The 144,179-nt window shown below is 41.1% G+C and overlaps 2 long non-coding RNA genes and 1 pseudogene across 2 annotated transcripts in view; all 3 read left to right on the top strand.

Annotated features, from left to right (window-relative positions):
• Nucleotides 1-1,362, top strand: part of LOC139078456 (uncharacterized) — a 3,008-nt gene extending 1,646 nt beyond the window's left edge. Inside the window, exon 3 of the long non-coding RNA XR_011531408.1 lies at nucleotides 1-1,362. This exon is cut by the window's left edge and continues 290 nt beyond it. This is a non-coding gene — a long non-coding RNA (uncharacterized lncRNA).
• A 72,371-nt stretch (nucleotides 1,363-73,733) lies between these two features.
• LOC139078444 (uncharacterized) lies at nucleotides 73,734-125,964 on the top strand. Its single transcript, XR_011531381.1, has 3 exons — nucleotides 73,734-73,862; nucleotides 88,630-88,750; nucleotides 125,788-125,964. It is a non-coding gene; the product is annotated as an uncharacterized lncRNA (long non-coding RNA).
• Nucleotides 125,965-128,463: 2,499 nt separating this feature from the next.
• Nucleotides 128,464-128,563, top strand: LOC139078807 (U6 spliceosomal RNA; annotated as a pseudogene).
• The last annotated feature ends 15,616 nt before the right edge of the window (nucleotides 128,564-144,179 follow it).

Raw genomic sequence — 144,179 nt, 5'->3', positions numbered from 1 at the left:
TTGGGAGCCATTAACATGTCCTGACTGTTCTGAGGTAGTTGCTGCAGACGTTTCTTTTGTGGGTCAGAGTCCTATTGTCATATAAAGTCCAGCCATTGTCTGTTTGTTTACTAAGTCCATCACAAGAAAGCTTAGTTATTCTAACGTGGGTTTTGCAGTTGCCCTTGAGTCACAGAGCTGTAAGGTTGCACATGGTGGAAAAACCTGCTACTGCGTTAAGGTCTGTGCCTTGAGCAATAGCCTGACAGGAGGCTGTGTGGCAGGTGCTGCTCCAAAGAAGGGCATCCCCTTCTTGGAATGTGACACAAATACACTGGAGAAAGCATGGATGCTTTTTATACCAAATGTGCCCCGAATCTAAAATTAAATTGAGAAATACCTAAATTCAGGAGAAATATAGGAGCAAGAGAGTGGAAGATATTATTGCTCCAACTCATGACATCTACTCATACATAATCTGTTAAATACTGCATTAGAAAAATGTGTTATTACTAACCATTGTGTTCCTTTTCTTCTTCTTGTATTCTTATTTCTTTGCAAAATAACTTTGATGAGTGCTAATCATTAAAGTGGTCATGTTTTAGTCAAGCAACCAAGCCTCAGCTCCGCCTTGATAAAATGCATTGGCAGAACTTCCCGATTCCTGTTTAAAATGCAGTATCTGTGAAAGTATTTGTGTGCATCTCTTAGATTTCTTTTCCTCACTAGTAAACCAGGATATAATTCTTTACCACATCTCTGGGAGGTTTTTCTTTTGTGCTTTTTAGTGAGGAAGATTGGCCCTGAGCTAAAACTGTTGCCAATCTTGCTCTTTTTCTTCTCCCCAGAGCCCCAGTGCATAGTTGTATATCCTAGTTGTAGGTCATTCTGGTTCTTCTATGTGGGACGCTACCTCAGCATGGCTTGATGAGCAGTGTGTAGGCCTGTGCCCATGACCCAAACCAGCAAACCCTGGGCCACTGAAGCAGAGGGTGTGAACTTAACCACTTGGCCATGGGGCTGACCCCTAGGCAGTTTTAAACCATAGGGGAACGAACAAATCTAATGTGGTATTCGAGACCCTGAGGCCACTGAACACCGCTCCCCAATATGACATCCTTCTCCAATTTGTTGAAATTCACTACGCCAAGAATTACTGTTAAAAACATTATCCAGAAAACTGTATTTGTAAAGTGGTTTATTACCATTTATAATTTTATGGAATAGAGCCTGTTTATGATTAGATATTCATATGAAGCCACTTATGAAATAACTTATTTTTCTGAGCTCCTGTAACCTTGCTTTTCCCAAAGGGTTAAACAGCCAATTTGTTAAGTAGGTGAATCAATCAACAAGAATTAATTAAACTCTTACTTTGTGCTCGATGTCCTCTCCTGGTGTGGTTTGTGCATTTACTTAGACACATTCTGCATGTAACTTTACTAACAGCTTTTCTGAAGCTCAGCCTTTCCATTTTAAAATCTGAGATTGACTACAATAATTTTAATTTTACACCGTATGAGCACAGTCATGACCAGTATATTTAAATGAGTGCAGTAGGTAACAAAGGAGCTGACACTGTGGGATTTTTCCCCACCCCTAAGACTATAGTCCATAAACTCTCCTTTGGATGCCAGGGGATCTCTTCCTCCAATTTGAAAACTGTCTTTTCATGAAACAAGGTGTATTAGTTTCCTATGGCTGCTGTAACAAATTCCCACAGACTTGGGGGCTTAAAACCACTGGAATGTATTCTCTCACAGTTATGGAGTTCCGAAGTCCAAAATCAGCATCATTTGGCCGAAAACCAGGTGTTGATAGGTCTGTACTCCCTCCTGAGGCTCTGGGAGGAACCTGTTTGTCTCCTCTTCCAGCTTCTGGTGGCTCCAGGCGCTCCTTACCTTGTGGCCACATGGCTCCAGTGTATGCCTCGGCTCCAGTGTGTGCTTCTCCTCTTCTGTCTGTCAAATTCCCATTCACTTGTGATTGTATTTAGGGCCTACCCAGATAACCCAAGGTAATCTCTCCATCTCAAAATCCTTAATTTAATCACATTTGCACAATCTTTGCCAAATAAGGTAACATTTACAGGTTCCAAGAAGTAAGACCTGATATCTTTGGGGGCTGTTACTTAGCCTACTACACATGGCATAAGTAAAAGTTAGTTTCTTGACAAGGCTGATCCAAACTTCGTATTTAAGATAGCTTTAGGCTGGCATGACTTGGGCAGCTAGGCCCTAAACTCTATGTGAACTTCCCATTCTGTAACTTTTGCTTCAGTGTCCCAACTCTCCTCTTAGTGCACTTTGACGCAGCTTTTTAACTTTCAAGACTCCCACACAGCAGTTTTTATTACCTCCTTACTCTTTCCACAGCCACCAGACCATGGTCTGTTCCTATAAAAGCATTGCTCACCCACCCCTTTCCTGAGAAATTTCCAGTTTAGGCTTTGAACATCTCCCTCTTGCAATCATCCCCATTAATAAAGTCTTTCCTTACTAATGTAGGTTCTTCAGTTTTTCCTTTGACACCATAATGATTATGGTAAGTGGTCAAGAAGAGAAGACCTCTGTGCTGTTAAGAGCATCAGCTTGCATATATACGTGCCAGGGGGTTTGTCCCACAGGAAGGGCATCTCCATCTGCGAGTGCCCGGTACTCCTGCACGCTGCAGCACTATTCGGAAGGATTCCAGCGATGATGACGATGATAGTAATGGGTAAGTAACGCTTAGGTGCCGGGACTGTTCCGAGCATGTTATACACGCTCCTCCATCTACTCTTCACACCAACCCCATGAGAGTGGTTCTCAAGCTTGAGTGTGCATCAGAGTCAACTGGGGGCTGTGACAACTCAGATTACTGACCTCCATCCCCCAAGTTTCTGTTCAGTGGGCCTGGGGTGTGGCTCCAGCATTTGCTTTTCTAACAAGTTCTGAAGCAATGCTGATGCTACTAGTGGGGGAACCTCACTTTGAGAACCCCTGCCCTGGAAGATGGGTGCTATTATGTGCCCCATTTACAGATGAAGATGGTCACAGCAGTGGTGTATGGAAAATCAAGGGTGGTGCCAGGTTCCTTTCTAAAGTGAGGAAGCAACTTAAATGTGCTTCAGGCCAGCAGGGCTTAGAAAAGGAAGCTGAGCTTTGGGGACTTTGCCCTCGTCCCTCACCCCCAGCCACCCTCACTTACTTGGCAAACTGGACTCTCGGTGCCGGAGGGCACCGGGAGAAGTGAAATGTGCTCACGGACTCCATCGTGAGAGAAAGCACCAAAGCTGCCCAGGGCCAGGCTCTGGACTTCGGTGCCGATGCCGGATTCCTGGAGTCGTGCTGAAAGGAGGAAAAGACAAGTGAGCCACACGGAAGGCATGCTGCATGCCGAACTGGGCCTCCGCATCTCCCCACCCCAGCGGCTTCCAGGAGGGCGTTTTGCCCTGTGCCTCTGGGTGTTTCCTTGCTTGATCATTTCTCAGAGACGAAAGCTCTGCACCTGACCTGTGATCCATTCCTCGTCAGCTTTGTAAGCCTACGTGTGATGACAGTGCTCCAGTGACTCATGGTTTGAGAAGCTCAGGGATTAAAAAAGTGAGGTTCATTCATTCACCAATTCTAAAGACACACACACAAAACATTCTTTAAAAACTTGAGACCACGAAAAGGAAACAAAACCGTATAATTAAGCATCCCCGATCCCCTCTATGAGCTCCTCAAAACCCAAAACCAGGGAAGTCTTCTCAATATAAACTCTGGATTTTTTGCTGAGTTACTGACTCCACTCTCGTGGTTTATGTTCGTTTTTTCTTGTGTCGCCCCAAACCCCAGAGGTCACTGCCTCCGTATCTTAGTTTCTTTGTCTTCAAAGCAGACCTGTAGCTGTGCTCTCAAACACACCTGATCTGTATCCTCAAATGCATGGATCCACTGAGGAACCAGCTTCAACTTTTGAGAACTAACCACCCTCTGAATAAGGAATCCGGTCTTTGTTCGTTATCACTGCTAACACGGCCTGATGAAAAAAACACGTAAGAGTTCAGTACAGCACACAGTTCTGACTGAAGGAGGCAACAATTGCTTCTTTTAAATCCATTTTATTATTAATAGGATCCTGTGCCCAGACGGTGTTCTTCCACTCTAGGAAGAGAAATTAGGTGGACGGCAGAATGCACAGGTCCCTGGAGTCTCGTAGCCCCACCAAGAGTTGAATTAGTAAAGCTTGGTTGTCCTGCCTGGGTATTTCTCTGCCCATCCTTCCTGGTTTCCTGTCCAGGGAGCAAGGATCACACAAGGTGACCATTCCAAGGTTCTTTAGCATCTACACTGTGCATATGGCATGTGTGTCTTCTAAATCTACCCACTCCTCTGCATAGCAACCTACCCTCACACTACTTTCCAAGTTTCTAAATTTCCATGGGCTCAGTGTAGAAAGTTACTGACATGCAATGCTCAGTGATAGTGTCAGAGATGATTGCCTGACTCCACGGAAAGTGAATGGAATTTGAGAAAATTTGGGAAGTGGTAAAAGAAGAGGTTTTTTCTCATGTTCAAAGAGGGCAACGGAACTAAATGATAATTTGAATAATACCAGAAAAGTGTTTTAGTTACACCAGGAGGACAAGCAAAACTAAGTTATATATCTTGTCTCCCCAACAAAAGCATCTTGAGGACAGAGGCTTTATTTTATAGTTTTGGGGTCCCTCATGTGTGATAGGCATGGAGTAAATATCATTGCAGAATGATGATTATTGGGCTAAGAGAGAAATTGTTTCCAATTTGATTACAACTCCCTGGGGACCCTGGTACTTGGCCCAAAGCTCAATGGCTCTTAGGGGGTCTTGGGGAACTTCTGTTGCTTCCAGGACACAGAAATCCTAGGCTCTCCTCATCGTCCTTGAGATGCTTAGAAATGCTACAGGGGTTTTAGAACTACCTTGTTCTTTTAGAGAGTCCCCAAGACCAGGAATTAGCCAACAAGAGTCCCCTAATTCCTCACCACCACCCTCTCAGGGTCCCAGTGGATTCTAGAATTCTGCTGGAGTCCACCAGGGCAGTGCAGGGCAGTGGAGGCCCCTGTGGGTGGCCTCTTGGAATAGTAAGCCAAATGGCTACCATTGCCTGCCTGATTCCAGTGAGATGAGACCTTCTTCTACTGCCCCTCTCTTAGGAGAACCCTAGAGGTACATTGAGGAGAAAGAGAAGTAGTTTGCGTGCATGAGAGAAATGGTAAAAACAAGCATGGAGGTAAGACTTATCTTAATCAAAAGTTTAATCTAGTGATTTCCAAGAATACTAGCATGATAAAGTCATATTTTGGTATAATATTGTTACATTTCCCCCTGTTGCACACTCTGATGATCTAGGCATTGCACCCAACAGGTGTGTGTGTAAGCACAATGGGGAGTTGCCATCTGAAAACAGATAATTTGATCATTTTGCCCAATTGATGAAAGGGAAGAAAATTGGGGACTCATCTGAACTTTCATTTCTGTTTTATTTTTTGGATTGGAGAAGCAATGAAAAATCACGCTTTCTCTTCTTCCTCTATATTATTTTGATTGAAGTGGAGGAGAGAGTTGATAAATAAGAATGTTTTGCTGGAAATATTAAACTTTGATAATTCATATTACAGAATATCCCAAAGCTTCTATTTTGAAAACTTTCTATGTTACAACCATGTCTGCATTAAAACAGTCAGTGGCAAAATGATAAACCAATAAAAGCAACAATTTTCAGTACCTCTTGACCCAATTTACTACCCAATTGCCTGTCTTTGGCATGTAGATGACTCCAGCCTCATCCTTCGTAGGCCTAAACTTTGTACACATAACTTACTCTCTCCAAGCCTTGGTTTCATCCACTATAAAATGTGGATGATACTAATGACCTCATAAGCTTGTATTGAAAATTAAATGAGACAACATGAGTGTTGATATAAGCAACTATTTACAGATTTTTTCCATCAAAAATGGACATATCCTTGAGAAGTGACACTCAATCCAGAGGCACAGTAACATTGCAGCAAAAACTGTTGCCATTGCGATATTGTACACTGACCGTGCTTATAGGTTCGACCATTCTTACACATCTAGAATCCTACTGTAAGGCATTAGAGAAGTTTTTAACTTGATTCAGGGAAAGAGCCCGCAATTACCATAAAACCCTGGGAGCTGGCATCCTTCCCATTCAGGATGGTCCTCCGCCAGCTGTCTTCCTTTTTCCACCTTATTGTCCTAGGAAGCTCCCCCTCCAGGGTTCACTCGGACCTATGAATGTATTTGAAACCTCTGAGAAGGTGATAGAATTGTGAAATATGCTTCCAATTCCATCTGAGGAAGAAAGTAAGGTGTGAGACAAAGGGTTTTGAAGAGTTTAGACCCGGTTCACACAGCACTGGCCTGGAGTGCCAGCCCGAGTCCAGCGTGACATGAGCGACTGGGCCTCACCCTCACCCCAGCCCTTTAGCTAGATCTGCGGGACCGCGTGTCGCCCCATTTCTTCCTTTGTAGGTGGTCTCCACTCTGTTCCTCCTGGGGATGCTCTTTGAGGTGTTGCAGAGGGAAGGGCAGGGGGCTTGGGAGAATGACAGGACAACGGCTGGATTCAGGAAATGATGTTTTGCCGTTCATTCAGTCTGCGAGTCCTTACTGGTCCCTTTTGCGTGGTCCCTGTGCCGTGTCTCGCAGTGAACAAACACTGACGCGTCCCCTGCCCTGCCAGAGCTCACATCCGATGGAGCCGCAGGCAGGCATCAAATATTCCCCTTGGATGGTACACAGACGTGCGCTTCCTTTCTTCCCCATTGACCTAACCATCCTGGCAGTCTCTCATTTCTGGGTCCCCAAGTGGTGAGCTTTCCATGTAGCCATTCCAGCCCCCGGGCGGGGGAGCCTCAGAGAGCACGGCAGCCTCCTCCTCTCCAGATTTCGTCAGGAAAAAGAGAAGTTCTGAACGACGTTAAGTAGAAGACATTCCGACCAAGGCTACCTGGTGCCCGCATCGCGGCTCACCCGCGCCTCCGCGATTCAGCTGTTTCTGCCCTAACCGCAGGGCCCGTCGTCTGCCCCGGGCCTGCGCGGCTCGCCTGGTTGTGACCCGGTGTCTGGTCTCAGTCTTCAGGGAGCCGTCTCACTGCACCGTTGACCCTCAGGCTGCCCGCACGCTGAGTCCCTGTGGGGACCTCACTGTCAACCTTTGCAGGTCCCCCTGTGTGGACAGAGAAACAACGCTGACCGGCCCGGCCAGAGAGGACAGCTGGTGGCGGAAGGGTGCAGCCTTTGACATTTTAACCAAAACACTGTCACTGCCTTAGACTTCTTTCTCAGGGGCACAATGTTCATTTTAGCAGAATGGGCACAGAATCCATCCCACCGCCGGAGGTATTAGCAAAATGTCTAGGGTCATAAATGATATCAAATTATACAAATTCTTCTATTTTAGATCCAAAACTATACCATGGACATCTTTCCTTGTCAGTGCATACAGCGCTCCATTGCTCAACAATATCATAATTCCTTTAACATTCTCCTTTTCTCTTATTGATGAGCATTTAGTTTTCTTTTTTGTCTTTATTTACAAACGATATTGTAATGAATATCTTCACACATGTATCTTTATAGATGTGTGCAAATATTATTATAAAATTAATTCCTGGAAATAAAACTACTTGCTAAAAAAAGTTATTCCAATGTGTACTCCCACCTGTAGGGAATGAAAATGTGCATTTTCTCTCAACCTGTAAGCCAGCTCATTTATAGGCAAAACGTGACCTAATTGCTGTTGTACAACATTGAGAACCGAGTGTGCCAGGGGCTTTACATGCACAGTTGGAAATGAGGTAATTTAATTTATTTCTTACAACAACCATGTGAAGTAAGAATTGCTGACCATTTTACAATTGAAAAACAAAATGTGAGTTGGCTGTGTGCCCTTAAGAAAATAATTTAAGCACTCCTGTGCTTCCAGTCCTCTAGTAAAAAAATGGAAGCAGTTACATCATCCTTATCTCCTACGTGGGCGTGATGGTCAGTTTATGTGCCCATTTGGGTAGGCTATAGTCCCCAGTTACTCAATCAAACACTAATCAAGGTGGTGTTGTGCAGGTATTTTATAGCTGAGATAAAAGTCTCTCTCGGTGGACTTTAAGTAAGGGAGATTATCCTAGAAAATCTGGGTGGGCCTGATGCAATCAGCTGAAAGATCTTAAGCAGAGCTGAGGCTTCCCTGAGGAAGAAGAAATCCCACCTGTGGTCTTAGTTGTGCCTGAGAGTTCCAGTGTGCTATTCCTGATAGCCTGCTTACAGATTTTGGATTTGCCTAGCCAGCCTCACAACTGCATAAACTAATTCCTTGCAATAAATATCTTAATATATATCTCTTACTCGTTCTGCCTCTCTGGTTGAACTCAATGGGGGGGTGGGTTAAAAACTGAAAGTACTATGTATCTGCAAGATATTTTATGGTGCCTGTGAATTGCATGATGGCATGAGATTGATACCGGCTCAACACAAGGTTGACATAAGGGAAGCCATATTGTAGAAAAGAAACCATATTGTAGCTTTAAATGCCCTTTGACTAACTAGCCCAGACATGCTCTGTAGATTTTTACGGACCCTCTCTGCTCTTGTGGATGATCACTTTGTTCTTTTGACCCCAGGCAGAGAGCCCGGGATGATAGCCATCATCAATGACAACTGAAAGATCAGGGTATAGGGCGTTATTCCAGTCTCTGATGCATATCCAGTAACACAAAAGGACTATCAGGAACTAAGACCAGATGTCTGCACCCACCCCCTCTATAACTGGCCTGTAGTCTTTGTTCTGTAAGATGGTTCTTTCAGACATTAGGCGGTCATCTTCCCTTTTGCTAGCAAGCTGTAATAAATCCTTTCTCTCCTACCACCTTGCCTCTTCACTATTGGCATGTCTTACAGTGAGCAGAGGACTCCTCTTGGGTGGTAACAATATGTTCATAGTTTAAATGTGCTGAGGAGATGGCATTGCTGGGATATGGTTCAGACACTAGCAGGCTGTATAATTTTGTGTTTTTTTGGTGAGGAGGATTGGCCCTGAGCTAACATCTGTGCCAATCTTCCTCTATTTTGTATGTGGAACACCGCCACAGTGTGGCTTGATGAGTGGTGTGTAGGTCCACACCTGGGAACCCAGGGCCACTGAAGGGGAGCGTGTGAATTTAACCATTACACCACCGGGCTGGCCCCTGTAAAATTTTGAAGAAGTGATGTAATCTCTCTCTGGGCACCTCCATTTCCTCACTTATAAAATATAAAACGAAGGAATGGCAGCCAATGGTCTCTAAGGATCTTCTCAGGGCTAAAAAGTCTAGAATTATGAGTTTGTGTTATATCCACAATTGGGCTTTAAAATCTTTTCTTTTTTATTGTCAGCTTTGAGGTATCATTTACAAACAATAAAATTCACGTATACAGATTGATGAGTGTTGACAAATGCATCCAGTCATGTAACCATCACCACCACAGTCATGATATAGAAATTTCCATCCCTCTACAAAGTTCTCTCCTGCCCCTTTGTGGTCCGTCCCCTCCCTCAAGCCTGCCCCTGGCCATCACTGATCTGCTTTCTGTCACCGTAGCTTTGCCTTTATTAGAATTTCGCATAAATGGACTCATACAGTATGTATTCTTTTGTGTCTGGCTTCTTTCACTTAGCACAATGCTTCTGAGATTCGTATTGTTGGTTATTAGTGCATTTTGCTATAATTTCATATAGGGCTATCTGTATTTCGCCTAAAATAGACTGTTTATGTCCTTTGCCCATTTTCTATGGAGTAATTGATCTTTTCATTGTACATTTATAGAAGTACGTTTTTAAAAAGTCAGTGAATAATATGGAAGTTGGTTTTATTTTTGTTAAAACTTCTTGAGTGTCTTTTTCCACCAAATAGCTTCCTTGGAGCAACTGATGCCACTGTTTTCTCTCTCTGCCACCCCTGGAGGTGCTTCCTCCCTTCCACCTCCCAGCTTGCTGTGCAGGAGCACACGCTGGCCTGTTGCTCGCACTGCCCAGGTGGGACTGAGGGGTCTTGGGATGGGAAAGGAGAGGACTCAGCACCTGCTTCCACTCCTGCTCCTTGGCGCCCATCTCGGCGGGTGGTTTCCCAGCTACAGAATTACAGCCCTGGCCCTGCTCCTTGTCCCTGAGCCCGTGCACCCAGTCCTGGGACCAGAGACCCTGCGTGGCCAAAGCCTGGATTTGCTTTATCTACAGCCAAGCCTCCTGTCAGTCCTGTGCACTAGGATGTACCAAGGGGCAGAGGAGGTACTGCTGCCCTCATCATGTTCTGCCTCATTACCCACCATAAACACTCAGAATACCTGCATAGGGCAGGGTGTTCTCAGCAGTGCCACGCCCAAATCCTTAGTGAACAGGGACCGACCGGCAGGTCTGCGGGGCTGGGGGAACAAAGGGTGGTGGGAAGCCTACTCGGACAGACAAGGTCACTTCAGCTTCGAGGCCGCCTGGATGCCACCCTCTTTCTCCCCTTTCCCGGGCTGCACCATTGTGCTGCGGTGCTTGGAAGAGCCCTCCGTCACCCTGCCCCGCCCTGGGCAGCTGGGCGAGGGCAAGCCCTGACGCACCACCCTGGGCAGATGTGCGCCTGGCTTCCCGGGAGATCTTGCAGCTCACGGGGGTTCGGTTCTGTTGGGTGCCATCCGCGTGGCACCACTTCAGGTGCACCCCAGGTGAGTGGGCTGTCCTGCACCAGCCTCAGTGCCTCACCACCAAGCGCCTTGTTCCTGGGGGAAAATACCTGTTTTCTCATCAGCCGATTGGCCAGGCACTAACGGCACACATCCTGCTTATAAACTGGGGTGATCCCGTTTAAATCTCTGAGAAAGCTTGAGAGTGCTTCTCAGACAGGCACAAGGAGTTTCTTGTTCACTTAGTCTTTTTATTCTGCCTCTATCTAGTGCAAGATGGAACTGAAAAGGACATAAAGCAGCAAGGAGTAATCGAAATTAGAATGGTGACAATGACGAAAAAAGTCTTGGTTCAATTCCAGTGCCCACCTAAAATCTCTTTTATTAAAGGCTATTAACTGGGAAACATTTACATAACAGTCCTCCTATGATAAGTGTGTTTTTGTCCCTGAATTTCCTTATGGAACTCTCCAAAATTCCCATCCTTAACCTACTGAATCTTCCTTGGAATCTTCTAATTCCCCAAATCTTTAGAGACTTGATGGTCACTCACTGGTCAGGGGCATTGTAAAAGGATGCTGGAGATTTTGACTCAATGGTCAACAATGGCCCTCCCAAACCTTTAGTCTGATTCTGGGATCCCCAAAGGGACGGAGAGCCTTTCTCAGCCTCTTTCATGTGGAAAGACCGTCTGCTCCATCCTCTGATGCAACACAAATAACCACTATGAAGCTCAGTGGTGAGTTTCAATGAGTTTCTTCTACCCACGCAGGCTTGGACTTGCAGATATGTTTGTGCTATATTTCATATTCAAATGCACAGTTCCAACAGTTTGCTTTATCACTTGTATTCTTTGTCGTCCTTGTGTTCTGTTGAGCACCAAATACAGTGTCATCTCTGTGTAGGTGCTGTAAAACACTAATTAGTACTGATCAGGATAATGATGTTGACAAATGGCCTCATGACACTGATGAATCATCTGGCGGAAGAGGCCAGGTACAGCAGTTATGTAATGTTGCTTCACCAAACAGGTAATGTTTCATACCTCAGAGCAGCACAGAGCATTCTGCCTGTCCGTGTTGACTCACTATTTCCAGTCAGAGCCAAAAAGGCTTCTTTGAAGAGAATAGAACTTTGGAAAACATTGACCCTGTAGGCAAACTCCTAACGTCAGAGCTACAGCTGCTTCTATCAGTTCAGGCTACTACCAAAACCTGGTGCCCTTGTGAGTGGGCAATCACAGAAACAAAAAGATGAAGCAAGAAGTTTGAATCAGCTAACAAAAACAAACAAACTAATTCATATGAGTATTAACTCTTCAATGGTATTGTTCCCACCTTCCTGTGGAAAGGTCTGGAGCTTTTAAAAGAAATTGACTGTGGAATAGGCAAGTTTACAGAAAAGCTTTTGATTTGTCCATATGAAATTGCTGACATTCAACTATTTTTGACCTTCAAAATGGCAATTTCATGTGGTTCAACTTAAAAGATTTAAGAATTCTTTCCTCAGAATGTGTCTATATAAACATAGATAAATACTCAAGAAGCAAATTTGTAATACCTGCTTCCTGGTAAATTCATGAGTACTTTTACTTGATCTTCCTTTTTAGGTGTAGATGAGACAAAAAAAGTACTTTATATGTTTTCTGAAAATTGTTTTATCTTAATTTTTAAACAAAAATTAAGACAAAAACCTTAACAAAATTTAAAACAAAAAAATTTAAATATTAAAATTTTGAAGATAAAGCATTTCTTTCTACAGAAGCCCAAATCTGGTACTTAGATGCATTTCTTTGGGCAATCATATCATTTTAGGTCAGGGGTTGCAATATCAGAGACAAGAGACCTTCGGTCTATACAATCAGAACGCTGTTTAAAGTATGAATGCCTTTCGGTAATAAGGTGGCACTCTCCAGTCACCAAAGTCCTCGTCACTTATACTGATTCCCCTTCGGCATTTATTTGCGTTTGCCTGCAGGGCCCTCCAAAGTGTCTCGTTTGCAGGCTCTGTCTTAGATGGTGTTGGTGTCGCATTGCTCCTCTGACGTGATGGAAACATTCCAAGTCAAGGAACTAAGAGGGAAGCCCTGATCCTGCCGTCCATTCCGCCTCACGGCCTGTCTTGTCCTGAGTGTGAGCAAAAGGAGACGAGATACAGAAGACGCTCACTCTCTCATGACGCAAATTAAAATAAGATATCTTTCCATTTTTAACCTCTCAGTTTTGCAAAAGTAAAAAAGTGGATGATATTTAGGGTTGGTGAGAGTGTGAAGAAGTGGAAATTTGCTGGTAAATCAATGTAGTTTTTTAGCCAGAAAATTGGAAATGTTTGTAATTTTTAAAAATGTGCATACTGTTTGCCTTAGCAAATCCACTTTTATCCTACAAAAATACTCACATAGCATGGAGATTACATACTTCACATATTTAAAGATTTTTATTGTAGCATAGTTTGTAATAGCAAAAAGCTGAAAATAACCTAAATGTTTATCAATAAGGAAGTGTTGAATTACGGTTACATAGGGTGGTTAAAAAGAATGAGGCATGTCTGTGTGTAATGGAGAAGTGTAAAGGATATAAGTCTGAGTGCAAAAAGCAAACTTCAGAACACTGTTCATAATATGAACCCATTAAAAAATGAAATAAGATAGTTTTGTACTGATAGCCAGATATAGGTATATGCGTAGAGAAAGTCTAGGACAGTGGTACTCAACCTCGAGAGATTTTGCCCCTCCTCACCAAGGGACATTTCGCAATGTCTACAGACACTTTTGAATTTCATGATTGGGAGGAGGGGCTGCCGGCACCCAGTGGGTAGAAGTCAAGGTTGGTGCTGAACACTCTGCAATGCACAGGACAGCCCCCCAGCACAGAAGCAACTTGCCCAAATGTCAATAGAATTGAGACTGAGAAACTCTGGTCTATAAGAATATGTAGGAAACTATCTCTAGCAATGATGGGGGGATTAGGATGTTCGTTTTATGTTACTTATTAGCATTTTGCTGTATTTAAATAAATTTCTTTTTCAGCGTATTTGTTTGAAATTAGAACAAATGAGAAATACCGGGCTTTGGCTGGGAGGGAGTTACAATTGTAGGAGAGGTTATTCATTTTCATTCACAAAGATGGCTGGTCCACTTCCAACAGTTGGGAGGCTAAACAATAATCTAAAGGTTGAGACAAAATAGCTTTTTCAGGCAGAGAAGGATGTCCCAGTAGGTAACGAATTTGCCCTCTCAGTACTGATTTTGCTCTTTGCAGAAAGACAGTTCACCTTTAGACAGTCAGTGCTCCCTTACCGTGGGTTACCGCTAGAAAGCACCCCAGCGCTGTTCACTCACATGTCATCTCCCAAGCACTGCACAGGCCTGAGAGAGCTCACTGGCCCGTATGGCAGGGAGCTGGGAGAAGCCTTGGGCCAACAGCCACTAGGAACTGAGGCCCTCAGTCCTCAGTCCCTCAGCCCTTGTGGAACTGAAATTCTGTCAACAACCCTGTGACAGCAGATTCTTCCCTCGTCCACCCTTCATGCGGTCCTTCTGTCTGACGCATGATTACATCCTTAGGAGAAGCCCTGGAGCAGAGGACTTGCCACACCGAGTCTGGGCTTCTGACTCATAGGAACTGCAGGATAAGAAATGTGCGTTGTTTTGAGCTGCTAAGGTTGTGGTAATTTTTTATGCAGCAGTAGATAACGACTACAGTTGTGAAATCTCACAACTTCTGACAATGAAGCAGAGCCAAAGCAGCTGCCACTCACTGAATTTCCCTTCACCATGAAGGGCACTGTAATATCATTCCACAGGCCAAGAGAACTTGGGACACAATTCTTGGGTTAAAAGGGATCACAGGAAACAAATAAAATCACCTCCATTACAAGTTGGGCGTTTAGGGTGTGTGTGTGTGTGGTTGATATAAGCACTATCCTCAGGTGGGTTTTCACTTCAAAATCTGGTGTGTAGCCATCACCCTGGACTATCACAGAGACCCAGGGCTGATGGCCTACCAGGTTCCCTTTGGCTTCTAAAAGCTTCCAGAGGAGGAATGCCCTTAGAGGGAGGGATCTTCTATTGCCTTTGTGAAAAGTCAGTTTCCTGGGAACTGGACATATTGAAAATATTTTGAGGTGAGTCATGTCAGCCAGCTGACAGAAGCACATAAGTCCTGAGGTTTCAAGATTTCAGGAATGGGTATCGTCAGATAAAGAGCGCTATCAGAAAACTGATGCCCTCCTGGCATGAGGACCTCCCACACAGTTGTCACATCAAGGATGTCTCCTTTAGCCCTAATTTTACTCTGTTGTTTTATTATGAGCTATGATCTGGCTTCAAGCTCCTTAAAGAACACAGATTATCACCTTGAGTTTTAATAGTACTAATAAAATAGATAACGGTGATAGTTATTACTTTCTGATCACTTACTCTATATTAGGCATTGTTTTAAGTGACTAATATAGATTACCTCACAAAACATTCTCTAAAAGAACTGTGGCTAATAATAAGCATTATCTGTCATTTCACAATGGAGGAAATGGTACTATAGGTGAGACAAGACTTGCCCAAGATCACATAGCCATCTGGAAGGGGGAGGGAATAAATACCCAAGTGAGGTGGACAAGCAATTTGGTTAATTCAGAATTGACTCTGTCTCACCACAAAATGAGACCCTGAAACTCACCTATATCATTTGTAAATCAATCAAAATATAATTTATATGCCATAAAGTGTAAAATTTTCCATATACTTTGATGAGTTTTGAAAATTTATACACCTGTGTAATCACCACCACAATCTAGATTTAGACCTTTCTATCATCCTAAAAGGTTCCGTGCTTCCCTACCTTGTCAATCTCCACCTCTACCCCCAGGCAACCACTGATCTGTTTTCTATCCCTCTAAATTAGATGTCTTTTTTAGAATTTCATATAAGCAGAATCATAGAGTTGTCCTCTTTTGTGTCTGGCTTCCCTTGCTCAACATAACCTTTTCACGATTTATCAATACTGTTACATGTATTAATAGTTCATTTTTATTGCTATGTGCTACTCCTTTGTATGGTTATATATGGTATTCATTTTAGGAGGCCAACATTATCCTAACAGCAAAACCAGGCAAAGATATTATAAGAAAATAGAACGGAAGATCAAAATCTCTCTTGAACATATAAATAATCCTCAATGAAATATTAGCAAATGGAGTTGAGAAATATATTAAAAGGATAATACGTGATGACCAAATGGAGCTCATCTGAAGATTCAACATTTGAAAATCAATCAATATAATTTACCATATTTACATACTAAATAATAAAAAACATGATCGTCTGAATAGATGAAGGAAAAGCATTAGACAAAAATTCAACATTCATTCATGATAAAAACTCTCAGCAAACTAGGGATATGAAGGAAATCTCCTTAAGCTAATCCCGTAGAAATCTACAGCTAATATCATAATCCCAAACGATTAGTAAAAAGGCAAGCAACCCTTATTCAACATTGTACTGGAAGCTTTTGCTAGTGCAAGAAGGCAAGAAAAAGAAATAAAACTCATACAGATTAGAAAGAAAGAAATAAAGCTCCTTTTATTTGCAGACAACGTGATTGTCTACAGAGAAAATCCAAACAAATCCCTGTGAAACTGCTCTTAGAACTAATAAGTTTGTTTATCAAGTTAGGATGAGATAAGGCACACGTACAAAAGTCTATTATATTCACATAGAATAGTGACAAACAATTGGAATTTGAAATTTAAAAAAGTACCATTTACAATAGCATAAAAAAAGTTACTTAGACATAAATTTACCAAAATATATGAAGGATCTCTATGCTGAAAATGACAAAATATTGATGAAAGAAATCAAAGAATATCTAAATAAATGGAGAAACATATCATGTTCATGGATTGGAAGACTCAATATTGTTAAGATGTCAACTTTTCCGAGATTTATGTAGATTCCAGTATAATTCTAATCAAAATCCCAGAAAACTTTTTTATGGATATTGACAAGTAGACTCTAAAATTTATGTAGAATGTCAAAGAACAGCCAAAGCAATTCTGCAAAAGAAAAACAAAGTTGGAGAGCTCACACTAGTTCATTTCAAGAATTCTGTAAAGCTACAGTGATCAATGTGGTTGGTGAAAGGACAGACACATGGTGCAATAGAATACAATAAGGAGCCCAGAGAGAGACCCAAACAGATATTGTCAACTGATTTTTGGCAACGATGCAAAGGTATTTCAATGGAGAAAGAATAATCTTTCTAAAAAATGGTGTTGGGAAAGCTGGACATAGATATGCCTCCCCATCCCCTAAAAACCCAACCTTGACACATGCCTCACATGTTAAACAAAAATCACATCAAAATGAATCATAGAAACATTATTCTAAGTGAAAGATCCCAAAGAAAAAGTGCAAAATATTGTATGAATCAATTTATAGGAAATGTCCAGAATAGGCAAATCCTATTTAGACAGAAAGTAGATTAGTGGCTGCCAGGGACTAGGGTGAGGGGGATGGGGTGTAACAGGTGCTGGGTTTCTTTTGAGAAGATAAAAATGTTCTGGGATTATATAGTAGTGATGGCCCCACAACTTTGTGATTATAATAAAACTACTGAATTGTACACCTTAAGAGGTGAATTTTATGGTATGTGAGTTATATCTCAATTTAAAAATACCTAGTACTTAAAAGTGGTTCTCAAGGCAGTATTTCTAAGTAAAGAAAATTAGGAAATAGTTTAGAGATAGCAAACCTGTAATAAATTTTCTCAGGTTAACATGACAGAATATTTTCCAGATGTTAAAATTATATTTAAGAAGAGCTTTTGTACAACACTAAAGGCACAATCCATGAAAAAAAATTGATAAGCTGGTCTTCATTAAAATTAAAAACTTCTGCTCTGTGAAAGATACTGTCAAGAGAATGAAAAGGCAAGCCACAGACTGGGAGAAAATATTTGCAAAAGATACACCTGATAAAGGGCTGTTTTCCAAAATATACAAAGAACTTAACAATGAGAGAACAAACAACCTCATTAAAAAAAGGGCCAAAGATCTTTTTTTTTTTTTTGAGGAAGATTAGCCCTGAGCTAACATCTGCTGCCAATCCTCCTCTTTTTGCTGAGGAAGACTGGCCGTGAGCTAACATTTGTGCCCATCTTCCTTTACTTATGTGGGACACCTGCCACAGCATGGCTTGACAAGCAGTGCATAGGTCCACACCCAGGATCTGAACCGGCAAACACCAGGCCACCAAAGCGGAATGTGCAAACTTAATCACTGCACCACCAGGCCTGCCCCATCAAAGACCTTAACAGAAACTTCACCAAAGAAGATATACAGATGGCAAATAAGCACATGAAAAGATGCTCTACATCATATGTCATTAGGGAAATGCAAATTAAAGCAACAATAAGATATCATCACATACCTGTTAAAGTGGTCAAAATTCAGTACACTAACAACACCAAATTCTGGTGAGGATGTAGAGCGTTCATTGCTGGTAGGAAGAAAAAATGGTGCAGCCACTTTGGAAATAGTGGAAAACATATGATCTGACAATTGAGCTCCTAGGTATTTACCCAAATGAGTTGAAAACTTATGTCCACACAAAAATCTGCACATGGACATGACGTATGGCAGTTTTATTTGTAACTGCCAAAACTTGGAAGCAATCAAGATGTCCTTCAGTGGGCAAATGCATATATTGTGGTAGATCCAGAATATGAGATGTTCAGTGCTAAAAATAATTGAGCTATCAAGCCGTGAAAAGACATGCAGGAAACTTAATGCATAGTACTAAGTGAAAGAAGACAATCTGAAAAGGCTATATCACACGATTCCAGCTATACGACATTCTGGAAAAGACAAGACAAGGGAGACAGTAAAAAAAATCAGTGGTTGCCAAGGGATTGGGGGAGGGATGGGTGAATAGGTGGAGCAAAGAGGAATGTTAGGGAAGCGAAATTATTCTGTATGGTACTAGAATGGTAGATACGTGTCATTATACATTTTTGAAAACTTATAGAATGTACAACACTAAGAGTGGACCCTAATGTGAACCATGTATGTAAGGACTTTGGGTGATAGAGACGTGTCAATGTAGGTCCGTGGATTGTACGAAATGTACCACTCTGGTGCAGGATGTTGATAGTGGGGAAGGCTTGCATGTGTGGGGGCAGGGGTTATTTGGAAACAGTCTGTAACTTCTGCTCAATTTTGTGGTCAACCTAAAAGTTCTCTAAAAAATAGAGTCAATATGTGTAAAAAGAGCTTTTGCCTACATAGGAGATGCTTTTGATATACTGACAATTGAAAATTCATTTAATAGTATACTTTTCTATTTTAAGATGATTACAAGAAGGAGATCTTGTCAAGATGGGAGCATAAGCAGACTCTGAACTCACCTCCTCCTGCAAACACAACAAGGTTACAACTATTTTAGGAAAAATTACCCTGGATAGAAAACTGAAAGCTGGATAAAAAGAACCCCACAACAAGGGACAGTCCTGACTAAGGCAGAAGAGGCAGAAATTCCTTCTGGAGAGAAAAAAAAGTCACCTTTGGGAGCAGCAGAGTTTTTCAGCTGGCCAGGCGGGAGCCACCTTAAGGGACACAGCCCTCCCTGGAGGAGCGAGGTCCAGAGCAGTGACCGATACTGCTATAAGCATCCTTCAGACTCAGCACAACTGAGATGAGGGTCTTACCATCTGGCTTTGCTGGCTATTAACTGCAGCGGGGATACGCCAGAAAAGCTATCGGGTGCAAGCCGAAAAGACCTGTGTCTTAAAGGGCCCATGCACGAACTCGCCCATCTCAACAACCTAAAATCACCAGAGAGAAGGCTCATAGTCCTTTGATGAAAAGAGACTCACCTGGCGGGCTCTGGGTGCATCTCCGTGAGAGGAGAGATCTCTCTGGAGACTGAGAAATTGGTGGTGGCCATTGTTCTGACCTGCTCCAGCCATGCTGACACAGACCCTGGGGGATGCCACTGAGGTTCTTACCCTGGCCTGCTAGCCCAGGGGTCTGCCACACCCAACAGAGGCAGATTTAATCCAGTTCATCCAGGGCACCCTAGGGACAGGATCTGCCCAACAGCATGCCCTCAGGCTACTTGTTGGCCTGCATTGACTGTATGCCTTGATCCTCTACAGGCAGGCGAATGTGTCTGCCTCTGTGGGGCAGGGCCTGTGTGAGGACCAGGTGAACTGTGGGGGGCATTGGTGGAGAGGTGGGGGCCTCTGCAGTGGGGTGTTGGGGTATGCTCCAGGGGGTTGGGAAATGTGCAGGGACCAGGACTGTGTTGACAGTGTGTGTGGTCCTGTGTGTGTGGGGGTGAGGCTTATCAGCAGCAGAAGACCTGTGCTTCACAAATAGCCATAAAAAGGATCAGTCCCACCTTCCAAAGCCTGAAACAATTGAGTGCTCCGATGCCTGGGGCCAGCCACACATATCTGCACTTCTAAGAGAACTGACTACAGCCTTGTAGGCCTGAGGCCTATAGCAACTGTAAGCCCCTGAGCCTAGCAACCAGCTACACTGGCTACCTACCCAGTTAACAGGACAACTGCAATAGAAGAGGGCTGTTTGACCTTGTAGCCAATGGTGCTGCGGCTCCCCAAACCAGATTCACAAACAGCTGACCGGGGAAGGAAAGACTAGACTCCCTGGGGACCTGAATTAAGAGCAAGCCTGCCACAGCAGAAGAACACAAGTAGCCCACAAAGGGGTCACTCCTGGATCGTTTGGACTGGTGATGAGAGGGAAACACACTGCTGGGACTCAAAAGGCATCTCTTACATAAGGCCACTTCTCCAAGATCAGGAGACATAGCTGACTCACCTAATACATAGATATAAGCACAGACAAGAGTCATAATGAGGAGACAATGGAATACATTCCAAGCAAGGGAACAGGACAAAACCCCAGAAAGAGGACTAAATGAAACAGACATAAGCAACCTATCCGACAGAGTTCAAACAAAAACTCATAATGATGCTCACAGATATTGGGAGAAGACTGAATTAACACAGTGAGCTCATCAACAAAGAACTGGAAAATATAAAAAAGAACCAATCAGAAATGAAGAATACAATCCTGGAAATGAAAAATTCACTAGAGGCACTCAACAGCAGAGTAGAGGATACAGAAGAATGGATCAGTGAGCTAGATGAAAGACTAGAGGAAATCACCCAAGCTGAACAGAAAAAAGAAAAAAGAATTAGACAGAATGAGAACAGTCTAAGGAGACTCTGGGACAATATCAAGCACACTAACATTTGTATTATAGGTGTCCCAGAAGGAGAAGAGAGAGACAAAGGGGCAGAAAATTTATTTGAAGAAATAATAGCAGAAAATTTTCCTAACCTAAGAAAGGAAACAGACATCCACATACAGGAAGCACAGAGAGCTCCAAACAAGATAAGCCCAAAGAGGTCCACACCAAGACACACTATAATTAAAATGTCCAAAATTAAAGATAAAGAGAGAACCCTAACAGCAGCAAGAGAAAGGCAATAAGTGACATACAAATGAAAGCCCATAAAGTTGTCAGCAGACTTCTCAGCCGAAACCCTACAGGGGAGAAGAGAATGGCATGACATATTTAATGTGCTCAAAGGAAAAAACCTACAGCCAAGAATATTCTATCCATCAAGGTTGTCATTCAGAATGGAAGGAGAGATAAAGAGCATCCCAGACAAGCAAAAATTAAAGGAGTTTATCACCAAGAAACCAGTTCTACAAGAAATGCTGAAGGGACTTATTTAAGTGGGAAAGCAATGACCACAAATAGGGATAAAAAATTATCAACCCTCCCCCCCAAAAAATCAGGAAATAAAATCACTGGTAAAGGTAAAAATATAGTAAAGGTAGCAGATCAACCACCTGTGGAGAAACTATGAAGGTTAAAAGGCAAAAGTTCTAAAATTACCTATTTCAATGGCAAGAGGCTAATGGATAGACACACACAAAACAAGAGATTAGAGATTATTTCAAAAACGTAAAATGTGGGATGAGGGGAGTGAAAAAGTAGAGCTTTTAGAAAGAGGTCAAGCTAAAAGGACTATCAACTCAATAGAGATTGCTATATACATAGAATACTATATACGAACCTGATGGTAATCACAAATCAGAAACCTATAATAAGTAAGCAAATAAATAAGACAAAAGTAATCAAACATATTACTAAAGAAAGCCATCAAACCACAAGGGAAGAGAGCAAGAGAAAAAGAAAGGAACAGAGAAGAACCACTAAAACACCCCCCAAAAAAGTAACAAAAGGGCAATAAATACATATTTATCAATAGCTACTTTAAATGTCAATGGGCTAAATGCTCCAATCAAAAGGCATAGGGTGGCAAATTGGATAAAAAAACAGGACCCATATATATGTTGCATAAAAGAGACACATTTCAGACCTAAAAACACTCACAAACTGAAAGTGAAAGGACGGAAAAAGATATTCCATGCAAAGGGCAAAGAAAAGAAAGTGGGAGTAGCAATACTTATATCAGACAAATTAGACTCTAAAACAAAAACTGTAACAAGAGACAAAGAAGGGCACTACATAATGATAAAGGGAACGATCCAACAAGAAGACATAACACTTGTAAATATCTATGCATCCAATATAGGAGCACCTAAATATATAAAGCAATTATTCACAGACATAAAAGGAGAAATAGACAGTAACATAATAATAGTAGGGGACTTTAACACTTCACTTACACCGATGGATAGAGCATCCAAACAGAAGGTCAATAAGGAAACATTGGCCTTAAATGACACATTTGACCAGTGATACACATAGAACATTCCATCCCCAAACCATAGAATACACATTCTATTAAAATGCACATGGAACATTCTGAAGGGTTGATCACACATTAGGCCACAAAACAAGTCTCAATAAATTCAAGAAGATCAAAATAATACCATGCATCTTTTCTGACTACAAATGTATGAAACTGGAAATCAATTACAGGAAGAAAACCAGAAAAGGCACAAAAATGTGGAGATTAAACAAAATGCTACTGAACAACAGTTGGGTCAATGAAGACACCAAAGGAGAAATAAAAAAATTCCTGGAGACAAATGAAAATGAAAACATGACATGCCAAAATCTATGGGATACAGCAAAAGTGGTTCTAAGAGGGAAGTTTATAGCAATTCAGCCCTACCTCAACAAACGAGAAAAATCCCAAATAGACAATCTAATAGCACATCTAAAGGTACTGGAAAAAGAAGAACAAACAGAGCCCCAAGTCAGCAGAAGGAAGGAAATAATAAAAATCAGAGCAGAAATAAATGAAATAGAGACTAAAAAAACAATAGACAAAATTAATGAAACTAAGAGTTGGTTGTTTGAAAAGATAAACAAAATTGACAAACCCTTAGCTAGACTCACCAAGAAAAAAAGAGAGAAGGCTCAAATAAATAAAATCAGAAATGAGAAGGAGAAATTACAACAGACACCTCAGAAATACAAAAGATAATAAGAGAATACTATGAAAAGCTATATGCCAACAAATTGGATAATCTAGAACAAATGGATAAATTCTTAGAAATATACAACCTTCCAAAACTGGACCAAGAAGAAGTAGAGAATTTGAATAGACCAATCACCAGTAAGGAGATCGAAACGGCAATCAAAAACCTCCCAAAAAATAAAAGCCCAGGACCAGATGGCTTCCCTGGTGAATTCTACTAAACATTCAAAGAAGACTTAATACCTATCCTTCTCAAACTCTTCCAAAAAATTGAAGAGTAGGGGAGGCTTCCTAACTCATTCTACAAAGTCAACATTATCCCAATACCAAAAGCAGACAAAGACAACACTAAAAAAGAAAATTACAGACCAATATCACTGATGAACATCGATGCACAAATCCTCAACAAAATACGAGCAAATCTAATAAAACAATACACTAAAAAGATCATACATCATGATCAAGTGGGTTTCATTCCAGGGATGCAGGGATGGTTCAACATCCGCAAATCTATCAACGTGCCACCACATTAACAAAATGAAGAATAAAAATCACATGACCATCTCAATAGATGCAGAGAAGCATTTGACAAGATACAGCATCCATTTATGATAAAAATTTTAAGTAAAACGGGTATAGAAGGAAAATACCTCCACATAATAAAGGCCATATATGACAAACCCACAGCAAATATCATTCTCAACGGAGAAAAACTGAAACCTATCCCTCTAAGAACAGGAACCAGACAAGGATGCCCACGTCCGCCACTCTTATTTAACATAGTATTGGGAGTCCTAGCCAGAGCAATCAGGCAAGAAAAATAAATAAAAGGGATCCATGTTGGAAACAAAGAAGTGAAACTGTCACTATTTGCAGATGACATGATTTTACACACAGAAAACCCTAAAGAATCTACTAAAAATCTTTTAGAAATAATAAAGGAATACAGTCAAGTTGCAGGATACAAAATCAACATACAAAAATTGGTTGTTTTTCTATATACCAACAATGAAGTAGCAGAAAGAGAAATTAAGAATACAATCCCATTTACAATTGCAACAAAAATAATAAAATACCTAGGAATAAACTTAACCAAAGAGGTGAAAGATCTGTACACCAAAAATTATAAAACATTCTTGAAAGAAATTGAAGAAGACACAAAGAAATGGAAAGATATTCCGGACTCTTGGATTGGAAGAATTAACATCGTTAAAATGTCCATACTTCCTAAAGCAATCTATAGATTCAATGCAATCTCCATCAAAGTTCCAACAACATTTTTCACAGAAACAGAACAGAGAATCCTAAAATTTATATGGAACAACAAAAGACCCAGAATAGCTGAAGGATTCCTGAGAAAAAAGAACAAAGTTGGAGGTATCACACTCCCTGATTTCAAAATATACTACAAAGACATAGTAAGCAAAACAGCATGGTACTGGCACAAAAACAGACACACAGATCAATGGAACAGAATCAAGAGCCTAGAAATAAACCCACACGTTTATGGACAGCTAATATTCCACAAGGGAACCAAGAGCATACGATGGAGAAACGAATCTCTTCAATAAATGGTGTTGGGAAAACTGGACAGCCACATGCAAAAGAATGAAAATAGACCATTCCCTTACACCATGCACAAAGATCAACTCAAAATGGATTAAAGACTTGAATGTAAGACCCAAAACCATGAAATTTCTAGAAGAAATCATAGGCAGTATGCTCTTTGACATCGGTCTTAGCAGCATATTTTCAAGTACCACATCTGACCAGGCAAGGGAAACAAAAGAAAAAATAAACAAATGGGACTACAACAAACTAAAAATCTTCTGCACAGCAAAGGAAACCATCAACAAGACAAAAAGACAACCTAACAATTGGGAGAAGATATTTGTCAACCACATATCAGATAAGGGGTTAATATCCAAAATATACAAAGAACTCATACATGTCAACAATAAAAAACCAACTACCCAATTAAAAATAGGTAAAAGATCTGAACAGAGATTTCTCCAAAGAAGATATACGGATGGCCAACAGGCATATGAAAAGATACTCAGCATTATTAGTTATCAGGGAAACGCAAATCAAAACTACAATGAGAGATCACCTCACTCCGGTCAGAATGGCTATAATTAACAAGACAGGAAACAACAAGTGTTGGAGAGGATGTGGAGAGAAGGGAACTCTCATACACTGCTGGTGGGAGTGCAAACTGGTGCAGCCACTATGGAAAGCAGTGTGGAGTATCCTCAGGAAATTAAGAATAGATCTACCATATGATCTAGCTATTCCACTGCTGGGTATTTATCCAAAGAACTTGAAAACACAAATGCATAAAGATACATGTACCCCTATGTTCACTGCAGTATTATTCACAGTAGCCAAAATTTGCAAGTAACCTAGGTGCCCATCAAGGGACGAATGGATAAAGAAGATGTGGTCTATATACACAATGGAATACTACTCAGCCATAAGAAAGGATGAAATCCAGCCATTTGTTACAACATGGATGGACCTTGAGGGTATTGGGCTAAGTGAAACAAGTCAGAGGGAGAAAGTCAAATACCATATGATCTCACTCATAAGTAGAAGATAAAAACAATGACAAACACACACATAGCGAAAGAGATTGGATTGGTGGTTACCATAGGGGCAGGGGGGAGTGGGCAGGGAGGAGGGCAAAAGGAGTGACTAGGCTCACACTTTTGGTGATGGACTATAATTAGATTAGTTTTTGGGTGGTGAACATGATATAATCTACACAGAATTCGAAATATATTACGATGTACATCTGAAAGCTATATAATGTTATAATCCAGTTATTGCGATAAAAAAATAAAAAATATAGGAAACGCTAGGAAAAAAAGATGATTAGAAGGTGAAATTTTAATGAATTATGGCCAAATATTAAATGTGCATAAGTCTCTATGATAGATGAGTGGATGTTTAAAATTTTTATGCTTAATTTCCCCACCTTTTTTGTGATACACTAGTATTTTTCTTATCAAAGTTCTCTGGTCCCTATTCCTTCAAAGGCTGTTTAGGTCTACTACAGTGATCCACTGAGTGTTAGGAGGGTGCCAGTGCAGAACAGAGTTAATAAAACAAGCCTGACATGGCCATGTTTAGAAAGGCCTGCTTGCAGGATTGACCTTTGCTTGTCTTCTGGAAACAGATTTTGTGAGAGCTGCCACCATTTCCCTAATTGATAGGGCTGGTTTCCTGTGCCTAAACTGTGCAATGGTTTATGTGGAATACCTGCTTTCCTTCTGGGAGTCTGAAATTTTGGTATGTATTATAATGGCAGAGGGTGCCGATGTGACCAGCCCCCAATAAAAATCTTTGGCACTATCTTAGTCAGTTCTGACTGCTATAATAAGTTAGCACACATCGGGTGGTTTAAAGAACAAACAATTATTTCTCACAGTTCTGGAGGCTGGGAAGTCCAAGATCAGAGAGCCAGAGGATCTGGCGCGTTGTGTGCCACCGACCCCTGCATTGCAGGTGGCCACCCTCGCATTTATCTTCACATGGTGGAGAGCAGCGGGGGGAAACAGGCTCTCTCATATCTTTTCTTCTAAGGTCACTAACGCCATCACGAGGGCTCCATCCTCATGATCTAACTACCTCTGAAAGCCCTTATCTCAAAATACCATCATTTTGAGGATTAGGGTTTCAACATATAAATTTTGGGGGCACACAAACATTCAGTCCCTAGCAGGCACTGAATCGCTGATGAACAACCCTGGCTGGCAACACTCTGCAAGTGTTGTCACACGTCACTGCAGGAGGAATTAAACCTGTCCTGTGCAACTCCACTGGGAGAGAACACGCAAGCTTGTGCCTGGTATGAATCCTCTGGACTTCCTTCCATGCTCCTTTTTCCTTTGCTGATTTTCCTCTGTATCCTTTCTCTGTAGTAAACAGTAACCAGGAGTATAGTAACTTCTGGGTCCTGTGAGTCCTTCTAGTGACTCATTGCATCTGAGAACAGTCGTGGGGGCCCAGAAATCCCACTCTTAGTTATATATCCAAGAGAATTGAAAGCAGTGAGTCAGACACTTCCACACGGATGTTAATTGCAGTATTATTCACAATAGGCAAAACAACTTAAGTGTCCATCAACAGAGAGACAGAACACAGAATAGAGGTTACCAGGGGCTGAGGGGAGAGAAAGAAAGGGGAGTGATTGCTTAATGGGTGCAGAGTTTCTGTTTGGGATGAGGAAAATGTTTTGGCAATAGTGGCGATGGTTGCACAACATTGTGAATGTAGCTAATGTGCCGTATTGTACACTTACACATGGTGTAAATGGCAAATTTTATGTTACGTATATTTTACGACAGTTTTTAAAAAAAGAAATACGAAACAGTAGAGTCAAATTCTCAGCTGTGCACAGCAGGCTCCAGCCTCCTAAGGAGTGCCGGCTGCAAGGCTGTGTTCTCTCAGATGCTGCTGGCAGGGGGACAAACTGGTAAAATCTTTCAGTACAAAGAAAAGCAAAAAAACAAAACGAAATAAAAAATAAGCCCAGGTGTTGCCTTTGGTTTTTGTTCTCTCCTCCAGGTGGGAAGAGAAAGGACTGAAACATTCCCAAAGGTGAGCTCTCAGTGGGCCAAAACGTTAAAAGTTTGCGTTGCTCTCTCCTATAAAACATTAAACCAGGTTCCTAGGCTGGAGCAAAGCTTTACATAAACCAGAAAAACAAAAAGGAAAAAGGAAAAAACCTACTTCAGATGCTGCTTCAAGCCCCTCACCCCTTTCCAGGCATTACCTGGCAGCTGTAAGGTTAATTTTGTAAGTGGGAAATTTGCCACTGGAGATTTGAGTAAACTTACAGTGGGCGAAAAGGAGAAATTTAAAACTGCTTTGTATTTTACAGCTGTTGCATCTGGATACATGATAAAAACTAATGCAAAATATTCTATGCCTGTAACGTCATAAATAATTTCTTGATTAGGAAGCTAAGAAAACAAAAAACAGAGGCCAGCCTGGTGGTGAAGCGGTTGGGTTTGCATTCTCCTCTTTGGGGGCCCAGGGTTTGCAGGCCTGGATCTCAGGCGCGGACCTATACACCTCTCATCAAACTACGCTGTGGTGACGTCCCACGTGCACAATGGAGGAAGACTGGCACAGATGTTAGCTCAGCGACAATCGTCTTCAGTCAAAAACAATCGTCTTCAGTCAAAAAGAGGAGGATTGGCAACAGATGTTAGCTTACAGCCAATCTTCCTCACTAAAAAACAAAACAAAACCAAAAAACAAACTCAAGATGTTACAGAACATCCTTATTTTTTTGCTGCTCGTGAGTGGATTTAAATGTAAAGATCTTTAGTATGAAAACCAAAATAAATTTCCATAAGCGATGATTTTTGCTATAACTTTTGCCTTTTGCAGCCTCTGAAAAAAGGCAGACAACATGAAAAGAGAGGTGACCTCTAAGTGAAGATGCCCTTTGGGATTCTGAAAAGCAGTTAAGGAGCTCTTGTAAAATCGCCTGTCTGACGGTTACAGGCTCACAGTTTCCTGGGCTTTGTGCGTGTTTTTGTCAACTCTGACACCGAGAATAACCAGATTGACAGGGTTTGCGGAAGCGTGCTTGTCACTCGGACTTGGAACGCGGCTGCTGGCGGTGCAGGGTTTTGTTTTGCTACAGAACAGAAGCCTGTTTTTTTCTGGAATCCTACAGCGCAGATCCTTGCTGCCTGGACCTGACTCTTAGCTGAAACCTGACACTGTCTGCTGTGTGTGGACTAAAGCAGGCATAACCAAGCCTGTGTCTCCCTGCAGATTCAGGACAGGGCTGCGTGGGGCCACAGACTCTGACAGCACCCAGGGTGCTGCTGGATGCCTGGGTTACACACAACCTCCTCAGGAAAGCGTTCCTTCTCCATGGGACCGTCTGAAGTTGGGCTGCTGATCAGCTCTACATTCCTGACATGAAGACTGATTGCATTCCTAACTGGTCATTCCTGCCAAAACCACAAGTTCGGGGAGGTCACATTGCAGGGACTGTGAACTCTCTGCCTGCTCCTGGCCGAATGGACTCCTGACCCCCTCGGGGGCGGCTCCTGTTGTTGCTGATTGTATCTGGCTTTCCAATTAGTTGCAGTTTGCAAAGACAGACTGAGAACCTGACTCAACTGTTGCTTCTTTCTCCTGGAACACACACTTTAGTAAAGCAAGTTGATCATTAAGTGCAGCTATCCTGTAAAAGGGATTAATCTTTTCTAGGTTCTCACCAGATACATCATCAGGATGGAAGAGCTGGGACGTTATGACAACCCATTTTGAAATTTTTAAAGATTCAAGATTTCCTCCTGACTGATTACTGAACATGACATGTCTTTCTAATTAAGTTGTATAAAAATGCTTTCTTTGTGAAAATACTTTTATTCCTCTTGCGTACAACTCTTCCTGATGAATGTTTGGATGAGGGTAGGGGATGATTAAAAAAATGTGAAGTTATGATGGCTGAAAAGTACACACTGATTTTGCGACAATGGGAGAAAACACAAAACCCCAGTAGCAATCTGGAAGACAAGAAGGAGATGGGGCATTAGTAATCTTTGTTTTCAAAAGATTTCTGGGAGGCTTTCCCTCCTGGAGAAGGAAAACGCCTGCTGCCTGTCTGAGCTGCTGAAAATGTTTTGATTCAGACCAATTGCGGAAGCTCGATCACACTTGACAGGCTGGCTGTGGGACAGCATGCGTGGCCCCAGCTCCTGCCACTCTCTTGTGAGGCGGGTGAACCGGTGTCGCAGCTAAACAAAACTGGAACTGACTGCCATCTTGCAGTCCCTCTAAAACCAAGGACTCAATGAAATTTTTCCAACTGAACTGGAAATCCTAGGGCAGGATCCCCACGGGGGTCCCATGGAGGTGCAATGGGGCCTCTGTTAACCTGTGGGGCTTATTGTGTGTCCTGCTTAGGGCACTAACAGTGGCAGCGTGCTGTCAGGGACTGTGCTTTTGGACGCCCCCTGACCACTGACATTGCCTCAGCTGGAAGCCGCTCAGGGTCAGCTTCAGTTTACTGGCCAGGGTTATCCTGTGCCTGAATTGATGCCTCAGGTCACATAAAAAAGATTCATATAGAAACTAGAGGAGGAAGCCAACTGGCTTTCTATGATAGAGCTTTATAATTAATGGGTTTTGTTTTAACCCCTAAGGGGCATAACTGAGATTCATAATGCCGGTTGGTCTTACTCTGCAGCGTGGAGTCCTATGGATAATTATTTTGCTATAAAGACAGTTTGGCAAAGGGCCAAGGGGAGGGATGGTGCTAGAGAGAGTTAACATAGAAGGCCTGAGACATCATCCTCAGAAAGACTTGCTCATACAGATGACTGTTTGCTGGCATCTGTGAACATGGCTTTTTGCACCAGTTGTCATCAACCCTACCTGATAGGGTGGCTCGCTGTGCCTAAACTGTACAAACAATGTGGTGCACGCTGAACACCTGCTTTCCTTCTGGGGGTCTGGGATTTTGTTACGTGGTAGGCAGAGGATGCCTATGTGACCAGCCCCTAACCTTGGGCACTGAGTCACTGATGAGCTACCCTGGTTGGCAACACTCTGTACATGCCGTCACATGTCACTGCAGGAGGAATTCAGCATGTCCTGTGCAACTCCACTTGGAGAGAACTCTCGGAACCTTGTACCAGGATTCCTCCAGACATCCCCCCATGTGCCTTTTTCCTTTGCTGATTTTCCTCTGTATCCTTTCTCTGTAATAAACGGTAACTGTGAGTATAATAACTTCCGGGTCCTGTGAGTCCTAATGAATCATTGAGCCTGAGGGTGATCTTGGAGATTCCGACACAGAGGCTGTTCTCTAAACCTGTTCTTTTTGGAGAAATATCTGGAATTGTGTGATGTTTACAGATAATTTTAAAAATCTTTCAATAGTATCTCCCTTTAGTAATCTCATAAATACTAGAAGAGAACATCCTCATCTCCCCGAAATCATGGTGTCGCAGGGCCGTGCTCCCTCTGATGCCTCTGGGAGTGAATCCTTCCTTGACTCTTAGCTTCTGGCATTTGCAGGCAATCCCTGGCGTTCCTTGGCTTGTAGATGCATCACTCCAATCACGTGGCCTTCTTCTCCCTGCATGGTTTATATTGTCTTTCCTCTGTGTGTGTCTGTTTCTGTGTCTGAATTTTACCTCCTGATAAGGACACCAGTCAGATTAGATTAGAGCGCACCCTAATGACCTCATTTTAACTTGATTCCCTCTATAAAAACTCTGTTTCCAAATATGGTACATTCTGAGGTACTGGGGCTTGGGATTTCAACATATCTTTTTTAGGGGACAGAATTCAACTCCTAAGAAACTCCTAAATCTATTCCTATTAGAGGCCCACAGATAGAATCCACACTCATTTGACTTTTTCTAATCTGGCTGGTGGAATTTCTGGAAACACCCCAGAGATAATATTCTCTTTTGAAATGACGTATGTTCTAAGTGATTTAGGTAGCAATATAATTTTATAGTGTGGGCTGGGCGCTTCCCATTTGCACAACCTCTCTTTTAAGCAATAACCATGAAGTATCTCAACTCTTTAAAAGTTGTACTTATGGTAGGCAACTTCACGTTCTGTTTATTATCTTTTGACTTTTGGGATGCTGGGTTAAAGTTGGAGCAGGTTGGCTTCAGGAAAGGCACACAAGGCCTGTGAAGGTGAGTGGGAACTGGGTCCTCACTGTAAAGTGTGGGATGCCTCCCATTCAGGCCATCCTGACTTGACTCTCATCTATAAGAAAACGAGGAGACATCTCACAAATTATCTTGAACAAGTAGGTGACCTAAAACTGGCTGTCTTGAAAAGTAAACCATTTCAAGTCAAGAATGAAAAGTAGAGTGAAAAACACAGGCAAATATACACACACTTGGGACAGCTGTGAGGTGGAAAAAATTGTTGGAAAATTATATTTTCATTACCCAAAAAATGGGCTTGGATCTAGGTATAACAAATGTAGGTGACTGCATTGAGCCTGCTAAGACATGAAGCAACAACCTATCAGGATTCACCTTCGTGGAACACAGTTAGATATCCACCACATGGCGCGAGAGGAAGTTCAAGTCTAGCTCCCATCCACCTTCTGTTCTCGCTGCCTGTGCCCTACCAGCAGCTTACACATCAGTCCCACTGTGCTCTGTCACCTTCTGTCTTATATATCTAAATGTATATATAAATATATATATTTCTGTATATACTTTTAGCGTTCTTACTTCCCAAGAGAAAGGAGGATACTGCTGTTATCAGGGAGAGACATCCATTAAACAGCAGAAGTGGTTGGGCCACCTCAGAAACAGCCAATCTTATAGCTTTGCCTTCATAGGATAAGCACTAATGAACACAATTTCATTATTTTACTGACTCTCAATCAAGAAAATGCCTATGGAGTGTTCTGTGAAATACCACATAAGAATATATCTGGACATCCAAAATCTAGAGGCCAATAACACAAGACTATAGATTTTAAGATTAATTTCATTGTAATCAGGAAATCATCTCTGAAATTTCAATCTTTAGAAAACTCTTGAAACTTCTTATGGCCTAGAATATGACTGTCTTTGTAAATGTTTTACATGCATTTGAAAAGAATGTCTGAGTCAAGTTGTCCGAAAATGTTTTTTAAGTCTTTGATAGGCTTGTAGATTTCTTATTTAGTTTTTCTATTAATTACTGAGACAGGAGTGTTGTATTAGTCAGAATTTTCAAGAGAAAAAGGTCCTGCAGGTATAGACATTTATTTTAAGGAATTGGAGCATGTGATTGTGGGGGCTGGCAAGCCTGAAATTTGTAGGCTTAGTGGGCAGGCTGGAAATTCCATCATGAGTGTATGTTCGGTCTTGAGTCTGAAGGCAGTCTGGATTAAATGAGGCCCGCACACATCATGGACAGTAATCTTCACTCAACGTCTACTGATTTAAATGTTAATCACATCTGACAAAATGCCTTCACAGCAACATCCAGACTGGTGTCTGACCAAGCAACTGGGCACAATAGCCTGGTCAAATTGATACATAAAATTAACCATCACTGTCCACCTCTTGTCAACTTGGCACCCATACATCTCCTTAAACTATACTTAATCTCCAAATAAAGACAATAACAAGGTCATACTTCCACTTAATATGATACAGCTGTCCTACATTCAACCAAAAATGCACTAACCTTTTCCCCAGAAGAGAATGCCAAGTCCTTGGGTGATGTCCACTCTTCTCTTTGATATCCTGTAACTTAAATGCTACTATGTAAAGTTGATGCATCTTATATGATAAGGGATAAGAGAGGAAAGAAAACTATATAAACACATACACATGCACACCCCCCCCCCACATCCACACACATTTATAACAAAATAAGGAAAAAATACACATAACAATTACAGTTCTCGCTACTATAATTGGTTACAGGATCGTAGCTGGTATTTATAACTACCTTATTCCACTACCCAATCTGCATTTCCTTTGCCCACAGCAAGCACCTCAGCTGGTGGTGGTTCTTTACTGGGTAGGGTGACCCAAACCTTAATTCTGAATGGTCTGGCCTATTAGTAGTCCTGACTGAATTGAGTTGCTGTAGTTTTCCATTAGCTTTATTCACACAACACAGTAGTACTAATCTAAGAGATCTCTTGTATTCTAGACATACACTGATTCAGAGCATATACAACCTCCTGGAGAACCTTGTCCCAGCCCTGCAAGGTATTGCTATCTAGCTTGTGCTATAACTGAACCTTCAAAAGGCTATTCAACCATTCTGTCAAGCCAGCTGATTCAGGATGGCGGGGAACATAGTAAGCACAGTGAATTCTATGATCGTGAGACCATTATCACACTTCACTTGATGTGAAGTGAGTTTTATGATCAGAAGCAATGCTGTATGGAATACCATGATGGTGGATATGGAATTCTATAAGAAGTGCTGCATGCAGGCAAATCTGTATCTGGAGTAAATATCTATTCCAAAGTTAAGTGTCTCTTCTATGATGGAAGCTGTCCAACGTAATCAACATGCTAGCAGGTAGTTGGTTGATCGCCCCAAGGAATAGTACCATACTAGGGACTCAGTGTTGGTTTCTGCTGCCTGCAGATTGGGCATTCAGCAATGGCTGCAGCCAGGCTGCGCTTGGTGAGTGGAAGTCCCTGTTGCTGAGCAAGTGCATAACTTCCATCCCTGGAGGCCTTTTGTTCATAAGCCCACTGGGCAATGACAGGAGTCCACAGAATGTCTCATCCAACCCACTTGGTTCTCAAAATCCTCCTCTGCTAAGGTTACTCTTTGATGAGCATTCACATGGAACTCAAATATCTTCACGTTTTTCTCCCATTCAGAGAACTCTTTCCACAAGCCTCTTCTCCAGACCTCCCTGTCAAAAATTTCTCACTCATATTCCTTCCAAGTCCCTTACCAGATAACACCCAGTTCATAATGGGCAGCTCAGATCTCATGGTGACTTGGTGGTTCCTGATTAAGTGTTCGGTCTCTTTACTAAGGCCCAGTAGCAAACAAAGAGTTGTATCTCAAAAGGAAAGCAGCTATCCACAGAGGATGGCAGGGCTTTGCTAGAAAATCCTAAGGGTCTGTGCTATGCTCCACCAATAGGGGACTTGCCAAAGGCTCCAAACAGCATCTCTATCTGCCGCTGTCACTTCAAGCACCATTGGATCTGCTGGATCATCTGGCCCAGGTGGCAGTGCAGCTTGTACAGCAGCCTGGATATGTTGCAGGGTCTTCTCTTTTCTGAGTCGCACTCAAAACTGACAGCTTTTTGGGTCACTTAGCAAATGGGCTGAAGAAGGACACACAAATGAGGAACATATTGCCTCCAAAATCCAAAGAGGCCCACTAAGCATTGTGTCTTGTTTTTGATTGTAGGAAGGGCCAGATGTGGACAACTTATCTTTCACTTTGGAAGGGCTATCACAACATGCCCAACATCACTGGACCTCTAAAAATTTCACTGAAGTATAAGGCCTCTGAATTTTTATCAGATTTATTTCGCATCCCCTGACAAGCAAATGTTTCAGTGACAAGTCTAGAGTAGCCGCTACTTCTTGCTCAATAAGTCCAATCACCATAATGTCATCAGTGTAATGGACCACTGTGATATCTTGTGGAAGGGAAAGGTGATCAAGATCCCTGTGAACTAATTTATAACATATGGCTGGAAAGTTGATATACATCTAAGGTAGGACAGCGAAGATGTATTGCTGGCCTTGCCAGCTGAAAGCAAACTGCTCTGGTGGTCTTTAATAACAGGTATGGAGAAAAAAAGCATTTGCCAGATCAATAGCTGCATACCAAGTATCAGAGGATGTGTTAATTTGCTCAAGCAATGAGACCCCATTTGGTACAGCAGCTATGGAATCACCACATGGTTAAGCGTAACATAATCTCATTCTCCAAGATCTACCTGTTTTCTTCACAGGGCAAATAGGTGAGTTGAATGGAGGTGTGGTGAAAACCTCAACCCCTGCATCCTTCACGTCCTTAATGGTGGTGCTAATCTCTGCAGTCTCTCCAGAAATGTGTCACTGCTTTTGATTTACTCTTTTTGTGAGTAGAGGCAGTTTTAGTGGCTTCCATTTGGTCCTTTCAGCCATAATACTGTTCACTCCATAGTTCAGGGTAACAATGTAGGGATTCTGCCAGTTGCTATTCCAGTGATCCATTCCGGAACTGGGGAAATAACCACAGGATGGGTTTAGGGACTCACTGGACCCACTGTGAGATGGACCTGAGCGGAAATCCTGTTAATCATTTGGGCTCCATAAGCTCTTACTCTGACTGGTCAATCCCAGAGATGTTGTCACTGGTAAAAGGCTGTAGGTCCTTTTGTGGAAGGCTGGGAGAAAGATTAGCAGTATGATGTTTCAGCAATGTAGCAGGGTCCTTCCTCAAGAGGACTCAGCCTTTCCTTCACTCAAGGGGTTATGAGTCAGTCTGTAAACTGGCTCAAGTCTGGAAATTGATTGAGGGGACATGACTGTTTTCTTAAGCCAAGTTAGACTTTTGTTCACGTGACCTAGAACCCTTCCGCTTATACAGATCAAGTGAAAATTTAGTAGATTGCCCATTGATTTTCCTTCAAGGAACACCATTGTCTTAGTCCATTAGGGCTGCTATAACAAAATACCACAGACTCAGCTGCTTATGCACAACAGAAATTTATTTCTCAGTTTCCAAGGCTAGAAGTTCAAGATCAGGGTGCCAGCATGTCAGTTTCTGGTGAAGGCCCTCCTCCAAGTTGCAGAGTGCCAATTTCTCTCTGTGTCCTCACGTGGTGGACGCGACAAGGGAACTTTCCGGGGCCTCTTTTATAAAGGCACTAATCCCACTCACGAGTGCTCTCCCCTCATGACCTAATCGCTTCCCAAAGGCTGCACCTCCCAATACCATCACTTTGGGGGTTAGGTTTCAACATATGAATTTTGGGGGGACATAAACATTCAGACCATAGTAACAATGATCAACCAGCCAATGCCACAGGTCTCTGCAAGTCAATCTATTCTGATTGCTGCTTCAACTCTTCTGTCCATTATGATAACCATGCCCACGTCACCTTTGGTGATTAGGTGCCCGTATTTCTTCCCTGCCACCCCAGGATCAAATTATCCCCCATTGCATGTAGGTTTCCAATTCAGTTGCAGCAATTCCAGTGTAATTTATGACCTCTAGGGAAAAAGATGATGGTGCTCTTCAAGGTTATTTGGGCTCCCTTCACAAATTTATTTCTTGCACTTGTCATGAAAGGTGTGTCCTCTGGACTCTCCTGAGATGAATGGGCAGGTCTAACACGATAAATCCACTCTAACATTCTAATCACTCCAAGCCTTTGGATCCCTTCTTCTATAGCATACTGAGGCAGTTCTGATATTTCAACCTCATCTGGTGTAGGCCATCTTTTGGCCCTTGTTTCAGCCAACCAATCAAACTGTTAGAGCCTTTTCTATCCTTCCAAACTGCAACAGTGGATCCAGAATCTCTCTTAGTAGGCTCATATCAATAATTTAGCCGATCCAAATTTATGTTCCTGCTACCGTTATCTCATATCCTTAATATTCATTCTCATACATATTCCCCAGATTTCTGTCTGTGTAAATTGGAAAAATCATGTACTTCTTTTGGAGCGTAGTGTACCTTTTCATTGGTCACCTTTCAGGACCTGCTAAGAATTGAGTCTAGTATAGGTATAGAAGCAAAGAAGGGTGATACTGGTGGGTCCAAGGAGAACTGGCAGTGTCTGGCTCATCTCAAGTATCTTTTTTATTTCGGTGAGGAAGATTTCCCTGAGCTAACATCCGTTGCCAATCTTCCTTTTTTCACTTGACAAAGACTAGCCCTGAGCTAACATCTGTGGCAATCTACCTCTATTTTTTGTATGTGGGATGCCTCCACAGCATGGCTGATGAGCAAAGTAGGTCCACACCTGGGATCCAAACCCACGAACCTAAGCCGCCAAAGTGGAGCACGTGGAACTTTAACCACTCAGCCATGGGGCCAGCCCCTCAAGTATTTTTTATTGGTACTTTCCCCCTTGATTTTGGATTACATTAGCCAGCTTCACATTTCTAGTAATAATGCTTGGATGCTGGCCATTGTGGATCATATGATTTATGGTTTCTGGATGTGTTTTCTTCGTAAGAATTTTTGAATTTTGTTCACTCAGGCAGTTGAGTTACTGGTGGGCCCTTTCTGCTGTGTTGGGATTTGTTTTTACTTTGAGAAGTTGTGTTTAATATGGCATTGAACTTAATCCTAGGGCATGGTCCCTTTGCTAGGGTGCAGTCCTTACTCAATGTTTCACTGAAATGCTAAAGTATCATTAAGGTGTCTCCTCTCTGGCTAGCCAGAAGTGCTTAGATCTCTTAGTAGTGCATGACCTTTGGTACCATGACAGCCCCACAGCAGACAACCTCTGCTAGGCCTCATGGAGTTTTGGGCTGCATAATTAGCGCCACTCTTGGCCGAGATTCCATGTTGAATTCTGTGGTATAACACAAAAATATATTTGGTCTTTGTTCCTGGTTCCTGGCACAGAGCTGCTAAAACTCGTGGACTTTCCCGAGTGATAAGAGTGTCTTTCATTATTTACAATAAGCCCTTTTCCATCACACCTGAATTTATACTAATGAGGTGACTTAGGCTGGGGTCCCTAGATAGCTTCAGGATGGTGCTGGTCACCAGAAAGACCTAGTAATTAGAGGGCTGGAACATTTAGCTCGACCCACCAACTTCCAGGAAGGGGAGGGAGGGCTGCCGATTGAACGTGATAAAAACTCTTGAACAATGAGATTTAGAGTTTCCAGGTTGGTGAACATATCGACTTGCTGAGAGAGTGGCATGCCTGGAGGGGGCATAGAAGCTCCATGCACCCCCCCCCATACCTTGCCCCAAGCATCTCTTCCATCTGGCTGTTCTTCAGTTGTATCTTTATCACAAACTGGTAAACATAAGTGTTTCCCTGAGTTCTTTGAGTTCTTCTAGCAAATTATTGAACCTCAAAGGAAAGGGGGTTGTGGGAATTCCCCAGTTATATAGCCAAGTTGGGCAGAAGTGTGGGTAACCTGGGGAACTGCCTGATATTTGTGGCTGACATATGGAGCGAGGGCAGTCTTGTGGGATTAAGCCCTTAAACGTGTGGAGTCTGACACTAACTTGGGGTAGTTTATTGTCAGAATTGAGTTGAATTGTAGGAGACCTAGTCAGTGTCTGGAGAGTTGGAGAATTGGTTGGTGTGATAAAAAGCTACTTCAGCAGTTCACGAAAACCATTGGTCCATTTGAGCTTAACCTCATTGTCCCAAAGAAAAAAGTGTACACAAAATGAAAAGATAGAGAATTCTTTTTCTAGGTTTATTGAAATGTAATTGACATATACAACTATGTAAGTTTAAGCTGTATAGTGTGATGATTTGATATATGCATATATTGCAAAATGATCACCACAATAAGGTTAGTTAACATATCCATTACTTTACATAGTTACCATTTTTTTGTTTATGGTGAGAACATTTAAGATTTACTGTCCTAGCAACTTGCAAGCACACAAAACGATATTGTTAACTATAGTCACCATAGTTACATTAGATCCTCATAACATCTTTATTTTATAACTGGAAGTTTGTACCCTTTGACCACTTTCACCCATTTCCCCCAAACCCCCACCTCTGGTAACCACCAATCTACTTTCTATTTCTGTGAATTTGGTTTTTTGAATCCTCATACAAGTGAAATCATACAATATTTGTTCAACTCTATTTGTCTTACTTCACATAGCACAATACCCTCAAGGTTCATCCATGTTGTCACAAATGGCAGAATTTCCTTCTTTTTTATGGCCAAACAATATTCCATTCAGTAAATATACCACATTTCCTTTATCTATTCATCCATTGATGGACATTTACATTGTTTCCACATCTTGGCTATTGTAAATAATGCTACAATGAACACAAGGGTGCAGATATCTCTTTGAGATAGTGATTTCATTTCCTTCAGATATATACCCAGAAATGGAATTGCTGGATCATTAGGTGGTTCTGTTTCTATTTTTTGAGGAACCTCCGTATTGTTTTCCACAGTGGCTGTACCAATTTACAACTCCACCAAAAGTACACAAGTGTTCACTTTTCTCCGCATCCTGGCCAGCACTTCTTATCTCTTATCTTTTTGATAATAGCCATTCTAAAATGTGTGAGTTGATATCTCATTGTGATTTTGATTTGCATTTCCTGATGATTAGTGATGTTGAGCATCTTTTCATGTATCTGTTGGCCATTTGTATATTTTCTTTGGAAAAAATGTCTGTTTAGGTCCTTTGCCCATTTATATATATATATATATATATATTTTTTTTTTTTTGAGGAAGATTAGCCCTGAGCTAACATCTGCTGCCAATCCTCCTCTTTCTGCTGAGGAAGACTGGCCCTGAGCTAACATCCATGCCCATCTTCCTCTACTTTATATGTGGGACGCCTACCACAGCATGGCTTGCCAAGTGGTGCCATGTCTGCACCCAGGGTCCGAAGTGGTGAACTCTGGCTGCCAAAGTGAATGTGTGCACTTAACTGCTGTGCCACTGGGCCAGCCCCGGTCCTTTGCCCATTTTTTAATCAGATGATTTTTTTCTGAGTTGTGTGAGTTCCTTATATATTTTGGATATCAACTCTACCAGATAGATGGTTGGAAAATATTTTCTCCCATTCCTGTAGGGTGCCTTTTCATTTTGTTGATGGTTTCATTTGCTATGCAGAAGCTTTTTAGTTTGATATAGTGCCATTTGTTTATTTTTGCTTTTATTGCTTGTGCTTTTGGTGTGATATCCAAAATGTCATTGTCAAGACCAATGTCAAGGAGCTTTCCCCCGATGTTTTGTTCTAGGAGTTTTGCAGTTTCAGTTCTTACATTTAAGCTTGTAATCCAACTAAAGCTTATTTTTGTGAATGGTATAAGATAGGGGTCTAGTCTTACTCATTTTCATGTGAATATCCAGTTTTCCCAGCACTGTTTATTGAAGAGACTATCATTTCCCCATTGAGTGTTCTTGGCTCCCTTGTCAAACATTAGTTGATTGCATATGGGTGAGTTTATTTCTGGGCTCTGGATTCTGTTCCCTTGGTCTATCTGTTTATTTCTATGCCAGTACCATATTGTTTTGATTACTACAGCTTGGTAATAAAGTTTGAAATCAGGAAGTGTGATGCCTCCAGCTTTGTTCTTCTTTCTTAAAATTGCTTTGAGTATTTGGGGTCTTTTGTGGTTCCATATGAATTTTAGGATTGTTTCTTCTATTTCTGTAAGAAACGCCGTTGGAATCTTCATAGAGATTGCACTGAATCTATAGACGGCTTTGAGTAGTACGGGTGTTTTAACAATATTAACTCTTCAGATCCATGAACATAGAATACCTTTCATTTATTTGTACCTTCTTCAATTTTTTTCATCAATATCTAATAGTTTTTAGTGTACATATCTTTCATCTACTTTGTCAAATTTATTCCTAAGTATTTTATTTTTTTTTTTTGTCCTACTGTAATGGGACTTTTAAAATTCCTTTTCAGATAATTGGTTGTTAGTGTATAGAAATGCAACTGATTTCTGTATGTTGGCTTTCTATCCTGCAACATTATTGAATCCATCTATAAGTTCTATCAGTTTTTTGGAGGAGTCTTTAGGGTATTCTATATATAAGAACATGCCGTTTGCAAATAGAGACAATTTTACTTCTTCCTTTCTGATTTGAATGCCTTTTATTTCTTCTTCTTGACTAGTTGTGCTAGCTAGGATTTCCAGTACTACCTTGAACAGAAGTGGTGAGAATGGGTACCCTTGTCTTGTTCCTGATCTTAGAGGAAAAGCTTTCAACCTTTCCCCATTGAGTATGATGTTAGCTGTGGTTTTGTCATATATGGCCTTTATTATGTTGAGGTACAGTCCTTCTAAACCCAGTTTTCAGAGAGTTTTTATCATGAAAGAATGTTGACTTTTGTCAAATGCTTTTTCTGCATCTATTGAAATGATCATATGATTTTTATCTTTCATTCTATTAATTTGGTATATCACATTTATTGATTTGCATGTCAAGCCATCTGTGCATCCAAGGGATGAATCCCATTTGATCATGGTATATGATCCTTTTAATATGCTGTTGAATGAGGTTTGCTAGTATTCTATGGAAGAATTTTTATATCTCTATTCATCAGGGATATTTGCCTGCAGTTTTTTTTTTTTCTTGTAGTGTCTTTATCTGGCTTTGATATCAGAATAATGCTGGCCTTGTAAAATGAGCTTGGAAGTGTTCCAATTTTTCTGGAAGGGTTTGAAAATGATTTCTATTAATTCTTCTTTAAATGTTTTGAAGAATTCACCTGTTAAATCATCTGGTCCTGAGCTTTTCTTTGTTGGGAGACATTTGGTTTCTGATTTAATCTCCTTATTCATTACTGGTCTGTTCATATTTTCTTTTCTTGATTCAGTCTTGGTAAGAATTTATCCATTTCTCGTAGGTTTTACAATTTGTTGGCATGTAATTGTTCATAGTAATCTCATATGATCCTTTGTATTTCTGTGGTATCAGTGGTAATGTATCCTCTTTTCTGATTTTATTTGAGTCCTCTCTTTTTTATTGGTTAATCTAGCTAAAGTTTTGTCAATTTTGTTTGTCTTTTCAAAGAACCAATTGTAAGTTTTGTTAATCTTTTCTGTTGTTTTCCTGTTCTCTATTTCATTTGTTTCTGCTCTAATTTTTATTCTTTCTTTCCTTCTGCTAACTTTGGGCATAGTTTGTTCTTTTTCCAGTTTCTTGAGGTGTAATGTTAGGTTGTTTATTTGAGATCTTTGTTTTTTGTCAATGTATGCATTTATAAACTTTCTTCTTATAACTCTTTTTGCTGTATCTTGTAAGTTTTGGCATGTTGTTTCCATTTTTGTCTCAAGACGTTTTTTGATTTCCCTTTTAATTTCTTCTTTGATCCACTGGTTGTTCAGGAATATGTTAATTTCCATGTATTTGTGAATTTTCCAGGTTTCCTCCTGTTATTGATTTTTAATTTCATATCATTGTGGTTGGAAAACATGCTTGATATAATTTCTATCTTCTTGAATTTGTGGAGACTTGTTTTGTGGCCTGCTTAATACATGATTTATTGTAGAAAATGTTTCATGTATGCTTGAGGAGAACGTGTATTCTACTGTTGTTGGATGGAATGTTCCCTATATGTCTGTTAGGTCTATTTCATCTGTAGTGATTAAATCTGCTGTTTCCTTGTTGATTTTATGTTTGGGTTATTTATCCATTGTTGAGAATTGGGCACTAAGGTCTCCAACTATTATTGTATTGCTGCTTATTTCTCCTTCTAGTTCAATTAGTATTTGCTTTATATATTAGGTGCTCCAATGCTGGGTGTATAAATATTTACAATTGTTATATCTTCTTAGTGAATTAATCCCTTTATCATTTTACAATGACCTTCTTTTTCTCTCATGACCATTGTTAGCTCAAAGTTCATTTTATCTGATGTAAGTATACCTATCACTGCTTTCTTTTGGTTACCATTTGCTTGAAATATCTTTTTCCATCTCTTACATCTCAGCCTATGTGTGACCTTAAAGCTAAAGTGAGCATCTTGTAGGCAGCATATTATTGGATCTTGTTTTTAAAAAACATCCATTCAGCCATTCTATGTCTTTCAGTTGGAGAATTTAATTCATTTACATTTAAAGTAAGTATTGATAGTGGGGACTTACTATTGACCTTTTGTTAACTGTTTTCTGATTGTTCTGAAGATCTTTTGTTTCTTGCTTCTTCTCTTCCTCTCTTTGTGATTTGAAGACTTTTTGTGGCCATATGCTTTTTTCATTTAGTTCTTTGTTCTTGTAGTTCATTAAACTTCTTTAAGAGGATTATTCTTAATTCTTTGTCAGACAGTTCATAGATCTCTCCTTCTTTAGGGTCAGTTACTGGAGTTTCCTTAGGTGGTGTCATGTTTACCTGATTCTTTGCAATCTTTGTATCCTTGCATTGGTATCTGAGCCCTCCAGTAAGCTGTCTCCTCTTCCAAACCTTATAGATTCACTTTGGCAGGGAAAGACCTTCATCAGTCACCTCAGCTTGGGGTACTGGATAGGTCAGTTGGTAGCATCTGCCAGCAGGCATGGCTTGCTAGTGGGATTTCTAGTTGTGTGAGGCTAATGATGGTGACCTAAGGTTGGAGAGGTGCCACTGGCTGGGATCTGACATGGTTGGGCCTGCTGACTTGGCTCCATGTTCAAGCAGGGCCACTGAGAGGGATCCCTGGTTGGGTGGGGCTACTGGCTGTGCTCTGCTGTAAGGTGGGGCCACTAGCTGGGCTCTGTACTCACCTCTGTTTGGTCAGGGTTGCAGTTTGTTCCCTGGTAGGGTGCTGCCATTGGGAGGGCTACAGGGCTGGGCTCCACAATTGCTCTAGTTTAATGGAGCCTCAGGCTGTGCTTCCCAACCAGATGTTGCCACTGGCTGGACTCCTTGCCTGGGTGAGGCTGTGGGCTGTGTTCAGCAATTGAGCAGAGCCACAGGGTGAACTCTGCTGCTAGGCAGAATTGTAGCTTGGGCTCTGTAGCTGGGTGATACCATAGGCTGGGCTCTAGGGCTGCCCAGGGTCACTGTTCAGTCTCCCTCATTGTGTGGGGCCAGAGGATATGCTCACCATCTGGGCAGGGCTGCTGGATTGGCTACCTGCCTTAGCTGGGCAGTAGGATGGGCTCTGTGGCTACCCAAGTTCTCTGGCCAGGCTTCCTGGTTGGGCAGTTCTGCTCACTTTGCTCGGTAGTTGGGTGGGGTGGTGAATTTGCTTCCCTACCGAGGCGGGCTGTAGCAGGTACTCTGAGGCTGCCAGGCATTTGTGGCCAGGCTTTCCAGTGGCGCTGAACTAGAGGTTATGCTCAGCAGTTGGGTGGGGCTTCAAACTTGCTTCCTTGTCTGGGCACGGCTGTCGAATAGGCTCTACGGTGCAGACAGGCAGAGCCGCTCGCTGGGATCTCTGCTTGGGTGCTGCTGCAAGCAGGAATGCAGTTCACCAAGATCTGTGTGCCAACCCCCTTCCCCATCTCTATCTGATCCACAGTTGTTGAGCCTTGACGATTTCCCCAGTGACTCCCAGTGATTTCCATGAGGCAAGACTCGAGTGGGCCTTCTGGGAAGCGTGCTACAATGCTGGGAGAGCTGGGTGTCCACCTTGGCCTCTCCCAACTAGAGAAACCATAGGCTCAGATGGACCCTTTTGGTGCCGTGCTATGCCAGCCTGGGGGAAGAGCAATGCGGTCAGAGTGAAACTGCTCCTCTTACTGTTATAATGTGGCCCTTCTTGATCTCTGCAGTCCAGGGTGCTGCTTCAGCCTCACCCCCATGTTCTGAGGTGTTCACAATGGTGTGTTGTCTATGCAGAGTTGCTAGTCAGTCTTTGTGTGAGGGGGGCTGAAGTCAGGGACAACCTGTTACTATTTTGATGCTGCCACCCTCTGAGAGAGAGGGCTGAGGGACTAAAACCATGCATTTCTCTTCCCTCAAGGATCACTGTCCTGAAATGCCTGTTGCACAATGCTTGAAAACAGTTGCCTCATATTTTGCCAAATTTTATACTTATTTTTTTGTGTTTTGCTAGTCTGGCATGTTATTGTCATTGCCAGAGTGAAAGTGATAGGTATTAAGCCTTTAAAAATCATTGTGGCTGTTGTCCAGACAGTGGACTGAAAGAGCTAAGATTAAAGGCATTTAAGAGGTTTCTGGAATAAGCCCTTGAACTGCTGCAATAAGATGATGGTGTGAACGAAACTGGGACCCCTTTCCCTGGTCTAACAGGTGAATCTAGCAAGTCAGCTGCATAGGTTTGAAGTCAGTACAATAAAGAGCCATGCTGTACTGTGGAGCAGCTGTGCAGGCCTCATAAGCCTGGGTCTAAACGGGCAGGCAGCCCCTTGTCTCAAGACTGAAGACGCTAGCAGGATGAATCAGCAACAGGAAGAGATAAAGGGCACCTTGCTCTCACATTTTCAAGACTCATTTCTTAGAGACTGAGGGATAAACTAATGACACTGGTCCTTGCCTCCCTCCACACATAGGTAACACCAACATTCTACACCTTGTTTGATGTATAACAAAAAGCCCTTGTTATCCTTGAAGTAAATGACTATTAGATTGTAAGCCCTTTCCTGCATGAACACTGGTTTGTTAAAAAGTACATAAACTGCACTCAGATTTGTAGACCTCAGAGCAGGTCCCCGAACACTCCGTTGACTGTTTCCTGGGACTCAAGTTCCTCACTTTGATTATTTGAAAAAACTCTCTCATTTCACCTTTACCTAGACTCATTTCAGTTGACAATGGCCTTAGGCATGAAGAAAAGGAAAGAGATAAGTTAGCTATCTAGGAGACAAAATGGAAAACAATCAGTAATTGTTTTGGGGAGTTAGGGAAAATGGTTATGGATGATTTCTATGGTTCCTATTTGAGCATCCTAAGTTGCGGCTATCCAGTGATACAGGTCAACTCTGATACACATATTCATATGTTTCTTACAAAAAATACTGCATTAAAAAATAAGTAACAACTTCCATTTGATAAAGAACATGAGGAGCCCACTCAATGTATGAACGTGTGGCCACATATTGTGCTCTATATGTCCTCAGAGACACATATATACTTCTATTCAACTACATGGGGTGTACACAGTGCTATACAAAGTGTGTGCGCGTGCACACACACACACACACACCCCCCGACCAGAATGTAATTCTACACACAAAAGAGACTATATTTTCAAACACTGAAATCTACTTAAATCACTCTCTCAATGATTATTCTCAAAGGTACACTTAGTCTCAAGCAGGACGGTGTTATATTTGGGTCTTTATCCCTGAGTTAAGAATGAAGAGCATCTGCCACAAGGGGAGCAGAAGCCATAGTCATCCCGTGGGATGGGAGGCCATCAGGAAGAAAGTGGCTAGCAGATTTCTGTTTTTCTCTGCAAATTTTCAACCCAGACCTACTCTCACAGGCACTAGGTGGGAATAAGAAGCAGCAGAGTCCACACAAGAGAACAGAAATCCAAGTAGGGCTCAGGCACCAGCCTAGAGCCCTGCACTTCCTTCTCCTAATCTTGACCCCTAAGATAGCAGTAGAGTACATTGGAGTGGTTGTTCAATGTTTCGGGAGTCCACCATGATATTCATGAGCTTCCTGTGGAGTTTCTTTTGAGTCATGGTTTTGGACAATTTTGGGTCATTTAAGTTAGCAATTACTTTGAATATCTGATGGAAACCATGGGCCCTCATCCAAGAAACATGCACAAATCTACAAACTTGTATGCATCTCAGGTGGCTAATGGATTCCCTGCAGCTCATCAGGGGTTCCCAGGTGAGGAATAGGCTGGAGACATCCAGAATATTTCTTTCCTAATTATGTGCTCCCAGTGTCTGCAAGTGTGCTCAAGGGCAGAGATGGATATGGATCAAGAATGAAGAAGAGTTTAAGCATGAAGAAGCAGGCAAACTTTATCCTGACAACATTCCCTGGCTTTACTCTACCTGGGTGGGTTACAGAGCCTAGCTGATTGTCATCCTAGCTATCAAGTCAGAAATGGTTAACGGTTAAAGTAAGTTACCTAGTCAATTACTTAGGCAGGCAGTGAAGTCTTTTTAGTAGAATATTTTAGTTCCAGAGTTAGGTAAGCAGCTGAGATACAACATGAGTCATTCAAACAACTAGTCAGGCAGGCAAAAGGGAACACAAGATGAGGGTTGAAGTGTGAGGTTTTATCATGTGTGTAGTTACATGCAACACCGTGATAACCCTCTGTAAACAGGCTTCTTTTCTGCCTGTAGCAATGTGAAAAGTATTAGTAAGCAAGTATGCAGAAAATTTAACTCCTGGGTCTCGAGATGAGCATACCATTTATTGGAACAAAAGTCAAGACACTGATAAGAAAAATCTACAAGGCAGAGGAAAGGAAGCATTAATGACTAGGACCCAGCTAATATTCTCTAATGGATGATGTAGTGCTGAGTGTGTCCTCTGGAATTGTCTCCATCAAGGGAGAAAACAGGGAAGTCTGAGCCAAATTATTGTTCTGTATCTCCTGATTTCCAAAGAATAACCCTAGGTAACAGGGGTGAACTTCTTCTACCTGTGGGTTACCTGACACTAAATTTAATTCAAATTCAATAACAATTTTAAAGGATCTCTTTAAGGTGGAAAGAAATGTCTAACTATTATCTCCAAGGAAAAAAAAACAACACAATTTTGAATAAAAGAATGAAGGACTTATCTACAATACAAAACATTACAAAGGAAGAGTAAACATCATCGTTAAAACAAATATAAACAAATAGGTAAAATAAAAAAGATCAGACAAGAGCCCAGAAATAAACCCACATATATATGGACAGCTAATTTTTGACAATGGAGCCAAGAGCATACAATGGGGAAAGGAAAGTCTCTTCAACAAATGGTGTTGGGAAAACTGGGCAGTCACATACAAAAGAATGAAAGAAGACCATCATCTTAGACCATGCACAAAAATCAACTCAAAATGGATTAAAGACTTGAATGTAAGACCTGAAACCATGAAACTTCTAGAAGAAAACATAGGCAACACGCTCTTTGATATCAGTCTTGGCAGCATATTTTCAAGTACCACGTCTGACCAGGCAAGGGAAACAAAAGAAAAAAATAAACAAATGGGACTGCATCAAACTAAAAAGCTTCTGCATAGCAAAGGAAACCATCAACAAAATGAAAAGACAACCTAACAACTGGGAGAAGATATTTGCAAATCATATATCAGATAAGGGGTTAATATCCAAAATATACAAAGAACTCATACATCTCAACAACAAAAAAACCAACAACCCAATTAAAAAATGGGCAAAAGATCTGAACAGAGATTTCTCCAAAGAAGATATATGGATGGCCACCAGGTACATGAAAACACGTTCAACATCATTAACTATCAGGGAAATGCAAATCAAAACTACAATGAGATATCACCTCACTCCTGTCAGAATGGTTATAATTAACAAGTCAGGAAACAACAAGTGTTGAAGAGGATGTGGGGAGAAGGGAATCCTTGTACACTACTGGTGGGAGTGCAAACTGGTGCAGCTACTATGGAAAACAGTATGGAGTTTCCTCAGAAAATTAATAGATCTACTATATGATCCAGCTATTCCACAGCTGAATATCTATCCAAAGAACTTGAGGGGCCGGCTCCGTGGCCAAGTGGTTGAGTTCGCGGGCTCTGCTGCAGTGGCCCAGGGTTCGGATCATGGGCGCCGACATGGCACCGCTCATCAGGCCACGTTGAGGAGGTGTCCCACATCCCACAACTAGAAGGACCTGCAGCTAAGATATACAACTGTGTCCAGGGGGGGTTTGGGGAGATAAAGCAGAAAAAAAAACAAAGAACTTGAAAACACAAATGCATAAAGATACATGCATCCCTATGTTCATCGCAGCATTATACACAATAGCCAAGACCTGGAAGCTACCTAGGTGCCCATCAAGGGACGAATGGATAAAGAAGATGTGGTTTATATACACAGTGGAATACTACTCAGCCATAAGAAAGGATGAAATCCAGCCATTTGTGACAACATGGATGGACCTTGAGGGTATTGTGCTAAGTGAAATAAATCAGAGGGAGAAAGTCAAATACCATATGATCTCACTCATAAATAGAAGACAAAAACAATGACAAACAAACACATAGCAACAGAGATTGGATTGACAGTTACTAGAGGGGAAGGGAGGAGGAAGCAGGAGGAAAGGGGTCGTTAGGCACATGTGTGGTGTTGGATTATAATTAGTCTTTGGGTGGTCAACATGATATAATATACACAGAATTCAAAATATATTATGATGTACACCTGAAAGTTATATAATATTATAATTCAGTGTTACTGCTATAAAAACAAAAATAAAAATAAAAAAAGATCAGAAATACATGATAAAAGGAAACTGGGTCCAACTTGAAGGGCCTTCTACTGGCCAAATCTGAGATAATTTGAGCCTTAAAAATAAGGTCAAAGGTTACAACTTATTAAATAAAGGAACAATCCGAGTCTACAGTGACATAGTAAATAAGTAAATAAAGAAATGGGGAAGAAAGGAAAACTTTCTTGCCATCATAAATGCAGAAGGAATAATGGAATTAAAAAAATCGCTTTTTGGCAACCATAAAAATTGGATCGTAAATAAATGTTAAAACTAGTGGATGAATGCTTGAGGAGTAACAGGATACTTTTAACCTAAAATTCTCTCCTCAAGTTTATTAATACAAAGAATAAAATGGTAACTTTATGGTGGAGAAACTTAGAAGACACCACCTTAATGACATGTTCTAAGTTAAGATCACCAGTAATGGCATTGATGACATACACCTTCACCTGTAGTAAGAAGAACCCAGCAGCACTTCTGTGGTATTGCTGCCAAAGGAGCATAACCTAAATCGAAGAACAGAGAAATATCTGACAAAGCCAAACTGAAGGGTCTTCAACAGAACACATGCTGAACTCTTCAAATATCCCAAAGTCATGAAACAGAGAGGCTGAGGAACTGTTTAAGAGAGACTAGACACATAACTACAGAATGCAATGTATAATCAGAGTTTTTTGTTTGCTAAAAAGGACATTATTGGGAGAACTGGTAAAATGTCAATAAGGTCTGTAGGTTACATAACACACTATTTTACTAATGTTAATTTCTTGATTTTTATAAATGTACTGAGATTATTCAAGAAAATGACTTATTTTTAGGATATACACACTGAAGTGTTTAAGGGGCCTCATGTCTGCCACTTACGCTCTAACACTTCAGGAAAACTTATAAACTCAATCCATCCACCCATCTGTCTAAGAGAGGGACGAGGGTAAAGCAAATATAGTAAAATGTTAACATTTTGGGGAGTCAGAGTGACAGTCATACTTTGTATTCTTCTTGCAACTTTTCCACAAATCACATACAAATTTTAATAAATTAGAGAGAAAAAACTCAGAAACAGATCAAGGTATATACAGATCAAGTTATCAGATGTTATTGGCTATAAAAGAAAACCACAGAAAGAACATGGGTATTGCAGTTCTCAGGGAGTAAAACACTGCCTGATATATCTGCTTCTCACTACATATTATGTTACTTTCTCCTATTTCATTTCAAAAGTCCTAGGGCAGATGCTCATCGGCACATCTTCAATTAATGCTCTTCTCTGGAATAAATGAGGAAGTAGGAGGATGAGACAATTATTGGCCCACGTGGGTTATCTGTTGCCCTGTGGAGTACCTAGCAGACATTTGTAATACCACTACAAATGACAATTCATTATAAGAAACAAAGTATTCCAAATGAGTGGGAATGGTATGAAATAATCTAATGGTATAAGGACAATTGGCTATTCACCTAAAGAAAATATCACACTCCATCAAAAAAAGCCACAACACATAGTGGTCAAAGGATTTCTCAATTTAATGTGTTCCATATCTTTTACATGGGACTTAACTGGACACCACACTAAGTTCCCAAAGGAACCTATTAGTGCTGGTAACAGCAGCTATGAAGCAGAAATACTTCTTTTACACAATGATATTATGAATAACTTATTAATCATTGAGGAAACCCCTATAAACATTGTTCAGGGGTCTCACTGTACATAGCGGAGTCACTATCACTCTAAACCAAGCATTTCTGGCAGGGATAATATTGTCAAGGAGTCAAAAATTGGCTCCTGGGGGTAGCGGAGTGGGGATGAAAACAATCTTTTTAGGTATGAAGCACAAACATACAGTACATAAATAGATATACAATACATCTTTGATATGACACTATTATTGGGATAGGGCAATTAGAAAAGAATCTAAAAGGGCTATCTAGGGGGGAGTGATAATGAAAAAAGCTGGAGAAACACTATGCAAGACAGATATATGGAGGGTGTATTTCCATGTTTAGTCCAAGCCAAGGGTTTATCTCTGCATCTTTGAGGGAGGGGTGGCTCTGGAAGTGAGGAAAAAGTGGGGAGTGGTTCCTAGACAGCCATCCAATAGAATCTGTTCAAACTTCTACCATTTTTTTCCGTATAAATTCAGGAAATACTGGCCATGATGGTGGTGGTGGTAGTAACAGTAATAATACTTAATGTGCATAACTCTTGCCACATGCCAGATGTTCTTCCATTTGCTTTAGCTAGATTAACTTCTTTAATCCTCATAATAATCTGATGAGGTGATATTATCCCCAATTTGCAGATGAGGATACTAAGATACAAAGTTTACATAACCTATCCAATGTCCCATGGGTATCTAGGATTTCAGGATGTCCTCAACCACTATTTTAGGTCAACATTAGAAAGAAAACCACAGAGGACACAATATGACACTCCATTATAAAGAAGTACAAATGCAGACACTGCAGGGGTTACAGAGAATTAGGGTTCACACAATCCACCATATATAGGCAACTCACTGAGGCATATCAGGAATATGGAAGATAGGAATATTTTCTCTTACTGAGCATCACTGTTCACAGCTGCTCCAAAAATTAATAAGGCTCATTCTTTAAAATAATTGTGACTTTTTAATACTTTATATAAATACTGTTTATACTAATTGCATTGCTGAATCTGATACAACACAAAAATCTATAGAAAACATTGTCTGTCTTCATTGCTGAAGAGGCGGCTCAGTAAAAACGGCCTTTCCTATACATACATGCTAGAAGACAACAGGATGTGGCAGGGTTGCAATTTTCAAGTATTTCCCATAAAGTGTTTATTGGTTGTTAACACTTATGTAGAAAGTCATAGTTAATGTTACAATAAAGCAAAAGGTACAAAATTCCTACAATGACATTGGGTTCCAATATATACATCAAACAGCTAAGAGGCATGCTTATACATCCTCACATAGACAATCACGAAAGAGCTCAGAGAATACTTATGTACAAATTTGATGCTGTTCTAATTATGCAATTTTTTTCTGGCCTTTAAAAATTTCCTATTATAGTGAATGTCTATGAGTGTTTTGTTAAATGTTGAATGTTTTGATATTACTCACAAAGCAAGAGTTCTGATATAACAATTTTAGATAAAGCCTTTTACTTATTTTTCTCAAATTGGTACTTTTTCCCTCAAAGCAATCATTGATAGATAATAAAGTCTGAAGATTTGTTGAAAACTTTCACACATCCAAAACATTTATATTCTTAATTATCTAACATTCATTGAAAAATAATTTCTTGATAAAGGCTTCTCTCTATATGCTGAAATGTTGGCATTCTCTCTTGGTTTATTTCATTAATAATGAAGAATTGTGAATAAAAGCTGCAGATCATTCAGGCTATTGCCAGGGGTTTCTGTCTCCCATGTGACATTTCTGATGTACAGTAACTGCTGAAGTCTCACAGAAGTCATATTCAATAGTGTATTAGCTGAGAGATGGGTAGGATATGTCAGTAACAACTAGACATAAACATGTAAAATTTTACCAGGGAACAAGTTTATTTCTTCCTCACAAAAAGTCTAAGCGCTGGAAGTGGAGGAGGAAGCTGCTCCACACATTCTTGGACTCTCGCTCCTTCCATCTTGAGCTCTCTCATGTTCGGTGCAGGAGTCCCAAGGTTGCCCTGAGGATCTCCATTTCATCCTGATGAGGGACAATACAAACAAGAAAGATTTTGAGGAATGTCTTCTAATAAGATTTGTTTGTCACCAACGTCCGCTTTCCACTAGCCAGAGATTGGTAATACGGTCCCTCTTGGATAAAACAGTAGTTGGGAGATTAGACTAAGTGTGGGCCTGGGAAGAAGAGGAATGGTGAGAAAGTACTCAGTACATGCCATGTAGGAATTACCTACATGTAAGAGGGTGGACTTCTGATAGGAGGATTTCTGACGTCTTTTACCTTCATACGTCTTCTGTCCTGTGTTTTGATATACTATGAAGTCTCTCCCATCTATGTATTTTATACCATACTGAGAAAGTTGGCTTTTAGCCAACGTATTTACTATATTACACGTTTTCTTCACTGTGTGATTTATGTGGTGTTCAACGAAGTTTCATTACTGTCAGAAAGTCTGCAGATTTTTATAACTTTCTCCACAGTGTCAGTTTGTTGAGGGTTGAGTCCACACATAATATTTCCCATATTCATTGTCTTCAAGAGTTTCTTTCCTGGGAAAATTCTCTGAAATTCAATGAAGACTGTATTCTGGCTGAAAAATGCCCCATATACAGTACATTTCAAGGTTTTCTCTTTAATGTAAGTTCTCTGATACTTAGTGATTTCTTGCAGAGGAACTGTCTATGTATGTTAAGTTCACAAGATAGCTTCCATGTGCAAGTTCTCCAATCTTTTAGCCCAGATTTCTGGCTGTAATCTTTCTCACATTCACACACTCATAGAGTTCCTCCCTGTATGTGCTGTCTGATATACTGTGAAGTTTGATTTCAGACTAAGTTTTCCCATGGTCATATGCTTACTCCCCTGAGAGTCTTATTATGTTCTCTAAAGTATGACTTCTGACTGAAAAGTGTCCCATATTCATTGCATTCATAGGATTCCTTTTTTGAGTTCTCTGATGACTTCTCAGACCTGATGTCATGCTAAAAGCTTCCCCAGATTCATTACATTCATAGGATTTCTCCCCTGTGTGAATTCTCTGATGATTTCTGAGGTTTGATATCTGGCTGAAAGTTTTTCCACATTCGTCACATTTATAGAGTTTCTCTCCTGTATGAGTTCTCTGATGATCTGTGAGGTTTGATTTATGGTTGAAAAATTTCTCACCCTCATTACATTCATAAGGTGTCTCACCTGTGTGAGTTCTCCAAAGGACTCTGAGGTGTGATTTATGAGTGGAAGTTTTCTCACATTTGTTACATTCACAGAGTTTCTCCCCTGTGTGAATTCTCTGATGTACTACTAAACCCGCCTTCTGGCTGAAACAGTTTCCACATTCAATGCATTCATAGGGTTTATCCCCTGAATTGGTTACCTGATGTTTTCCTAGGCCTGATTTCTAGCTGAAAGTTTTTCCACTCTCATCACATTTATAAGCTTTCTCCTGTGTGAGTTCTCTGAAGCAGAATGAGGCTTGACTTTTTACAAAAGAATTTTCCACAATCGTTAACATTCATAGGGTTTCTCAGCTGTGGAGCTCTTTGATGTTCTCTGAAGCATGACTTCTGGCTGAAAGCTTCCTCACATCCATTACGTTTATAGGGTTTCTGCTATGTGTATGTTCTCTTATGTCCTCTGAAGTATGACTTCTGGCTGCAAGCATTCGCACATTCATTACATTCACAGGGCTTCTTCTGTCTTGCACGTATTCGCTGATGTATTTTAAATACTGATTTCCAGAAGAATGTTGTCCCACATTCACTACATTCACAGGTTTTCTCATTTGTATGAGTTCTCTTTCATAAAATGGGGTATGACTTAGAAGATTTCACACAGTCATTCCACTCACAGGTTTTTGCCTCTATGTTAGTTTCCTGATGGACACTGAAAGCTGACTGGGAGATGAAGGTTTTCCTCTGTGTTATAATCACAGGGTTTCTCCATTATGTGAGTTCTCCGAATTACTATGATTTCTGGATTATCAATGAAATTTTTTCCATATTCAAAGGGTTTCATCCCTGTGTCAGTTCTCTGATGTTCTTCAAAGTCTAATTTTTGGTTGAAAGTTTATCCTCCTGTGTCAGTTCTCTGAAGTTGAGTGATCCTACTGAAATCATTCCCATTTTCATTATATTCCTATCTATGAAATTCACTATTACTCTTCTTTTCTGAATGTTCTGTGAGACAATGAGGGTTGATTTATGACATACATTTTTTTCTAAATTTATTTATTAGGTTTCTCTTTTGCGTGGGCACTTCTAGGTATAATAAGGGCAGTCTTATCGCAGAAAACTTTTCTATGTTGATTATATTCAAAAGCTTTCCCCAAAGTCTGGATTGTCTGATGCTTAATAACTTCCTTCTTATGATTGAGAGCTTTCACATTTTTATTATATTCAGAAGATTTCTCTTCAATGTAAGTTCTTGCATCCCTAATACTGAAGAGCCATTTCTCACATACATTAAATTCATTATCCTTCTTTCTTGAAGATTTACAGTGTTGAGCCAATAGGATGAAACCCAGGTATGTAGGTCCTGCAGTATCATAATTACAGGGCATTTTTCTTGAATGAAAAATGTCAATGCCCAATTATATAGCGTTCCTGAGTGTTTCTCTTGCTCTGCAGTCAATGTGTTGTCATTGATGAATAAAATCTGCCACAAATGTTTGTCTTCATTTTCCTAGCTCTTTTCTAGGAGGTCATCAAGTTGGCAGTCTTCCAAAAATGAGAAAATTAGGAACATCATATGAAACATAAGACATTTCTTATGGAATGGGGCTTATATACATATCCCCTATTATATATTTATTTGACTCTGGTTTCCAGTCCAGTTTTCCAATAATAAAGTAATTCCAAGTGCATATTACCTACATTTTCTTTCTTGGGAAAAAAGAATTGTAGAGAAAGGGAACTGGTATGGAGTATACACGTTTTTTGCATTTACAGCTCACTTGGATAATCCAGACTAATCTCCTCATCTCAAGACCCTAAAGCTAATCACATCTGCAAAGTCTCTTTTGCCAGATTAACATTCACAGTCTCCAGGGACTGAGACTTGAGTATCTCTTGGGGACACTATTCAGCCTACCACACCCTATTATGCATTTCATTTGTTCCAGGCACTGAAATACAACCTTAAACAAAGCAGACTAGATTAGAATAAGCATTTAGGCGGGTATGACTAATCCAAAACTTGATGGATTATAGCAAGCATGATCAGCACCGCCAAATGAAGCAGAAAGGTATGTGGGACAGAAGTGGTACCACTGAAAACTTTCAATTTTGGCAGATAATTACAAATTCTGAAATACGATTTCAGGGTAAGAAGAGATAATGAGTGCTTCAGGGAATAATAAACACAGAGGAAGTGGAGAAGTAGACTATATGAGATGAGAGATGTCATTTAAATACAGTGGACATAGAAAGCCATACTGAGAAGGTGACATGACAAGATCTGACTTACCTTTTATATAAAGGCAAATCCTTTGCTGGGTGTATCCGTAACAAACATCATCTCCCATTCTTTAGTTTATCTCGTTTTGCCTTTTTGCAAACAAATTTGTTAGATTTTGCAAACCTAACAAATATGCAAAAAAACTCCTCTGTGCAAGTTAACAAGCAGCATAAAATGAACACCTATGGAATCACCATCCAGGTCAAGAAACAGAAAATAACTAGATTTGGAACACCCCTTGTATTCTTTCTTGAGTACAAATTTTCCATGCTTACAGGTCACTTCTCTCATGAAACTTATAATCACTTCCTTTTCTTTATAGTTTTACAACCCATGCATACATCCCTAAAAAAAACACAGCTTGGTTTTATCAGTTGCTTTATATAAACTGAATCATAGAGCTTGTTATAATCATTTCTGTCTTCTTCTTTTGCTCAACATTACTTGTGAGATCACCCACGTTTTTGTTTGTAGTTGAAGGTCAGTCCATTCCTTTTGCTGTATGACACTCCATGGACTACTAAGAGGAGCAGAATGGCCTGGCTCTGAGGTTTCCTATTGTTGCTGTAACAAACTACCACAAAGGTAGTGGCTTCAACATTCCAAATTTATTATCTTACAGTTTTATAGCTGGGAAGTACAACACAGGTCTCACCAGGTTAAAAATCAAGGTGTTGGCAGAGCAGCATCCTTTTGTGGAGGTACTTAGGGAGACAATCTGTTCACTTCTCACTTGGGTTGTTGGCAGAATTCAGTTTCTGGCAGTTGGAGGACTGTGGTCCTTCTTTCCTTGCTGGCTGTCAGCCAGCTCACAGAGGATACCTGCAGTTTTTGGCTCATAGCCCCTTCCCTTCCTCCATCCTTAAAGCCAGCAATGGTGACTGCGTCCCCCTCACCCTTTGGATCTCTCCAGTTTCTTCTTTGGCATCTCTCTAACTCTTCTGCTTTCTTCGTCCTCTATTAAAGGCCCATGTTATTACTTCGGGCCCACTCAGATAATCCAGGAAAATCTCCCTATTTCAAGGTCTACCTCTACCAAGTAATTGAAAATATTTAGATGTAAAACCAGGGGGCAAAGATCATGGGGGCCCAAATCCTGTTTACGACAGGTATACATACCTTTAAGTTTCCTGGATTAACACCCAGTGACATCAAAAGCAAGCAGCAAGCAAGTTAACAACTCCACAAAAGCAATCATATATATATACACACATATATACACATATACATATATATATATGGGCTTAGTAGAGTTTTAATAAAACTTTATTTACAAAAACTAGCAGCTGGCTATAATTTGCTAACCCCAGTTCTAGAGTTTCAGTTGTTCACTGGATTTGACAAGAAATCAAAGCGGTATATTAAGCTCTACTATACCTCATGTGTTCCTAGTTCTCCTTAAGTCTTGCAGTTTTTGTTTTACGCATCATGATGGTAATATATTTGGTGCACATATAATCAATACCTTTATATTTCCTTTTTAAACTGTGTTCTTTAGCAATATTCAAGTGCTCCTTTAGTTATTTAATGTTTTTGACCTGAATTCAACCTTAAGCAGTAGTTAAACGAACGCTGAGCTATTTGTATTTTATTGACTTAATAATTTATTATTTTGCATTTCAAACTTTCCAAGTTATTTCATAGGTATTGTATTTTGATAAAAATCTAACATCATATTCTATTAATAGGTTTTAAAATAATTTTCTATTGATTTTTCTAATTTTAATTGCTTTTATAATCTTAGTTTTTACTATTAAATATAACTGCATTCCTTGGTTTGTCAGATGTAAATGAGATACCTGGGCTCCTAGACATAAGAATGACAAGATGAACATGCTTCCATTGCATCCCTCATGTGACACTTTTCCCCTTCCACATTTTATGGGATCTAGTTTTCAAAGCTTCCAAAGATAAATGTGTCAGAAGTGTTCACCTCTAACTGTCCACTTTGGATCTAATTTCCCCTGGACACCTTCTGCTATTGCTCAGTAACTCACCTGGGGAGCTCCTGTTTAGGAATTCTTCCTCTAACAAATACGGCTCTTCTCCTTCCTCCAAGTTGAAGACCACTTTTGGTTTTGTAAAACAATACCCTGTAAAAGGCAAATAATTTAAAATATGGGTCAGCTGAATAGGCTTCAGTGTTTCTGAATGTCTAGGAAGGTCCAACTGTAAGAACAGGACATTGAAGGTGCTCATGTGACCCCTTTATGGGGATGGTAACAACAAAAATATATTCTGATGCTCAAAAAGTACCAATCTCCTTGAACTCCTGAATCACACACCTAAATAACATCAAATTCCAATAAACGTCCACATATACTTGGTTTTAAAAAAGGAACTACATACAGACTTCCACTTCTGCAACAATGGAATAACAGATCGATTTACCATCCCATGTCAAACAACTGGAAAACCACACAAAATATATGAAACAATGGTTTTTAAACATTGGACAATAGGCAGTAAATGATGTCATTTGGTGAAAGGAATGGTACAATGTCACTTTTGTATATTGAGAAAAGGGAAATAAATGAGACGTATCCTATAACTGACACAGCAGAGAGTTTCTAGGCACAGAAAGAGGATATCAAAACAGAGCCTGGCGATCTCAGTAAGTTGAGGGAATAAGAGTTCGAAGATTGGCCCTGAGCTAACATCTGTGCCAATCGTCCTGTATTTTTTGTATGTGGGATGCCGCCACAGCACGGTTTAATGAGCAGTGTGTAGGTCTGTGCCTGGGATCCGAACCCACGAACCCTGGGCTGCCAAAGCAGAGTGAGCGAACTTAAGTACTATGCCACTGGGCTGGCCCCCAAGTTCAAAGTCTAGAAAAGGCCTGGCAACTAGAGTCTTGGGGCAAAATGCTGGAGAAGAAAGCTGTACTGAGATAGAGCCGTGGAGATATACAGAAGGGTCCCTGAGTTTTTGGCTGAGTAGTCAGTTGAGGATGCAGGTAAGGAAACTGCTCAGGGTTGGGAAAGATCAGTGAAAAGGAATAGACTGAAAATTGCCAAAGCACATGCAGGGTTGGGAAGTGTGTATTTCCCCAGCCAGAGGTGAAGGTGCTAACCCATGGGAAAACACGGGAGATCTGGCAGGACAGCCTAAGGGTTGTGCCTTAGTAGAGACCAGATGAGCCCTGCCTCAGAGAGCGCTCTAATTCCACACAATAAAGCTAAAAAGAAGGTCCTAAAGGATCCAAACTAAGTCCAAATAACTGCATCCCAGAGAGTGGGGAAATATGTTAAGGCAAACACAAACTACACACTGCCTATAAGAAACCCATTTTAAACATAACACAGGTTAGAAATAAAAGGAAAACAATACCTTGCAGACACTAAACAAATGAAAGTCAGGGGGTTACAGTTGCACCACATGAAGTTCAGAAAAAGAAATATTGTCTGAGACAAACAGGACATGATGCATAACAACAAAGAGGATAATTCATCCAAAGGATATAACAATCACAACAGATGGCAGATATGTCTGGTAACAGAACTTCCAAATGCACAGAAAAGCCCGATGGAATTGGAAGGCTTGGCAAATCCACAGTTACACTTGGACATCAATACAACTTCCTCAGTAACTGAGAACAAGTAGACAAAAAATCAGAGAGAATGTGGAAGACTTGAATAATACAATCAGTTTGACCTAATTTTCATCTATACAACACGAGATACCAAAACAAAAAAAGCATTATCTTTAAGCACATATTGAACATTCAGAAGGATATATCATATGCTGGACCATAACAATTTTCAATAAATGAAAAACATTAAGTTCATGTAGACTATGTTTTCTGAACAAAAAGGAATTCAATCACAAACTAGTAACGCTAAATAATTAGGTAAAGCCCAACTACTTAGAAATTAAACAACAGACTTCTGCACTGCCAATCTGTCAAAGTATAAATCATAAGACAAATAAGAATATAATCTCGAACTAAATGAAAATGAAAACAGCATATATAAATTGGGTGATGCAACTAAAACAGTGCTGAGAGAAAAACATATAGCCTTAAATGCTTCTATTAGAAAAAAGAAAACTTTCAAATTATGATCTAAGCTTCTACCATAAAATGTTAGAAAAAAGGCCAAATTAAACTAAAATTAAGTAGAAGAAAGACAACAAAAAAATGAAACAGAAGTGAGGAAAATAATTGAGGAATCAATGAAACTAAAATCTGCTTATTTGAAAAGATCAATACACTTGATAAACCGGCCATGTAAAAAAGAAGATGCAGGTGCTGGCCCTGTGGCTGAGTGGTTAAAGTTCCACACACTCAACTTGGGTGGCCAGTGTTCGTGGGTCTGGATCCTAGGTGCAGACTTGCACTGCTTGTCAGCCATGATGTGGCAGTGACCCACATACAAAATGGAGGAGGACTGGCACAGATGTCAGCTCAAGGCTAATCTTCTTCAAGCAAAAAAAAGAGGGAGATTGGTGGGGCTGGCCTCGTGGCCGAGTGGTTAAGTTCGCGCGCATCCGGGCGGCGTCCCACATGCCACAACTAGAAGGACCCACAACAAAGAATATACAACTATGTACTGGGGAGCTTTGGGGAGAAAAAGGAAAAAAATAAAATCTTTAAAAAAAAAAAGAGGGAGATTGGTGGTGGATGTTAGCTCTGGGTGAATCTCAGCAAAAAAAAGAAGATGCAAATAACTAATATTGAGAATGAAAGAGGGGATATCAATATTGATGCTACAGATACTAAAAGGATAATAAGGAAATATTATAAGCAGCATTATACCAATAAGTTCAATATCTTATATAAAATTGTCAAATTCTTTGAAAGACACTACCTATCAAAGCCTGTTCAAAAAGGCAGAGGAAAAAAAGCTACCTGAATAGCAGTATACCTATTAAAGAAGTTAAATTTATAATTAAGAACTTTCCAGGTTCAGATAGCTTCAGTGGTGAATTCAACCAAACATTTAAAAAAGAAATAATACGAATTCTATACAAACTTTTCTAGAAAATGGTAACACATTTCACTCACTCTATGAAGCAAGAATTACCATGACATCAGACTCAGGAAAACACAATAACAAGAAAATAAATCTACAATTATCCTTTTAGAAATATAGATGCAAAAATCCTTAAAAAAGTGTTAGCAAAATATAAAAAAGGTTAACATGTCATGACCAACTGGGGTTCATCTCAGGAGTATAAGATTTTTGAACATTCAAAAATCAACATAATCTCACATCACATATAAAAATAACTCAAAGCGGGATGGATCAAAGACTTAAATGTAAGAGTTAAATCTATGCAATTCTTAGAAAAAACACAGGAGAAAGTCTTCATGACCCTGGATTCTTAGATCATAACAATGATCTTATATGCACGACAATGGTGTTTTAGATGTGACACTAAAACAAGCAAAAATAGATAAATTGAGTAAAGAAAAAATACGTAAATTGGACTCCATCAAAATTTAAAACTTTTATGCCTCAAAGGATACCATCAAGTAAGTGAGAAGACGACCTACTGAATAGGACAAAATATTTACATATCAAAAATATTCAATAAGGGACTTGCATCTAGGATACATAAACAACTCTCATAACTCAACAATAAAAAAACAAGTAACCCAATTAAAAAACAGGCAAAGGATCTGAATAGACATGTCTCCAAAGATATAAAAATTGCCAATAAGAACATGAAAAGATAGTCAACATTATTAGTCATGAGAGAAATGCAAATCAAAACCACAATGAGATACCATTTCACATCTACATAAAACGGCTATGATTAAAGAAATAGGAGATGAGGATGCAGAAACTGAAATTCTCACACATTGCTGGTGGGAACGTAAAATGGCCTAGCTCTTTTGGAAAGAGTCCAGCAGTTGCTCAAAAGGTTAAACACACAGTTATCATACGAATTAGTAATTTCATTCCTAGGTATATACCTCAGAGAAATGAAAACTAATGTCCACACAAAAACCTGTGCATGAATGTTCATAGCGGCATTATTCTTCATATTCAAAAAATGGAAGCAAGCTAAATGTCCATCAACTGATGAATGGATAAAACCTGGTCTATCCATAAAATGAAACATTATTTGGCAATAAAAAGAAATGAAGCACTGACAGATGCTATAACATGGATCAACCTGGAGAACATGTTACGTGAAGGAAATCAGACACAAAAGACCACATATTGTATGATTCCATTTATATGGAATGCTGAGAATAGTCAGACCCATAGGCACAGAAGCGGATTAGTGGTTGCCCAGGGCTGAGAGGGATGGGAACGATGGGGGCGTGTGTGGCAGTTAAAGGTATGAGGTTTTCCTTTGGGTGATGAAAATGTTCTAAAATGGATTGAGGTGATTGCACAACTCTGTGAATATACTAAAAAAGTTCTGAATTATACACTTAAAAATGGATGAATTTTATGCTATGGAACATATCTCAATCAAGCTGTTACAATAAATCAATGTAATTCATAATATTAATCAAATAAAAAAGAAAAACCATACAATCATCTCAGAAGATAAGGAAAAGGCTTTTTACAAAATTCAACATCCATTGATAAATTAAAAAAGAAAAACTTCAGCAAACTATGAAGAGAACAAATTCCTCAATCTAATAAATGGCAACTCTGAAAAACCTACAGATAACATCATATTTTGTGTTGAAAGATGAATGCTTCCCCCTAAGATGAGGAATGTGGCAAGGACGCCTCCTCTTGCAATTTGTATTCAGTATTATTGGAAGTCCTAACCAGTCCTAACCTAACTAAAGAAAAATATATGCAGGGGCCAGCCTTCTGGCACAGTGGTTAAGTTCACATGATCTGCTTTGGTGGCCTGGGGGTCGTGGGTTTGGATCCTGGGCTAGGACCTATACACTGATCACAAAGCCATGCTGTGGCAGCATCCTGCATACAAAATAGAGCAAGATTGGCACAGATGTTAGCTCAGCGGCAATCTTCCTCAAGCAAAAAGAGGAAGATTGGCAAGAGATGTTAGCTCAGGGCCAATCTTCCTCATCTAAAAAAAAAAAAAGGAAAGAAAGAAAGAAAGAAAAATATATGTCAACTAATTGTATTTAAAGACACTTCCAATAAACAACTGAAAATTAAAAGTTAACAAATTTCCAACTGCAAAGGGTAGGTCTCAGATTATACTTGTAAGACAGTGTTATGGGCTGAATTTTGTCTCCCCTTCCCACCTCAAATTTTTATGTTGAAGTCCTAACACCCAGTACCTCAGAATGTGACTATATTTGGAGAGAGGGACTTTAAACAGGTAATTAATTTAAAATGAGGCCATTAGGGTGAACCCTAATCCAATCTGACCAGTGTTCTTGTAAAAGAAAATGTGGACATACAAGAAGACAACAGGAGGCACACACAGAGGAAAGGCCATGTAAGGACACAGGGAGGAGGTGGTTGTCTGCAAGCTAAGGAGAGAGGCCTCAGGGCAAACCAAACCTACACCGTGATCTTACATTTCTAGCCTCCAGAACTGTGAGAAAAAAATTCCTGTTGTTTAAGCAACCCAGCCCATGGCATTTTGTTACGGCAGTCCTACTACAGACAGGTACACTGAAAACCATAAAATATTGCAAAGAAAGAGAAAAATCCCAAATAAAAGGAGAGAGACATCATTTTCATGGAACAGAATGACTCAATATTATGAAGATGTAAAATCATTCCCAAATTGAGCACAGATGGGGGACAATCCCAGTTGGAATTCTGGCAGGGCTTCTGAAGACACTGACAAATAATTCTAAAATTTATATGGGAATGCAAAGAAACCATATGTGCCAAAACAATTTTCAAAAGATGAACAACACTGGAGGACTTAGCCTTTCTGATTTCAAAACTTATTACAGTTACATTAATCAAGAGTGTGGTATTAGCATAAAGATAGACATACAGATCAATGAAAGAAAATATAGTCCAGAGAGATCCACACTTTATGATCAATGTATTATTTTTTTATTTTTATTTTTTATTTTATTTTTTTTAAGGAAGATTAGCCCTGAGCTAACTACTGCCAGTCCTCCTCTTTTTTTGCTGAGGAAGCCTGACCCTGAGCTAACATCGGTGCCCATCTTCCTCTACTTTGCATGTAGGACACCTACCACAGCATGGCATGCCAAGAGGTGCCATGTCCGCACCCGGGATCCAAACCGGCGAACCCCAGGCCGCCGAGAAGCGGAATGTGCGAACTTAACCGCTGTGCCACCGGGACGGCTCCCAAATTATTTTTGACAAAGGTGCGAAGGCAGTTCAATGCAGAAAGAATAACTTATGCATCTGTTATTGCTGATATAATTGGATTTCAAAATGTGAAAAATAAACCACAACTCTAGTCTACACAATATAGAGAAATACCTGGCAATGGATCATAAACTTCGTGTTAAACATAAAAGTATAAAACTTCTTGAAGAAAACAGGAGAAAATCTTAAGTGTGCAACAGAAGATTCACCTTGCCCAAAGAAAGTTTTGGCTTCTTTCCAGCTCCTGGAGAGGTAAGCCTGAGGGTACTGGGATGTCCTGCCTGCTAAGAGTGTCTTTGTTTACCTAAGGACAATGCTAACTATGTGATTTATGGTGGGTAGGGCCCTTGGGCCACATGGTCTTGGTTTGACGTCTGGAGGGGCTGGAGATTGAGGTTAGCCAAGCAGGCCATCAGCCATGTCTACATTACTGACTCCCAATAAAAACCCTGGAGACCAACGCCCGGGTGAGCTTTGCTGGTTGGCAATACTCTGTGTGCATTACCATACACCCTTGCTGGGAAAAAAGAGGACTGCCCACATGACTCTCCTGGGATAGGACAGCTGGAAGCTTTGTAGCTGGTGTCTCCTGGACTGTGCTCTACGTGCCTCTTCCCTTTGTTGATTTTAGTCTACATCCTTTTGCTGTAATAAACCATAAACAAGAGTATAATGGCTTTTCTGAGCTCTGTGAATCCTTCTAGTGAATCCTTGAACCTGCAAGTGGTCTTGGAGACCTCCCAAACTGCACTTAGTGACTTTGCATTAGACAGAGATTTCCGAAACAGAACACAAAAACGCATCTGCAACGTCATTAGCCATTAGGGAAATACAAATTAAAACCTACTAAGCTACAACTAGATACCCAACAGAATGGTGAAAAATAGTAAGACTAGAAGACCAAGTGTTAGGATGTGGAGCAACCAGAACTCTCATTCCTTGTTAATAGGCATGAAAGCAATATAACCCCTTGGAAACATTTAGCCGTTTTTTACAAAGCTAAACATACAGTTTTCCTAAGATCCAGCGATCAACTCCTCAGTATTTACGTATGAGAAATGACAAATGTTCACACAGATTTGCACTCAAACATTCATAACAGTTTAATTCATAACGGCTCCAAATTGGAAACAACCAAAATGTCTATCAATTGGTAAGTAGATAACAGACTATATATGTACAAATGACCACAACTCAGAAATAAAAATAACAAACTACTAATGTACAAAATGTGTTTGAATCTCAAAAGCACTATGCTCAGTGAAAGAAGTCAGGCAAAGGAGAGTATATGCTGTATGATTCCACTTACACGTAATTATAAAAAAGGCAAAACATGGTAGAAGCTGAATAGTGGATGCGAGGACCCTGGGGGAGTGGGAGGATGGGAATGACTACAAAGGGCTACAAGGTACACTTTGGGGTGATGGAAATATTCTATATCATGATTTTGGTGACAAAAATCAACTGTATATATTTCTCAAAACTCAATAATTGTACAATGAAAACTGTTGAGTTTCGTTTTTTGTTAAATACACCTCCACAACAATAATTAACATTAAAAAACAAAAAACAGGTTACATTCTAGAGGGAGTCACATGGTAAGGTCTGCTCACCCACGGAGACCAGGTGGCTGTAGTTCTCCAGCATCAGATCTCTGTACAGGGCCCTCTGAGCAGGGCCCAGGTGCCGCCACTCCTCTTGGGTGAACTCCACAGTCATGTCCTTGAATGACACTGCTGCCTGTAACAGCACATTTCTATTCAATATGGAGAATTCAGAAACAGGAGTCCTGGAAAATATCTTTGGGAATTAATTCTTATCATGTTTACTGTCGAGAGTTTAAGATAAAATGCTATAAAGGATGCCTATTATGGCCCTAACTTTGTCTTATACTTTGGGGTTCTCATACAATTAGTACAAATATTACTCTCATATCCTAATTAATTTGTATGTACTTATATTATAAACCTACATTACCAGTTAATCTAATACTGATAATGGCAGGTAGAATAACGGTGCCCTAAAGATCTTCATGACCTAACCTGTGAACACGTTACCTTCCAGGGTAAGGGGGACTTTATAAATGTGATTAAGGTTAAGCACTTTGAAATGAGGGTATTAGCCTGAATTATCTGGGTAGACCCACCCTAATCACACAAATCCTTAAGAGCAGAGAACCTTTCCCAGTTGTAGTCAGAGAGACTGACAACAAAAGATGGCTTGGGGGAGCGGGGTTATGATGCTGCTGGCTTTGAAGATGGAAGAAGGCAGCCAGGAGGCAAAGAATGTGGGCTGACCTCTAGAAACAATGAAAAGGCAAGGAACCAGATTCTCCCGTATGGCCTCCAGAGGAATGCAGCCCTGCCAACATCCTGATTGTTGTCCAGGGAGACCTGTCAGACTTCAAATCCTCAGACTTGTCAGATAATGAACTTGTGTTGATTTAAGCCTCTAAGTTTGTAGTCATTTGTTATGACAGCAATAGAAAACTAATACACTGATCAAGCTTAGTGCTTTATTTTTTTAAGATAAAATTATTATAAGTAGGCCTCCTCTAATCTTTTCCTGTACCCCAATGGACTGTCCTGAGCACTCTCTAGGGTACGCACACCCCACGCAGAATTCTCTGCTGGGATAATGGGGAACCAACAAAGATACATGTAAGCCCTGGAGGTGGCACATATGACTGGACTCGTCTTTCAAGAAGCAATGCTCTAGAAGAGGCGTGGAGAAAATCTTAAAACAGAAGAAACCAACTTAAGAGATGACCAGCTATGTTAAGGCAAAGCAATGGGAGTGAAGCACAGGACACTAAACCTCTAAGAGAAAAAAACAAAATCCGGTCATTAATTTCTTGGGCAGCTAGAGAGAGAAGGTGCGTGAGAAATTGGGTGGGTGATGGATGATGCCATAAATTGAGACTAAAAGAACAGGAGAATGGGGTTGGGCAGAAGCAGAACGTCATAGTGAGCCCAGATTCTCATTTTGTATTTAAAATCTCTGCGAGCAAAGAGGTGGAATTATCCACACCACAACTGTCTGTATGATTTTGGAGCACACATGAGAAGTCTAGGATAAAGACAAAAATTTAGGAGATGTTAGCCATTAAGGTGGTAACTGAAGTCATCAGAGGGAAAGACCTGGCTCAGAAAAGACATATAAACCTAGGAGAGAACTGGCCAAATACAGAATTTGAGAGAACACCAATATTTAATTTCCTCTTTCCTGTTTCACTCTTCCCTGTACAGCCATGCACTCAAGTCATGGTCTTTGGGTCTGGGGGAACTCATGCCACATCACCCTTCACAATGGTTCCACATGTCACTTCAGCTGAAGCCAGACACTCAGCAATGGCCTTCAAGATCCCACACAACCCACCCTCTTTATCTGTTTTGTTACTCCCCGTATTTATTCTGCTGTAGACACACTGGCCTCCTAGCTGTCCTGGAATCCCTTTAGCACTACGCTGTCTCAGGGCATTTGCACAGGTGTAGGGTCACGCTTGCCTGGCACTAGCCTATGTCCCCAGTATGCTAACCATCTGGCAGTGTAACTGTTTTTCTCAAAGCACATCACATCTTGAGGGAACACAGAGCCCTTCCACATGAGCTACTGATCCCTGGAACGCCCACCATGCAAGGACAGTCCCTCCTGGCAAGCCCGTATCCTTTGTTTCCCTGCTTACATAAGCAAACCCCTCTCTGCTCGAGGCAACAGCAACTCCTTCCAGCCGGCCGCCACTGGACACACCCTGTAAGTAAGACCCAACAAGCCCTTTGTCTCATACGTTGTCTCTGGGCCTTTTCTTCGGTCTCTCCACAACCAATCCTGCACCGCTCGTGCACCCGGACATGCGGTCAGACAACTGGGTACTTCCTTGGACTAAAATGTTCTCTAACTGTCCAAGGAACTTACTCCCTCATTTTCTTTAAAGTTTCTCTAAAATATCTTCTAATGGAAGCCTGACTACTTTATTTTAAAATCTGTCCTTCCAAACCCTCTCCATACAACTTATGCAGCTTTATTTTTTCCATAGGAATTTTTCAACTTCTGACACAAACTAAGTTACTATTAAAAGTTTTTTTCTTCTTCCTCACTTTAACGTATGCTACATGATGACAGCTTTTTGTCTATTGTGTTCATTACTGTCTTACCAGTATCTAGAATAGTGCCTGGTGCATAGTAGGTGCTCAATTAAATGAATGGCACATGAACAAATATTTTGCACACAAGAATGCAAAATGTTACAACCACTATGGAGGGCAATTGTGCAGTATTTATCAAAATTAAAAATGCATTTAACCTCTGACCAGGTAACCCCATTTCTAGCATTTAACCTATAAGTATAACCTTTATGCGTATGAAGTTATTTAAACTCATTCACTGTAAACAACTTAAGCGTTTTTCCTAAGAAACTCCTAAGTACACTGAAAAAAATCAATGGTACTTTCACATAATGAATACAACGCAGCTGCCAAAAGAAAATGAAGTTCACTAAGTACTGATATGGAAGTGTCTAGAGTAAATTATGTGAAAAGAAGGAACAGAACAGGGTATATAGGATACAAACTGTTGGCTAGGAATTAGGATAAATGTATCCATATTTGCTTTCCTTTTCATAACTAAACAGTGGAAGGATATATGAAACAATTAACATGGCTTCCTATAGGAGGCAGAGGATGCTGGGGGTAGATGAAGAGAGGGATGGCAGTAGGATTTCTTAACACATGCCTTTTCAGTAGGGGATTCACCTCGCCCAAAGAAAGGTTTGGCTCTGGTCCAGCTCCTGGGAGTCAACCTCTAAGCCCTCGCATGCCCTGCCTGACAAGCCTCTCTCCCTTGGGGCCTTGGTCTATGCCAGACAGCCTATGCTAATCGTGTGATTTATGATAGGGGCCTTGGGCTGTGCACTATCAGTTTGACTCTGGAGACTAAGGTCAGCCATGCCGGAGTTCAGCCATGGCTATGTGACTGAATGCCAGTAAAATCTCTGGACAGCAAGGCTTGAGGGAGCTTCTGGTGGGCAGTGCTCCATGTGCAATGGCACATATTGCTGCTGGGAGGTAAGCAGCGTCTGCAGAACTCCACCATGAGAGGACAACTGAAAGCTCCCCTGGTCTCTCTGGGGCTCTGCCCTATGTGCGTCTCTTCCTTTGCTGATGCTATTCTCTATCTTTTTGCTGTAGGAAACCATAACCTTGAGTATAACGACTTTTCTGAATTCTGTGAGTCCTTCTACTGAATGACTGAACTTGAGGGCGGTCTTGTGAGCCTCCCAAAGTACAATAACTTTTTAGATTTTACAGCCTTATGGATAGATGACTTATGCAAAACAAAACCAAACCACTGACAGCTGGGGGTGCAGAGGACCCCCAGAGCACCAAATTGGTCCCTTCTACTTTCAGTAGTTAGAGAATGCTGTCAGCAGAAAATGCCAAGACCACACAGGAACCTAGAAATTCTAAATTTCAGATTAGGCCACCTAGAACACAACTTGTTCTTCTTTTGATCAGCAGTCTCTGTGTTAAAATAAAATTTCAAAAATAATAAAAATAGGAATTGTTGACATAACAGAATGACAACTTTAGAATCATGAGAATACTATGACCTAGGTTAAGAAAATACAGTAAAAGATATAAAACTATGAGTTTTTATGAAACTACAATGACAAAAATTAAATTAAGAAAAGTAGAAATGAATGCTAAACCTACGATCATTCAATAAAGTAGTTCAATAATCAAAATCTTGACTTTCATATGATTTTGTAGCCCCTCCAAGGCCCACATTATGAGTTTCAGAAAATCTACAAGTAATGGGTAATTTTCTCACATAAATTATTAGGAAAAACAAAATAAAGAAAATAAAGAGCAGGGAAGCATCCCAATTCCTTTTATGAGCCTATAAGCATGACAGCATTATTGGACAGCCATGTTAGAAAATCACAGGATGAATTAACTTGTGATACAGAAATAGAAATCCTAAAAATAGTATTTGGGAAAAGACTCCTGCAACATCTATAAGAAGCAACTCACCACACTCAATAGCTAGTAGGGTCTATACAGGAATTCAAGAATAGGCTCGTTAGAAAATCCATTATACCATTTACAATATTTATAAAGCAAATAAATTATACCTTCCTTTCAACAGACACAGAAAAAGTACTCAGTATAAGTCAATGCACATTTACAACTCGGTTGAAATCTAAAAAAACTGGAGGGAATCTACCCACCCTGACAAAGGTTACCCGCCAAGAGCCAAGAGCAAACATCACAGTTAATGGGGAAACTGTGTCTATTTTCCCTCAGGGTTGACTTGATCTCTATTCCTACTTTTCCATTTAATATACGGTTTCTTCTAAACCTCATAAATCCATTATAACACAAATGGGGAATGAGACCTGAGATGTGTCTCCTGGGAGAGTGTAGAGAACTGTGACGGTTCAGCTGAGGGGACAGAAAGAGGCCCGGGCTCACAAGATCTAGCCTGCCTTACAGCTCCTATGCTCACCTCCCAGAATAACAGCACTGCAGCTGGGGAGCAGCCTCCCTGTGGGAACAGGGCCCTCTGGGACTTGAAAAAGCATGGGAAGGGCCACGTAGAGACGGCACCACTTGTCCATGAGCAAATGTGAAATGATCATGGGATCTTGAACCTGCAGCTTTTCACTGGTTGAATATAAATTCTTTTTCTATTGATTTAGCAATAATTTATGTGTTCTTATGACTGATTAACATAAAAATGAAGAAAACAAAGGATTATTAAAATTAAAGTACACGACAGGATAAGGAAACAAGATAAAACTTTACTGTAGTGGATACAGAAAAGTATTCAATATAATGCAATGCACACCCATGACTAAAATCCAATCTATGCAAATGGCAATGGAAGGGAAGCTATTTACTCTTTCCTTAAAACTGATATGAGACGCTTTAAGGCAAGGTTTAAAAAAAAAAAACTTTTAACTGGGTTAAAACAGTTTCTCAGAAGGCCCCTTTGATAAGATGCTTTTGGTGACTTATCTGTGAGAGAGGGAACTGCAGTTTTCCTTCTGACTCTGTCACAAACCCGGTTTCCCTGGACAAGTCACTGAAACTTTCAGGCCCAATGTCTTTACAGTTTTCAAGAAGCTGCAAGTAGACGACTTCGGAAAATCCTTCAAGCATCATTATTCTGGGATCCTGCGAGGTCAGGATGATGTCATTAATGTCACATGTGGTGATGGACACGTCTGACAGCAGCGCAGCCTCTGTAAAGAGTGGGGGCCATTTAAGTGGACCAGAGCCAGAACCTCTTCCCTCTGCCTGGTTGTCCCTGTCCCCCGGACCTCACCCTCACAAGCTCCCCAACAAAGCAGCCTTTCCTGAGCAGCCTGCCCCTGGGCCACCCCAGCTCACCTGCTCTTCTCAGGGACGAACAAACCCCCCACTGTCACACAGTGTGGTGGCTCCTGAAGGTGGCATCATCATCAAGTCTGGCTCATTCTGGGCAAGGGGATCCGGGCTTCTGACCTTCCAAATCTAGGACCTGCTCTTTCTGGGCTCTTCTGTCTCTGCTCTGAAGCTCTGGAGAGAGGTCTAAGGTCAGAGGGGTGCTCTCCTCCAGGTAAGACTCCTGCACAGAGGCCCCTGCTTCCTGCCTCACAAGGGTTGCTTTGTTCAAGGAAACTGGGACATGGATCTGGGAAATAAATTCATTTTAGGGGCCAAAGCCTGACTCTTGAAATTCACTACAATATCAGACTTGAAGGACATCCTGTCAGCGCAGAAGGGGCCAGGCCCCTCTGTCTGACCCAAGGGACCTGAAGAGACACTAGAAACCCCAGGGTACATGTGACACATGGTGCGATTCCATCCACATCCCTTCCCTTACATCCCTGGGGATGTGGGGACAGGCCACGGTCCTAAGAGCCGGGAAGGCCGCAGTGCCAGTCTTGGGCAGCTGCGACATCAAAGACTGAGACTGAAGGGAAGCCACCTGCCCTTGAACCCAAATCCCGCGCTGCGACCCCCGACCGAGCACATCGGGCCACCGACCTGAGCCTGGGCGCTGGGGAAGCGGTCGTGAGGGCACATCAGGCCATCCAGCGACACCAACAAACTGACTTCCAACTACGGCAGCAGCTGTCCCTTACCCAGGGCTTCCTACCCGGCCCTCGTCTAAACACCGTACAACGATGACTCGGACCTAAGGCTCAAAACGACGCCGTGAGACGGCACTATCAATCTCACGTCCAGACGAGAACGCTGACCCAGGCCCTTCTGTCGCCCCTGCTCACAGGTGACAGAGCCAGGACTGACCGGGCCTTTCCGGCTCCGGAGCTCGGCTGCCCCGCAGACCCGGGCCCCGTCCGCGTTTTAACCGGCCTCCCGCCACCGACGTGGGCTTCCCTCGGGTCGGGCTGCAGGCGGGCCGGACACATGGCCCCCGCTCCTGACTGGCTCCACCGCACCTACGACGCCCCGGAACCCGAAGGCCGCGTCACCACCTGGGCCTGACACGCGTCGCGGGCGCCGAGGGGCGCCTCCTGGGGCCTTCTGAAACCCGGAGAACACCTGTGGGGAGGTGGGGAGAGTTCCCCAAGCCTCGCGAGGCCCCCGCCCCTCGGCCTTCTCACCCCAGTGCTCACACCACGCAGGCGCAAAGACAGCGAAACTCCGCGACCCTGGTCCCAGCGGAGCTGGGAGACCCGGGCGGAAGGAGGCGGAGCTAGGACTGCACATGCACGGAAGGAGCCAAGAGGACGGTGTGCGGAGTTCCGCGCCGAGCCAGCTGGAGGCAAGGCTGCGTTTTCCATCAACCTTGCTGCCCGACCTGAGGTGACTGTTAGGGTTTTTCTGCATTTTAAAAGCAACTGGAAGATGTGAGTGAAACTGAAATATGGTCGGGACGTTGGAAATGTTAAGGAAAATTACTCTTACTCGTTAATTATGAAAATAATGGTAGGATTATGTAGGAAAATTTTCTTAGTTTTAAAACTCATGCCTACTGAAGTATTTAGGATTGAAATTATGTATCTTTAATTTTACAAATTCTCAGCCAAAACAGGCAAATAAAATAGGACAAAGTGTGAAGATTTTGTAAATCGAGGAAATAGATATATATGGATGCTTATTTCATTGTCTTCTAATTTTCTGTTTGAAAAATTTTGTGCTACAATTCTTTTTAAATAAAATTTAAAAATATATGAATTTTCCTCCAGCAGTGTGCCTTTTAAACTTGAAACTGCCAAGAGAAGTCCAGGTAAATATCTCTTGGGACTAAAGCTGTGAAATGTAAATAAAACGGTAGGAAATGCATAGCATTACTCTGTCGACGAAAATAATCCATAACCAATCTATAAATGAAAATTTGGGAGAGTTTATTCTGAGCTAAAATGTGAGGACCATGGCCTGGGGCCTTTCTTCCCGAACCGAAGAAGTGGGGTGCACAGAGTGGTTATATACCCCCAGAGAGGATGTTTCACGTAGGATTGAAATGTCTCTTTCACAATAGTCGTGAGACTGCTCTGTCGGCACAGCGGTTGATGGACACAGCAGATAGGTCTGCTGTCTCCGTGATCATAGCAGGGTGGCAGGTCTGCTGCCTCGAGCTGGGTGGTCACAGGTGAGCTGGGTGGACAGTTCCTAGCCTAAGGAAAGATGCTTATCCCTAAGGAAATGCCAATGTGGGGGGAAGTTGCACCTTTATCTTAAGGCCATTTGTTCTGGCCATAGGAAATGTCTAAGCAGATATGCAATGCGTGCTCAACGCCACAGTCAGGCCCTTTTGAAAAAAACAAAGTCAGGCCGAATTAGGTTTACACCAAATGGCTTCCTCATATTCTCCAATATGTCCTATTGCTTGCCATTTCTATTTGTCAACTCTAAAATAATGGTGTCTGTGACCAAGACGTTTACCCCAGAAAAGAAAAAAAATCAAGATAGCTTTTCAGAAATAGAGAACTAAAACGCCAAAATACAACAAAAATAAGGAAATGGTTGTGCAAATCATGCATCTTCCAGAGATGGGCGTAATGTTATAGAAACACCTTTTTCCTCTGTCCGTGTATTGGGCCAGCAGTACTTGACGTTAACCGTTTCCTCCTGACGCGGTGGAGTTTCCGAGACGGACCCTGTGCGCGGTGGCGCAGCCGGAGCGCGGCCCTGAGAAGCGGGTGCGACCCCCGGCCGGGCCGGCCCGCTCGGCGTCCGCGGGCGGGAGGGAGCCGGCGGGTGTGCGGCGCGTCCTGCCCTGCGCTCGGCCGACGGGGAGAGCGCCCCCGGTGGAGCCGGGCCTGGGGGTGACTGCGGCCGCTCCCCGGCCCCGCTGAGGGGCGTGTCGGTCCGTTTTGGCTGGGAACCAAGCGTTTACGGCGGTCGGTCCATTCCTGAGGGTCCTGGATCTGCCCTCCTAATCGCGCTGAATTTTCCGCTTTTGCAAAAATGGACCGTACTCAGTATCATGTGGGCTTCCTTTGGGAAAGACAAAAAACCCCGAAAACATGCACCTTTAACATGAAAGGTAAATGTGACAGTAGTGGCAGTCTAAGAAACTGACAACCCAACCGCACTTATTCGTTTTATGCAAACAGGATGCTTTTCATTTTTATGTACTCTTAGAAAATCAAGAGTATGCTTTGCAACTTGCTTTTTTTTATCCCCCTTAAGTCCTTGCTGAACGAGACTGTTAAATAAGCCTTGTTATTCCTTAAATACTTGATAGCGTTTTCCCTTATTTTATGTAAATACATTTAAGCATTTATTTTTAAATTCTAAATAAATGCTAAACTGATCAAAATTCCTCAGTGCCTGATGAGATAATGGCAGCTCCCTCTCACCTCTCAAACATAAGCAGAGTTAACTAGACTTTATTCAGTACAGACACAAACAAACACACATTTTTCAAAAAGCTCTATGTTTACTTACTCATTTTTACAGTTAACATTGTTTTGTGGTCCAGTTGTCTGGTCATGCTTTGTGGAACTATCTCATTCTTTTGCCTAGCAGCATATTATTCTATGTAGGGATGTATCATATTTATTTAATCCTTTTTTGATGAATATTTAATTCCTTTCCAATTATTATCATAATATGCAGTGCATATATTTGTCCATATATCTTTGCATATTTGTGTGATTTCTTTGGCACAAATGCCAAAAATATAGAATTTTTCCACTGAAATGTGTACACTTGTAAAAATTTGAAAGCTGTAAACAGTCTTCAAAAAGGATGTGCCAGCTTATGTTGTTTCCCCACACCCATTCCAAAACTGGGTATTATTAGAGAGGCTAATAAGTAATGTTGTATATCCATATTTTTATCGGGTGTGTATCATTTTTCTCTTTGATGTGTAAAAAGCTTTATAAATGAGCTCTTCCTCATGTGTTTCAATTATTCTGCAGTCTATCCTTGGCATTTTTCTTTGGGCATTACTTATAATTTTTTATTGTAGTTATTGTTCATCAAGTAAAAGTGTAAAGTTTTTACGTAGTCAGTCTTTTTTTGTTTGGATGCATTTAATTGATTTTGGAATTAGAATTGAAAGAGTAATGTAGGCTTTTGCCTCCCAAATTAATGTTGATACAGTGTTCCATAATTTATTTAATAACGCATCATTGTTTCTTTATTAATCTGAAAACGTTTTTATTACATATTAAAGTCCAAATGGACTTGGATCTACATGTGGACTCTATTTTGTTTTGTTGATCTGTCTATTGTTGCACTATTCCTTTATTTTTGGAATTTTTCCTGGCTGTTCTCACATGTTGTCTATCAAGATAAATTTTAGAATAAGTATTTAGGGTCCAACCTATAAAAAATTGTGTTTATATTCTGATTAGCATTCTATTAAATTAATATGAATTAATTGGTGAGAAAGGACATCTTTACAAAAGTAGTGACATCTTCCTAAGAACAATATGGTGTCTCCACTTATTCAAGTCTCGTTAAACCCCTCAATATAGGCAACCAGGTTCTACATACAGATGCACATATAGATAAACATTTCTTATTAGGTTTGTTCTATTCAATTTGATTCTTCTTTTTGTTGTAAATAAAATTTTTAATATATTTTTGAACACGCTCTTATTTGCCTATAGGAAAACTGTTGGTTTTCATACATTACATAACATTTTTTCTTGCTGAATTCTTTTATTGTTTCAACTACTTTTTGTGAATTATCTTGGATTTCAATGTCTGTAATGACAAGTTTGCCTGCTTTTTAATAACATTTATAATTTTAAAAATTCTTTAATGAATTCCAAAAGTAAGCCCATAAAAGTTTGTTGGTGCTATATTAAATCAGTTTTAATACAATAAAATACATTCTTAAAATTAACTTCAGAGATTGGAGAGACTTCTGGCTATGGTAACGTGAAGAGATGGGTGAATTCTTTTGCCAAACACAAGTATAAAGGTAGACAAAGTTGCCAAACACAACTATATTGGGGCTCTAGAAATTGATCCAAGGTAAACAACAAGCTGAGAAATATTTATTATGAAAATGTGCTGGAAATTCGGGTAAGAACAGTGAGAATCTGAGGTTTTCTTGTTTGGGGCTGCTCCCATTGCCTCCTTCCAGGCAGTCAGAGAGAGCTTAGTTTTTCTAAGGTGAACGTACAAGTCAAGATCTGGTCCAGAGAGAAAAACCACACAGTAATTTGAGCAGGAAAATTTATTATAATAAATTATTAGCTATAAGGAGGGATTGGAGTAACAAAGTATTAGCTAATAAAAAGTAAAGAGAACTCTAAAAAATATCAGAACAGCAGGAATACAAGAAGTAGGCACTAGCCTTGAGGCTGAGACAGAGTGCCCAGCGAAGACCCCTCCACCCATCCCCCTGGCTGAGAACCAGACCTTGTTGGAGGGAGCACAGCTATGGCTCTCTGAATGGCAGAGAAGTCATAATGGTGCCACACCAAAGGAGCTTGCTGGAAAAAATCTGCCCTCTGGAGCTTTCTGAAAACCTGCTGTCGAAAGAGTGGAGGAAGCCGTTCATGGAGTGGTGTCTCACTAAAGGCATCCACTACAAATCTGCCTGAAGGCTTAACAGGGAAAGCTGCCGGCTGCTGGGTGCTGCTGCCACTGTATGCTGTGTGAACTGGATGCTGGAGAAGCTGTGCATGCTGCAGGTGTCTGGTGCTGTACAAGATGCGTGCACTGCAGGAGTGGCTGCTGGAGAAGCCATGCACGCTGCAGGCGCTGCAAGCTGGGAGCCTGCCACCTGAACAGGAACTTGGAAGGAAAATTCCTTCCTCCTGCAATGTGTCTCTGGCCTCCACTACTGACAAAGCTTAAACATCATGCCAAATGGCAAAGGAAGACTGTTTAAATGGCCCAGATCTATTTTTACAATCACCCAATGAAGGATGAATTTGGACCTAAGAGGCAATAAATTGATAATGGACACATTGGCCGTGAAAACCAGCAACCTTGCTGCTAGAGGGAGCATATATGATTTGGTGCTGAGGGCAAAAACCCACACTGGCAGGTTTGTCAGACAAAGTAGCAAACTTTAGGAAACAAATGGAGAGAACCCACAGCTTTGCTAACCTGAGGTTGCAGTCCCCATTGGGGCAAGTGGTGAAACAGACAGAAATTTCATGGAGAGATTCTGGAAAAGAGATAGTTATAGGAGGGCTGGATAAGCCTCACCCCTGGCTACCTGTAAGCCTACATGTATGCTCCGGGGAGAACCAAGAGAGCTGAACGTAAAGTGAAAGTCAAGGCGGTCTTCGGAACTGGCTGAACTCTGAGTGCACTCTCTAAACCACACACAGATCTATAGGCAGAGGGGGCAAGCCTTATGGGCTCAAGGTGTTAACTATAGTTCCTGCCCAAATCACTGGCTGACCACCAAGGAGGCAGACACCTGGGCAACTTCAAGGAAGGCAGACTGAAAAGTAAAAATAAGAATTTAAAAAATGAGCAGAGGCGTCAGCAGCCATACATTGCCAGGGTCACAGATCCCATAGTTTAAGTCCAGGGAAGTAGCTAAAGAGAAATAAGAGCAACAACTAGGGGGACAGTGAGAATACAGAAGTGCTACAATATATTGTCCAGCTTTCAACAAAAAAATCATAAGACATGAAAAGAAATAGGAAAGTATGACCCTAGCTCAGGGGAAAAAAGCAGCCAATAGAAATGGCACTGAGAAGGTCCAGATGTTGGATTTAGCAAATGGCTTCAAAAAAACTATTGTAATATGTTCAAAGAATTAAAGGAACATTAGTGAAAATGGCAGGGTACATCACTCCAAGGGCCTGTCCTTCCATGGAAACATTGAAATACCAAGGACAAACTGTCAAAATCAACTTTATCAGAACTCTGAAGAATAATCAGAGTTTTACAGCAACCAAACAAATGCTGGATCAAGGAAAAGACAACTTAAAAAATAGTAGGAAAGCTTTGCGACGTTTTTACCTGCCCATGTTCCACCCTCTTCCCTGGCTCAGGGGCAGTTGTGAAGACCATGTTTGCAGTGAGGGCATAGCCAAAACAATCTTGAAAAAGAGCAAAGCTGGGGGAATTCACACTTCCTAATCTGAAAACCTACTAAAAAACTATGATATACAAAACAGTGTAGTACTAGCATAAACTAGACATAGACCGATGAAATAGACTTGAGAGTCCAGAAATAAACCCCTATATGTGTGACCAATTGACTTTTGACAACGGTGCCAAGATCTTTCAATGGGAAAAGAATATTCTCTTCAACAAGTGGTACTGGGAAAACTGCATATCCACATGGAAAATAATGAATTTGGAGCCTTACCTCACAGCATATGCAAAAATTAACTAAAAACGAGTCAATGACTTCAAATAAGAGCTAAAATCATAAAACTTTTTTTAAAAAAACATAAGGTAAATCATCCTGATGCCGGATTTGGCAATGGATTCTTAGATATGATACCAAAAGCATGAGCAACAAAAGAGCAAATAGATAAATGGGATTTCATCAAAATTAAAAACTTATGTGCATCAAAAGACACTATCAACAGAGTAAAAAGGCAACTCACAGAAGGGGATAAAATGTTTGCAAGTCATTTATCTGATAATGGTTCAATATCCAGAATGTATAAAGAACTCATAACTTAATGACCAAAAGACAACAATCCATTTAAAAATTGGCAAAGGACTTGAATAGACATTTCTCCAAAGAAGATATACAAATGATCAATAAGCCAATGGAAAGATGTTCAACACTATCACTTATTAGGGAAATACAAATCAAAACTAAAATGAGATCCCCCTTCACACCCACTAGAGTTGTACTAATAAAACAATAGAAAATAGCAACCGATGGTGAGGATGTAGAGAAATTGGAATTCTTGTGCATTACTGGTGGGAATGTAAAATGGCGCAGTTGCTGTAGAGAACAATTTAGTGGTTCTTCAAAAAGTTAAACATAGAATTCCCCTTCTAGGTACATACTCAAAAGAATTAAAAACACGTACTCAAACAAATACCTGTACAGTACATGTTCATGGCAGCATTATTTGCAATAGCCAAAGGTAGAAACAACCCAAATGTCCATCAACTGATTAATAGATAAGCACATTGTGGTGTATTGGTATAATGGAATGTTATTCAGCCATAGAAAAGTGGAGCACTGATGCATGCTACAATGTGGATGAACCTTGAAAACATTCTGCTGAGTAAAATAAGCCAGACAGAAAGAAGCTCACATATTGTATGAAGCTCACATATTGTATGATGCCACTTGTCTTAGGGCATTCAGGCTGATGTAACGAAATGCCACAGACTGGGTGGCTTATACACAACAGAAATTAATTTGTCACCGTTCTGAATGCTGGGAAGTCCAGGATTGCAGTGCTGGCGGATTCAGTGTGGCGGCTGATAAAGGCTGCTTCCTGGTTCACAGAGGGTTCCGCCTCTCTGTGTCCTCGCCTGGTGGCAGGGGCTAGAGATCTCTGTGGGATCTCTTTTATAAGAATATTAATCCTATTCATGAAGGCTCCACACTCATTACCTAAACATCTCCCAAAGTCCCCCCATCCTAATAGCATCAGCTTTGGTGGTTAGGACTTCTACGTATGAATTTTGGGGGCTACAACATTCCGACCATGGCACCACTGATTTGGAAGATCCAGAATAAGTAAATCCATAGGATCAGAAAGCAGATTGGCAGTTCCCAGGGACTGGGGATGGAAGGGGGTGGGAGCAATCATTTAGTAGGTACAGGGCTTCCTTTTGGGGTGATGAAAATGTTTCAGAGTTAGATAGAAGAGGTGTTTGCACAGCTTTGTGAATGTACTAAATGCCATTGAATTGTTCACTTTAAAATGGTTAATTTTGTGTTATATGAATTTCACTTCAATGAAGAAATATTTAAAAAATAAAGTATGTTTAAAGAATTATAGGAAAATAATATGGCACAAATACAACAAATAAGGAATCTCAATAGAGAAATAGGCATATAAAAGTACCTAAGGAAAATTCAAGATGAAAAGTACCATAAGTGACATGAAAAACTTAGCGGAAGGGCTCGGCAGCAGCTTTAAGATGGCAGAAGAAAGCATCGGCATACTTTAAATATCTAATTGAAATTATCTTTAAATTAAAACTTTCAAGTGTCAACATAGAAAAAAGAGGCAACTGCAAAGCAAAAGGAGAGAGTTGACTTGGGGTCTTTGAACTGCAGTTCAGGAACACAGTTCTGGCTGCAGCTAGAAAAGTGTCCCCTGAGGGGTGAAAGACAGGAGTTCTTATGAGCAACAAGGAGAGCCCAGGACAGCCACCTCATTTTGTTAGGATCAATTTATGTTACAGTTCATTAACTCACTCAGGATGTCTTGTCACCAGAAAAAGTATATATATATATATATTTATTTTTTGTTGAGGAAGATTAGCCCTGAGCTAACATCTGTGCCCATCTTCCTCCACTTTGTATGTGGGATGCCACCACAGCATGGCTTGACAAGAGGTACATAGGTCCACACCTGGGATCTGAACCAGCGAACCCTGGGCCGCTGAAGCAGAACTTGCAAACTTAACCACTGCTCCACCGGGCCACCCCGGAAAGAGTATATTTTTGCAGTCCTTCAGAAAGTCCTTTCTCAGCAACTAACTCGCTTTTGGCAAATCAGCAAGGTCAGCAGTTTCATATTTTTATCAAGATGGAGTCCAGGGTACAAAATGGAGTCACTGTTATCAACTCATTTCATAAAAGTTATCAGTAAATTATGTAAATTGTACCTCATAAATATTTTTCAAATCCGTCCCCTCCCCCTCGTCCACACTTCAGGCCTGTCATCTTCTTCCTGGCCCACTGAGACCACTTTGTTACGACTCTCATGTCTTCAGTTTGGATGATGCAATCTCTTTGAGACATTTTACTCTAGGCTTTTTATGTTACCTGGGAACCCAGTCATTTTTCATGTGTGAGATATTGTTTATTGTAAATCTCTTGTGTTCTTGTGATACACACCAAACAAAAGGTCATTTTAAAGGCACTTTGTGTTACAGGTAAAGACAAAAGAAAATATATAGAGCTGTGAAATATCATACTGTGTGGTGGGCATGGTCTTGCTGCACATTTTTTCCCTCATTTCTTTTAATTTAGTAAAATATACATAACATAAAATTTGCCATCTTAACCATTTTTAATTATACAGGTAGTAGTCTGTAGATCTGTTTGATTGTATTGGCATCTTAACAATATTAGGTCTTCCACTCCATGAATGTGGGATGTGTTTCCACTTATTTATATCTTCTTTAATTTCTTTCAACAATCTGTTGTAGTTTTCACTGTACAAATCTTTCATATCCTTGGTCAGTTCCTAAATATTTCATCTTTTTGATGCTATTATAAATGGAACTGCTTTCTTAATTTCTTTTTAATATTTTTCATTTTAGGGTATATAAATGCAACTGACTTTTGTGTTCCAATTTGTTTCCCACTGCTTTGCTGCATTCATTCATCTGCTTTAACAGTTTGCTTGTTTGTTTGTTTCCTGGTGGGGATACTCTTTAGGACGTTCTCCATATAAGAGCATACCACCCTCAGAAAGAGATAATTTCTTCTCCAATTTGTATGCCTTTTATTTCCTTTTCTTGCCAAGTTCCTCTGGTCTTGCCTAGGTACTCTGGCTAAAACTTCCAGTACTATGTTGAATAGAAGTGGTGAAAGTGGGCCTTCTTTCTTTGTTCCTGACCTTAGAGGAAAAGCTTCATCTTTCACCATTGGGTATTATGTTTCTTGTGGGCTTTTCATGTGTGGCTTTTATTATGCTGAGGTAGTTTTTGAATCGAGTTATTTTTAACGTACTTTACTTTTTGCTGTTTCAAGTTTGCGTCATCCTTACTGGTGCCTTCATATGTCCGGTAAACCAGGGTATATACAAGAGATGTTACTTGTTAACAGATTATATTTTACATAAGCATGTTTACAATTTTAAGATGTTTTTACAATTTAAACCCACAGCAGGTACTTAACTTTTACAGGCCAGGCAGCCATATTCTTACATTTGCCTCTAATAAACAAGTGCTTATTAGTGATGAGGCAAACATGTTCACAAGTTTAAGGGAATAATCACATTTATTAATACAGATTGCTTCTTTTTCCTTATGCAGTGCTGTCCAACAACAGTAAATGTAAGAAATGGTTCAGGGTCAAATATGCTTTTCATAATTTTTAAATTATGCATATCGCTGTCTCTTCACTGCCTGCAGCACCAAATCCAAACTCTTTGGAGTGATAAACGAGACTCTCCGTGATCTGGTCCCTCCTGCCTCTCTGACTCTGGCAGGAACCATTTCTCCAGCCTGGTCCAGTGAGCCCATGGAGTGGGTGTGTGTTCTCAGGCTTTTTCTGCTTCGAGTGCCCTTCCCACCTCTTCTTTCTCTGTTGAACTTCTACTTATCCTTTATGATGCAGCTTCAATTTCATTTCTTCCTTCTCATATCCTTCTCTTTCCTCATCTTTCTGGCCTAGCTGCCCAAATATGTGCTCACCCCATCATAAGTCCTTAAAAGGTATGGCAGTAGTCTGCCGTAATCATCCCCCTGGATAAACCATGAGCTCCTGAGGGGCAGAGGTGACATTTGTCATCATTACCTCCCCAGGGAGCATGGCGTACGGCAGGTGTCACAGGCAGTGCTCAACAATATTACCTGACAGACAAAATGAGTTGAATTTGAATTTCATCCAGCTACCTGCCACTCACATAAACCTTCACTTAATATTTATTAAGCTCTACTAAGGACAATGTAATGTGCTAAGGGCAGGGGATGCAGAAATTTCAAGATGAAGATACCACAGCTTCCAGAATAGAGGTAAGTACAAGTAAGTGCAGGAAGCAGTTGCTTTTTACTGATGAGATATAAGGAGACATTTGATTTGAACCTTAAGAGATGAACAGAATTTCATCAGTTCAGAGACCAGAGAAGCATTCAAGGCCATGGAACTGAAGGGTGGAAACAGATGAACTTAAATGTTCATAAAAAGAATATGCACTCATTTAAAACATGCAAACAATACAAAGGTATTTTGTCATCACTCCCCAGTCCCACACTCAGAGTGGAGTTCTCACACATTTCATATAGACATATATAGTATATGTTTTTGATTATGTGCAATTTTTGCTTTACAAGAATTGGATGACACTGCTTATGTTTTCTGCAACTTGATTTTTGACTCATATCACAGACTACTTTCTGTGTCACTACACCCAAATTAATGAACCTTTAGGCCATAATTTGGTATGGCTGAATGCCCAGGAAATAATTATGCTTTTTGACAGAATGGTGAAAATAAACTTAATTGATTTTATTGTTCTATATGGTTTATGCACACAGGCATATGGACGCTCATGTGAAAAGAAACCACCTATATTTTTACCCAGGATATGCATCAGAAAGTGTCAGACCCACCCAAGGAAACTATTCTTTTGCTTCTTTTCATTCTAAGGATTTTATAAATTTCTCTCTTAGATTTATATCAGGCTTTATGAACATTGCAGTCACATTGCAGGAAGGCTGAGAAAAGAGAAGGGCTATGACTTTTATGAGACTAAACAGGCAAAAACTAACATCAACATGTCGGGGTCAGCAGCTCAACCAGCACTACACAATGAGAGGGTTTCATGTGAATAGTGATGAAACAGACACATTTCATTTCTCATTTCCTTAATTTGTTGGTGTTTGCCTCAGCGAGATGATAGAATGACTGTCCAATCTCTTTAAAGCATTGGTTTCTTTTGAAAGGAAAAAGAGAACATGTACTATTGGGAACTATTTATGTTGTATTTTCTCTTCTGCTGAAATGAAAGTCTTATATTCTGATAACACCTGTAGGCTTCTAGAATATCAGAATAACAGTAAAATTTTGTGCATAAAAGCAAAAACATTCTGCTGAAAAGTAAGTCAAGGTAAACAATTCTTTCACAAAACAAGAATCCTCTAAATTTTACCCTTTACCCAACGCATTCAGTTGAACCATAAAAAACTGCTAATATTCAATCATTTTTTTTTACCAGAAACAATGGCAATTTAATACAGTTCAAAGTAATACACCTATGAAAAATAAAGCTATTAAAATTAAGGCCATTTGATAGACACTTCTGTTTTTAAATGACTAGCTGAGACAGTCTGCTTAAGGTAGAACTTTGCAGAGAACAAACCCGAAGCCTGACCTTGCTGTGCACTTTTCCATGCAAAATGCACCTACACGTACACTTGACTATTCAGAGAGTGAGTGTGGCACACAAGAGTTCACATGAAGTACCCAGAACGTTAGTCCATGAGAGAAAATGTGTGGATGTGGTTGTGTCAATATGCTTTCATTAGTAGTGTAGCAAACTTAGAAAAGAAATTTCCCTTCTAAGATGGTTAGTGTTTTCCCATGATAAACACGTAGGAGTTGGCTAAGCACACACACGTGTCTGCCAACAGGCAGCCTGTGGTGTGGCCCAAGCTCTGGCCCCTGACCCTGTACGTGTGACTATGTCAGTCAACCTCTCTGGGTCAATTCCTCCCTGAGGGAGACCCACCTAGGTGATTTCTAGAGTTTCTTGCAGTTTTAAAATCCTGGGTTATCTGTGTAATTCATTCCTTTTGTCAACGTGATGCTCTGGGGCTGCTTCAGCCACAGACTTGCCTCATGGCCATGTGGGCTATTGCTCATTCCTCTGTCTTAGCAATGTGCACTTGCAACAACAACAGAAAGAAGCGGAAATAAAATGCTGAGCTTTGCCTGGTGTAGATGGATCAGAGCAAGACTGTATGTACAAGGTCGACAGGCCACGATATGCAGAACTCATCCTCAGGGCTCAGGATATAATTTCTATCATTTACAAAAACTGAGGTGGTGGGGGCTGTTCCAGAAAGAAGAGAGCAAAGAAAAGTAATCCAAAAGCCTGCGGGCTCACAGGGTGGCAGTCTGGGAGAGCTCACTGGGCAGCCAGGGTCTCACCTAGACTTCAGCCCCTTTCACAGGTGTCAGTGACAACTGCTCCTACTGCGTTCACTCCTGGGGGCTGTTGTGTCCAGAACGGACCTTCCTCCTAGGGTCAAGTGTGTGTCTGCTCCCCTGGGTCTGTCATTCAAAGTTGAAAAAGAAGGTTTGACTTCCCTCCTACTGCCCCTCACACGCTCTAGGGGCAGTGCCAGGCTCGGATGGAGCCAGTAGAGGTAACAGCTGCACCTGAGTATTTCCCCCAAAATTCTTCACTTGTCATTGTACCTCAACTTCTGATTAGGGATTTATTTGTTTAACTAGTACAGTTAATCTGAAGCCAGCAACCACTCTCACTTTGGTGTGGTCAGCAAGCTTTCCTCTGAACACTTCCCTAAGGCTAGGTTGACCTGTGGGCACCAAAGGGGGCAAGTGTGTGTGGGATCAAGGAGTGGAAGAGGGCAGGCAGGGCTCGCTGCAATGAGGGGTCAGCAGTGGGGTATCGCTCTATGGAGAGAAAAGGAGATTCAAGACTGTGACAAAGATAAACTTGATTTATTAGGACATTTTGATCATTGTCAGCCCTGCAAGCTTTGTAGTCCTAGAAAAATAACCAGCAACCATGACAGGATGTGAAACACACAAAGAAATAAACAAAATCATTTAGGACCAGTCAGTTCTGGAGCAGATTCTGATAAGAAATATTTATTCTTAGTTTCTCGCGTTCATGGCTGCCATTTGCAGCTGAGCCACTAGGTGTCAACAGAGCACTGTGCTCGTATATGGTCTGACCGTCAAACTCTCCTGTCACCTGGAAGGATACGTTGTTATTATTATTACTGCTATTTTTTTTTTAAGGAAGATTAGCCCTGAGCTAACATCTGCTGCCAATCCTCCTTTTGCTGAGGAAGACTGGCCCTGACCTAACATCTGTGCCCATCTTCCTCTAATTTATATGGGGGATGCCTACCACAGCATGGCTTGCCAAGCGGTGCCATGTCTGCACCCGGGATCCGAACCAGCGAACCCTGGCCACCGAAGGGGAATGTGTGCACTTAACCGCTGTGCCACCAGGCTGGCCTCAAACTATTATTTTTTAAATAGGAGTTTTGTGATTTCTTCTTCTCATGTCATGTTTTCTTGTCGTCATTTCAGTGTAGTATTTTTATTTGTTTTCTCCCATGGGTGAGACTATCATATAGAAAACGGTTGGAAGGACTTTTGACAACGATTCCTTGCCCAGATTCCTCCTCTCGTTAGTTCAGATCGCAGCCTGAGTCATTGCTGGTGCAGGTGGATGCCATAACTGGACCTTCAAGGCTCTTCTCTCAGAAAGTAATTGTTTTTTAAACAAAGTCATTTGCCACCAAATTTTAACATGAATTTAAAAGGGAAAATTTTGTGAATAGCCTAAGTATTAAACGAATGAGGGAGAACATAAAATATATTTAGTTGACACAGTATTTATTTTAGTTCCCTATTTATTCACTAAATAAGTATAGCTTGAGTTTACTTTGAGCAACCAGGATTAAAAGAAATCATAATAGACCTAGCATGAATTGGCAATCAGAGCTAATAAAAACTTAATGCACTGTCTTTCCCCCAATTATCTTTTTTTAAAAAACAGGTTTATTGAGGCATAATTTACATACCATAAACTTCACCCATTTGAAGTGTATAACTAAGTCATCACCACAATACAGTTTTAGAACATTTCCATCACCCCCAAAAGACCCCTCATGCCCATTGGCGCCCAATTACTTTTTAAATTTGATTGTTGCAGGAAGATACACTTGCATAAAATTATTTAATATTTAATTTGTTTAGTGGAAGGAAACGTTTCTCTTCCCTTTGAGAATGTATCCCCAAATTACGTGCTCAAATTTTGTTCATAGCCCTTCATCACACACCATCTGCTCTAACCAACAGATTTCTCTCGTCTCCACAGTATGCGAGGTTAATTCACCCCTCTGGCTCTTTGCTCCCCCAAGTTCCCTTTTCTAGAGCCGTGGTTTATCCAATTCACTATCCAAATCTCTCCATCTTTTAAGCCGGAGTTCAGATTGCATCGTCTGCCTGAAGCCTCGGCGCCTGTGCTGACTCCCGACCCTCCCCACCTCCTTGCCTCTGGTTTGTAGACTCTGTTTTGTAGAACCTGAATGTATTTCCTTTCGCTACAATGTAGCTTTGACTGCTTTGAGTTTGGGTTGATAGATACACTCTTTCTCTAGCAGCCCGACCTCTGGTGCTCCACTCAAGAAACCTGAGTTGACTGACCAATTGATTGCAGAGCCGCAGAAGGAAAATGGTGACAAGAGGGGAAGTGGTTGACACGGCAGAATTGCAGTCAAGGTAAGCTCAAAATTAGAGGGACAAATCAATCCGCATGCTCAGTGATCTTCTAAAGTAGAAAGGAGTGAGAAGGGAAATGAAATGTATTGAGGGACTATTTGCCAAATAACTTTTTTCATACAGTATTTTGTGTAATTCTAACAAATTTGCAGGTGAGATAACTGGGGCTCAGAGAAACTAAGAAACATGACCAAGACCACACAGCTTTAAAAGAAGTCAAACTTCAAACCCAGGCCTGGCATTTTGCACACCCCTTCCATGCCTCATGTGCACCTTCCCCTCAGTGACAATCCCCAGGCTCTCAAGAAGAGAGAAGCTATCCATCAACTCCCCATAACTAGAGTTTACCTGGGAAATCACCCCTGAGAAGCTGGGGTTTGGGCTCTGTAAGGTCACTCTGTGCCCTACTATAGTGGAAAGCCACTGGGAATGAGAATAATCAATAACTATCGTACAAAATAAAGTGAGATGGTTACCACAGGTGATATTCAAATGCCATAGGGATTCAAGGGAGAGAGAGTCATCTCCCATTGGGAGAAAACGAAAAGCTTGATGGAAAATGTGGTGTTTGAGATAAATCTTGAAGATTGGAAAGACAATTCAAGCTGTGGAAACAGCATGTACAAAGGGGACTGTGCAGAAAGAATGAATGAAGCTGGGCTGAGATCACTCTCCTTATAGAGGCTCGCTTTCAAGGCTGACGCTTGGCTGGTGTCTGGGAAATTAACAGGTAAACAGTTCCCTTCATTAATGCGAAATTTTCCCTAAATGATAAGAGTGGCTCACTGTGCCTAGGTTGTTTGTGCAAACAATGCGGTTTATGCTGATTACCTGCTTTCTTTCTGGGAATCTGGAATTTTGTTACATGCTAGGCAGAGGGTGCCTATGTGACCAGCACCTGATGCAAATCTTGGACACTGAGTCTCTATGAGCTTCCCTGGCAAACATGTCATCACACTGACTGCTGGAGGAATTAGTGGATCCTGTGTCTACACTGGAAGAGGACTCTTGGAAGCTTATGCTTGGTTTCCTCCAGGCTTTGCCCCACGTGCCTTTTCCCTTTGCTGATCTTGCTTTGTATTCTTTCCTTATAATAAATCTTAGCCATGAGTATGATTATATACTGAGTTCTGTGTGCATTCCTAGCAAGCCACTGAACCTGGGGACTGTCCTGGGGACCTCTGACACAGTGGCAGAATTGGAAGACATTGGCATTTAAAGAGTGGCAAGGTCTGACTGCAGTGTAGGGTGTCCATGGGGAGAAAAGGCAGGAAAGGTAGACTGAGGTCAGCTACTTGCCAGCATCTTTCTGTTTTTGATTTTAAACTTATTTCATTTTGCTCAGAGAACACACTTTGTATGATTCTAATTCTTTTAAAAATGTGGAATTTCTTCCCATGATATGGTCCAGGACATGGTGTCTCTTACTGAGTGTACCATATCCACTTGAGAAGAATGTGCATTCTTTTCCTATTGGGTGGAGTGTCCTATAAATGTCAGATCCAGTTGGTTGATGGTTTTGTTCGGTTCTTCTATATTTTTGCTGATTTTCTGTCAACTTGATCTATCAATTACTGGGAGAAGCGTTTTGAGGTCTCCAACTTTAATTTGTTGATTTTCCTTTCAATTGTATCATCTTTTGCATCATCTATTTTCTGGTTAGCTTGTTAGAGCATGCACATGTTACAATGTGTATGAACAGTTATATCTTCTTGGTGAATTATCTATCTTATCACTATGTTGTCAACTTAAAAAGCAAATTTTCCTGTTATTTTATCTCAAAATGTGGTTATTTGAGAATAGCCAAAAGAATTGCAATTCAGGATGTGAATGCTATGGCAAACTGTGGACAAATCCAGACAACGAAGCAGCGGAGCTGCCTTTATAGAGAAAAAAGGGAGTAGGGAGGGGCTGTTGTAAGGTAAAGTCCACTGGGGGAGAGTAACAGTTCAGAGGGGCAATGGCTTCCCATTGCCTGGGCTGTGTCTGGGTGGGCAGAGAAATCTTCCCTCAGTAGTAAAGTAGTTTTACTCCCTGCTGGACATTCAAGCAAGTGTCCCTCTCTTCCTGTTTGTGTAATTCATGTGTGATAGCGTGTGAGAGCTCCCACTACAGGCCTTTCAGAGTCCAATTTAGTTAAGGTTTCTTTTATTAATTTCCACAGTGTAATTAATGTCCCTCTTTATCCCTGGAAATTTTCCTTGCTAAGGAGCCTACTTTTTCTGATATGAGTAAATTCATTCCAGCTTTATTTTGATTAGTATATGCATGGTACACTTTTTCAACCTTTTGCTTTCAACCTACTTAGCTTTAAACATAATGTTATATTTGAAGTGAGTTTCTTGTGGAAGGCATATAATTGGGTCCATTTAAAAAAATCATTCAGACAATCTCTGTCTTTTAATCGGTGTGTTGGGCCATTTACATTCAAGGTAGTTACTGCTATATTGCATTTAGGTCTACCATTTTATTATTTGTTTTCTATGTGTTCTCTTTATTTTTATTCTTTCCTTTTTCTTGGCTGCATTTTTATCATTTGAATTTCTTTTAGCATTCCGTTTTAATTTACCTACTAAGTTTTTGACTAGAGCTTATTGTACAGTTTTTATAGTGGTTGCTCTAGATATTCTCAATATTCATATTTAACATTTCGCTGTCTACACAGAGTCAGTATTTTACCATTTCAAATGGAATGTAGAAGCCTTGCCAATATCAGTCCTTTCATCCTCCCCATTCATGTTGCAGTTGTCGTATGTATTACTTTGACATACGTTGAACACGCCATTAGGCAACGTTACAGTGTTTTCCTTTCAAACATCATACACATGTCAAAGAACTTGAGAAGAGTAGTATATTATACTTACCCAGATATTTACCATTTACATGTCTCTTCCTTCACATCTAATAATCAGGTTTCCTCTGGTATCTTTTCCTTTCTACTTAAAGAATGTCATCTAGCACGTCTGCTTGTTATTAATTAATTCATCTGAAAATATCTTAATTTCATCTCAATACTAGGATATTTTCACTGGTTATTGAAATCTGGGTTGACAGTTAGTTTCTTTCGGCACTTTAAATTCTTGTGCCTCTCCTTCTAGTATCCATGGTTTCTTTTGAGAAACCACAGACATTCAAATCATTGTTTCCTTGTATGAAATACATCATTATTCTCTGATTCCTTTTTCTTCTCCAGCTTTATTGAGATAATGACTGACATATAATATTATGTAACTTTAAGACATACAACAGGATGATTTGTTAAACATATATATTGTGGAATGATTATCACAATAAGGTTAGTTAACACCTCCACCACTTCACATAATTACCTTTTTTTTTTGTAGTGAGAACATTTCAGGTTTAAGATTTACTGTCTTAGCAACTTTCAAGCATATAATACAGTATTGTTAACTATTGTCACAATGCTGTACATTACAGCCCAGTACTTATTTACCTTGTAACTGGAAGTTTGTAAACTTTGACTGACATTGTCCCATTTCTCAGACCCTGACAACCACCATAATACTCTCTCTTTCTATGAGTTTGGGTTTTTAGATTCCACAAATAAGTGAGATCATACGGTATTTGTCTTTCTCTGTCTGACTTATGCTACTTAGCGTAATGCCTGTAAGATTCATCCATGTTGTTGCAAACAGCAGGATTTCCTTCTTTTTTATGACTGAATAATATTCCATATATATATATATATTTTGATAATAGCCATTTTACCAAGTGTTGGATGATATCTCTTTGAGGGTTTTATTTGCATTTCCCTGATGATTAGTGATGTTGAGCACCGTTTCTTGTACTTGTTGGTTATTTGTATGTCTTCTTTGTAGAACTGTCTATTCAAGTTGACTGCCATTTTTAAAACTGGATTGTTTGTTTTCCACTATCGTTTTGTATGAATTCCTTGCATATTATTTTATATTATGATATTTTAATACAATATTTTGGATATTAACCTCTTATCAGATATATGGTTTGCAAATATTTTCTCCTATTTGGTAGGTTACCTTTTCATTTTGTTGATTGTTTCTTTTGCTGTGCAGAAGGTTTTTAGTTTGATTTAGTTCTACTTGTTGATTTTTGCTTTTGTTGCTTGTGCTTTTGGTGTCATATCAAAAAATCATTGCCAATACCTATGTCAAGGAGTTTTTCCCCTAAGCTTTTTTTTTTGAGGAAGATTAGCCCTGAGCTAACATCTGCTGCCAATCCTCCTCTTTTTGCTGAGGAAGACTGGCCCTGATCTAACATCTGTGCCCATCTTCCTCTATTTTATACGTGGGACGCCTGCCACAGCATGGCTTGCCAAGTGGTGCCATGTCCGCACCCGGGATCTGAACCAGCGAACCCCGGGTTGCCAAAGCAGAATGTGTGCACTTAACCACTGCACCACCGGGCCAGCCCGTCTCCTATGTTTTCTTCTAGAAGTTTAATGGTTTTGGGTCTTAAATTTAAGTCCTTAATCCATTTCAGGTTAATTTTTGTGACTGGCATAAGATAGGGGTCTAATTTCATTCTTTTCTATATGAATATCCACTTTTCCCAATGCCCTTTGTTGAAGACATTATCCTTTCCCCACTGAGTATTCTTGGCACTATTGTCAATTATTAGCTGACTGTATGTGCATAGGTTTAGTTTGGGTCTCTTGATGCTATTCAAATGGTCTATGTGTCTGTTTTTATGCCAGCATAATAATGTTGTGATTACTATAGATTTGTAATATAGTTTGAAATTAGGAAGTGTGATGCTGTCAGTTTTGTTCTTTCTTAAGATTGCCTTAGCAATTTGGGGTCTTTTGTGGTTCCATATGAATTTTAGGAAATTTTTTTCTGTTTATGTGAAAAATGCAATTAGAATTTTGATAGAGATTGCATTGAATCTGTAGATGGTTTTGGGTAGTATGGACATTTTAACAACATTAACTGTTCTTATCCATGATGACAAGGTATCTTTCCATTTGTTTGTGTCATTTTCAATTTCTTTCATCAATGTCTTATGGTTTTTGTGTGTAGACCTTTCACTTTCTTAGTTAAACTTATTCCTAAGTATCTCATTGTTTTTGATGCTACTGTAAATCAGATTGTTTTCTTTATTTCTTTTTCCAGATAGTACGTTGTTAGTGCATAGAAACATGAGTGATTTTTGCATGTTGATTTTGTATCCTGAAACTTTACTGAATTTATTTATTAGATATAACACTTCTTGGTGGAGTCTAGTAATTTCTGTACACAAGGTCATGTCATCAGCAAATGGAGACAATTTTACTTTCTCCTGTCTGAGTTGGATGTCTTTTATTTCTTTTTCTGGCCCAGTTGCTCTGGCTAGGATTTCCAGTGCCATGTTGAATAGGAGTGCTGATAACTGTCATTCTTGTCTTTTTCCTGATCTTAGGAAGCTTCTAACCTTTCACCATTGACTATGATGGTAACTCTGGGCTTGTCAAATATGGCCTTTATTATGTTGAGGTATATTCCTTCTGTACCCACTTTGTTCAGAGGTTTTATCATGAAAGTATGTTAAATTTTGTCAAATGCTTTTTCTGCATCTATTGAAATGATCATATGATTTTTGTCTTTTATCCTATTAATGTGGTATATCACATTTTTTGATTTGTATATATTGACCCATCCTTGCACCCCAGGGATCAATCCACTTGATCATGACATATGATCTTTTAATGTATTATCAAATTTGATTTGCTAGTATTTTGCTCAGAATTTTTGTGTCTATATGCATCAGGGATGTTGGCTTATAGTTTTCATTTCTTGCAGTATCCTTATATAGCTTTGGTATCAGGGTAATGCTGGCCTTGTGAAATGAGTTTGGGAGTGTTTCCTTTTCTTCAATTTTTTGGAAGAGTTTGAGAAGAATTGGAGTTGCTTCTTCTTTAAATGTTTGGTAGAATTCACCCATGAAGCCATCTGGTCCTGGGCTTTTCTTTATTGGGGGGTTTTTGATTACTGATTCAATTCCTTACTTGTTATTAATCTGTTCAAATTTTCTATTTCTTCCTGATTCAGTTTTTGTAGGTTGTATGTTTCCAGGAATTTGTTCATTTCTTTTAAGTTATCCAGTTTGTTGGGATATATTGTTCACAGTAGTTTCTTATGATCTTTTGTATTTCTGTGGTATGAGTTGTAATATCTCTCACTAATTTTTAAAAAATTATTTATTTTTTATTAAGATTATGATAGTTTACAGCCTTGTGAAATTTCAGTTGTACATTATTTTTAATCATGTTGTGGGTACACCGCTTCACCCTTTGTGCCCTCCCCCCACCCTCCCCTTTCCCCTGGTAACCACCGATCAGTTCTCCTTGTCTATATGTTAACTTCCACCTATGAGTGGAGTCATATAGAGTTCGTCTTTCTCTGTCTGGCTTATTTCGCTTAACATAATACCCTCAAGGTCCATCCATGTTGTTGCAAATGGGACGATTTTGTCCTTTTTTATTGCTGAGTAGTATTCCATTGTCTATATATACCATATCTTCTTTATCCAATCATTAGTTGCTGGGCACTTAGGTTGTTTCCACATCTTGGCTATTGTAAATAATGCTGCGATGAACATAAGGGTTCATGGGACTCTTGGAATTGCTGATTTCAGGTTCTTAGGATAGATATCCAGTAGTGGGATGGCTGGGTCATAAGGTATTTCTATTTTTAATGTTTTGAGAAATCTCCATACTATTTTCCATAGTGGCTGCACCAGTTTGCATTCCCACCAACAGTGTATGAGGGTTCCTTTTTCTCCACAACCTCTCCAACATTTGTCACTCTTCGTTTTGGATATTTTTGCCAATCTAACGGGTGTAAGGTGATATCTTAGTGTAGTTTTGATTTGCGTTTCCCTGATGATTAGTGATGATGAGCATCTTTTCATGTGTCTGTTGGCCATCCATATATCTTCTTTGGAGAAATGTCTGTTCATGTCCCCTGCCCATTTTTTGATTGGGTTGGTTGATGTTTTGTTGTTGAGCTGTGTGAGTTCTTTATATATTATGGAGAGTAATCCTTTTCGGAAATTAGCTTGTAAATATTTTTTCCCAATTACTGGGCTGTTTTTTGTTTCAATCCTATTTTCCCTTGCCTTGAAGAAGCTCTTTAGTCTGATGAAGTCCCATTTGTTTATTCTTTCTCACTGATAATTTTAATTACTTGATTTCTCTCTTTTTTTCTTGGTGAGTCTGGCTAAAGGTTTGTAAATTTTACTTATCTTTTCAAAAACCAACTTTTAGTTTCATTAATCTTTTCTATTTTTTCTATATTGCTAATCTTTTCTATTGTTTGATATACTTCTGCTCTGATCTTTATCTCTCTCCTTTTGTTAGCTTTGGGCTTAGTTTGTTTTTGTCATTCTAGCTTCTTAAGGTGTAAAGTTAGGCTGTTTATACGAGATCCGTCTTTTTCTTAATGTAGGAATCTATCACTGTAAACTTCTCTTTTAGAACTGCTTTTGCTACATCCCATAAATTTTGGTACGTTGTGTTTCCATTTTCATTTGTTTCAAGATATTTTTGTTTCTCTTTTGGTTCTATCTTTGACCCATTGCTTGTTTGGGAGTGTGTTGTTTAATTTCTATGTACTTGTGAATTTTACAGTTTTCCTCCAGTTATTGATTTCTAGTTCCAAATCATTGTGGTTGTAAAAGATACTTGGTATGTTTTTCATCTTTCTAAATTTGATAAGACTGTTTTTCTAACCTAACATATGGTTGTCCTGGAGAATGTTTCATGTGCACTTGAGAAGAATGTGTATTCTGCTGCTGTTGTGTGGAATGTGCTGTGTGCAGTCTGTTAGGCCCATTTGCTGTAAAGCACAGTTCAAGTCCAGTGTTTCCCTACTGATATTCTGTCTGGATGATCTATCCATTGCTGAAAGTGGGGCATTGAAGTCCCCTACTTATTGTATTGTTGTCTACTATTCCCTTCAGATCCGTTAGTATTTGCTTAATATATTTAGGTGCTCTGATGCTGGGTATATATATTTACTATGATTATATCCTCTTGATGAGTTGACCCCTTAATATTATAAAATGACCTTCTTTGTCTCTTACTACAGTTTTTGACTTAATGTCTATTTTGTCTGATATAAATACTGCTACCTCTGCTCTCTTTGTTTTTGTTTAGCATAGAACATCTTTTTACATCTCTTCACTTTGAGCCTATGTGTGTCCTTGAAGCTGAAGTGAGTCTCTTGCAGGAAACATATAGTTGGGTCTTGTTGTATTTTATCCATTCAGCCATTCTGTGCCTTTTGATGGAGAATTTAATCCATTTATATTTGAAAGTAATTGTTGATAAGTAAGGACTTACTATTGTCATCTTGTTAATTGTTCTCTGGCTGTTTTTGTTCCTTTTCCCTTTCTTTCTTCTTGCTGTTTTCCTTTGTGAATTGATGATTTTCCATAGTGTTATACTTTGATTCCTTTCTCTTTATCTTATGTGTGTTTTCAGAGGTTTTTGTTTTGTGGTTACCTTGAGGATTACTTGAAACATCTTGTTGATATAACAGTCTATTCTAAGCTGGCAACAGCTTAACTTTGATTGCATACAAAAATTCTACTCTTTTACTCCCCCTCCCACATTTTATGTTTTTGATGTCACAATTTACATCTTTGTATATTGTGTATCCATTAACAAATTATTTTAGCTATAGCTTTTTTTTTAATACTTTTGTTCTTTAACCTTTATACTAGACTTAATTGGTTAATAAACACCATATTACAGTATTAGAGTATTCTAAATCTGACTGTATACTTACCTTTACCAGTGTGTTTTATATTTTCGTATGTTTTCATTTTACTAATTAGTGTCTTTTCATTTTATGTTGAAGATCCCCTTTTAGCATTTCTCATGAGGCCAGTCTAATGGCAATGAACTCCTTCAGCTTTTGTTCATTTGGGAAAGGCTTTATCTTTACTCCACTTTTGAAGGACTGCTTTTCTGGGTAAAGTATTCTTGGTTGGCAATTTTTCTTTTAGCACTTTGAATGTATCATCCTACTCTCTCTTGTCCTGCGAGGTTTCTGCCAAGAAACCCAGTGAAGACTTATGGGTGTTCCTTTATATGTAATTTTTTTCTCTTGATATTTTAAAATTTTTTGGCTTTGATTTTTGACAGTTTTATTATCATGTGTCTTGGAGAAGATCATTTTGGATTTAAATTTTGAGATGATCTAATATTTTTATGAATTTATGTGTCCAAATCTCTCTCTAGATTTGGGAAATTCTCAGATATTATTTCTTTAAATGAGCTTTCTGCCCGTTTCTCCCTCTCTTCTCCTTCTGGTATTCTAACTACACACAGATTGTTTCTTTTAGTGGTGTCCCATAATTCACATAGGCTTTCCTCACTCTTTTTCATTCTTTTTTCTTTTTGTTCCTCTGGATAATTTCAGATGACTGTTTTCTAGTTCACTAATTCTCTCTTCTGCTTGTTGAGTGCCTTTGAAATTCTCTATTGAATTCTTTAGTTGAGTCATTGAATATTTCAACTCTTGGAGTTTTGTTTGATTTTATTTAATGGTTTGTGTTTCTTTGTTGAAACTCTCATTTTGTTCATGCGTTGTGTTCCTAATTTCATTTAGTTGTCTGTGTTTTCTTGTAGTTCACTGAATTTCTTTAAGAGGATTATTCTGAACTTTTTGTCAGACACTTCTTAGATCTCCATTTCATTTTTTAGGGTCAGTCATTGGAGCTGTGTTAGTTTCCTTTGGTGGTGTCATGTTTCCTTGATTATTTGTGATCTTTATGGCCCTGTGTTTGTGTCTGCGCATTTGAGGAAGCGGGCATCTCTTCTAATCTTTTTAGACTGGCTTTTATAGGGAAAGCCTTTTACCAATCAGCTTGTCCAGAGATTCTGGCTGAGTTGTCTGGTCAGGTACACAGTTAGCTTGCTGCTGGAGTTCTTGGGGGACAAGGGGGAAGCGAGAAGTCCATAAGTCCATTGGTGGAAAACAAGGGTTCAGGATGGTGACAGTTTGTCATTGGCTGAGTTGCTGAGTTAGTTGATTTCTTGTTGTAGATGCAATGTACATCTCTTCCTGTTGGGGTCTGTAATTGATGATTCTTCCTGTTGACACTTCTTTCTGTGGAGGTGATTGTGATTGACAATCTTTCCTGTAATTGATGTGGAGTGGTGGTGTGTGAGAGCTCCCCATTCTTGCCTCCTGACTCCATTTCAAATAAGATTTCCCTTTATTAATTGTCACTGAAAAAAGTTTTATCAGATTTTTTTTCTGATGAGAGGTGGTTGTGTATAGGGTGGAAGCAGAACAGTATGTCTGTGAATGATTTAGATGAGAAAGAAGTGCCAACCCTAGCATGTCTCAGAGTGAACAACCTGGGACCTGTCTTCTAGGTTGAAAAAGGAAAACTGGGCTAAGTTTTAGGGAAAACAAAAGACAACAAATACAGTATTTTATTGTTATAGTGATGATGAAGGTATTTGTACTTAACCTGAGAGGTGAGTCCATTTTGGGGCTTGGCTGTTGCTCAGATGGTTACTCCAGGGAACTGTGCACCAGAATAACTGCTTTTGTTTACATAATTTCTGGAAGGAGCTTCTAATTCCATTGCCCATCAATCATCAGCTACACTAACTTGTGCGTTATGAATGAATTTTATGCACAAAGTATTGTTGTCAGAAACATCTTCCAAAGAGGGGAACATTAGATAAAATCAACAGAGAGGCCTCCCTTCTGTCCCCTCGGCCACCACCTGGGTTCAGATTCTCACTCTGGCGTTCTTGGACCACTGCAATTGTCTCACAGCTCTTTTCTTGTCTCACTTTTCTTCCCATGAAAAATCTACATAGTTTCACATAGCCATTCAGGGATGCAGGCTGCTTCCACGTTGTGGCACTGCTTTCCCCTCAGCCTGTGGAGTCCTCTTCATTCAGCCAGGAGATGGAGAAAGAGTGAGTAAATAGCATGTTGCTTCCACTCACATCCCCTTAGTGAGAACTCACTCATGTGGCCCTACTTAACTGCAACAGAGGCTGAGGAATGTTGTCCCCTCCCCAGGGACAAGAGGAGGACATGGGTACTGGCAGACTCTGCCATGGGGGGCGGTTCTTCAGATGGTGCCCAACTCTGCCATTTTCTTCTTCTCCTCCAACACTGGCCATGGGGCCCTATGTCCTTGCAAGTATTGATAGTTCTGTCCACAGTGCTGTGTGGACTAACTCATGTTATGTGTATACTCCACTCTAGTATTCCTCTTTCGTGAAACTGCCCTAGAATACCCAGTTAGAGAAACACTTTTTCCATGTTTCCATGTTGATTTTTAAAATTAATTTATTTTTAACTTATAAAAATAATACATGCGTGTTCTGCACCCGGTTAGGCACCCCCCAGATCTGCCTCATCAGAGATAGCACATGTATAACTGGCTGTGTTTTCTCATGAGGTTGTGGCCTGTTCAGAAACACATTGCCTTGTATTTATGCAGAAATACAATAGGCCTTGAATAGCCAAGGCAAATGCTAAAGAATAAAGACAAAGTTGGGGGACTCTCAACACCAGATTGAAAGACTTACATTAAAACTTCTTAGGACACCCACGGTGGCATTGACACAAGAACAAACAGACCAATGGAAGAGATGGTGAATCCAGAAATAGCCTGGATATAAATGGTCACTTGATCTACACAAAACACCACTGCAATTTAGTGGGTGCAGAATGCCCTTTTCAATAAATGATGCTGCATCAATTGCATACCTGTATGGAAAAAATCAGCTCACCCCATATGCAAAAATTAATTTGAGATGGATCAACATATTAAGTTGAGGGATAAAACAATAAGGCTTCCAGAAGAAAATGTAAGAATATCTTCATGACTGTGTGAAGGCAAAGATTTCTTAAACATGACCCATAAGCACTAACCATGAAGAAAAAAAGATAAGCTGGTCTTCATTAAAATTAAGAAATTCTATTCTTTAAAATACATCATTAATAAGGTGAAAAGATAAGTCAGAATTTGGGAGAAGAAAGTCACAAGGCATTGATCCAACAAAGGACTCATATTCTAAATATGTAAAGAACACTGACAAATGAATAAAAGAAATTTTTTTAAAGGCAAAAGAATTAGCAGGAATTTTATAAAAGAGGATATAAAAAATGGGTGATAAACATGTGGAAATATGTTTAAAATCATTACTCATCAGACAAGTGAAAATTAAAATCACCATGAGAAACCAATGTACAGTCAACAGAATAGACAAAATTAAGAAGAATGACAATGCCAAGTGTTGGGAAAGATAGAAAGTTCATGGAACTCTCATATGCTGCCATAGGTGTGGAGTGAACTATTGATAAAAGCTAAATATATGCCTAGCCTATGATCCAGAAATTCCAATTATCTGTGTGTGCTGTAAGGGTTAATCCCAGCAGTTCTGGAATCAGCCTGAGCAATTTTGCTACAGCACCTGCAGGGTGCTGATCCCTGGTCAAAGCATGAAACACACTGATTAACAGTGGTGCTTTGTAGCCATGGGTTTGAGGATCTTTAGGTGAGTTGTATCAGCTTATTGGCATTGTTTATTGGGAACAGATGATTGGCACCTGGTTTTGGTGAGACTCCCAGAAAGCTTTGCTATTGTAGCTAGTTAAATGGCAAGTATACACCTAGGTGGCCAGGACGATATAAGAAACCCCAGCAGAGACTCTATTTTGGGCTCCCAGGTGCTGAGGTGTTCTGTGCACACATTGGTGATTCCTCATTAGAGAAAGTGCATCCTGCCACGGCTCTTATAGAAGGTCAATAAGAGGTTGCACCTAAGGCAGCTTTCGGCTGTGATACAAATCCTTGTTTTAATACTGTTGCTATATTGTATGATTTTCTTGCAATAAATTGTGTATTTGTAGCATGGTCATTTTGGGTACTGTAAATCTTCCTTAGCAACCAAATCCTGTTTAAGTGCCCCTGTGGAAGCAAGGTACATACTCAAGAGAAATGAGTCCACCAAAAGACAAGTACAGGAATGTTCATGCCAACTTTATTCATTGAGGTTAAAAACTGGAAACAACTTATTGCCCATCAACATTAGAATGGTGATAAATTGTGATGTACTCATATAGTAGAATACTACACAGTGATTTTAAAAAAAACAACAAATCATCGATATATACAACAACATAGATGAGTCTCCCAGACATTCTGCTGGGTGAAAACAACAACAACCAGATACAAGAGAGTACACACTATATTATTCCATTTATATGAAGTCCAAGAACAGGCAAAACCTGATGGCGATGATATTCAGAAAAGTGGTTATCTTTGGAAATATTCTGTATCTTCATCTCAGTTGTGGTATATAAAATTTCACTCAGTGAACTGCTTAAGATTTCTGTATTTTGGGCACTTTAATTTATGTATGACATGCCTCAACAAAAAATAAAACAAAGAGAAAAGGCACTTCCAAGTTCCACAAAAGAATACAAAGAACTGCTGTCCAGAACCAAAACAAATAAATGGTGGATGGGAATCCATTTGAAGTTTTCCTTCAGGTGGAAACAGTGTGCTGTTCTAGTTTGTTCATGTGAACTGCTCTATTATAATCCAATGTGTGAACCAACACATTTATTCACTTATTCGACTGTTGGTAGACAATTGGGTTGTTTCTAGTTTGGGGCTGTTATTAACAGTGCTGTCATGAACATTTTTGTACATGTCTTTGGGTGAATCTATCTACGTATATCTATCAGATTGACGTTGCTGGTCATAGTACTTCTAGTTTTTTTTTAAATAGTAAAAACTTTAAAAAAGAAAGATAACTATTACTTACGGGTTTAACTCCTGCTGATCTTGTGTATTGCTATGTTTCTGCACTCGTGAGTTCCTATCTGTTCTATAGTACTTGAGGGAGAAGTAAATCTGATGTAATTCCCTAATGATCAAGATCTTGGATATATAATAGAAACTGAGCACAAATGACAAGACAAGCTGTAAAATAGGAGAAAATATGTGCAATAGATTTAACCATCAAAGAATTATCTAGAGCTTGAAATAAATTCCATAAATAAATGAGAAATAATGTGATAGAAAAATATGGGCAAAAGAAATGAATATACATTTCACAAGAGAGCAAACACAAATGGCCAATAATCATGTATCAAGATGATCAAACTCACGAGTCATCATCTCCATTTTTAGTTTTTACATAGGGGAGATCTTGTCAAGATGGCAGTGTGAGCAGACGTTGAACTTGCCTCCTGCCATGAACACAACCAAATTACAACAATTTTTGAAAAAATTACCACGGATTGAAAACTGAAAACTGGATAAAAAGAACCCTCACAACAAGGGACAGTCCTGATGAAGTCAGAAGAGGCAGCAATTCCTGCTGGAGAGGAAAAAAGCCACCTTTGGGGGCAGTGGAGCTTCTCAGCGGGCCAGGCGAGAGCCGCCCTAAGGTATGCAGCCCTCCCTGGAGGAGTGAGGTCTGGAGCGAGGCGATACTGCTATAAGCATCCTTCAGACTCGGCCCACCTGAGATGGGCGTCTCACTGGCTTTGCTGGCTATTAACTGCAGCGAGGATACCCCCAGAAAAGCTGTTGGCCGAAGCCGTAAAGATCCGGGTCTTAAAGGGCCCACGCACAAACTCACTCACTGCAGCAACCTAAAATCACCAGACAGAAGGCTGACAGTCTTTTGGTGAAATGAGACTCACCTGGTGGGCTCTGGGGGCATCTTGGTGAGAGGAGGGACCTCTCCGGAGACTGAGACATTGTTGGGGCCCGTTGTTCTGAGCTGATCGAGGCGTGCTGATGTAGATTAGATCCCTGTGGGTGCCATTGAGGTTCATCCCTTGGCCTGTTAGCCCAGGGTTCTGCCATGTCCACTAGAGCACAGACTTAATCCAGTTCAGCCAGGGCAGGCAACCCGCCCAAGGGACTGGCCCCACCTAACAGAAAGCCCTCAGGCTCCTTTTCAGCCTGCATTGACTGGGTGCCTTGATCCTCTACAGGCAGGCAAGGGTGTCTGCCTCTGTGGGGCAGGGCCTGTGCGAGGACCAGGTGAACTGCGGGGGGCATTGGTGGAGAGGTGGGGACCCCTGCAGTGCGGCATCGGGGTACACTTCAGAGGGTTGAGAATTGTGCATGGACCAGGACTGTGCTCATGGTGTATGTGGTCCCGTGGCGGGGGTCGGGGGGGTGAGGCTTATCAGTGGCAGAAGACCCATGCTTCACAAATAGCCATAAAAAGGATCAGCCCCACCTTCCAAAGTCTGAAACAATTGAGTGCCCCAGTGCCTAGGGCCAGCCCCACTCAGCTGCACCCCTAAGAGAACTGACAACAGCCTTGTAGGCCTGAGGCCTATCACAACTGTACCCCCTGAGCCTAGCAACCAGCTACACTGGGTACCAACCCAATTAAGAGGAAAACTTTAATAGGAGTGTGCTGATAGACTTTGTAGCCAACAGTGCTGAGGCTGCCCAAACCAGATTTACAAACAGCTGGCCAGGGAAGGAAAGATTAGATTCCCAGGGTACCTGCAGTGAGAGCAACTCTGCCACGGCAGAAGGACACAAGTAGCTCACAAAGGGGTCACTCCTGGTGCTTATGGACTGGTGATGAGAGGGAAGCACACTGCTGGGCCTCATAAGGCATCTCATACATAAGGCCACTTCTCCAAGATCAGGAGACATAGCCAACTCACCTAATACATAGAAATAAGCACAGAGAAAGAGGCATAATGATGAGGGAAAGGAATACTTTCCAAGCAAGGGAACAGTACAAAACCCCAGAAAAAGGACTAACTGAAACAGAACCTAGCAACCTACTCGACAAAGAGTTCAAACAAAATATCATGAGGATGCTCACAGATATGGGGAGAAGAATGGATGAACACAGTGAGCACAGCAGCAGAGAACTGGAAGATATTTAAAAAAAAACAGTCATAAATGAAGAATACAATACTGGAGATGAGAATTTCACTAGAGGGACTCAGTAGCAGATTAGAGGAAGCAGAAGAATGGATCAGCAAGCTAGACGAAAGACTAGAGGAAATCACCCAGGCACAACAGAAAAGAGAAAAAAGAATTAGACAGAATGAGAACAGTCTAAGGGAACTCTGGGACAACATCAAGCATGCTAACATTCAGATTATAGGAGTCCCAGAAGGAGAAGAGAAAAACAAAGGGGCAGAAAATTTATTTGTAGAAATAACATGAATTTTCCTAACCTGAGGAAGGAAACAAACATCCAAGTTCAGGAAGCACAGAGTGCTCCAAACAAGATAAGCCCAAAGAGGCCCACATCAAGACATATTATAATTAAAATGTCCAAAGTTGAAGACAAAGAGAGAATCCTAAAGGCAGCAAGAGAAAGGCCACAAGTGATATATAAAGGGTAGTCCATCAGGCTATCAGCGGACTTCTCAGCCAAGACCCTACAGGTGAGAAGAGAATGGCACAATGTATTCAAAGTGCTAAAAGGACAAAACCTACAGCCAAGAATACTCTATCCATCAAGATTGTCATTTAGAATGGAAGGAGAGATAAAGAGCTTCCAAGACAAGCAAAAATTAAAGGAGTTTATCACCAAGAAACCAGTTCTGCAAGAAATGCTAAAGGGACTTATTTAAGTGGGAAAGCAATGACCACAAATAGAGATAAAAAAAAATTATCAAAAAACCAAAACAATAACAACAAAAAACCAGGCAATAAAATCACTTGTAAGGTAAAAATACAGTAAAGGCAGCAGATCAACTACCTGTGAAGATAATATGAAGGTTAAAAGACAAATGTACTAAAGTCACCTATTTCAATGATAAGAGGGTAATGGATAGACACGCACTAAAGAAGAGACTATATGTGACTTGAAAAACATATAATGTGGGAGGAGGGGAGTGAAAAAGTAGAGCTTTTAGAAAGAGGTCAAGCTAAAGAGTCTATCAACTCAATATAGACTGTTATATGCATAGTATATTAAATAGGATCCTCATGGTAATCGCAAATCAGGAACCTATAACAAACAAGAAAAAAAGTAAGACAAAAGAAATCAAGCATATTACTAAAGATGGCCGTCAAACCACAAGGGAAGAGAGCAAGAGAAAAAGAAAGGAACAGAGAAGAACTACTAAAACACCCAGAAAAAAAAGTGACAAAATGGCAATAAATACATATTTATCAATAGCTACTTTAAATGTCAATGGACTGAATGTTCCAATCAAATGCCATAGGGTTGCCAATTGGATAAAAAAATAAGACCCATGTATACAAGAGACACACTTCAGACCTAATGACACTCATAATCTGAAAGTGAAAGGATGGAAAAAGATATTCCATGCAAATGGCAGAGAAAAGAATGCCGGGGTAGCAATACTTATATCAGACAAAATAGACTCTAAAACGAAAACTGTAACAAGAGACAAAGACGGGCACTACGTAATGATAAAGGGAACAATCCAACAAGAAAATACAACACTTGTAAATATCTATGCACCCAACATAGGAGAACCTAAATATATAAAGCAATTATTAACAGACATAAAAGTAGAAATAGTAATAGTAATAGTAATAATAATAGTAGGGGAATTTAACACTCCACTTACACCAATAGATAGATCGTCCAAACAGAAGATCGATAAGGAAACACTCGCCTTAAAAGACACATTAGACCAGATGGACTTAGTAGATACATACAGAACATTCTATCCAAAAACCACAGAATACAGATTCTTTTCAAATGTACATGGAACATTCTCCAGGATTGACCACATATTAGGCCACAAAACAAGTCTCAATAAATTTAAGATCGAAGTAATACCATGCATCTTTTCTGACCACAAAGGTATGAAACCAGAAATCAACTACAGGAAGAAAACCAGAAAAGCCACAAAAATATGGAGATTAAACAAAATGCTACTGAATGACAATTGGGTCAATGACAAAATCAAAGAAGGAATCAAGAAATTCATGGAGACAAATGAAAATGAAGGTACGACATGTCAAAATCTGTGGGATACAGCAAAAGCGGTTCTATGAGGGAACAAAGAAGAAAAATCCCAAATAGACAATCTAAAAGCGCACCTAAAGGTACTGGAAAAAGAACAACAAACAAAGCCCAAAATCAGCAGAAGGAAGGAAATAATAAAAATCAGAGCAGAAATAAACGAAATAGGAACTAAAAAAAAAATGGAAAAATTTAATGAAACCAAGAGCTGGTTCTTTGAAAAGATAAACAAAATTGACAAAACCTTAGCTAGACTCACCAAGAAAAAAAGAGAAGGCTCAAATAAATAAAATCAGAAATGAAAGAGGAGAGATTACAGCGGACACCTCAGAAACACAAAAGATAATAAGAGAATACTATGAAAAGCTATATGCCAACAAACTGGATAATCTAGAAGAAGTGGATAAATTCTTAGAAATATGCAACCTTCCAAAACTGGGCCAAGAAGAAGTAGACAATTTGAATAGACTGATCACCATTAAGGAGATCAAAACAGCAATAAAAAACCTCCCAAAAAATAAAAGTCCAGGACCAGATGGCTTCCCTGGTGAATTCTGCCAAACATTCAAAGAAGACTTAATACCTATCCTTCTCAAACTCTTCCAAAAAATTGAAGAGTAGGGGAGGCTTCCTAACTCATTCTACAAAGCCAACACTATCCTGATACCAAAACCAGACCAGGACAACACAAAAAAAAGAAAATTACAGACCAATATCACTGATGAACATTGAGGCACAAATCCTCAACAAAATGGTAGCAAATTGAATGCAACAATACATTACAAAGATCATACATCATGATCAAGTGGATTTCATTCCAGGGATGCAGGGATTGTTCAACATCCACAAATCTATCAACGTGATACACCACATTAACAAAATGAAGAATAAAAATCACATAACCATCTCAATAGATGCAGAGAAAGCGTTTGACAAGATACAGCATCCATTTATGAGAAAAACTCTAAAATGGGTATAGAAGGAAAATACCACCACATCATAAAGGCCATATATGACAAACCTACAGCAAATGTCATTCTCAATGGAGGAAAAACTGAAAGCTATCCCTCTAAGAACAGGAACCAGACAAGGATGCCCACTTCCACCACTCTTATTTAACATAGTATTGGGAGTCCTAGCCAGAGCAATCAGGCAAGAAAAGAAATAAAAGGGATCCACATTGGAAAAGAAGAAGTGAAACTGTCACTCTTTGCAGATGACATGTTTTTACATCTGGAAAACCCTAAAGATTCCACTAAAAACTTTTAGAAACAATAAAGGAATACAGTCAAGTCGCAGGATACAAAATCAACGTACAAAAATCGGTTGCGTTTCTATACACTAACAATGAAGTAACAGAAAGAGAAATTAAGAATACAATCCCATTTACAATTGCAACAAGATGCAATACACAATGGAGAAAGGACAGTCTTTCAATAAATAGTGTTGGGAAAACTGGATATCCACATGCAAAAGAATGAAATTGTACCCTTATCTTACATCATATGCAAAGTCGGCTCAAAATGGATTATATATTTAAATGAAAAACTTGAAACTGTAAAACTCCTAGAAGAAAACATAGGAGAAAAGCTCCTTGACATGGGTCTTGTAAATGAGTTTTTGGAATCAACACTAAAAATGCAAGCAACAAAAGCAAAAATAAGCATCAAAATAAAAGTTTATGCACAGCAAAGGAAATAACTGACAAAATGGAAAGGCAATCTACGGAATGGGAGAAGATATTTGTAAGCTATATATTTAATAAGGGGTTAATATCCAAACTATATAAAAAACTCATGCAACTCAATAGCAAAAAAAGAAAAAATCCAATTAAAAAGTGAGTGAAGGACCTGAATACAGATTTTTCCATAGAAGATATATAAATAGCCAACAGGTATATGAAAAGGTGTTCAACATTAGTTATCAGCAGGGAAATGCAAATCAAAACCATGATTAGAATGGCCGGCATCAAAAAGACAAGAAATAACAAATGTTGATGAGGATGTGGAGAAAAGAGAACCCTTATGCACTATTGGTGGGAAAGTAAATTGGTAGAGCCATTGTGGAAAACAGTATGGAGGTTTCTCAAGAAATTACAAATGGAACTACCATATGATCCAGCAATCTTACTCTGGGTTTCTATCCAAAGGAAATGAAATCTGTATATCAAAGAGATATCTGCATTCTCATGTTCATTGCAGCATTATTCACAATAGCCAAGATATAGAAACAAAATACATTGTCCATTGATGAATGAGTGGGTAAAGAAAATGTGAATATATATATATATATATATATATATATATATATATATATATATGCAATGGAAGATTATTCAGCCATAAAAAAGAAGGAAATCCTTCCATTTGTGACAACATGAATGAACCTGGAGAATATTATATTAAGTGAAATAAGCCAGACAGAAAGACAAATACTGCATGATCTCACTTATGTGTGGAATCTAAAAATTCAAATTCATAGGAGCAAAGAGTAGAATGGTGGTTACCAGGGGATGGGGTGAGTTAAAGAAAAGGGGAGATGTTGGTTAAGGGATATAAAGTTTCAGCTATGCAAGATGAATAAGTTCTAGACATCTAATGTATAGCATGATGACTATAGTTAATAATAGTATTGTATACTTGAAATTTGATAAGAGAGTAGATATTCAGTGTTCTCACCACACAAAAATAGTAACTTTGTGAGGTGATGGATATGTTAATTAGCTTGACTATATTTCACAATGTAGGTGTATGTCAAAACATCACATTGTACACTTTAAATATATACTGATGTATACTGTTGGGGGCCAGCCCTGTGGCCTAGTGGTTAAGTTTGCGCCCTCTGCTTCAGCAGCACAGGGTTTGCTGGTTTGCATCCTGGGAGTGGACCACTCATCACTCATCAGGCCAACCTACCCTACATGGCAGAACGAGAGTGACTTACAACTAGGAGCTGGGGCTTTGGGTAGAAAAAAAAGGAAGACTAGCAATAGATGTTAGCTCAGGGCCAATCTTCCTAAAAAAAAATACACTGTTTTTATTTAAAATTTCTACAATTAAAAAAGCTCAGAAAAGCTGTTATACTCATGGTTATTGTTTATTACAGTTAAAGGGTAGAGATTGAAATCAAGAAAGGTAAAAGGTGCATAGTGCAGAGCCCAAGGGAGACCAGGCACAGATTCCAGTTTCTTCTCCCAGTGTAGTTGTATGGATATGATTAATTCCCCCATCAAGAATGTGTGACAACACATACAGAGTATTGCCAACCAGTGAATTTCACTGAGACTTGCTTTCCACTGTTTTTATTGGCGATTGGTCATGTAGGTATGGACCACTTGTGTGACTGACCTTAGCTACTCAGTCTCCAGTCCCTCCAGAGGTCAGACTGATAAGGCATGGCCCAAAGCCCCCACCACAAATCACACTGTTATCCTGAACTATCTGACGTGGCCCAAGGCTCCAGATACACAAAGGAACTCTTACAAGGCAGGATATTCCAAGGACTTAGAAGTTATCTCCCAGGAACTGTTCAAGGGCCAGACCTTTCTTTGGAAAGTGCAGAGTTTGAAAACTCCAGACCTGCTGAATTCACACTTCACTCCACATAGGATGCTCAATGGGCTGTGCAGAGACATGGAGCAGGCAGCAAGAGTCTTGAGGAGGGGCTCTGGCAGGTGTTTATGAAGGGTGGGGGGAGGGAGAGCTCTTGGGGTAGAGGAGTGACACTGGAAGTACTTAGCCTGTTGTCTGACCACACATATGTTTAATGAAGGGACAGAATCCTCGCTGGGGATGCAGAGGCAGCCAGGAGGGATGGCAGTGTTGACAGTGGAGGCATGGTCAGTCCCAGCTCCCCACATTCGCGGAGGAGCCCATTCTGCAGCCTCATGGCCTCCTCTCCAGCACTGGCTGAACAAAGGCAATGGCTGGTGATTTTATCTTGGAAGAAGGCTGTGAGTTCTCTACATAGACCACTTGGTTAATTTCTAATTGTTTGGAGAATGGAAAGGTTTTGAAGAGATTCAAGGCTCTCCTGCTGATTTGGATATCTCCACTTTATGGTTACTGTGCATGGTGCTCAATTTTTTTCTCTCCAATTCTTTTTCTAGCCTAACTGCATTATGAACTATCATTCCAGGATGTTTTAAAATATAGCTTTTACTCAGTTTCTGGAAAAAGTAAGTTTACAAAAGACAACCATTTCCTATCATGACCATACAATTCCTTGTACTACAAGAAAGAACAGACAACCAGGTCAGGACAGGACAATGTTTTCAGAAAGAGAATCCTCACAAAGCAGCATCACATACTCCTTACCTTTCAATTCAAAGTTCCTGCCCATTCTGTCCGCAGGAGCAGTTTTGACAGTTACCAATGCTTTATGCCAAAAATGCAAGAAGAAACTCAGGGCAGATCCCATTTCTCGAACATTTAGGGTTTTAAAAACTAAAGCAGAAAAGGATATCTTGTTATCATTTGTAACTAGAGGGTGTGATCCCACAGGAAAGGCTGAGAGCATACACCTCCTCCCGCCGTGGCGCGCCCCCTCCCGGGAAGCAGGCGGCCTCTTCCGCACCTGCACCTGCCGGCCCCACGCCCTTTGGAAATAGGACCTGCTCCGAGGCAGAGGGGCCTGCGACGGACGCACTACTTCATCTCTGCTAGTCCAGCACTTCAGGTTTTTTCAGAAGAGATTATAAACCACTGCTAAATCTGCCAATACTTTGAATGACTATTTCTTGGATTTATGTAAAAAGTAATTAAGGAAATCTGTGAAATAAGAACATAATCCACTAGATGAACGTTTGACACTTAGTGCACCATTATTACTGATTAGAGAATGCTCAGAGAAGTGGGTACCAGAGGACTTTTAAAGCAATCTCGGATAATACGGAACTCAAATTCTGTGGTGTGATTAGAAATCAGTATAGAAATGAGCTTTTCTCATTTCAGACATTTCTGACTTAACTATTATTAAATTATGGATGAGTGAGAATTAGAGAGGAACAGAACAAAATACCTTTCACTAAAGAGCTCCAAACAGTAAATAATGGGAAGAGATGAAAAGTAGTGAGAATAATCAAAACCTGTAGCTTCCCCCTGTGCTGTTCAGTGGTAGTCTGTGCCCTTTTAAAGTGTTCACTGAGAGGTTTCCTGTGCTGGAGTGTAACCACCTTCTTTATTACCTGACCCTCTACTCCTCTTTTCTTTAAATTGCTCTTTAACTATAAATTAATATTTAGTAGAAAACAAAACAACAAACTAATAGATTAGAAAAAAATAAATTTAGTTCTTATGCCTGTATTATTCTGTATTAAAGTTCCGAGTCAGTTTATTTGAGAAATGATTACTGATGAGTGAAGCCATAAAAATCACATGAAGGAACTTGATAAACCTGCCTCAAGCCAGCCCTCAGAATGTGCACTGAATCCTTCCAAGTTAAACAATTGGGCCCTTCTGCCTCAGCATTCATCCTTCTAGTATGAGTAAGATGCAGGCCTCCCAGCAGAATGACAAAACTCTGAAAGTATTATCTCAAAGGACAAGAAGGGAACATGAAAAGAATACAGACCACAGCTTGGAGAAAAGCCGCAAATTGTGAATAGATGAGATCGGGAGCAGTTTTCACATCCCAATCTGAATTTCATTGGAAAGCAATTGGAAAAAATGCCTAGTGGAAGAGTCTAAAACTCACTTCTGGTGACATCTTATAGAGACTGCAGCCTCCAGTAAGGACCAGGTCCTCTCCAGGGTTCATCCTTTGATCCCCAGGGGGTCTGGAGGTTCTCCTCACCTTCTACGTGTGGGAAGTGACTTTCTCTGGACTGCAGAGGTCTGAAGCCTAGATAGGCAGTTCTAAAAGCCATGGCAGGGGCACTTCAAAATAACCATTTATTATGGAAACCCCAAGAGCCCCCCCATCCTTGCTGGGTCTGGACGTCACAGCTGTCCCAGCACACATGCAGCCCAGCTAGCTGCCCTCTGTCCAGCCTTCAGATGGATTTGCAGTTGCCTCAGGAACCTCAGGACTCATTTAGTGATAGGCTCACCAGGCCCCTCGGTTCCCTGATGCCATTCTCCTCTGGCTTATGTGACTGTCCTGTGGTAAATGGGACCTGAGATGTTCCTCACCACTGCCTGCTTGTCTGGTATCAGAAGCAGCCCCTGAGCAGCATTTCAGACCACCACCTAATATGAAAATTAATCTGATGTCCAAAATGTATATGTCCGACAGTGTTCTTGTGTGTGTTTTGTGTGTTTCCATTTGAACAGCAAGGATGATCCTAGCATCTATGTTAGGAAGTATTAGCAAACTGAGACTTCCTCTCTGAAGCTTTAGACTGTCTTGTCTTGAAGGGCACCCTAGGCAGGGCCTTGCACATGGTGATGGGAAACAGATGTGTTGATATGAATGAGATTTATGTTGAGCCTGAAGTGAGTTCGCTCACCCGTTGCACAGCAAGCCAATCTCTGACACCGGGTGTAGTGAAAGAAAGTAGGAATTTTATTATTGCACGGCGCTGAGCGAGGAGAGAGGGCAGCTAATGCTGAAATCCCAAACTGCCCAAAAAGCTAAAAAGAAGGGTTTTTATTTGGGCCTTTAGGTAGGGGAGGGGGAGCATATGGCCTTGCTGGTCGGAGCTTTCCCACTAGCCTGTCTTTGGCCTTGAGACACTTGCAGAGAGTAGGGAGCCCATTACCTTGCTGGTCAGCAGCTTTCCCACCAGGCTATATCTCTTTGCGTGGATGAGGTAATGAATCCAGGTGCTTGTCCTTGGATGTCTGTCTCCATGGAGGATGGCGGATTCTGGAGCCAGGAAGCCAGGGATTAAGCAGGGAATGAGTGCTTTGGATGTAACCCCGTATATTCTGGGTTTAATGTAGGGAAACTGATATCAGGGTCAGTATCACGATGATGCCGAATGATTCTCACCCATTATTAGTCTTATGGTGGGTAATGTTAAGGGCACTTGCCTAATATAGAATGATTCCTTTACCAGCTTTGTCCCACTCTCACACCTGGGCACCTGGAGCAGAATTCTTAAAATGTGAAAAGTGCATGTACTGGAGGAGGGAGAAAGAATTCCTCTATTTGTTCAATCAAATGGCTAGATGCCTGGTGACCAAGAGCTGGGAATCTAAAAACAGTCACTTCAATTTACACAAATCAAAGTAACATCTAAAGTTACATTAATTCTAGATTAATTCTGCTGCAACAATTCTAAAAACATATTAAAAGTCATCAGGCAATCAGCTGCCAACACGGTGCGGTGCAAAGACAGCATGCCCTGAGCCCCAGCTCAGGTCCTGGGTGCTCACTTCCAAAGCTGCGAGATCTTGAGTGAGTCACTGAATGTCTCTAAGCCTCTGTGTCCCCATCTGTGCCGTGAAGAGTAAATGTAACAGTGAATTTGAGAACACTCTGTCAGTGCCATTCAAATGTTCCTGTTTTAAAATTGATTGCTTTTAGAGCTGTGTGAACTGGGTGTTGAAACCTTAAAAAATTCTTCACCACATGTGGGAGGGTTCAGAGAGCCCTGATTCACAAATGCCAGCCGCACTGGCTTTGGGGGAATCCGGGGGTCTGTGGCTGTGAGAGTGCTGCTGCTGCTGCTGCTGGTCAGGCTCAATTTCCTCTCTCTTCCATTTCTCCTCAAAACCCACCCCCTGCTGCCCCCAGTAGCACAGACCGTACTTCAGGCACAAGGTAGATTAAACTGCCCTTGTGCAGTCAACCTATATAGCTAAGCCCCAAGCATAATTTTTTTGTTTTATTTGAATTCTGGCTTTATTTTGTATATTGCTAATGATGAGCTAACCTCTACATATGCAGAGGGCCTTGAGATAATTAGCTAATGATACTACTAGCCCACCACATTTGAAAATAGCTTATCATCTTTATCTCTTTATTTCTTTATTCAAGTACGATTTGATAGCAGTCAAATGCATGAATCGTAAGTGTCAGCTCAGTAAATTTGAACACATGTATAAACCTATGTAACCATCACCCAGTTCAAGATGAAGAACATTTCCATCACTCCCCAAAACAACTCCTCATGCCCCTTTCCAGTCACCACTTCCTCGTCCTATGTCCTGAGGTTATCACTGTTCCGACTTCTATCACCATAGGTTAGTTTTCCTGTTTTTGCAAATGTAATTATATACATGTGCTCTTTTGTATCTGGCTTCAATGTTTTTATATTGCTGCATGTATCAAGAGTTCATTCCTGGGGGCCAGCCCCTGGCCGAGTAATTAAGTTTGTGTGCTCCGCTTTGGTGGCCCGTGGTTTCGCTGGTTCAGATCCTAGGTGTGAACAAGCACGGTTCATCAAGCCATGCTGAGGCGGTGTCCCCACAAAGCACAACCAGAAGGACCTACAAGTAGAATATACAACTATGTCCTGGGGGGCTTTGGGGAGAAGAAGAAGAAAAAAAAAAAAGAAGATTGGCAACAGATGTTAGCTCAGGTGCCAATCGTTAAAAAAAATAGTTCAATCCTACGTGATCTTTTTCTTTTTGCAGTAACATTAGTTTATAACATTTTATAAATTTCAGATGTACATCATTATATGTGAATTCCTGTGTAGAGTACATCATGTTTCACCACCCAAAGACTAATTACAATCCATCACCACACACATGTGCCTAATCACCCCTTTTGCCCTCCTCCCTCCTGCCTTCCCCTCTGGTAACCACCAATCCAATTTCTGTCTCTATGTGATTGTTTGTTGTTTTTATCTTCTACTTCTCAGTGAGATCATATGGTATTTGACTTTCTCCCTTTGACTTATTTCACTTATCATAATGCCCTCAAGGTCCATCCATGTCATCACAAATGGATGGATGTCATTGTTTCTTACAGCTGAGTAGTAGTCCATTGTGTATATATACCACATCTTTTTTATCCATTTCTCCCCTGTTGGGCACCTAGGTTGCTTCCAAGTTTTGGCTATTGTGAATAATGCTGCAATGAACATAGGGGTGCATGTATGTTTACACATTTGTGTTTTAATGTTCTTGGGTAAATACCCTGTGGTGGAATAACTAGATCGTATGGTAGTTCTATTCTTAATTTTTTGAGGAATCTCCATACTGTTTTCCATAGTGGCTGCACCAGTTTGCACTCCCACCAGCAGTGTATGAGGGATCCCTTCTCTCCACATCTTCTTCAACACTTGCTGTTTCCTGTCCTGTTAATTATAGACATTCTGACTGGAGTGAGGTGATATCTCATTGTAGTTTTGATTTGCATTTCCCTGACAGTTAATGATGTTGAACATCCTTTCATGTGCCTGTTGGCCATCTGTATATCTTCTTTGGAGAAATGTCTGTTCAGATGTTTTGCCCATTTTTCCATTGGGTTGTGTTAGTTTTGTTGTTGTTGAGATGTATGAGTTCTTTATATATTTTGGGTATTAACCCCTTATCAGATATATGGTTTGTGAATATCTTATTCTAATTGTTAGGTTGTCTTTTCGTTTTGTTGATGGTTTCCTTTGCTGTGCAGAAGCTTTGTGGTTTGAGGTAGTCCCATTTGTTTACTTTTTTCTATTGTTTTCCTTGTCCGGTCAGGCATGGTACTTGAAAATATGCTGTTAAGAGTGATGTCAAGCCGTGTATTGCCTATGTTTTCTTCTAGAAGCTTCATGATTTCAGGTCTTACATTCAAGTCTTTAATAAATTTTGAGTTAATTTTTGTGTACAGGGTAAGATAATTGTCTACTTTCATTCTTTTGCATATGGCTGTCCAGTGTTCCCCACACCATTTATTGAAGAGACTTTCCTTTCTCCATTGTATGTTCTTGGCTCCCTTGTAGAAAATCGTCTGTCCATAGATGTGTGGGTTTATTTCTGGGTTCTCGGATTCTGTTCTATTGATCTGTGTGTCTGTTTTTGTGCCAGTACCATGCTGTTTTGGTACTATAGTTTTGTAGTATATTTTGAAGTCAGAGAGTGTGATACCTCCAGCTCTGTTCTTTTTTCTCAGGATTCCTTTGGCTATTTGGGGTCTTTTGTTGTTCTGTATAAATTTTAGGATTCTTTCTTCTATTTCTGTGAAAAATGTTACTGGAACTTTGATGGGGATTGCATTGACTCTGTAGATTGCTTTAGGAAGTATGGACATTTTAACTATGTTAATTCTTCCAATCCAAGTGCACAGAATATCTTTCCATTTTTTTGTCTTCTTCAATTTCTTTCAACAATGTTTTATAGTTTTCAGTGTACAGATCTTTCACCTCTTTGGTTAAGTTTATTCCTACATATTTTATTCTTTTTGTTGCAATTGTGAATGGGATTGTATTCTTAATTTCTCTTTCTGCTACTTCTTTGTTAGTGTCTAGAAATGCAACTGATTTTTGAATGTTGATTTTGTACCCTGCATCTTTACTGTGTTCATTTATTATTTCTAAAAGTGTTTTGGTGGATTATTTAGGGTTTTTTATATATAAAATCATGTTGTCTGCAAATAGTGATAGTTTCACTTCTTCCTTTCCAATTTGGATCCCTTTTATTTCTTTTCCCTGCCTGATTGCTCTGGCTAGGACTTCGAATTCTATGTTAAATAAGAGTGGTGACAGTGCACATCCTTGTCTGGTTCCTATTCTTAGAAGGATAGCTTTCAGTTTTTCTCCGTTGAGAATGATATTAGCTGTGGGGTTCATATATGGCCTTTATGATGTTGAGGTACTTTCCTTCTATACTCAGTCTAATCAGTGTTTTTATTATAAATGGATACTGTATCTTGTCAAATGCTTTCTCTTCATCTATTTAGATCATCATGTGATTTTTATTCTTCATCTTGTTAATGTGGTGTATCACGTTGATGAATCTGCGGATGTTGAACCATCCCTGCATCCCTGGAATAAATCCTACTTGATCGTGGTGTATGATCTTTTTAATGTATTGTTGTATTTGATTTGCTAGTATTTCATTGAAGATTTTTGTATCGGTGTTCTTCAGTGATATTGGCCTGTAATTTTAATTTTTTGAGTTGTGCTTGTCTTGTTTTGGTATCAGGATAATGTTGGCTTTGTAGAATGAGTTAGGAAGCTTCCCTTCCTCTTCAATTTTTTAGAAGAGTTTGAGAAGGATAGGTATTAAGTCTTCTTTAAATGTTTGGTAGAATTCACCAGGGAAGCCATCTGGCCCTGGACTCTAATTCTTTGGGAGGTTTTTCATTATTTTTTCAATCTCCTTACTGGTGATTCGTCTATTCAAATTCTCTATTTCTTCTTGATTCAGTTTTGGAAGGTTGTATGAGTCTAAGAATTTATCCTTTTCTTCTAGATTATCCAATTTGTTGGCGTATAGCTTTTCATGGTATTCTGTTATCATCTTTGTATTTCTGAGGTGTCCTTTGTAATTTCTCCCTTTTCATCTCTAATTTTATTTGAGTCCTCTCTCTTTTTTTCTTGGTGAGTCTAGCTAAAGTTTTGTCAATTTTCTCTTTTCAAAGAACCAGCTCTTGGTTTCATTGATTTTTTTCTATTGTTTTCTTAGTCTCTATTCATTTATTTCTGCTGTGATTTTTATTATTTCCTTCTTCCTACTGATTTTTGACCTTGTTTGTTCTTTTCCCAGCTCCTTTAGATGCACTATTAGATTATTTATTTGAAATTTTTCTTTTTTACTGAGGTTGGCCTGTATTGCTATAAACTTTCCTCTTGGAACTGTTTTTGCTGTATCTCATAAATTTTGGCATATCTTGTTTTGATTTCCATTTGTCTCCAAGTATTTCTTGATTTCTCCTTTGATTTCTTCATTGACCCAATTGTCATTCAGTAGCATTTTGTTTAATTTCCACATTTTTGTGGCTCGTCTGATTTTCTTCCTGTAGTTGACTTCTAGTTTCATACCTTTGTGGTCAGAAAAGATGCATGGTATTATTTTGATCATCTTAAATTTATTGAGACTTGTTTTGTGGCCTAATATGTGGTCAATCCTGGAGAATGTTCCATGTGCACTTGAAAAGAATGTGTATTCTGTGGTTTTCGGATGGAATGTTCTATATGTATCTACTAAATCCATCTAGTCTGATGTGTCATTTAAGGCCAATGCTTCCTTATTGATCTTCTGTTTGGATGATCTATCTATTGGTTGTAGGTGGAGTGTTAGAGTCCCCTACTATTATTGTGTTACTGTCTACTTCTGCTTTTATGTCTGTTACTAATTGCTTTATATATTTAGGTGCCCTTACATTGGGTGCATAGATACTTACAAATGTTATATCCTCCTGTTGGTTGGATTGTTCCCTTTATCATTACATAGTGCCCTTCTTTGTCTCTTGTTAGAGTTTTTGTTTTAAAGTCTCTTTTGTCTGATATATATATTTCTACCCCAGCTTTCTTTTCATTGCCATTTGCATGGGGTATCTTTTTCTACCCTTTCACTTTCAGTTTGTGAGTGTCTTTAGGTCTGAAGTGTGTCTCTTGTATGCAGCCTATATATATAGGCCTTGTCTTTCTATCCAATTTGCCACCTTATGCCTTTTGATTGGAGAATTTAGTTCATTGACATTAAAGTAGCTATTGATAAGCGTGTACTTATTGCCATTTTGTTACTTTTCTCTGGGTGTTTTAGTGGTTCCTCTCTGTTCCTTTCCTTTTCTCTTGCTGTCTTCCCTTGTGGCTTGATGACTTTCTTTAGTATTTAGTATTATCTTTTCTCTTAATTCTTTGTGCATTTATTATAGGTTTCTGGTTTGTGATTACCATGAGGTTCATATGTAATAACTTACGTACATAGCAATCTATATTAAGTTGATGGTCTCTTTAGTTTGACTGCTCTCTAAAAGCTCTACTCTTTTACTCCCCTCCTCCCATATTTTATGTTTTTGATATCACATCTAACTTATTTTTTTTTGGTGTGTGTATCCATTACCCTTTATCATTGAAATAGGTCTTTTTAGTACTTTTGTCTTTTGACCTCCATAGTATCTTCATGGGTGGTTGTTCTGCTACCTTTACTGTATTTTTGCCTTTACCAGTGATTTTTTTTAAAGTTAATAGTATTTTTTTTTTTTAAGATTGGCACCTGAGCTAACAACTGTTGCTAATCCTTTTTTTTTCTGCTTTATCTCCCCCAATTCCCCCAGTACATAGTTGTATATCTTAGTTGCAGGGCCTTCTAGTTGTAGCATGTGGGATGCCGCCTCAACGTGGCCTGACAAGCTGTGCCATGTCTGCACCCAGGATCTGAACCAATGAAACCCTGGGCTGCCGTAGCGGAGCGTGGAACTTAACCACTCGGCCATGAGGCCAGCCCCTACCAGTGATTTTATTCCCTTTTTTCTTTTTGATAATTTTCTTATTCCTATTTGTGGTCTTCTCTTTCCCACTTAAATAAGTCCCTTTAGCATTTCTTTTAAAACTGGTTTCTTGGTGAGAAACTCCTTTAACTTTTCTTTATTTCACCTTCCATTCTGAATGATAACCTTGTCGGATAGAGTATTCTTGGCTGTAGGATTTTGCCTTTCAGCACTCTAAATATGTCATGCCACTCCCTTCTAGCCTGTAATTTTTCTGCTGAGAAGTCAGCTGATAGCCTCATGGCATTTCTTTTGTATGTCATTTGTTGCCTTTCTCTTGAAGCTTTTAGGATTCTCTCTTTTTCTCTAATTCTTGACAGTTTAATTATAATGTGTCTTGGTGTGGGCTTCTTTGGGATTTCTCTTGTTTGGTGCTCTCTGTGCTTCCTGTACTTGGATGTCATTTTCCTTCCTTAGGTTAGGGAAATTCAGCTATTATTTCTTCAAGTAGATTCTCTACCCCTTTGTCTTTCTCTTCTTCTTCTGGGACATCTATAATATGAATGTTAGTGTGCTTATTGTTGTCCCAGAGATTCCTTAGACTGTTCTTGTTCTTTTTTCTTTTATCTGTTCAGCTTGGGTGATTTCCTCTAGCCTCTCATCCAGCTCACTTATCCATTCTTCTGGATCATCTAGTCTGCTATTGAGTTCTGCTAGTGAATTTTTATTTCCAGTATTATATTCTTCATTTATGACTCGTTCTTTTTTATATTTTCCCATTTTTTGTTGATGTTCTCACTGAGTTCATCCAGTCTTCTCCCGAGGTCAGTGAGCATCCTAATGACTTTTTCTTTGAACTCTTTGTCAGGTAGATTGTTTATTTCTGTTTCATTTAGGTCTTTTTATGGGGTTTTGTCCTATTCTCTTACTTGGAACATATTCCATTGCCTTCTCATTTGCTTCTTTCTCTGCTTATATCTATGTATTAGGTGGGTCAGCTATGCCTCCTGATCTTGGAGAGGTGGGCTTATGTAAGAGATACCTTATTTGGCCGAGCAGTGTGCTTCCCTCTTGTCACCAGTTCCACATGTTCCATGAGTGACCCTGTGTGGGCTATGTGTGTCCTTCTGCTGTAGCAGGGTTGCTCTTGTAGCAGGTGCCTGGGAGGCTAGATTGTCTCCCTGCTCTACTGTTTGTAATTCTCAGCTGCGTGTGGCTGCAATGGACACTTCAGTCACTTTATCAGGCATGGGGAGCCCCAGCACAGTTGGCTGCAAGGTCTAATATCACATTCCCTTTGCAGTTTTTCTGTTAAGTGAGTAGGCCCCCAGCACAGCTGGTTGCTATGCTCAGGGGCTTACAATTGCTGTAGGCCTCTGGTGTGCAAGGCTGTTGTCAGCTCTCTCAGGATTTCAGCTGAGTGGGGCTGGGCCCAGGCACGGGAGCATCCAATTATTTCAGGCTTTGGAAGGTGAAGCCAATCCCTTATGTGGGTATTTGAGCAGTAAAAGTCTGTTGCAGCTGACAAGACCCACTGCCCACAGGGCCACACACACTGTCAACATAGTCCTGCCCCATGCACTTGTCCTGATTCCCTGGAGTGGACCCAGTCACCCCACTGCAGAGGTGCCACCCACTCCACCAACACCCCACACACTCCACCTGCTGCTTACACACACCTTGCCTGGTAGGGGTGGACCCACTGGCCTGGCTGCAGAGGATCCAGGCACCTAGCCTATGTAGACTGAAAGTTGCCTGAGGGCTTGTTGATGGGTGTGGCCAAACCCTAGCGCCAGCTGCCTGCCCTGGTTGAGCTGGATTAAATTGGAGTTTTAGTGGGTGGGGCAGACCCCTGGGCTAACAGGCCAGTGGAAGAACTCCAATGACGTCTGTGTCTGCATGCCTGTACTAGATCACAATAATGGCTGCCGCCAATATCTCAGTCCCTGGAGAGGTCTCACGTCTCATCAAGATGCACAGAGTGAGTCTCTTTCTCCAAAGGACTGTGCCCCTTTCTTTTTGGTGATTTTGGGTTGCCTTGCAAAACAGGTGAATTTGTGCATGGGCCCTTGAAGAGCTTGCTTTTTTTCCCCCCTTATGTCCCATAGCATTTCTGAGTGTATTCCCCATTGTTGTTATTAGCCAGCAAAGCCAGATATTATGAGACTCATCTCAGTTGTGCTGAGTCCAACGCAGGCTTATAGCAGTAATGCTCCCCTGCTCAGCTCCCCTACTTCTCTGGGGAAGGCTGCATACCTTAGGATTGCTCCTGGCCAGCTGTGAAGTGCCGTGGCTTGTGATGGTGGCTTTTTTCTCTCCAGAAAGGAATTTCTGCCTCTTTCACCTCAGTCAGGATGGTCCCTTGTTGCAGGGGTTCTTTTTATCCAGTCTTTAGTTTTCTTTCAGTGATAATCATTCCCAGTGTTATTGTAAATTGGTTGTGTCCATGGGAGGAGGTGAGTTCAGAGTCTACCTATGCTGCCATCTTGACACTGTCCTCCACCAGGCATAATTAAGCTTCTGTGTGAAATAGTCTAGCAATTTCTAAAGACCTGACAAACAAAGACAAGTTTGGAGATCAGTATATTTGGAAATTGAGGACTGCCTTGGAAATACTTTTTCATGTGTATACCTGGCACAATTTTTCTGTAAATTAGATAAGTTTCATTGGCAGATAAAGGCAAAACCCTGGCTAATTTTTTTTTTTTTTAAAGATTTTATTTTTTCCTTTTTCTCCCCAAAGCCCCCCAGTACATAGTTGTGTATTCTTCGTTGCGGGTTCTTCTAGTTGTGGCACGTGGGACGCCGCCTCAGCGTGGTCTGATGAGCAGTGCCATGTCCGCGCCCAGGATTCGAACCAACGAAACACTGGGCCGCCTGCAGCGGAGCGCGTGAACTTAACCACTCGGCCACGGGGCCAGCCCCAACCCTGGCTAATTTTTAAAGTTATGAGCAAGTGGTAAAATCATGAATTGTGATTCTATTTATACTTCTATTGCCAAAACTTAATCAAATTAGAAGTAGAATCTAGCTTCCTCAATTTGATAAAAGTTATCTATAAAACAACCTTCAGACCAATATGGTAAAATACCAAACATGTTCCCTCTAAGTGGAGTCAAGACAAGGATGTCCACTCACACCACATCTATTCAATATTATTCTGGAGGTCCCAGACAGTACAGAAAGCCAAGGAAAATAAGTGAAAGTTAAAAAGATTAGAAAGGAAGAATTAGAGTTGTCTTTGTTTGTAGCTGGTGATTGTGTACATAGAAAATTCAAAGGAGTTCACATGATGGAACTTTTGAGGAGCTGAAAATGCTCTATATTTTGATCTAGGTGGTGGTTATACAGGTACATGCTCATGTAGAAAGTCACTCAGCTGTACACTTCAGATTAATGAATTTTACTTTATATGAATTATATCTCAAAACAAGCTATGAAGATTTAAAAATGATTTTCATTTATCTATAACCACTGATGGTTTTACAGCACGTCTGCAAATTACTTGACACTTTTCCCTTTAACACGTGGAGCTTAATTTCCTTCCCTTGGAATGTGTGCTGGAGTTTGTGACTCACTTCTAATGAATTTAAGTGATGCGATGTGACTTCTGATACCAGGTCATAAAAGGATAAAGGTTCCGCCTGGGCTTCTCTCTCTCAGAACATTTGCTCTGTGGGAAGCCAGCTGCCATGTCATCGAGACATGCAAGTAGCCTTGTGGAGAAGCATACATGGTGAGGAACTGAAGCCTCAAATCAACAACCAGTACCAACTTGCCAGGCGTGTGAGTTGGCCAATATCCATGTAGGTCTCCAACCCATGAAGCCATCAGATTCTGCAGCCCCGATCTATATTTTGACTACGACCTTGAGAGAAATCTGGAGCCAGAAGCACTCGGATAAGCTGCTCTTAAATCCTTGCCTCACAAAACCTGCAAGAGATAGTAAATGTTTATTGTCGTTTTAAGCCAGTAAATTTTGGGGTAATTTGTTATGCAGCAATAGACAATATCTGTCTTCAGGGTTAGTGGTTATGTTTGAATAGGGCACTTCATGACCATAAATGATTGAAATATTTGAGCTTCTTTATATCTCTTTTTTATTTTTAATTTTTAAATTTTTACTTTTTGAGGAAGACTAGCCCTGAGCTAATGTCTGCCAATCCTCCTCTTTTTGCTGAGGAAGACTGGCCCTGAGCTGACACCCGTGCCCATTTTCCTCCACTTTATACGTGGATGCCTACCACAGCATGGCTTGCCGAGTGGTGCCATGTCTGCACCCGGGATCTGAACCGGTGAACCCGGGGCCACCAAAGTGGAATGTATGCACTTAACTGCTGCACCACTGGGCCGGCCCCTGAGGTTCTTTATATCTTATGTTCTAATCTGGAAAGCCAGTTTTTGAGTGCTGTGTTTATTTAAATTAAAACATATCTGAGCCTGATAATAAAAAATGCAAGTAATACTATGTTATACATTTCTAGTTGTCCCTTTCTGCTTTTGGACCCCAAATGAAAACAAAGTCTCTACATATTCAGAATAGGGTCTCTGTAGCCATGGTGGGTGAGATTGGAGCAAACTACTGAGTAAGAATGAGAGATTCATAACAAAGTTACTCTGAGGAATTTTTCCATAGTAGGAAACCAAGCACAAAGACTGAGGACCCCTCTTGTCAAGGTGACAGTGTGAGAAAGAACGAGGAGGAAGCTGCCCTTTCTCTCTGAGCAGTTGTTAGCCTCTAACCAGTTGCATGTTGGTCTCATTGTACTAATTTTGTTCTTCTAAACTAGATTTCAAGTCCCTATAAAGCATCTTCTTGTTTTGCTTTGAAGCACTAAGAAGTCAAGTTGGTACTCATTCAATGATGAATGTCTGATTAGGATGGTGTCCTCATCACCACGGCTGCCCACCCAGCTAGCCACCTGTGCTCACGGGCACTTTCAGCTTTCACAACTAGTTACATTTGGCTGTCATTGTTACAACATACACACTGAATGATCCTATGTAGAAAAGCACAGAAATCTTTCTTGTTGCTTATTACTCAGTGCACTAAGAGAAATTTAATTCCTAACAACAAGTCTGCTTTGCAGTCCGAGGGTTTCTCCTTCAGATTAGCCCTTTCAGGATTAGCGGAAAGAAAGCTGCACAGGTGCTCCCCACTCAGTGTGCTGGTCTTCAAGGCTGCTTTCCCAGCCTTTCCATTTGGTCCAAAATTTCAACGTTTGGTAAATGACCCCTTCAAAATGCATGGTCATGAACAATTTTAAGAGTAAAATGGTTTAAACTATAAGTGGTGGAAACAAGTAAGCACTGATAATGCAGATGTAAGAATCTCCCCTCAAGACGTGATTAGTATTTCTCTACAACCACTAGAGGTTTTCTCAGGGCTTCAATTTTCCCTGAGAAGCAAGGAAAAGTTAAAGGACAGGAATAAATACCAGAACAACCAGGCTGTCCTGTGTCTCTGGGAAGTTATTGTCCCCAACCACAGGCATGCTCTTGACACCCTTCACACACACAGTGTGTCCTTGTGTGAAGCCTGTCGCTAAAAAACAATCCAAGGGGAAAGATGAGCAGGTACCGAAGGTAAAATGCAGACGTCAGTGGAAACTGTTCTTAAGCTGACAAAGCTAAGATTCAATAATAAAACCATTAATTTCAAGGAATACGGGAGCAGAAGGGCTTTATGTCAGAAGAGATAATTTTGTAAGTAAGGATCAGAGTGGAAATCAATGTTTAATAGTAATAACAATAATAGTGATAATGGTGATGATGATCTAAAATATCATGAAAATAACATAAAACACTTTTTTTCCCTGAAAAGCTTGAAGATCTTTCAGAATTAGATGGAAAGTGAGAACAATGAAGTAAGATGATGGACCCCTGAGAAGATTTCTTTTTTAAACAAAGGAGCTTTGGAAAACCTAAGGTGGAGGTAGATAAGGAAAGTCTGGGGGATGTGTGCATGCATTGCTGTGTGAATAAAGCTAAGTTGCCTACATTCTGCTCCAGCTGGAGTTTTGACAGTCAACGTGAAACAAAATGAGCCGTGGTCAAGGGAAGAGGAGGTGAGGGTCATGGGGAGCTGAGGGGAACATGTGGCAGAGGTGATGATAGGCACATTTCTAGATACGAAAAAAGGAAAACCTAATGGGGGGATGGGAAATGTCAGACTGAGGGACATTTTTGGTCACTGGAAGCTTCACTCACTGGGGCCAAGGCTGGACATGGTGGTGGTGGTGGTGAGGGGACAGGTGTCAGAAGGTTTTGGTCTGTGACCTCAGGACAGGCGCCTGTCTCCCTTTCATCGCCTCCTCAGCCAGGAGCCCCCGGGCTTATGTACATTTGATCCTCTACTGGGAGTGTTATTCATTTCGTTCTCACTTTGATCCAAGAGATTAGTGTGTTCTTCACCATGTTCTCCATGAAGAGGGTGTGGACAGGCAGGATTTAGAGGAACCTGGGGGACCCAGCCTACAGAGGCTATGCTTGGAGGCAGGGGGCGTCGTAGCTTTTTCCCTAGGACAAAGTGAAACTTTGCAGAAAGCCAGGAGAAGACTGAGCTCCCAGACGGTGTGCACGAGGACACTCTGTAGTGGAGGCAGGGCCTGGGGCAGCTCACAGGCCCAGGGCTTTGAGGGCTTTGTGTGCTGCCAGGCAGTCTTGGTCATCATGTGATACCTACTCTCAGACTTTTGATCAGACAGTCAACACACACTTGTTGAATAACCACAGATATGCAATCAACCACATTAAACCACATAAATAAACCACACAATTATAACCACAGGCCACATTTCTTTCTACTTTCCATGGCTTCGCCTATGGTGCAAAGTGACCAGAGATCTTTATTTATGCCACTTCAAGGGTACTCTTATAATAGAAGTTGCCTCTAAAAATGCAGTGGTTAGTGTCATATGGAGCAAAGCGGAGTGAAAAGAGCGAGGGTTTTGGTGTCAAAATCAGATGCCAAATCTGGCCTGGCCCCGCTGAGGGATCGTGCGCGGCTGCTCGACTTTGGCGAGTTTTACCCTCTTCTGTGAAAGTGGGATGCTGCTATGGATGACGATGCTGCTCCACAGCTCCTGGCGTTATGAATAACACACAAAGTGCAGGGACATGCGCGTGTCAGCTGTTCTTGCTGTAACTCAGGGCTGGAGTCCTTGGTCCCATGAGATCCCAGACCCACCCTGTCTGGCCCACAGCAGAGCTTCCTGGAGTAGGTGTGACAAGTTCTTCTGGAACTTGGTGGGTGCAGACACACCTCAGGGTCCAGGGAAAGCCATTTCCAGACCCACATCAGCCCCAATAGGTGGTGGGGGCTCCTCTGCAGACATGGTGGGGCAGGATCAGGTCCAGGGCCTTGCAGCTTATGCAAAATGAGACCTACTTGACATTAGTTTCAGAAATTACAAACTGCTTCAGAGATCTGAGTCTAGATTCAATAGTTTGAAACCTTGATGAATAGAATCAAAGAAAACATACTATTTAAAAACTACCAGGTATTTTCCTCTTTTATGAGAGGGGAAGTCTGAAATAATAATTATTCTGTTTGAGAAAAGGAGAAAAGAAATCTCACTATTGGTTTTAGGTTTTCTTTTCTTTTTTTTTTTTAAAGATTGACACCTGAGCTAACAACTGTTGCCAATCTTCTTTTTTTCTTGCTTCTTTTTTTCTCCCCAAATTCCCCCAGTACATAGTTGTATATCTTTTAGTTGTTGGGTTTCTCTAGTTGTGGCATATGGGACGCCACCTCAGCATGGCCTAACGAGCGGTGCCATGTCCGCGCCCAGGATCTGAACCCTGGGCCGCTGAAGCAGAGCACACGAACTTAACCACTCGGCCACAGGGCCGGCCCCCTCTTTTGTTTTTTTTTTTTAAAGATTGGTACCTGAGCTAACATCTGTTGCCAATCTTCTTTTTTCTTTTCTTCTCTCCAAAGTCCCCCAGGACATAGTTGTATATTCTAGTTGTAGGTCCTTTTGGTCATGCTATATGGGACGCTGCCCAAACATGGCTTGATGAGCGGTGCTAGGTCTGTGCCCAGGATCTGAACTGGTGAAACCCTGGGCCACCAAAGCATAGCACGCAAGCTTAACCACTTGGCCAGGGGTCTGGCCTCGTGGTTTTAGGTTTTCAAAGGTGAAGCCAAGATGCTACCTAGAATGGAATTCAAGACAATGCAGAACTATATGGTTTTCTACACTAATGTCAAAGGTGGTTTCACTGTGGGTAGAATTGCATTTCTTTGCTCATTTGTTCACTCATTCATGTAACTAGGATTCACTGAGTCCTACCATGTGCCTCGCACTCCGCTAGGCCCTAAGAGCTGCCCTCACGGAACTCACAGTCTAGTGAGGGAGACACAACCAATCAAACAATCATATCTCTCATGCTGAGTGCGGTGCAGCCAAGGGCATGTGTGACGGGGGACAGGCCTGGTCTTCAAAGACTTCTCTGAATAGTGACTTTTAAGCTGAGATCTGTAGGATGAGTCAGACTGACTTCAGTAGCACATGGACTAAAAGTGGAACAATACAGAGATTAACATGGTCCCTCGTGCAAGAATGACATGCAAATTAGTGGTGTTCCATATTTTTGCACAATAATGTGAATGTATTCAATGCCACTGAATTGTAGAATTAAAATGGTTAAAATGTTAAATTTTGTGTTATGTATATTTTACCACCTTAAAAAATGGGGAGTGTGTTGGGAAGGTCCTATCACAGAGAGGGAACAGCAGGTATAAAGGTCTTGTGGGACTAAGGAGCGTGGATGAGAGGAAAACCACCAGGGCTGGTGTGTCACGATTTGGGGATGGTGTGTAGCCCAAGACAAGGCTGGAGTTGTAGGCAGAGGCCAGACCACAGGCCAGAACCTGGACACTGATCTCTGTCCCGAGATAGTGGGAGATTGTGGAGGGCTTTCATCAGGCAGGTGACATAATTTGTGTTTTAAAAACTCACTCTGGGGGCCGGCCCTGTGGCCGAGTGCTTGGGTTTGCGCGCTCTGCTGTGGCAGCCCAGGGTTTCGCCGGTTGGGATCCTGGGTGCCAACATGGCACCGCTCATCAGGCCATGCTGAGGTGGCATCCCACATGCCACAACTAGAAAGACCCACAACTAAAATATACAACTATATACTGAGGGGCAGGGATTTGGGGGGAAAAAGCAAAAAAAAAAAAAAGATTGGCAACAGTTGTTACCTCAGGTGCCAATATTTAAAAAAAATCACCCTGAACTAGGGTAGAGAGCGGACGGAGGGGCAGTGGATATGGCAGACCATTTGGGAAGGTGTCAGTATTCTTTAGGCGAGAGATGGGTGCCACTTACACTAGGGTGTTGGGGTTGAGGTGGAGAGAAGTGGATAGATTTGAGAAACGTTGGAGGGAAAATGGCTGAACTTGTTGATAGCTTGCTCTCGGGGTGAGGGAGGGAACTAGTCAAGAAAGACCTCCCTGTTTCTCGAGGGATGGTGATGCCAGGGACTGGGACAGGAAGCAGAGAGAAGGGTGTTGGAGAGGCGAATTATGATTCTTGTTTTGGACATCTTGAGTCTGTGGGCCTTGGGGAGGTCTGCAGTTGCCAGAACAGCAGATCCTACTCACAGGGCGTTGGCTCAGGGCTCGCTGAGGCCCACAATGTTTTCTGGCAGTCTCTAGTGATACTACCTGGCTCACAGCACAGTGCTGTTCTCTGAGGCATGTCTGTCACCAGAAATGTGAGGACTCAAGACCACTCCCGAGAGAAAACAGATGGAACGCCCAGTCTGCCTCATGCAGCAGGCTGGCCTGCTGAGCTGGGAGGCTGACAAAAACAATTTCTTGTTTTTCTGAATGGCTGCTCCAAAGAAGCCACGTTGGCTTTGTGACAGAATCTTGACTAAACTGTCTGTGGTGTGGGTGTGGATAAAATGGGTGCACACAGCTAGGATGTCATCTGTGTGTCCAATTCTGGTCCTTTAGACTCAGGGCAAGCCGTCATCAGAGTGCTTCTGAGATGTCAGCATAAAGGGCAGAACCTGGGCACTGGATGATTGAGGCTAAATGTCATTCCAGTCACAGGGCTTCAGTCCCTGAACAGCTGTCTTTTCATTTAATGATTTTGCAAAATCAAAAGCATACACATTTAGGATCCACCCGAGGCAGAAGTAGCACTGTATTTTTGTGCTTCTCTCCTCCCTGCCTCTAGCCTCTCCATAATTAGGATCATCCCAGACCCATTCTGAAGTAACCTCATTCCTTACTGATGCCCCACTGACAAAAGATGTTTAAAAGCTTCAGCTGAACGATCAAATGTCAAGAAAACAATGTTTTAAAAGGCTCTAGCTTTAGGACATACCATCTTGGCAACTAAACAGGTAATAAACACCTGAAATTAATCACACATGCCTCAAGAAGTAAACAGTGGTGGGACTGAATGGAAACTTGTAACCTTGCTTATGGACTCAGTCGTCTCACAGTGTACAAATGCTGGCGTAAGGTCAGAAACTTAGTGCTCTAGAAGTGGCTAGTCATAATCAGTTTGAAAGTGAGGGGCTAGCCCTGTGGCATAGTGGTTAAGTTCGCCAGCTCTACTTTGGGGGCCAGGGGTTTGTGGTTTTGGATCCTGGGCGTGGATATAGCAGCGCCCATCGAGCCATGCTGTGGCAGCATCCCACACAGAATAGAGGAAGACTGGCACAGATGTTAGCTCAGTGACAATCTTTCTCAAGCAAAAAGAGGAAGATTGGCAACATATGTGGGCTCAGGGCCAATCTTCTTCACACACAAAAAAAGTGGATAGGAGCATGAGAGAGAAGTCCTCAGGTGTGATGATAAAGATGTCCTGAGGGAAACTTGTTAATCTACAAAGGTCAGCCAAAAGGACCTTGACATGTCCTCAAGCAAATACAAGATGATGTAAGTAAATCTACAAATAAACAGACAAACATTAAAAGCAAGTCTGAGGAAATCATTCTGTTATGAAAGTAGAAGGGTAATAGTCCAGCTGGAATGGAGGAAAAAGGGTCAAAAAGCAAGGATGTCTGAGGTTTTGCCACTGCTGCAACTCCATATTAACCAAGCCCCATTCCTTAATGAATTTGGCGCTGCATGTTGGCTCTGCTGCAGGTGGAAGAAGGCTCCAACAAGCTGGTGCAATGATTCTGAATCACCTAATCAAAATACTCCTTACTGGGAATTGCTGCATTGTTCTTCAGATTATACAAACTCCTTGATAAGGCTGGCTGGTCCTGGTCAGTTCCACAGCCTCTAGGCCGCTTAGAGCTTCCTTGTGAGCCCGCAGTCTGTGGGGTGGCAGGACACTTTAGACTTGCTGATTCACAGTATTTTGGCTTAAACAGAACATTTTGAACTTGAGCATTTGGTCTATTTGAAGTTCCATCCCATGTTAGGGCCAGTTTAAACATCCCCTTATGTGCGGCTCTTAGAGACGGAGGCTTTGAAACGTCACCATCCTGTCTGTCCTCTCTGCCGCGTGGTGTCCCAGAGTATGAGCTTGTTGTATAATAACAAATTTGACTGGCCTTTGTCCCTGGGTCCTGGGAGACTAAATCCTAGGAATTTCCTGAGTAATAGGAGTGTCTTTGCTATTTACGAGCCCCTTGGATCACGTCCGAGTTTATCCTAAGAAGATGACTCAGATGGAGGCTGGTCACCAGGAAGACCAGCCGCGTGCTTAGAGGGTCGGAGCTTTGAGCAGCCCGACCTCCAGGGAGGCGATGGCAGCTGGAGTTGGAGTTCAGTCTCGTGGCCAGTGGTTCCATCAGTCATGGCTACATAATGAAACCCCAAAACTCTGGACTCTGAAGCTTGTGGAGCTTCCTAGTTGGTGAGGACACTAATATGCTGGGAGGGCGATGTGCCCTCACTCCATGGGGACAGGACGTGGAAGCTCTGTGTTCTTGACTCTTCCAGACCTGGTCCTATGTATCTCTTCATTTGTCTGGTGTGATTTGAATCCTTTATAATAAAATTGCACTTATAAGTACAGTGCTTTCCTCAGTTTTGTGAGAAATTCTAGTGAATTATTGAAACTAAGGGGCGGCGTGTTGTGGGAACCTCCTGGACTTGTAGCCATTTGGTTAGAAGTGCTGGTGGCCTGGGGATCCCCAGACTTGCAGCTGACATCTCAAGAGGGGACAGTTGCGTTGGGACCATGCCCTTTGACCCGTGGAGTCTGATCCTAACTCTAGGTGTTTGCATCAGAGTTGAGTTGTATTGCCGTATGCAAAGGCTGTACTCATGGCAGGGGTGGGGGTACCTGCTCTGCCCTAGTGTCCTCTGGATTCTTGCTGGGCCGTAACCCCCAGGTAAGATTAGTTTCTCTTAACTTCATTTCATTCCATGTCTTTTGTCTCTGGTTCACATATGTCTTGGGAAAGAGTCATAAATGTATAAGTTGGCATTTTGGTTATTGTGATGCCATTGAAACAGCTTGTAACTTTTCTTTTTTAAGTAGTTAAAAAGTCTCAAAATTTCTCAGGAGGTCCGAAAATCATATTTCAACAACTGGGGTCTGTGCATCCAGTTGATGTAGTCCTCAGTTGTCCTCAGGTTGGCTGTCCTGTGAATGTGATGGCAGCAACTATGGTTTTGCTTTGCATTTCCCGATACACTGAGACTGAGCACCCACCCGCTTATATGTTCATTGGCCACCTGAGTGTCTTTCCCTGAAAAGTACCTATTCACTTTTTTTCCTCATTACTCCGCTGGGTTATCTGCTCATCTTTTATGCGTCTGGGGACATTCTGAATGCAAGCCTTCTCTGTTATATGTGAAAAAACATCCCCTTTACTCCAAGGCCTGACTCCTCATTCTCCCAAATGATATACCCAGATGAGCTGAGGCTCTAATTTTAAACTAGACCATGTAAATTTTCTCATGTGATCCTTCCAAAATTCCTGTGAAGTAGAATTATTACCCCCCATCCTGAGGGTGAGGAAATCGATGCTTATAGAGGTTAGCTGACGTGCCTAGTAAGTGTTAGATCTGAGATTAGCTCCCAGGTCTGCCTGACTCCAGAGGCTATGTGCTTAATCCCTAGGCTCTGCTAATAACAACTTTGTATTTGAGCCTTGGTCACAGTCCCGGCGAGCAACACTTGAAAACCAGATTTGTGGATTTCTGTTCCTTTGTTAATCACTCTCCCATCCACTGCTCCACACAGGACAGATACACATTAACCGTTGACTCTTAAGTATTAAATATTTACTTAAAAATACTGTGAATTTAATCCTGGGAAAAGTATTGGAAGAGAAATATTATCAGGCCACACTTAGTAAAAAGTTAGCTCTAGCTAACCTCTTTTACTTTTTTTAAACCAAGTTTTAACACCCAAACTCAATCACTTGGCATGGTCCTCCCAATCATAAGACTTGATAGGGGAGAGATCAAACATGAGAACTCAAGCGACGTCTTCTGGGTCCCCCACACGTCCATGCAGCCTCACAGGGTCCCTGCCCTGTACTGCATTTGGGAGCACTTGGCTGACTGCATGTGGGAGAAAGGACAAGAGCGATGTCAGACTCATGGTGTTGCAGCCTATGTTCAATGTGTCAGACACAGGGCAGAGAGAAATAGAGAGACGGAAAAGGAATACCCAACAAATGCCAAGCAAAGTAAGCTGGGGTAGAAGTATTAATATTAGAATAACTCTAAACTCTACGAATTCTTTGTTACATCCAGTGAACATTCCAACCCCACCTGCCAGCTGCGTTGCTCAGTCTTCGGCACTCATCCAGGGGATGAGTCCTTGCATTCTATTTATTACCAAATGGTGTAGTAAGAAAGCTTAAGGTTCTTCCTTCTGCTTCTGGGAAAAGGAGGGCAACGCCTGCTGGTGACCTGGACGCACTTCCAGTGCAAGGCTGATGAGAGAAGGTTCAGCTTTGACCTGACCTTGAGGCACCCTCATTGATTCTGAGGTTTTGCACCAAGACTAGCTTCTCTGCTGTATTTATGACCAAATCCCCAGAGTAAGACTTTTTCTGTTAAACTAACCTCTGGCAGGAAGAGGGGCACGTCTTGGTTGACCTGGTAGCAGAGATGGATCTGCCTGAAGGCTCCACCACTGTGGGAGGGAAGACTGCCCAGGACAGACGTGTGGAGGCGGCACTGCTGGGCCTCCCTCAGAGGACCCTCCTGGCGACGGGCGCCTGCAGAGAAGTGAACTCTGCTGAAAAAAGTTGATTGCTTGGACTTAAGCAGTTCAGCTTGCTCCTCCTCTCCCTCTTTTTTAAACTAGACAAAGAGATGGAAAGAGTGAGGACAGAGAAACAGATAAAGAGCGGAGGGAGGGAGAGAATCAACATCTAAAACGCTGATCCTTTGAAGACGTTGGGTCAGTTTGCAGGACGAGGCCTCCCTTGCAGCCCCCTCAACGGCCTGTGCTGTGGGCCCCTGGGGAGCGGCTCTGTGAGGGGGTCGTCCTCTGCATCACATTCCTCCTGACACTTAAACTTTCATCTTACCATGGGTGTGTGATGCTATTTGAATTTTTAATATGCCGAAATAAATGAGCAACTGCCCAACTCCTGTTTAGTGCTCTAGGGTGACTAGAATGCTGTCATAGACATCAATCAGCCCACAGCAAGGGGGAAACTCCACCCTGAGGCTTCTGAGAAGCGAGCCTGCCGCCCTGAGGCTGGATGGCCCCTTAAGGAAGCAGCCCGTCTTGAGTATTTATTGCACTGGGGCGCCACCTGGGCATAAAGGGGGCATCTGAAGAGATGAGAATTTTCTCCCTGGGAGGAACTGTCATGTATTTTGGGACAAGCTGAAAGCAAATGATGCTTAAAATGTTGACCCCTTGGTGGAAGTTCACAGACAGAGGTGTGTGATAGATTAAGATCGCCCCCATGGGAGGTGTCCTTCTGAGATGTAGTGTAATTACAGACAGCCCACTCTCTTGCTCCACTGGCTCTTGCTCTCCCAGCCCAAGGGAGCAGGATGTGTGGGATCTAGAATGCTCCACATCTCCATTCACTCCAATTACTCCAGTGTGCACCATTCTCATCAAAAACTTCATTTTGAATGTCAACATTTCTGGGGCTGTGAATTCCAAAGGCATAAAAAGAGAAAAGAAAAAATATCCTGAATCAAAGACCTGAACAAACCTCAGCTGAGAAGAGCAGCCCCTCGGCACTGTGACCGCAGTGCACATCTGAAGAACCTCAGTGGGCACAGAAACCAGCGTGCAGGCCTGGAGTCACGGTCGCCTTGACTCCCAGATGATTCCTTTGGTCTAATTCCTTAAACTGCACCTTCCACTATCGCCTCCTCTCAGCAGGCTCCTGTCACGTCAGGGAGCAGTGGAGCCCCATCTGCTCACTGCCCTATGGGGGTTGTATGTTGGGTATAGATACAGGGACAAATAGAATGGAGGGGCCCTTGCATCTGGTCAAGAAGACAAGAGTCTTCAGAGGAGGCAAGGATGAGAAAGTGCACTGTGGACTTTAGTGTAAACTGTTAATAGCTAAGAGTTAGGCAGACTTCTGATGTTTCAGGTGCTGTCAAACACTTTGCCCATGTGATCTTCACAGCAGCACTGAGAGGAGGGAACTTTAAAGATGAGGGAATCGAGGCTCAGAGAGGCTCAGTGGCTCGCCTGAGTCTCCGGTTTCGAGGGTGCAGCCGGACCACACCTGGCGGCTGGGGCCTGGGTCTTGATGCTCGTGAGCGTGCAGATCAGCCCCAGCAGTTGAGCAGAGAGCACTTAAACAGACAGTTGTTTACAGTTGTTCAGTCCAGAGTCCCTCACCCTTAGCTAACAGCGAGCCCCCTCGGGCCCCCCACCTTTTTAAATGAGGTTATTATTCCCCAGAACATAGGAGGAAGTGAGCCAGGCCCCTGTGGCCATCTTGCTGCAGGGGTGCAGGGGGCTTCTCCTCCCAGCTCAGCTGCTGACATGCTTGTCTCAGAGCGCTGCCATCCTGGCCAGGCTCCCCTCCTGCCCAGGATCGGCCACTGCAGCCAGACAGCTGGCAGGGATCACTAGGGCCGCCTGGTCAGGGCCCTGGGGATGGGGCCTGTGTACTGGGGCCCAGAGAAAGATGTTTTTTTCCTTATTCAGGTTTTTTTTTTTTTTTAAATTACAAGACAGAGAGACTACAGAGATTTAAGAAAAAACAAAAAGAATGGGTATCTATATATATCAGCTCAAGAAATCAAAGGATCCAGGGGATACAGCTGGTTCCAGATCTGTCTGAGTCCAGGGACTAAAATAAAGTCTCTCTGTGTCTTCCCATCTTTCAGCTTTGCCTTCCTGTGTACTGGCTTCATTCTTGGGCGACACTCTGCCCATGGTGACTGACAGCAGCTCCAGGCTCCAACAGCGTTACATCTGGCAGACCCTATAGCTCCCAGGCCCATGCCCTAGCCTCCCCGGACCCATTTGGGTTATGGGCCATCCCTGGGCCGATCTCTGGCACGTCTTTGATTGGCCAGGCTTTTGTCATAGGCCTAGGGGTGGGGTTAGCTGTCCCTTTACAACATGGAAGATAGGTTGGAGCTGGGTGTCTCTCCCTGCCCTCATTATAGTTCATTCTGTAAGGGAAAAGGGGAATGGATGCTGGTCAGGCAAACGACAGCCCCATAGGAGCGGGTTGCTGTGAGCTGGGAGTACCTACTCTATGGATCCCCTCCCACAAAGCCGTTCCATTTTTTTTTTAAGATTTTATTTTTCCTTTTTCTCCCAAAGCCCCCCAGTACATAGTTGTGTATTTTTAGTTGTGGGTCCTTCTAGTTGTGGCATGTGGGATGCCGCCTCAGCATGGCCTGATGAGCGGTGCCATGTCCCGCCTGATGATCGGTGCCATGTCCGTGCCAGGGATTCGAACCGGCGAAACCCTGGGCCGCTGAAGCAGAGCGCGCGAACTTAACCACTCGGCCACGGGCTGGCCCCAAAGCCATTCCATTTCTTATAGCTTATCCTAAGCAGATAATTGGACAGACACGAAAAAATTATACATATATATGATGTTCATTGAAATGTTGGTTATCGTAGTGAAAAACTAGAAAGTCTGTCAAAAAGGAGTTCAAATAAATTATTCACATCCAAATACTATGCAATCAGCAAAAAGAGGATATAGATCTGTAATTATCACTTTTAAGATGTCTAGAACATATTGCTGAATGGAAAAACTGGTTATGAAAGTCATTTGTGGTAAGATTACACTTTTGAAGAATTATTTATCTTTTTGAGTCTACGTGAATAGAGTGCTCGATAGTTTTGAAATCTTAGCAGGTTTATAGCTGGGTGGTAGACTTTGGGTAATTTTTACAAGCTCTTTACTTTGCTGAATTTTTACCACCAACATGTATATTTTAAGTGCAATTATTCATTATTTTTAGAGAAAACTCTTATTATTTTCTAAGTTAATGTCAGGCTCCTGGTGTGGGAGAATCCCACTGCTTTCCCCTCAGAATCTGTACCGCGCTCTAGGAGCACGTTGGTGAGGAGGCTGCGGGCGCTGCCTGGAGCCTGGTTCTGCTCCCTCCTTGTCCCGGCTGCGGGAGGCCTGCTTTGTGCCTCGCCTGCACTTTGGCAGGGCTCCAGAGCTCCTGGGGTTGGGGCGAGGTGGCCCAGTGCCGTCAGTAGTCCTCTGACTGACCCAGCGGTCTTTGAGTGCTGCCCATCTCGTCTGAACGCTTAGGACAGTAAATCTTTTCTCACCAGTGTCCATCCCTCTCCCCCGACCCCATCTACAACATCTCCGGCAGCAAAGCCTGAGTGCCGTTGTGTCTCCTGGCTGGTGCTCTGTTTCTGCTTTTCTGCACCAAAACCAGCTGGGAAGGTGGGAGCACTTTACAGTTTCACCACTAAACTGCTTTGTGAAGAGACACTTCTGCTTTAATTTCTTCTCTACTGACACCGAATCATTCGTCCAAAGGACTAAAGGACCTTTTGTTGCTACTCAATGTCAAACATAAATAAAGCTGTGGTTTAAATTCAGTACAGCCTTTTTGAGTAGCTGAGCTCATCCTAAGTTGGTGCATTTCAAGATTTTGCCACTTTTCAGTTTACTTTTAACACAAGGCTATTAAAGGAAAAGTGCTAATTAATTTTGAAATAAAGAGCTGGAAGAGTAAAGGTGTTTACCTTGACTCATGGCATAAAGCAAATTGCCATGTTTTTCCCTATATTTCATTACTCAAGACCACACTGTTATTTGTACTTTCACTCACCTTGAACAGAGTGGAGGATCACCTAAGGGGTATATTTTCCAAATCAAGCTGTTTGGATGGTCATAGTTCTGACAAAGACAATCCCTCACATCTGGGGAGTGCATTCTCCACACTGATGCCAGGGTTGTTTTACTGAGTTACTAAGACAAGTTCTTAGCAAGTTACTGCCCTGCTTAAAAACCTTTGATGAGCCTCCATTGCCCTTGTGATTAAGTCCAAACTCCTTAGCCAGTATTTCAAGGGCCTTCCCATTTAACTCCAACCTCCCTCTCCTCCCCTGCTGTCCTCTCCCCATGCTGATGGCACAGCTGATTCCCGTAGGGGACACTGTCACCTTCTTCAAGTCCTGATCTCATGCCCTCTGTGAGACCTCCATGCCTCCCCAGTTGGACCCCCCCATAGCACCTAACAAGCCCTTCTTATGGCCGTACCATGCTGACTCAGTTCCCCCATCTCTTTATTGAAGTATAACTGACAAATAAAAATTGCATATATTCAAAATGTACAACGTGATGTTTTGATACACATATAGTTTTTGAAATGGTTACCCAAATCAAGCGAATTAGCATCTCCATCACCTCATATAGTTACCTTTTTGTGTGTGTGCTGAGAAAACACTTCCAGTCTACTCTCTTAGCAAATTTCAAGTATACAGTGCAGTGTTATTCACTATACTGGTTGCCAGGAGCTCGGGGGTAGGGGCTATGGGGAGACGTACAAAGTTCCAGTTGCGCTGGATGACTAAATTCTGGAGATCTACTGTACAGCCTGGAGACCAGCTCAGTTTTAACCATTTGTCTTCTCCACTAGGCCCTGAACCCTCTGGGGAAGCTGCTCCTGAGTCTGGCTAAGCATCAGAATCTCCTGGGCAGCTTGGTAAAGATAAAAAGTTTCTCAGCCCCACACCAGACCAACAGATTAGAATCTCAGGGAGTGGATCCCAGGGATCCATACATTTAAAACAGTTTTCCAGGTGATTCTAACCAGCAAGCAGGCCTGGTAACCATGGCCCCAGGATGAGGCATGCATTTCCAGTGGGCCCAGCCTAGTGAGAGCAAGAGAAGGCACAAGGCAGAGAGCTGAGGGCACTGAGGGCCAGGCCCCACTGTAGGAGCTTTCAGGCGTGTCATTTAGTCTCAGCCTCCTGAAGAAACAGATGACAGAGTGCCCATCACTGCAGATGAGGAAACCACTGCTCAGGTGGCCAGGCCCTCATCCGAGTTCCCCACTGGTAATGGAACCAGCTCTGCTGTCTCTTTATGCTTACACGGTTACTGAACAGAGACACAGGTTTGTTTACCAGCTACACAGGAGGGCCAAAAGCTGGAAACGCCAGGCTTGTGGCTAGGAAAGAGGTTTATTATTGAAAAGTAGCCAGATGAGGAGATGGGAGCTAGAACTCAGATCCACCTGCTTGAAAGGAAAAAGGTGGAGGATTTTATCTGGGGTTCTAGGTGGTGGGGGAGCCTGTGGCCTTGCTGATTGGTTTTCATCTTCAGCCTGCGTTTGGCCTTGAAGACTGGATTTCTTTTCCCTGTCTGGACTTTTTTGGTTGTTTTTCCTCTTCAGCCTGCGTTGGCCTTCTGAGGCTGAATCTTGATGTCTGCACCTTGACTTTCCAGGAAAGTGCTCACTCCTGTACGAGGAGGGGCAGAGAGATGGTTAGTTTTGAGCAGCAGTTGATTGTGCTGAGTAGGCACAGCTGCAGTTAGCAAAGCTCATCTCAAAGGTTTTTATTCTAGGGAAGATTTTTTTAACTTTTTTTCTCAGTTTCAATATTCTTTTACTTAACCTATGTTAATAAAATATTAGTTAAAATAAGTTCACATTGATATTTTTAGAATCTCTATGCCTTTCTCCTGTACATTCAGTCAACCTGTAAGACCCATCCGCGCTATCGCCCATCTCCATCCTCTGCTATGTAGATCTTGGAAACAGCCTCCTAACTCACCTCCCACCATCTCCTGCTGTCTCCCCTCTAATCCGTTTTCCCAGCCGCAGCCAAGTGATCATTTAAACCCACAAATCTGCCCAAACCGCTCTGCTTATGGTCCCTGTCACCACATATAAACTTTCATTTTTATATAGACTAATATGTCTATTTTTTCCTTCAGAGCCTCAGGGATTTCAGACTTGATAATGGGTGTGTAAGCAAGCCTTCCCTACCCTCCAGACTTCTAATGCAAACAACAATCCAGGGGTAAAGTTTCACAAAGTGTGGAGAGTTTATATATATTGACACAGAAAGGCAAACCTTAGAAAAATGAGCAATAGGTCTGAGTAAGCAATTCACAGATGAGGAAATTAAACTAATAAGCAAACAAATGAAAAGAAACCCCAATCTCTAGTGGTCAAAGAAATAAAATGATGCCACTCCACACCTTTAGGACCAGAAGAAAATTAAAAACAGCCATGACACTCATTGGTGACAGTGATGTGGGGCAGAGGGGACCCTCAGAAACTGCCGGCTCAAATGGAAATTTCACCAGCCTTCCTGGAAAGCACTCTAGTAACCTTTTAAAAGCAGGAACTGTAATAGTGTTTGTTATAATATCCCATTCCTGGGAATCTATCTATTTTCCAGCACAAAACCACTAGTATAAAGGACTTGTGGACAAGAGCATTTACTGCTGCAATGTTTACATGGCAAGAATCTGGAAACTGTGTGACTGTCCATCTCTAAAAGAATCGTTTGCTTTATTATGGAACATCCACATCGTGGTATAATATTATCCCACTAAAAATGTGAAGTTGGGCTAAATTGACCTGGAAACATTTGTATGAGGTATGGTTGAGTGAGGAAAGCAAGATGCAGAAAAATATGATATGATCCTATTTTGTAAAATGTTACCACACAAACACATTCACATAAAGCCCTTAAGATGTAGGGTGTGTGTGAGTGTGAGTTTGTGTGAGTTTGCGTGTGTGAGTGTGTCTGTACATGGTTATGTGAACACAGAGGAAACTGCAGTGGGTCTCACACCAGGTTATTAGCGTGGGTTAGAGGGCGCCAGGGTTGCTGATGGTAGGGAGTGGAGGAAAAGGGAGGGAGCAAGTCAAGATAGAAAAGATAAGAGAGAAAAGGCTAATAAAAATGGTATTGAGATTATATCAGCATATTTATACATATGTAAAATTATATACATGTGTGTATGTGTATTATAAAATCTGAAAAAAATTAAAAATGCAAATCTAATCAGTTCATTCCTCTCCATAAAACCTGTCAATGGCTCCCTGATCCCTGTGGATCAATCCAGAATCTTTAGCCTGGGCTCCAGAGGCCCTGCCCACCTCTCCATCCCCTGCAGAACAGCTCTCTCCTCATTCTGTGTCACAGACACGTTTCCGGTTCTCCGTCTCCCTGTGGACCCCCAGTCTCCCTCTGCCCTGAAGCCCACCTGCTCCTCTTTAGTTCCTCACATGCGGTACCTCTCTGCCCAGGATGCCCCCCTCTTCCTATTTTCCCGGATGACTCATGATTTTTGTAGGTCTCAGCTTAACTATCGGTTCTCAGGAGGCGTTCCCTGACCGGCAGACATGGTTAGGTATCCCAATATTTATTCCCATGGTTCTCTGTCCTTAATAGAATTCTATTTTATTATGAGCCCCTTTTCCCACATTTTGCTTGGATTTTTCCCAGCTGTAGTTTACTGCTCATGTTTTGCATCTGAATTGGACAAGAGCCCATGGCAGGGACCTGAGGACTGTACCGTGGACCTCAGAACTGTGGGGATGTGGTCTCAGCCACAATGAGCCCTGCCAGTTTTCCAGGGGCAGCAGTTCATGCCACCATGTGGCATCCATTAGGGCTGTGATACCCACCCCAGCACCTCTCAGATGATCTCCCACCTCACCCACTGGGTCCCTCTGGCCATCTGTGTTCCTTGGCTGCCCAGGGCTCCCCACTCTGCTCCTGTCCCCTGTGAGGAGCCCTTGGGCAGGAGAGTCCTACTGACTGTGACTGACAGAATCCCTCCTGCTGTGCAATGGTGATCTGCTCTGTGCCCAGGAGGTGGCTACCGTGAGGGTGATTTTAAACCCCAGAATGTGTCCAGGGGCAGCTGGAGCTGACACCTGCCATAGCATCAGGGAACTAACCAAGACGGGCATGAGGAAGTGAACACAGGGCACACGTCAGTGAGGGCACGACAACCAAGTTTATTAACATGATCTTGCTCTCACTGTGTGTTTCTAATTAAACATGTTTACAGGAAAAAATCCAATTCATACGAAGAGGGAAAAATTTAGTTCAGTTCATTTTCAAGCCATATTGTTAATAAATTCTTCTTTTTTATAATAATTGCTTTATTTCTGTAAGTAGTTGCTTTTCTGTATTCTTATAAAGGGGGGACGGGAAGAAAAGATTGGATGACCATTTTTCCAGAAGACCCTGGGAAGCCAGATTCCCCCCAAGGTCACTGCTTGGATAACCTTGTATCTAAGCTTAGATAAAACATTCAGACTTCAGATTGAGAGGAAAATGTGGAAGTAAATTACACTACATGGATCTCTGAAACCTGGGGAGTGGAAAGGACCTATGCTTTGGAGTCAACTATTCTGGTTTCAATTCTGCATTTAAGCTGTGTGATCCTGGGTAAGTTACTGAGCCCCTCTGATCCTCACTTTTCCCATCTGTGATACTTAGATCACCATCCTTACCTTGCAGCATTTCGCATTTTAATGGGCTGCAAATATTTAGCCTGTTTCAGGTACATAATAGGGATTGAGCAAATATTAGTTACTTTGTCTTCTTGCAGGCTTTTACCCCAAATCCAAACCTTTCAGCTGCAACATGGAAATGTAAACTGTAAAAGCCAGTAGAGCCCAGGGAGGCCCAGTGTATTTGAAATTCTAGAAAGAGTCTTTGAAAAGTGAGAGACATTTAAGTCTGAGGAATTCGTCCTTTCTAACTGTCTCACCATTCTCTTTGAGACGGAGTGAGAAGCATTTGACATTTCATTTTCACACCTGTAATGTTACAAATTTAATGCAAGCTTGGGAATCAGAGGTGGCTGTGACGTCAGGGGACGGGGAACGGAGGTTACAGACCAAAGGCAGAGATGGCCTGTTCTAGTGCTCATTGTGTCAGTTAAATGACACAACCAGCCATCCAGTTGTTCGATCCAAACTTTAAAAGTCATCCCTGAGCTGCTTGCTTCTTTATGCCACGTGGTCAGTCTGTCACCAGGTCCTGTCAGTTTTACCCCTGAAGTCTCTCTCTGACCTCTCAGCTTCTCTCTATATCCACCAACACCACTCTAGTTAAACATACCATCCTCTCTCATTTTGAGGATGGCAGCAGCCTTTTGTCTGCCTCCTGTACCCTCGGAGGCTCTTGACCCATCCATTGTCCACCCCACGTCCAGGGGACCTTTCCAAATCTAGAAGTGATGTTACTTCTGCTAAAAATCCTTCAAGTGTCCACCGTTCCCCTCGGGATGAGAGTCACTATCATTTACTAATAGTAACTAGTAGTTGTTTTGTATAAGGTACTGTTCTGTGTTTTACATATTTCAACCCATTTTCCTGTACTAACCCGTTTAAGCAAAACCAAAATTGTTGCGGTGGCTGTAAAGTTGTACAAATAGGACCCCCAGCTGCCTCTCCTGGCTTGTCTTTGGATTTGGGATTTCCGTCTACAAGCGTTTCCCCTTTCATGAAATGCAGTCCTTCTCAGGTTGGACTCGAAGGGAATGTGCTTCTGGGAACAGTCAGGTGAATTCTGTGTGGGTGCCCGTACTGATGAGCAGCTAACCTCTGCCAACTTGGGCAGTGAACATCAAGACCCCTGGTCTGGCAGGACAGAAGGGTTCTCGTGTTAATTTTGCATTGTGATTTCGGCAAGCCACTCTCTGACTCAGTTAGGACACTGTGATTGCAAGTGAAAGCAATCCATTTGCAACTTGTTTTAGAAAAATATAAGAATTTACTGGAAGCATACTGAGCATCTAATAAATCCCAAGGGTATAGTAAAGTGAACCGTCCTCACAGAAAACTGCACTCAGAAACCAGACAGCGGTCAAGATGGA

This window comes from Equus przewalskii, chromosome 22 (genome assembly GCF_037783145.1).
Source record: "Equus przewalskii isolate Varuska chromosome 22, EquPr2, whole genome shotgun sequence".
Lineage (NCBI taxonomy): Eukaryota > Metazoa > Chordata > Mammalia > Perissodactyla > Equidae > Equus > Equus przewalskii.
The sequence above is the reverse complement of the archived record's forward strand: the minus strand, read 5'-3'. Positions and strand labels throughout refer to the sequence as shown.